The 112,639-nt window shown below is 36.1% G+C and overlaps 4 protein-coding genes and 1 pseudogene across 11 annotated transcripts; 3 read left to right on the forward strand and 2 right to left on the reverse strand.

Annotated features, from left to right (window-relative positions):
* Window positions 1–3,742: 3,742 nt before the first annotated feature.
* Window positions 3,743–13,502, reverse strand: LOC113051026 (scavenger receptor class A member 3-like). Of its 2 annotated transcripts, XM_026214620.1 has the most exons (8): window positions 13,412–13,502; window positions 13,118–13,198; window positions 9,148–9,186; window positions 8,811–8,855; window positions 8,175–8,294; window positions 6,944–7,024; window positions 5,489–6,532; window positions 3,743–5,246 (listed from the first exon to the last, which is right to left on the reverse strand). In XM_026214620.1, exons 2-8 carry the CDS (start codon window positions 13,122–13,124, stop codon window positions 4,810–4,812), a joined length of 1,773 nt encoding a protein of 590 aa, XP_026070405.1. In that variant the 5' UTR covers window positions 13,125–13,198; window positions 13,412–13,502; the 3' UTR covers window positions 3,743–4,809. The 2 variants fall into 2 exon arrangements, with proteins under 2 accessions (XP_026070405.1, XP_026070404.1); XM_026214619.1 differs by having other exon boundaries at window positions 13,118–13,493.
* A 5,104-nt stretch (window positions 13,503–18,606) lies between these two features.
* Window positions 18,607–24,191, forward strand: LOC113051028 (clusterin-like). The gene is made up of 9 exons (XM_026214627.1): window positions 18,607–18,754; window positions 20,717–20,845; window positions 20,936–21,084; window positions 22,004–22,174; window positions 22,259–22,664; window positions 23,071–23,211; window positions 23,347–23,573; window positions 23,656–23,831; window positions 23,927–24,191. Exons 2-9 carry the CDS (start codon window positions 20,758–20,760, stop codon window positions 23,937–23,939), a joined length of 1,371 nt encoding a protein of 456 aa, XP_026070412.1. The 5' UTR covers window positions 18,607–18,754; window positions 20,717–20,757; the 3' UTR covers window positions 23,940–24,191.
* A 1,273-nt stretch (window positions 24,192–25,464) lies between these two features.
* On the reverse strand, window positions 25,465–41,171 carry LOC113051027 (ralBP1-associated Eps domain-containing protein 1-like). Of its 5 annotated transcripts, none has more exons than XM_026214623.1 (21): window positions 40,532–41,171; window positions 38,691–38,814; window positions 37,762–37,946; window positions 37,177–37,333; window positions 36,728–36,849; window positions 36,073–36,117; window positions 35,288–35,453; window positions 35,136–35,199; window positions 34,770–34,924; window positions 32,576–32,697; window positions 30,803–30,883; window positions 30,356–30,443; window positions 29,541–29,639; window positions 29,376–29,448; window positions 29,034–29,164; window positions 28,865–28,929; window positions 28,587–28,760; window positions 27,934–28,023; window positions 27,698–27,846; window positions 27,220–27,325; window positions 25,465–27,120 (listed from the first exon to the last, which is right to left on the reverse strand). In XM_026214623.1, the coding sequence occupies exons 1-21, from the start codon at window positions 40,682–40,684 to the stop codon at window positions 27,052–27,054; spliced, it is 2,418 nt and encodes an 805-aa protein (XP_026070408.1). In that variant the 5' UTR covers window positions 40,685–41,171; the 3' UTR covers window positions 25,465–27,051. The 5 variants fall into 5 exon arrangements, with proteins under 5 accessions (XP_026070408.1, XP_026070406.1, XP_026070410.1 ...); XM_026214621.1 differs by having other exon boundaries at window positions 36,073–36,120; window positions 40,532–41,170; XM_026214625.1 differs by lacking the exon at window positions 30,803–30,883 and having other exon boundaries at window positions 36,073–36,120.
* A 2,365-nt stretch (window positions 41,172–43,536) lies between these two features.
* LOC113051149 (24-hydroxycholesterol 7-alpha-hydroxylase-like) lies at window positions 43,537–50,657 on the forward strand (annotated as a pseudogene).
* Window positions 50,658–52,034: 1,377 nt separating this feature from the next.
* On the forward strand, window positions 52,035–109,317 carry LOC113051029 (calcipressin-2-like). Of its 3 annotated transcripts, XM_026214628.1 has the most exons (5): window positions 52,035–52,202; window positions 56,572–56,789; window positions 96,952–97,125; window positions 97,847–98,018; window positions 108,399–109,317. In XM_026214628.1, the coding sequence occupies exons 2-5, from the start codon at window positions 56,574–56,576 to the stop codon at window positions 108,551–108,553; spliced, it is 717 nt and encodes a 238-aa protein (XP_026070413.1). In that variant the 5' UTR covers window positions 52,035–52,202; window positions 56,572–56,573; the 3' UTR covers window positions 108,554–109,317. The 3 variants fall into 3 exon arrangements, with proteins under 3 accessions (XP_026070413.1, XP_026070414.1, XP_026070415.1); XM_026214629.1 differs by lacking the exons at window positions 52,035–52,202; window positions 56,572–56,789 and adding an exon at window positions 86,811–87,384; XM_026214630.1 differs by lacking the exons at window positions 52,035–52,202; window positions 56,572–56,789 and adding an exon at window positions 86,815–87,354.
* Window positions 109,318–112,639: the final 3,322 nt, after the last annotated feature.

Genomic DNA, 112,639 nt, shown 5'->3' on the forward strand with positions numbered 1-112,639 from the left:
ATTTTGAGTTGGCACATGTTGCATGGTGATGGTGAACATGTTGGCACCATCACCATGCACCATTTACGTTACCTTTCTACATATTAAAGCAGAATCATGCCAAACACTCATCAAGTTTATGAAAATTAGTTCATTGGTTTTAATCAGACATTATCATATGTGGCGATGTCTGAGTGAGACAATCTATTTATTATTTGCTATCTCCCTCACATGCAAGGCTTTTTGGACCTTTATAAGAAGAATACAACGTAAAACTACCTTCCTCTCCAATGCTACTTTTGTGGTGTTGTCTGGGTGAGCGAGTTGTTTAGTGTCTAATTACTGAGGCCAATTTATGGACTGACTGACAACTTTTCACCTGTATTTTTGTCATTATCTCACCCAAACCCTACATTCATTCCACGGTTTTTGGAACTCGACAATAATGCAACATCTCAAATGTCTCCTTCTCAAATTTCATCCACTGTGATTATTATTTTATGGCCACTATAGACACTGAACAGGTCTGTCAAGAGGTCCTGGTTTTGTTCAGGTTGTCACTTTTCCAAAATGACCTTTCACTGAGACACAATATATACATATATATATATATATATATATATATATATATATATGTATATATATATGTATATATATGTATATATGTATATATATGTATATATATGTATATATATATATATATATATATATATGTATATATATATATATATACTAAATAAATTAATATTTTTCTCTTTATATATACATACATATATATATATATATATATATATATATATATATATATATATATATATATATATATATATATATATATATATATATATATATATGCATATATATTATCATTCAACTTTTGAAGAGTAGATTAAAACATTGTCAATTTAAAAGCAAATGTTCAGAAGCTTGCTTATTTTTTTATATTCCATATAAACTATTCAGATTTGCCATCACAACAACCGTGTTTAAATTGCACATTGGAGTAATGGTTTAAAAATAGCTGTGACTTCAACACAGTCTGACGGCTGTCTAGACTTTTTAACATAATCTATTTGTAGAGCCTTTACAATAGATTTTTTTATTTATTTATTTATTTATTTATTTTATCGTTATGTTTTGTTATGTTTAAATCGTAACCTAACCTTGGCCTAACAGCACACCATTAGAAATATCAAAGACAAATTCAGTCAACATCCATGCAATAAAGTCACAAGTCAAAAAATGTGTTTTAGAGCTTTGAGCACAAAATCTTTACTAGTCTAGTGTATTTCTCCCTTTAACATAACCTTTGCTCTGGCAGACATTTTATTAAATATCTAAGTGAGATAATGCTTGTGAGAAATGAATTCCGCTTGGAAGAAATAAAAAACTGGCCTCAGCCCGTGGCTTAACATCTGGCACAGTTTACTCTGGCAAGTCATATGTTATTCAGGAAAGGGAAAACATGACACCCTCTAGCTTTTCATTTTTAAAATTCCAAACTTAAAGCATAAGAAATAAGTATCTACTGTACATTGTTTTCATACATTGTAGGACAGCAGCGCTCTTTTTGACAGAAAAGGTGAGCGACAGATTTTTCTCATGGCCCATGAATTCTGTCGTTGTGTCAGCAGATCAGAGTCTGACACTGGGACAGCACACATTAATGTGAGTTATTAATGATACATTGGGCTAAAATTAATTTGGCTTAGTCTGTTTCTGAACATTATTACTTTGCCTGGCTTATTACATTCAGCAGCTTTGATTGATGGTGTAAGTATGCGCCGTTTGGAAAGTTAGCATAATGAGGTGTTAACCACTGAAGAATTACGTTTTGGTTTAATGAGAATCTCTGACCTGTTCTTGAGGTCATCATGTTTTCTTTGGCAACAGGAAATTTCCTTGAGGTGTCATAGACCATTATAGAGGATGGCCTAAACTTCCAGGCCAGCTGCAGACACTCGGGGCCTAAGGACACAAGAAAGCAACCAGGCATTAAATGCTCATGAATGGGCAACACAATCTGCACGCTATTTCCTAGTGTTTGGGTGGTCATACTACACTTGGTGTTTCATTAAGTTTCATTCTTCCACATGCAAATATGGGAGAGTATGCACAGTACTAGCACTGTGTATACATACAGTTTCAAGCTGAAACCAAAGAATGCAAACTTCTGCTAGGGTTGCCATTCAATTGACCTTTGCACTCTAAAAAATGGTGGGCTGTTTTAACCCAACTTTGGGTCAAATATGGACTAATCCAACTTTTGGGTTCAAAATTTAATGTAAAAATAATTGACCAAAAGTTGGGTTGAAACAAGCCAGCATTTTTTAGAGTGAACTTAGAAGCTGGTATCGGTGTCTAAAACCATACAGCATCATGTCAATGTGTAGCAATCATCACTCACATTTCTTCAATCAATCAAGCTATGTTATTATTATTTGTTATTTATAATTCTTAACTTAAATGCAAAAAGCCCAAGAGTTTGACATCATATACACTTACCTAAATTCATAGCAGGGTCCTAATGTTGTGGGTAGGCATCTCTCTCCTATTTAATACTTGCAAAAGCTAGTCACCTAACAACACACAGGCAACCAAAATCAAGTTCCACTGAAACTCATTAGAAAGCTTGAAAGGTTTGGCTGTTGGGGTTTATCGATTCAGCTGGCTCCCACATGACTATTAAGTTTTCATTCCAACAAGGAATCAATTTCCTTAGAAAAATTGTTTGGTATCTATCCACATTTTCTAGACCAAAAATGCAGATTATATCATAAACAGAATCCTGGAGATGAAGGCTGAGGATAAGTTTGTACAATAATGAATCTGAGAAAGAAATAAAGCGATTGAAGAGTAAACAGATTTCTTAAAGAAACAAAAGGGAAAAGGGAATTACATCACAGGGACATTCAAATGTCAGTTGTCCTCTCTAATGTTAATACTTTGTTTCCTGATTGGAACTTACTTTCATGATGCAATAAGACAATTTAACACTAGCTGTGTTAAAAAAACTCATTGCCTTTATGTACAGAACATCGAGAGATGAAACATACTGTAACAGACTAGAATTAGTTGTCACTAAATTGGTTCTTGATCAAGTAGATCTTATCTCACCTTGGCACTTGATTTTGATCGTTTGAATGATGAAAAAATCTCCCAGCCAGTTGTTTCAAAGGGGTGGTTTACTGTTTTTCTTTTTTCTCTAGGCTTGATTGTGTTTATGGGGTGCAGTCTAACATGTGTTCATTCTTCAATTTTTTTTTTTCCACATAATTTATATTTCTTCCACACCGATCTTCTCTAAAGCAGAACAACATGGCCTCACCCCCTTTGTTGTTGTGTGTTCCCGGAGGCAGGGTTTATCTGGGTTTGAGATGTAATGGACCCGGAAGAAGCTCATTGTAGTCCCTTACCAGCCGTTTTTGTAGGCATTAAACTGACAATCTCCGTTTGCATTGAACTTTCATTGCAGCAACTTTGCAGATATTGTTTATGCTCAAACAGCAACATTACAAACTAACTAACCTTAAAAAAAGTGAAATCACAATCAACCATCCACTTTAATAATAAAATAATACAAATGACGCAGTTCGCTATGATATTTTTTTTTGTAGTGAAAACATATTACATTGACATTGTGCATTTACTTGAAGAGAAACCTAACTATTATGTATTCTACATTTCCAAAATTGCAGTTTAGTACTTGCCACTTAATATATATATATATATATATATATATATATATATATATTCAGTAATTAAACAGCCAGACAGTAATTTGACAATTCAAATCTTAAAATGGCAAGTTTTGTACATTTTACAGTAACATGTAGCAACAACTGAAATGCAATGTGAAATGTTATAAAACATTTTGTCCTTGCTGGGTAGATAGCTAACCATATTGTATACATTTGTTTCATGATTTCACTATGAAATGACAAAAGTATTAATGAAAATGGAAAATATTTGGTTAGTGAACTTGGCCCCCTCTTTTTTACATTTGTATAACCCTTTATTGGTGTGCAAAGAGAATAAATTGTATGCCAACTCATGAAGTCCTCCTCAAAATCCCATTATTAACATAAAATTATAACTGTTAAAATTCTATATTTACAAATTGGGAAATCAAACAAATATGAACATTAAAACTTAATGTTGTACATTGCCAGTCAATTAATACATTTGTCTGTACAGTTCACACGGCTCATTGCCTTGGTTTTGCAATTTCATGCAAAGTCAGCAATTGTAAAATGTGTTCATTTGAACTTTTCGCACAGTGTTTCATAAACTTGTACCTATGGTACCTTTAATGAGTGGAAATATTTGGTTTACTTGAACTCGTAATGAAAATCATGTTTTAGAGTACCAGCTCTGAATGTTCTGTGATTATGAGGCAAATGCAGCACTACTAAATAAACTTCATAAAAGCAATAAAGCAGAGTCTCATTAGTCCTATGGCTATCTGTGTTTATATGCTAACGCTGGCTAAAGATTGAGTCTATTGGTTGGTACCTAGTATGATCTATGGTTGCATAGCAGCCTGGCTCTGTAACCACTCTTAACATAAAATCTTTGAGAAGTGGCTCAGTATACTGTATAGAATTGTGCTTGAGGTCTATCCAAAGAGTGTTGAAAGCCTTTACAAAGTGTATTGTTGTTGCAAGATCCAATGTTTGAGGAATGTATATGTGGGCCTCTAAGATTCCAAAGAGTCCCCACCATTGTCTTGTTTAGAGAGACATCTCTAAGTCAACGTTTACTACCACCATTACTCTGTCCAGAAAGGCAGTCAGTGCATTATCATTTTTAAGGTTTATGTCTATCTGCTCATGAACTCTGAGAAGGCTCCCCTGGTGGTCCAGGTATTCCACGTGGCCCCTGTGGTCCCACAGGTCCTTGTACTCCTACTGGTCCTGGAAGTCCATGCACCCCTGGGAGTCCAGCTTCCCCTCGGATACCTGCCACTCCTCTGGGGCCAGGAATTCCATCCTTCCCAGAAGCCCCCATATCACCCTTTTGTCCCTTTTCACCACGAAACCCTGGTGGCCCTAAAGACCCTTTTTCTCCTTTAAGTCCTGGACCACCTTTAATGCCAGAAGGTCCTTGCACCCCTTGATCACCCTTAATTCCCATAGCACCCTTAACTCCTTGAGATCCACGATTTCCTGCAAGTCCCCTGTCTCCTTTCGGTCCTGTTACACCTACAGGTCCTTTGCCTCCTGATTCTCCCCTGTTTCCCTTTGGACCTGGTGGACCAGACACACCTATAAAGAATCCAGAAAAAAACACTTAGAGACATAAAGAACATGTATGAACCTATTTTTATAGACTCTACAACAGAGGTCTTCAAATCCAGTCCTAGAGGACCACTGTCCAGCAGAGGTTAGCCCCCAACCCTAAGTTAATCATGCTCTTCAGAATTGGTTAGGGCTGGAGTAATACTCTGCAGTTCAGTGACCCTACAAGGCTGAATTTGAGGAACTCTGCACTAAAGGTAGACCACAACCTTTCAGAATAGTGACGTTCTGAATCAGCTTTGCATGACTGATGTCTACCAGCTTCATCTCCTCAATCACCATGGATAGGTTCCTCACATCAGCATCGAGGCGTACATTCATCATCATGTACTGCATTCTCAGAGTGTCAGCTAGGTGAAGAAGAAGCAAGACTGTGTTGTTAATGTTCTGCAAATCTTCTGTGTGACTGTTCAATCTGGATTGGCAAGAGGAACTCTCTTGGTTGATGTATTGGTACATGCTCTGGACATGGCTGACAGTTCCTTTGAAGCTGGAAGAGAGCGTGTCAATCTCCATTTCAATGGACTTTATTCTTGCATCCAAAGTCACAAAGCGTTCCCTGGTCCGGTTCTCGTAGTACTTGGCATGGTATTGGTGGTCATTCATGTTCTCCTCATGTTCATCAGTGTAAGATGAGACATTGTCCAGTTGCATCTGTAGGTTAATGACTTGCAAAGTGAGGTCATGAACCATCTCTGAACTCATACTAATACGCTGGTGGGTGGCAGAGACACTATTTTGAATAGCCCTCACAGTCTGTGTAGTTATACTGGCATTGGACTTCAGGGCACTTAAAACTCTGCTGTAGTTCTGCCAATCTGATGTTATTTTTTGAAGCACCAAGGTTTCCTCCTCTGCCTTTCTTTGAAGTGCACCTATCCACAATGCACTAAGGGCAACAGTAGTGTTGATTTGTTTCATTGTGGCCTTCAAATCATATTGATCCTCAACAAAGGTTTTCATCCCTTGATCTGTTTCATTGATGACAACCTGCCAGCCAGTTACTTGATCCAGGTACTGACCCAGAGACTGGTTTATACGCTTGATGAAAATTCCGAAGGACTGGAGGTCTCTAGTCATTCTGTTGCTGGATTGTGTGAGACTTTGCTGGGATTGGGTAGCCTGGTCCAACTTCTGCTCTTGACTGAGTAGCATCCTGTGGATATCCTCATATTCTTTCTTCAGTCTGGCAATCTCCTCTTGGTATTGTGCAACATCTAAGCAGTTGGAATTGTTATTTACAGCGCTGATATCTGCAATACAACCACCCAACAGTGAATCCCTTGTCCAACTAACACAAAATACACTGTAAATTGCATGAAAATGCAGTTTTGTTTTAACAGACTAAGCACTCTGTGTGCACAGCTGTTTTGTAGGCCACCATTTCTGTAATAAATAATTCTTCATGGGGTTTTACTCTCTGAGGGGTTCAGTGACCACATTTTAAAGTTCTTTTTGTATTTTCATTTTCCTGTTGAAGATCAGTGTTTTAACTATAATTAAAACTAATAAAATAAATAAAGCTTATACATATATTAGATACTTTTGTGAATTGTTGCCTTTAAGTATAATAGTATATAAATCGTATTGAAATAACACCGCTGTAGATTTTATGATACATACCAATTCCAAAAATGCATGTATTGTGAAATAAGAATTCTTACCTTTTATACTCTCTTGGACCTTGGAAATCTGTTTGTTGCTAAATGTTTCTTCTTTAGATAAGTTGTCGACTCTCCTGAAAACTGACATGACAAATTTATTGATATTAAAACCATTATTTTAGAAATTGAGGTGATGTGAAACAAACAAATAAACAAAATAAATAATAAATGTTTGATACAAATTTCTAATTCTAAGCAGAAATGTGAAATATGTGCATAATATTGTTGGAACGGTGAATGCATCTTAAGTGATCTCTGTTTTCTCAGAGAATAAATGTGTTTGGAAATCTTTTCAGAAACTTTCTTTACACACCAATACTTAATCTTGGACTATGGGGACTGGTAAATTGTAATGGAACCTCATTTGTGGTTGTAATGTTCTGTATATTTCAGCTGTATGCATGCATTTCACCTGCTGTATTTAAAAAAAATACTTGTGTTACTTGATCAGCTTGTCTTGTGCAAACTTCAGATTACTTCCTACATCAAATTCCTTAACATAACAGTATTCATATTACACACATTACTGCTTGTTATACAACAACATTTCTGAGGAGTTACAGCAATATGAAACAGATGTGTATGTGGCATCATTATGAAATATTTAGTAGTTAGACCTGTTTTTTCTTTAAATGAAACCATCATCTTGTCATCATATATATTTCATCGAACCAAACAACATTCTTCTTGATTTGTTTTGCTACAGTTTAACTAGGTTGTTGGCTAACATGGTAGCATCACTTCCTGCCACTAAAAAATGTTCAAGAAGTTCTTGTTGAAACTCCATTGCATCTGAAACTTGGGTTGTGTTGTTGTGGTGAACTATATGGATTTGCAGTTCTTTCACTAATGACTTTTGTTGTAAGTGGGGCGAATTATTCAGATTTGGCATCCAACATCACATATGATGTGAGATTTATTGTGTGGGCAAGGTTTTGGCTTACTTCTAACTACTAAATCTGGAAATTGTTGACTTTGAGCGTTATGCTGAATCAAAACCCACATGTTGCAACCCACATGTGTTTGCAGGATGAAAATTGGGGTGCCCTACATTCCTTTCTCTGGCCCATAACTGACTCCCCCCAGCAGTGTCTTGTCATGTGAAAAATGCCGTTTGCTGATTCAAGATCAAGCATTTATATCTACCTTATAGCTTTGTTCACTTTGGCATCACTTTAAAGAATGAAAGGTGAAAAAAACATGTTGCTAACATGGTTGTTAGAAAACTTACCAAGGGATGCCAAGACAGCCACTGCAATGATAAGCAAAGCTAAAAAGCCATAGAGCATTTTGACAGCTAGCTGAAGAGAATGTGTCTGCTGACATTTCATACATCCTCCTCTAGCTCTTCCTGTGGACACACATACACACTCTCATTTGTCATAAAGAAACCTGGTATTCACTCCAGATATGAGCTTGATCATAAATTAGCCATTATACCCTAACTCTTATGTAAAAAAAATTAAAACTTGATCCCAGAATATACATTAAAAAGGCTGTTAACATTCAAATATTTGTACAGCAGTGCCTGAAAAAATAGACTATGTGACTAATAATTAAACTCAGCTCACAAATTCTGTAAATAAAGCTTTTCTAAACACTGAACATTTGCCAAGAACTGAACATTTAAAACAGATGTACAATAATCACTCAAAAAACAGTGGTGGGTAAATGTTGACATATAAACACAGTAAAAAACACTTTAAAGTCAGTCCATTTTCAGGCACAGTTTTCAAATTTAGACAGATATTTATCTAGAAATCCAGTTTACCGTAAAACTCTATTTTTCAAACTCCATCTTTTGTACTCAGTGATGCCTCGTTAATAAGGATAGCAATAAACTTTAAGAAAGATGAATTTTTCTAACCTCTCAAGGGAGGAATTTCCTCTTCTTCTCCAGTTAAGTCCTCCTCTACAAAGAGAGATCGCACAAAATATGAAGAGTCAGGACTTTACAATTTATAACATCGTTCATTGTATTGGCTAATCAAACACAGTTCCCCTTGAGACTCATCATCTACCTCCTGCACAGAACAAAAACATTGTACCATCATATTTTCAACATGTCAGGTCTCAGACTTTAATTGCAGGAGATTATAAAAGGACATCTAGATCAACTGCAGGGATTAAACACATATTTGGTCTTATAAGTCTATATCAAAAGGGCTCAATTAAAACTGAACAAAGAAAAAGACTCCACATACCGTTAAAAAGCTGGTTCTCATAGCCATTATAGCTGTAATCTGTAAAAGAGGAAAAAAGCAGCAGGGTTGATGTATGTGTTCACAAATTAAGGTCAATAGATTGAAACATTAACTTTACCTGGGGAGTGAGACCCACACTCTCACTTTATCACAAGAAACATAAATCATAAGAGAATTTAAATATAAGACCTGCTTGCTAGCACCATAACACAAAATCCAATCAACTTGGACTGATTCGTATTAGATGAGGTCACTGCTGGAAAGAGCGATATAGTAGCACAATTACACAAAATTGGTGAGGGAAGAGTTTTTACTAAATTTGATTGGATCTTTAGGAGGATTTATTTCCTGGGAATATTTTGCTTGTCAGAGATGCTCTTAACATATACCAAAAAGGGCCCTTACTAAGGCTCTTTTCAGTTTAAGAGCCCAGTTTCATTTGTTTTAATGCCATACTAAATTGTCTTTATTTATTTAAATAAAGTAGGTTTTATTTATTTTATTCAATATAATTTCATATTTTTATTTCATGTCAATGCATACATATTTACAAAGTACATATTTTAAGTAATTAAATTAAATAATAGCATTTTTGGCCAATTATTTTTTCCCTGCAACATCAACGAGACGGTACACCGGGTACACAACATGCTTTGGGTGGGAAAATCTTCACAAATAGAACTGGATGATTGTTATAACATCTGGAAAAGCATTGTCAGCAAAGGGTTAGCTGGAATAAGCTTTTCTCCTCTTATTGCAGCCACCCATGATGACAGTCAGTAAACTAAACAGCTGATTAGTACCTGCTGAAGTTCAACCAAAATATTGTATAAAGTGCTTCAAGTGAGGAAAAGTGTGACTATATACAAAATCAGAACATTGAAGGAGCTTTATGAACAAGGAACAATAACAGAAAAAAGTCTCAAAACACTATCATGAGGAATGATCCGGTTAGGTAATTGTTCTGTGTGATCATGTTCTAAGAGTACCAATGTCATTATGTTTTATTGTATCTCCAAGATCATCCATATTCAACAGAGCATGCTATTTCCCATGGGATGATGAAAATGTGGGGGTGTTTCTATGGAAGCCTGCAATCTACCATGATTTGGAGACTTATGGTCTTACTGAAGACAAGCCAGGGTTTGGTTTGGAAATTGGGCTTTGATTCTCAGCAGAAGTATGAAAATGTGGCATTGTGTTCCAGGCTGGAGAAGAAAGGACAAGAGTTAAGGAGCATGCTTTAAACAAGGAATGGTGACTCAACATTTCTACACCCTGCAGCTGCAGTGCACTGGATTTGTCCTGAAGGTAAAGAGTTGTTTATGGAGATAGGCCAGTTATCACTGCCAATGCTGTTAAACGTCAACCTGTTTTCTCTTTATCAGACACTACTTTTCAAAAAGCACTTTTAAAAGAACTTCCCTCAAGACAAGTATCAGGGAGGGAGTTCACACCTGCTTCGTCTTCTGTTTGTTTTAAATTTGGGTCTGTATTTTTCAAACCCCGGGCACGTCTTGGAGCCATGCTTTGCTTGCCAGACCTGCCAAGTTCATGTTCTGAGGTAAAACTGTTTATAACTACTTCTCAAGCCGCTGAGGTCAGGTCTAGCTGAGCCAGAGTGTTAGAAGGGGCAAAAGCTTGATGGGGGAGAAAGTGGAGAGACTCTACATTTCCTCACCAGTCCTGGCTACACAGGTGGCTCTGAGCAGGCGCAAACCTTGGGTCTTGTGAGTGTTGCCAACAGTACATAGGAAAAGGAGGGGACCCTTCACTCTGGTCTGGACGCTTACAAGGAAGCCAAGAGCCTTCAAAAAGCTGGGTCAACAGAAGTAAACTTAAAAAGTATGAAAGTTAATAAAAGAGACAGGATATTTAATTAGCTTGCGGGGTCATTCAAGGACTTGGAGGATATGGAAAGTTTCTAGAAGTTTAAGAGCATAAGATAAATATGCCAATGTTTATAAAGGGTGGGCAGTCACATCTGTGTGCTTTTAAAATTGAGTTACATGATGTAAGGTTTGAACAAGCAGGGAGCCTTAACTTTACATGTTATGGAACAATATAATCAAATAAATGACACTTAAAGGCCAAAATCTGGCCATGTCTCCTGATTGCTCTCGAAACCAACAGCAATTGTTGACAGTATCACATTAGCATGCATACAATTTAGGTAGCATTAGAAGGAAAAATTCTTAAAACATTGGTTATCTCCGGTATACATATATAAGTAAATCAGTCCACTCTGGCAGATGTTGTACAGTATGTTAGCAACCAGCTATGAAAACAACACCTGTGCCCTGACCAGACATTAAAGGCTAAAATTTCATTCTGGGTCTTCGAAACACTGTGAAAATAACTAAAACCATATGACTAGCAATGGTGGCACGTAAATACCAATCGGAGACAATGATGTACCAAAGCTGTAAAACAAGAGGCACTTAATCCACCAAGATGTGGTTGTCAACATATTTAATTTTTCTCCACACAATATGTGATTTGTTATGATGCATCCTTCAGCTCATCCTCTTTTCCAGATATACAAAAAGGAAGGCAAATGTTTAATACAACACAAGAGCTGAGAACACTTTGGGTAACAAGGTTTAAGATGATATCTCCTTTCAGAATTTCACAATGTCATAAGTTTGTAGTTGATTTCTTCAGCACCTTTGTACAGTGGCCAAAGATATCTGATGATTCACTTAAACCTTCAGATCTTGCATCGAGTGAGGTTTTCTCAGGTGGAACTTCTGGGGCTTTGATGAACGAATTGGCCAGGTGGCCATAATCTCTAAACTGTGGGTATAAAAAACATCTAGTAATACTGGTATTATGTGACCAGATGTATGCAGTGGGTATAAAACATCAGTCAGAAATGCCTGAAAAGAGATGGGGAACATAGGCAGAGGGCAGGGTCTTTCCAAACCACAGAAAACCGAACACAACTAATAAAGACAAGTGTCACTGCAGTTCTGGTTGATGCACAGCTGCTTTACACACATTTTTAAAAGTATGCGCAGTTCTACACTAGAGTTCAATTGTAGAGTTCAATGAAGAGTAACTGAAAACATTCATACTGTAAATTGTAGTTTATGAAAATAAAGGAGTTAAAAACTGTAGGTAAATCTTACCCCTACTCCCTTCTTTAGATATAACATGTTTACAGTAACACATGGGTTGCCCTAATTACATGAAAGTACATGTTTTTGGATGTTTTACAGCCCGTTTTCTGAAGCCAAACTTTTTTAAGACAGCCCCCATTAGACTGTAACAAAACACATTTTTTTTCTTTGACCATTAAATAGGTCTGTGTTCAATTATAAACAAATATGAAGTGAAAGTGTATTTCATTATGATGCACTTCAATTAGATGTAATCAAGATTAAGAAAAGTCTATCTGCCAATTACAAATAGATGCATTAGTCAGATCCTGGGAAAACAGCTGAAGGGAATGTATGTGTGTTTGTTAGCAATGGCTCCACACCTGCTGCCCACACCAAGAACGAATAACTCGCCGCACATCTCTCACTGCATGAGGTATGCATTAAGAGCCAAGCTCTTTCATGAGTTTCTGGATTATGCATTAAAAGAGTGAAAAATTGACCTTAATCTTGGATATGGTTGCTATAAATTAAAAATCCTAAGTATGCAGATCCACATGTTCCAATTCCCTTAAAAAATAACTCAGCTTTTTGTCAACAACATCTAAGTGCTACCCCATCAGTGTGGTTATCTAAGAGTTCAACTAAAAATTTCAACAGCAAATGGTGTCAAGCTGGGACTGTATACTGTTTTCAGAGTAACAGAATGACAAACTCGCATCCAATATCAACAGGTACCTGCTTTCTTTAGACCTTCAGAGTTGGATCTTGCATACGTGCTGTCAGCATGCTCATGTTCACAGTAATTTAAAAGTGCTTCCATAACTTATTAGTCACAGTAGGAATCAATAAAAAGAAACATTGCTTACCTTTCATGTTGATTCTGTAAAGTCACCCCAGGTTAGTTAGGTAAAGATGATTGTGGAGACTTGAGACCAAATGTATTTCACCTGTTCGGGTATTCAAACTTGGCATTTATTTCAATGACTCATCAGAATCCAGAGCATCAATCAAGAAGCATACTGGGTTTGTTTACACAAAATAAGTCACCAAATCTGCGGACTAATCCACTGTTAAGGTCCCCTGTGGGCACAGCTGGTGTGTCAGGAAGACCCCTCTATAACATGCTGCTTCTTTGCTATAGAACCAGAAGAAAATAATACCTTGGACAGTAACCATGTGCAGCTTTAGGAAACATGCCGGAGAAAGGGAGAGGTTGTTTCTGTGTGGGAAAGGGAGGGAATGGATGAAGGGAGAAGGAGGAGAGAAGGAGGAGGTGGGACACGGTGTGTGTGTGCTTCAGTAAGTCAGTCTTGAGCACTGGCCTAATTGTTAACAAATGTCTGGTATTGAAGCAGCAGGCACCTTTATCTTCTGTGCTTTCTGTTGTTGGAGATTTACACATTAAGTTAATGGAACAAAAAGGGACATGCTGTTCCCCAACAGTCAGCCCGTTGTTGAGAGGAGAGATAAATATTATTGTGCTAGTGCTTTTGTAAATGCAAAGTGCAGCTTCATACTTTTTCAGTTCAAGTCAGTGCATCTTCCTAGAAACACTATTTTTGTTCTATTTAACAACATCAGCATTCAGTTTGAAATCAAGTCAAGTTACACAGGCTAAGATTTTTTCGGCTTTCTACTGTAATGACAAAGCTTGTTTTCAAATGTTTTTATTAACATAAACTGGGAATATTGATATATTAATTAAATTAACCATGATTTATTTGGGTATTTGAGAAGTTATAACTACATGTTCCTCATTTTAATTTAGTGTTAGATTATTTTGATATCATAATTTATTAATTTAAATACTTTTATAGTCGTGTCCCCCTTGTAAGTTTGATGAGGCCCCCTGGTTAAAAACATTTAACCTGTGTTAAATGAATAATTGTCATTATTTGCGCAGCATGTTGTCGCATTTGTGTGACTTTAATTCTTCTAAATATGTTTTACCATAAAATATAATATAGTTCTATAAAAGTACCATATAAGTCATCTAAATGCCAAATTTGGTGCATGAAACTAAGTTTAAATGTGATATGAGAGACTTTCAAAAACTAATAAATTAAATTTCAGGCTATTTCTTAACACAAAACTATTTTATGACCTCAGAAGAATTGAAATAAAGCACACAATTCATATGAGTCACTTTAATCATGTTTTATTGGACATTGACAGTCGTGGTCACTATATGATTTATTTATATATAAATTAGTAGCAGAAAAATTCTTCAAAACATCTTTTGTGTTCCACCAAAAAATATATAAAAAATTAATTAAGTCATGCAACAAATTAGGGTAAGTAAATGATGACAGAATTTAATAATTTTGGGGTGAACTATTGCTTTAAGACCATAATCTGAAATAATTTATTTGAAAACAACAACAACAAACCAATTCTTTGTACAGCATGTAATTATCTCTGCGTAAGTCAGATGACTTAAAAAAAAAAAGAAAAAAAAGTGACATGACATACAGCCAAGTATGGTGACCCATATTCAGAAATCGTGCTCTGCATTTAACCCATCCAAAGTGCACACACACACACACCATGAACATACACCCAGGGGCTTGCTCAAGGGCACCTCAGTCATGGTATTGCCGGTCAGAGACTCGAACCCATAACCCTAGGGTTAGGAGTCAAACTCTCTAACCACTAGGCCATGACTTCCAAAAAGTCCTCTTTACCTGCACTTTCATTCTCCTTCCACATGAGACAAACATACATATATCTCACAAGTCTTCTGATTCTGATTATGCATGTGGGATTTATTGATAATTGATTACATCTAAAATTATTAATTATGCATTAGTCAAGTGTCAACAATGTCAATCATGGCGAAAAAATTCAATGACATCAAAAAATCACACATTTACCATGTTACTAAGTTAGAAAGGTCCATTTAGGACAAGAAATTTGGGGAATTCTGTGTCCCATGTGGAGATTTTGCAACCATTCATGGAGCTCGGATTTGGGAAAAAGATGATGATATAATGTTTCCGTTCATTTTCAGTTCATAACAAAATCAATCTTACTTCTGCTCCACTTTAATATCAGTTCTCTTTCTGTTATTGTTCATCCATGATCACGGGAACAAAAGTCGATAAAGTGAAACATGAGAAAAACAAAGAAAGTAAAAGAGGGAAAGAACGTAAAAGTGCTGTCTCACAGGAATTATTACAAACATATTCAGCCACCATGGTATTTAAAGTTGACCACTGGTAAAACATCATGGTAATATCATGGCACTGTGCCTGAAAAATACTTACAATGCCATTTTACATAGTTTGATTGTGTTCCTTTTGGCCATTGCATTAACTTTTTGGCCTTGCAGCCTGTGTTAAACACTTCCAAACCCACTCTTCTCACAAAAGCAGCATTATAAATAAAGTAAGAACTGAACTGAACTGAACTGAACTGAATTGAATTAATGAAAAGGTTATACTGTTTCTTATTTGACTTGTGTGCAAGCTCTCACTTGGCTGGTGTTCACAGCTCACTATTTTAGCTTCATTGTTAATATGTATCCAGATGTGGATGCAAATGTGCTTCTAATAAATAGAATTAGATTGATTATGTGTTTACTGAGGAAAGAGAGATGTGATGACAGCTAGTTTAAAAAAAAGTATCATTTTAATGTTTATCAGATTTCACTAGTAGCCTATAAAATAATATTTTTGGGACTGTTGAGAAACAGGGAATACAAAAAAAAAACTCTTAATTTTTGTTAAATTAAAAACAGCATTTGTATTTGAATGGAAGGTTCAGGAGATGACCTGTTGTTATTTGCACCAGTGTTTCTCCAAATGCTTTGTTAGCATGCATAAAATTACTCCAAAACCACCAACTTTCATCTGCTTGCCAAAACTGCAAATAATGCCAGCAAATAGAGTAGTGTTTAATAGACTAGCATGCAAAACATCTGGAACTTCATATGTTTTCAAACGGATTCAGATGACTTTACTAGTAAATAGGTTACAGAACACCGGCACTTGGAGTGTTTGTAGCACACTATGATGCATGTTACAATTAAAGAGATTAGAATGACATTTCAGAATATGCAAACAAAACTTTGCACAGCTGTTCAAGGAGAAAAAAAACACTAAATATAGATTGTTTCCCCCCTGAATGTCTCTGTTATGCATATTTATGAAGATACTGTTGTTATTCATTTAATAGTGGAGCAACCTTTCTGCTTGTGTTTCCAGTCTTTGCCTTTCATAGGAGTTACTGCCACCCAGAGGACAAAACTAAAGTTATTTAAAGAGAGAGTTCACCCAAAAATCTTATAAACTAAAGTAAACAGTGAAAATTTGATTCCTTGAACTAATGGCAGGAGAACAAAACAATGTTCTGGCAATGGTAAAGTTCCTGTAGATTTGAAACCCCTTTGTGAGTGCATTTACTACACTAAAAATTGGATGGAATGTTTAATACTTTACAGCGTGCGGTGAGTGATATTGACAAAGGAGGACCAAAGGACGGAGGTGATCAGGTCATATTTGCTGGAGGTAAATGTACCTGTTATTTTGCCAGCAAGAAAATTGAGCAACATAAGCCACAAGATATTCAAGATTAAAAGTGGGGTATGTATTTTTCAAACTGAGTCAGGCCGAGTACCAAAACAAACGTGTAGCCAATCAGCAGTAAGGGGCGTGTCTACTCATGAGTGGGAGGAGATAGCGCTCAGTGCATAGGACAGACATTAGCCAAGCGATGACAGAAAGATAAAGATGGCATGGAAAAAACAAAAGAGGAAACCGTCAGCAGAACAAAAGAAGGCTTACGATAAGGCAAGAAGTAGGACCCATGTAAACATTGGATCAGCTTTCCAGCGCTGGAGAGAACTCAAGGAGCGAGAAAGCCTGCAATCGGATGCTGAGGTTGCTTTGTTTGTTCTTGATAGGTGAATAACATTGGTTTTGCTTTGTCTCATGGAATAAATATATGCTACTGGCTTTTGCTTGATTATGCTTCTGTGTCATAATCATTGCCTGGGTTGCGTATGTATGTTTGGGGCGGAGCTATCAAAATAGGGGCGAGACCCTTTTGGGTTAGTGGCATGTTTATAACTTTTTATTATTTATAATTATTATTATTATTATTACATATTCTGAAGAATATGTGAGTCTAAGAAGTCACCGCTTTGATGGTAGGGTGCTGAGGATGGTTGCCCGGCAGCTATTGTCCCAAATTAAAATAATAAGAGTCAAAAGAGTAAAACAGAGTTTGTGATATTTTTATATTTAATGAGTAGGATGACTTAACATTTTACAGATGCATGACATCAGAAAGAGGATGTGGCTCGGCTGTTTGTCTGGATTTGTTGTTTGTTTGCCCACATGTCCAGTGGGGGAAAATGTGGGTTTAGACTTGTTTCCACACTGTGCAATATCCCACAAATATTTATAAACATGCTTTGAATCACATTTGCTTAAATATCAGAATGTTAGGAGCTGTGCTTTCCTGACATTTATTAGCTTCCTCCATCTTAAGAACATCTCACAAAAAAACTAAAACAGCTCTAGGATGAAAGCTACCTGACAAGCTATGATGTGATTAAAATGCAGTTTCCATCCACTACAGGAGTGATCTGTTGTCTTAATGTGTAATAAGCAACTTTTCTTTTTTAAGGATTTTTTTCCCACCATGTAACGCTTGTGGTATTTGCATGTCAAAAATCAATGGCCTTATTACCAAAGCTTGGATTCAATCATTTCATCAGCTTGTTTCCCTTCAATTAGTCGACGAGTTGATCAATGAGTTGATGTGCCTCAGTTGTTGAGTGAACGCTGCCAAAATAATCCACAAATGGTGCTTGTTTCATTCAGAAACTGAAGCTCAGATCAGTGAGGCCTATGACCGATCAGTTCCAAAACAACAACAACAAAAAACAGTCCTAACTGAAAGAATACAAGTTGAAAAAAAATATTGAATCCATGATTTGGTGATAATACAGTACAGAATGTGGCAGAATATAGCAAGAAATGTTTAACCAAAAATGTCACACCAAATTAGTTTAAAAGAGATCAGATTTTAAAGACAAGGGTTAAACTTGGGCTTGTATAACCGCACACTGGTTTATTTAGTTTCAGCACTGTTATGAACTTATTCTATAAGATTCACTGAATTATTCACTGCACGGCTAAAGCAGATGTTATGCAGGTCACATTAAGGTGATTTACCACTGTTAAACGTTGGGACTGTCCAATAGTAATGAATCATCCACATCTTTGCCAGTAAATTTCAGAAGGCAGATTTTCCCGTAAGCCCCATGTTCAGGCTGTGCCTCTACAAGCACAATGACATGAGTGAGATGGTGCAATGTTGCCCACTTCTGGTCAGAGGGAGCCTCTGCCGTTGAGAATAACAGTTTCTGGAACAGTCCAAAGCCACGGTCATCTCATCCCCTGAATCACGTCGTCAACATCACCCAGCCTCCCAGTATAAAAACAAATCAGAGGAGGCACGGTCCATCTGCAAAGAAGATTGAGAATTCAAGCAGGGTGAGTACACTACAGAGAGCATATTACAAGGATGTTGACAATCTTGTTTATGCAAATATGGATTTAAATATATTATAATTATATAATTATATATAATATATAGGCTACATTTATGTGAGATGTTATTTATATTCTGATTCCAGTGATGTAATACCTATTTGTTGTATGACGTACTATAAAATGGCATCTTAATTAATGCTACGTTTGTGCATTTTGCCAATAACCCACTACTGCATAAATGTAAACAAGATTCTGTTCTGATAGAATGACATATCATTTATGCTGTTTTTGAATTACAATCCATCCTCATGTGGTTAATGTCATCCAAAAAGTCTAACTGGGCTGTTTGTTGCATCGAGTTTGTCTGTGCCTTCCCTAGGCAAATTTGTATTGATTTTTTCATTGCAGAGAGGAATTTGTCTCACAGCCCCAAGTCGATCAGGGGAACTAAGCCAGGTCAACTGCATTCAGGATGCATACTGTGCCCTAGCAAGATATCAGTATACAAATCAAACCCCCTTACTCAGAGCAAGCCATCTGTGTGATACGCTTGGTTTCTTATAAACACCACATGCCTTAGATGTGTAACCTCATTCCAAAACAAACAGAACAAGATTAGGCACAAGGACAATATTAATTCCAATGAAAGCAAGACGAAGATAAAATGGTATGCTTGCAACAAACAAAATTTTTGAGAGAATTCAAGGTTAGGTTATGGAGGAAACAAAAACCTGCAAGTTGAACACCATATTTTACATTACAAAAAACTTTCCTAGTGACTCAGTATTTCTGTCTGTTCATTGGCTCTTCCAACATTTTGTGCATTTTTCTTATGTAACTAGGCTTCTGGCTTTAATTTGGCAGAGCTGGGGTTTCTATGTACATGTACAAAGGCAGAAAAAGAGGAAACCTGTCCCCATGACTGACTCAAAGCTTTTATGATGTTTACTTAAGCTCTGGTGTGAATTATCAGCAGCTGTTGAGGACCACTGGTTTGTCTTTAGAAAAAAAAAAAAAAGCATGATTAAAAGTGCAGCATTATTAAAAAAAAGGGTAATCGACTTGGTCTCACGTACATTTCTGCAAATTCACAAAACTGGGATTACGTTTTGTCAGAACAAGCTTTAGTGAAGGGGATTTGCTCTCAAATCCATGTAATCAGTGAAGGGAACACAAATGTTCGCAAGTTTTCAACCCCATAAATGGTTTTGTTCTTCAAAGCCTTTTGGTTAGATACTGGTTAAAGGTATAGTTAACCTAAAAGTGAACCATCGTTTACTCGTCCTCATTGTGTTCCAAACCTGTATGACTTTCTTTTTTCTGCATGACACAAAAGAAGATATTTTTACCTTAGCTAACATTGAACCCCATTGACTTTAATGTATGGAGAAAGTTAAACAACTTAATATATATATATATATATATATATATATATATATATATATATATATATATATATATATATATATATATATATATATATATATATATATCTTCTGTTGTGTTCTACAAATAGAGAAAAGCATTCAGGTTTGAAATGAGATTAGGTTGAGTAAATAATGTTTTTTTTTTTTGTAAACTATTCTTTGAACATTGTAGCTGAACTATCTTAAGACACACCACATTTTTGGCTATGATGTTACATAGTCGATACAGAATACGAAATGGTTTCAGGATGGTACAAAATGGCACAATAAATCTGTTTGGCCCTCTGTTCAAGGTCGCAGAAAGACAAATGCCACTATTTATATCAGGCCTACTATATAAATAGACATGCTGATACAATGGATTCATTGCCCACATTGTCTGTCTAAGCACGTCCCACACAAACCGCAGTTTTAAATGTGTGGGTTTTGCAGTTGTTTATGTGCATCATAAACTTGCTAAGTCACTTCCATCACAGCTTAATTAAAAATAGTTTCACTATTAACTGACCCACATTTTCCTGACTTATGTTCATAGTGTTACTACTTCTGAAACCAGGACACCATCAGCCACCAAAGATGAAGGTCTCATGCTCTCTGATGGGACTTTCTCTTCTCTACCTCTCTGTGGAATGTCTTTTACCCCCAACTAAAGAGGATCTCAACCGTAAGTTTTTTTTTTTTTTTTTTTTTTTTATGTGCAGACAGGTTGTGCTCAATTAAGAACAGTAATGTAACCATTATTACTTTTTGGCAGAGATCTCACTGCTTGGTGAAAAGTACCTGGATAAACAGATTGAAAATGCCATCACTGGGGTGAAAGAGATGAAGACTGTGATGGAGCGAACAGAAGAGGATCACAAGAGGTTCCGGTCTGAACTGGAGAAAACAAAGCAACAAAAAGAGGTGAGATAGATAGATAGATAGATAGATAGATAGATAGATAGATAGATAGATAGATAGATAGATAGATAGATAGATAGATAGATAGATAGATAGATAGATAGATAGATAGATAGATAGATAGATAGATAGATAGATAGATAGATAGATAGATAGATAGATAACATTTAAGTAATTTATTATCAGTTAAGGAAAGTATATTCATAAATTAAACATTGACCTATACCAATTAAACCTGAGAATAATTATGTATATTACATAATCTACATATTTTAATACAATAAACATATCAAGTTAAGTAAATTAACATTAAGTAATTTATCATGAATTAACAGTAATTTATTTATAATTTACTGTAACTTTAACCAAGACCTATAAAAAGTAAATAATTATTTAGATCAATTATATAATCTACACAGATTCATACATTTTTATAAATATAAATGAATATGAATTTTTATAATAAATTCAGTTCAAGTTGCATAACTTGAGAACATTAAGCAGTTTATTATGTATTAACAATAAACAACAGTATATTCATAAATTAATATGAAACTAGATCAAAAGAATTATGACTAATTACATAACCCCCACATATTAATTAATTTTTAACATTTCAAGTTGTATAAATTAACATTAGGGTAATGTATTTGGAATTTCTGAATGTAAATGAATTTTAACTTAATATATTTCAACATTAATTCATAAATGCTGGGAAAAAGTTTTCGTTGTTACTTCATGACACCCGTTGCATTAACTAATGTTAACAAATTGAACTTTATTTTAAAGTGTACCTGCAATCAAATAAAATGACCTTCATACATTTTTTAAGTTTGACTTAAGTGTCTAATAATAAGTGTCTATAATCTGAGGGCCCTGCAGTTAATTGCTTTTTTTTTTCTTGTGCTGTTCCATCAATAAGAATGCTCTGATGGAGGCTCAGGAGATGGAGGAGAAGCTGAGTGAGCAGCAGAGCATGTGTAATGAAACCATGCAGGCTCTGTGGGAGGAGTGCAAGCCCTGCTTGAGGAAAACCTGTGTTAAGTATTACTCACGCACCTGCAGCAGTGGAGCCGGCTTGGTGGGACGACAGGTGATACATCTGCGCAAACATCCCTGCAGTTATCCTGACTTCATTCTGCCATTTGCAACCATCCCTCTCTTTGTCTGTTTTTAGCTGGAAGAGGTTTTGAACAGGACCTCTCCCATCTCCATTTGGATAAACGGGCAGAACATGGAGACCCTTTTGGACGAGGACCAGCAGCAGACCAGACGCTTCCAGGACCTGGAGGAGCGGTATACAGAGGTTGCAGATGGAGTGGACAACATCTTCATGGACAGCATGAAGGTGTTTGACCACATGCGTTCCTTCCACCAGCCCAGCTTCTTCCCCAGTTCCTTCCGTATGCCCAGCATGTTCGAGAGTCATTCCAGCCGTGCTGCTCGTGTCTACAGGTCCCCTTTGCACAGCCCAGAGTTCCACAGCTTTCACAGCATGTTCCAACCCATGATGGACATGGCCAGAAACATGTTCAACTCATTCGGGCCCTACATGGGAAGTGATGTGGATTTCCCGTCAGAAGGTAAATTTCAAGGTTTACAAGCCTGAATGTAACCACATGTACAAAGTTAAAAGTGTTGTTAGTAATATTCATCACACTTAAAGGCACAGTCCACCCAAAAATGCCATAATGTCGCTCCAAATCTGTATGATGTTCTTTCTTCTGTTGATCATGAAAGAAGATATTTTGAAGAATGTTAAAACAGTTTAGGTTCCCATTGGCTTCCACTGTTTTTTCCCCCAATAGAAGTCAATGGGGAAACGAAACATTTTAGTTACCAACATTCCTCAAAATATTTTCTTAGGAAACAAAATGCACGAAAGACAATTCTGTTATAATTCACTCGCTGCCATGTTGTTTCAAACCTGTATTTTTTTTTTCATGATAAAATTGTGTATGCCTTTAATCTGTAAACCTGTATTCATAGATGGCAGAGTAAATGAGGACGTTATTATAACTAAACCATTTGGAAATGATAAGATGACCTGCAGGGAGATTCGTCGCAATTCTGCCGGCTGCATTAAACTGAAGGATGAGTGTGAGAAATGTAAAGAGATCCAGCATATTGGTAAGAGCGATATTAAAATACATGTCTCAATTTTGTGTTATATTATCCAGCTTCAAATAATGTGGTCCCAGTTTGGGAATTTTTCAATGAGAATTTCATGTGATATAACGATTAGAGCTTTGTTTTCTTCATCAGACTGCTCTGGAAAGAGGCCCCTGGAGGGCCCGCTGAAGGAGGAGCTGGAAAGGGCTCTTGCAAGGGCTGAGAGATTCACCCAGGAGTACAACAGCCTGCTAAAACGATTCGAAGAAGAGATGTTCAACACCTCGAGTGTGCTGGACCTGTTCAACAAGCAGTTCGGTTGGGTGTCCTCTCTAGCCAACCACACCAAAAATGAAGAAGGCTTCTTTAAAATACAGGCAGTAGGTGCCAAATATGTGATTCAGCACAACTGTAACTCCTTTCACTATGTAGATCACTCATTTGGCAACATTTTATGTGCAGGCGATGTCAAAGGGCTCAGATAATGCAGAGACCCCAGGTGACACTAAAGTGTCCGTTAAACTGTTTGACGGGCCAGATATGAGCTTCACAGTCCCGGGAGACATTCCATGGAGCGACCCCAAATTCTCAGAGGTGGTGGCACAGGAGGCTTTGGATCGTTACAAACAGAACACTGTGTGAGTCTTCACAGCAATCTTTTCCATTTTAATTAGCTAAAATCGTATTAATGTGATTAAAAAAGTATCCAATATATTCACGTTTTCCTCTCCAGGGTCACAAACTAAACATTTTGGAGGGCCGACGCTTCTGGTGAAGAAAATATATTCTCTGAGAAAACTGAAAATCACTTGAGAAGATCCTTATGTATTAGAATCACAGTACTGAGAGATGTTGTACTTGTGTGTTGCCTAGAATTATTCCTGCTGTTTCATCCTGCTTAACATCCAGAGACCCTACAGAGATTATACAGAATTAGAGCTTATAATGCATTATAATCAACTTTACATTGTCAAATACCAATAAAACACACAATTCCACATTTCCCTCATCTCTTAATTAGCTAAAAGTTAGAGCAAGACAATTTCACTCTAATTTTAATAAATGTAAAAGGTCACCTTCTATACCCTTTACTCACTTTCCCTCCGCTGGTTGAACTTCCAATCTCCATCCAAACAGCAGAAACCTTTAAAATAAGACTGAAGACACATCTCTTCTGAGAGCATGAAGAGTAATTCATAGCCTTATCAGTAATTGGACTAAAATAAATTATTTCTACACTGTTCTGCATTCACTTCTGCTCTAATGGTATTAAGTTGTGCTGTCACAGAACATTTTATTTTCCCTTGAATCAATAGCTTCTGCCTGAATTAGATAAATGAATAATTCATCTCAATATTGAATTAAAAAAATATTTAATCAATAGCAAGACTGCTATTCTTTTTCTTAGTGTTCAGGCTCAAATTAGAGTTTTAATGTGGTTTTAGACCACAGCCCTAACTCAAGGTAACAATGTATTTAAATTTTGACAGAAATTAAAATGAGGCTGTGAGGGACAGAAGTACAGTGTGTTCAGTGGATTGAACAACATACAACAGCCAACAAAATTTTAATCTTTCTGGAAAACTTTCAGCAGACAAAAACTGCATAAAGCAGTTTTGAAAGACCTTAATACAGTGCATGCCATTGTAAAGTCTAAGTATATAACTCACAGCCTTGCTTTCATCCATGTGAAATTAAATATAGCATCCAACCTGACAATAGTCTTTGCTAAAGTATACTGGGACTGTTCTCTAATTTCAAGACACTGAAACTATTTATAATTTGAATCATTGAGACCAACAGAATGACAGAGTGTGATATTGCTTTTATACATCAGTTTATCATACTGGAAGTTAACAGTAACTTATATTTTTGACACAATATGCATCTAAATAATATTGACTGTTTTTTACTCCACCAACGAAACGGTTCCACACAAAGTCAAAACGGAATCAACCATTGGGTCTTCAAGCAACACACATATTAGCGGCGTTACAGTATCAGGGTTTTTGAACAAATCAAAGTGAAAATTGAGTCGCTCATAAAGACAGCAGTACCTCGTTTTGTTCTTGAATCATTTTTTTAACAAATCATCTAAACGAATGCAATAACTACTCCGTGATAAAGACAGATGCTAATGAGTTGTTAAGTAACCTCGTATAAAGCAAGAGATTGATGCTATTTCTGTAACAAGAAATAAGACAAATGGAGTAAGAGAAACTGTGAATCTATCAGAAAACAGTTGGAGCACTTGACAAAAAAAGGAAATTATTAAAATATTGTGCCATTTTTATTTTGTGTAAAAATCACACAGCTGCTAGTTCATTCTGCAGAGACACATCCATGCAGTTAAACATTTATGATCCCACAGCCAGTATATAAGCAATTAAATAGAATATTTGCTGTTAGTCAGCAATTAATGCAAATTTACATATGAGATCAAAAGGTGTGTATCATACAATATACAACATACCCCTGATACAGTAAATCAGCCTGAACAGCAGGGAGAAAAGGCTCATGGGGGGGGGGGGGACACATTACTGTGAAAACCTGCACACCAGAACCTAAGGCTTTAAGGAGGAGTAAAGAAAAACAGACATCAGTCAAAACAAATGAACGGATGAAAGATATGGTGCAAGTCTATGTAACAACACAACCGTCACATTAGTTCAGACGTTATGGATACAAATCAAGTGGTTCATCGTAAAGAGCCGTTTTATACAAAATGAGATTGTGAACGACATGCAAAAACAGTGACGAGAAAAGACAGATGGAAGCCGAAGTGGAGGAAGTGCAGTCATTGTTTCAGGTCTCAGGTTTACATACTGATGATGGCACTGAATTTGTGGTGCAGGACTGAATCAGATGATGTACTACATGAGGTACAGTCAACATTTGAGACTGAGAGAGGGACATTTGCTATCTCGGGGTGAAAAACTGTACACGGTTGAACAGGTTGCTCTGTAGTAACACAACAGTGTGTGTTAAGAGAAGAAAAGAAAGCCGTTTTTGATGACATACATTTGTAACCGTCATCCTCGAACTCTCTCACGCACATGAAACAAACACACAGCTGTGCTGTCCACCGATATGGCAAAGAAGAAATATTAAAAGGGCAATTCATCCAAAAAAAAAACAATTCTGTCATTTGCTCAAAACCCATAAGATTTTCTTTCTTTCTTTCATGTGACAGAAAAGGTACATTTTTGAAGAATATCCTGGCCACTCTTTTCGATTTTAATGAGAAGTCATATGGGTTTGTAAAGACTTGAGGATGAATTTAAATTTTTTTAGTGTACTGTCCCTTTAACAAGTGCATGTCAGAATCAGTTTTCTAAAGCGTACTTCTGAAATAGTATGATCTCCCAAAAATCAGTTCTCCCCTCTTTACGACCAGTGCCTAACATGATTGTCTGAGCACACACGGGTGCTTCTAACATGGAAGACATGACAAGCTGCCTCAGGACTCTGGAGAACAGGAGGGGAAGAGGCTCCTTCATGTTTACCAGAATTACAGCCTCCTGCCAGCCATGACGTCAGGCTCTTGCCTCACATGCTAAACAGAACCTGCAATGTCTGGGGTATTACACACACAACTACACAGACTTTGTTTCATCAAAGTGCCATAAACGGATATTGTTCCTGGACCCCATCCCTCTGAATGGCTGTGTGAGACAGAACAGTCTGGAGGAAGCAGCGATCGTGTCTCTTCTCACACAGTCAGCAGAGGAGTGGAGAAAGGGTGAAATGGACATCCTGCCAGAGGATCCAACAGACCACTCCAAAAAAAAACAAAAAAAAAACGGGGGTAATCACTCTTTCGTACACATAAACATTCCATCTGAACACTCTTTTTTTTTACAAATGCGAAAATGGTCTAAGCTGTTCCAGTTGCACTTCAAGCGATATTCTTTCTTCTAGCAGGTCCTAAGAAGACAAAATTTGGAAAAAATGCTTACTGTTAGACATTTGAACAGCTCGTGTTATGAAAAAAACGTGGTCCCATTCAATGACATCTCACAATACCTTCAACTGTTGCTGTAATTCACTGTTGAGTCTGGCTAAAACCGTATTTGTTTCTTTGTTTCTTCTAATGGAAGCCTGGATGGCCTTCTTATCTTTACCGATAGACCTGATTTTAAACAGAACAGGAAGAGGAAGTGTACTTTAGGGTACAAGTACACATTGTGATCAACGCTGGGGTAAACCTCTCAACAAAATATCCAGTATATACATGAGGACTAAAAGATATTTTAGTCCTCATGTATTATATTGTATATTATATCACATACAAATGTATTATATTGTATTATATGTATATCACATACAAATACTGCATTTTATTTATGTTCATATATAAATATGTATTCAGATTTATTTATAATTATGAATATAATAAAAAATATTATTGTATGAGGACATTATTATGATTTTTATTGCTTAATTGTGAAAATAATGCCACGATCAATAAAAAAATAAGTGATGGAGTGACTGTCGAGCGTACCGTGGAATTGAGGGCTGGGTTGCTAGAACAGTGGCTATGACGGTAGACTTTTGCGGAAGGTCCTCAACATCTGGTCTGAGCTCATCTTCTGATTTCAGTCTTCGACGAACAGGTTTAGGGGGTGGGGCCAATGGAGTGGATACTTTGGCCTATCAAAACATACATCGAGCAATTATAATGCTGAAGTAATATGCAATATGAAGACTGGTAGAGGAGGTTGGTAGAGAATGGCTTACAGAGTTGACAGAATTTGCATTTCGTTCCTCTGCCTGAACTTCATTCTTTGCTGTTCTCATCGTCCCGGTGGTTTCTGCACTTCTCTCTGCCTATATATAATATATAAAAAACAGTTTTAGGGTCAGAGACTTTTTTTTTTTTTTTTTTTTAGGAAAAATGAATAAATTAATACTTTTATCCAGCAAAAGTGAAAGTTAAGAGCTTTACATTGTTTTTTATAATTTCTACAAAAGTATTAAGCAGAACAACAGTTTTGTTTTTATTACTGATAATAATAATACATGTTTCTTGAGTAACGGTTGCTAAAAAAAAATCAGCATTTCCATCACAGGAATAAACGTAATTTTACAATATATTAAAATAGAAAATAATTATTTTAAATTGTAATAATATTTCATAATATTGCTGTATTTTCCATCAAATAAATGCAGTCTTGGTGAGCATTAGAGACATTAAAAAACAATCTCAAACTTCTGAAAGGTAGCGCATATATATTTAGTGCATATATAGACAGAACTTTTTACATTTACTTGTGTAATGTGAAATGTTTTCTTTTTAAACAATCCATCTGTGCATTTTCTTTTCTTTTTTTGCATCACAAAGATTTTTCTACATAATCTGTCATCATTATAATAAATGGCTCCATTTGTACCTGTCCACTGTCAGATGGTTTCTCTCCATCATCTGCCGGCTGGTCGACAGCAAAAACCTGAAACTGGCTGAAGTCAGCAAAGTTGGGTTGTTCTGGCATCTGCTGGGGTGACGTGCTGGGATGTGACGGAAGACCATCTCCCTCTACCGAACGGTGACCATGTGGCACTGATGTCTGGGGATTTGAACATTACATATTGAATTAATCTATAAAAAGTGTAATAGTTATCTAATTATCTGAAAGCAATTTATATAGAATTGCTAGCTACTGGGCTATACCTGTGTGGGCAGTGGTCTGGGAGGGACTGCTGGGGGAAAGGCAACTACACCTGGCTGTTGTGGACCTGTTGGAGAAGTAAATATAAAAGAGAACTTCAGCTTTTCCTAATCACACCCCAAAAAACAACAAGCTATGAGTTACCTGATAACTGCTTGTGTGTGTGCATACCTGCAGGGACAGCAGCAAAGTTTCTGTTCATGTCTAGAGAGGAGGATCGTGAGTGAGAGGTAATGATGCGTGGCGGAGGTGGAGGCGGAGCCACAACCTTCAGTCCTTCCGGGGAGGTGCCAGAGTGAGACCTGTTATAGCATGAGCTGTAAATCTTTTTTGGCTGGAAACATCACACTATGTTCTAATCAAACATGATGTGGCAAAAATCGCATTATACAGATCTTCTAAATCTTATCCATGTTAATCTGAGCTTTCCTTCTAGCTACAACACCACAAACACAAAGAAAAACAAAGATTAAAGTGAGCCTGAATTTGGTGCCACTGCAAGACATTAAGTACCTTTGTCTGTTCACAGCACTGGAAATGGGCTCCTGATCAGATGTAAATGAATCTGAGCTGCTATAGCCATCTCCTGTAAGAAGGAAGAGTAAAGGCTTTCAGTGAATTACGGGAAAAGATCTGCTGCTAGTCAGTTAAATGGTTGAATAGTCCAGATGTACTTACCAACAGTGGTACCAGGAAATTTAATAGCTGCTGCTAACTTGGTCTCCTCAGAAAGTTCTGGTGGTTTCGCCATTAACGGGCTTGTTGGATGTGTGTGATCTGTAAAACCAATAGTAATCCAATTGGTTTCTAATCAAATTATTACATAGGTCCATGCAGTAACTATGCTACTAGTTAAAGGCTGGAGTCGGTAAGATATATTTTTAAAGAAATTGTAATTTACAATTGTAATTACATTTTAAAACATATTAAAATAGAAAAGTATTATATTCTATTGCAGTAATATTTTTATATTACATTTTGATTAAATTCAGGCTAAGCTTCTTTCAAAACCACTGAATAAAATCTGCCATACCCTAAACTTTAGAACAGTAGTGTATGTCAATGATAAGATTATTGTGGAAGAAAGAGTCCTATAACAAATTTGAAAGTTACAAAACTGAAAGTTACATATTTTATGCAAAAGACATACAGTAATTCTAAGGTGCTGTAGATGGCTGCTAATGTGTTTTGGTTGGTTGCTTCCTTGTTCAGGTCCAAAAAAAAAACTAAACTTCTGTGATATGCAAATCATGGCTTTTGGTCCTTTCTTCAAATGCAAGTCAATGAGATTTCTAGGGGGGGAAATCATATTTAAAAAAATTCTAAACCCCCAACCCCAAGTATGAGCAAAAGCAATAGTGATTAAGAAAGACAATACACCAAAAATAACAAAAAAAAAAAAGACAGGTGGATGAATTTGCAGAACAAAAAGTTAAAATGTTACAGCTTAAAATGCAGTCAAAATTGTAACATTCACTGTAAAATGGACGCACCGCTTCCAGTTCTCTTGAGCTCCATCTCTTGCATGTGGATCTTGCTGGGTGTCATACGAATGGGCACAGGGTGGACTATTGCTGTATCCTACAATGAAACAAGCACATCAACTGTTGCGGTCACGTAAGATTCACTGAACTTAATGAAGATTCATCATCTCATTTATAAAGAAGAACAAGGAATAGTTAAGACCTGGCACCAAGTAACAATAAACAAACATTGCATCACAACACCGTCACTTGGATTACATGATACAGTATGAAAGAAAGAGCATGAAAGAATAATCGATAAGCTCAGCAAGCAAAAGTAGAACAAAAATGAATCATTTGATGATGGCACTGTGGCTATGAATTCATCCTGAGGACATGCACTCTCAGAGAGAATTCACAGAGTATTGGGTTAATGAATATAATTAATCATGAAAGAGCACTGAGTGATTGACTTACAGGGTCAGCTGGTGCAATGTTAGAATCAAATTGGGTCAGAGTTTGAGAGCTTGAGGAGCGTTCGCTAAAAGTCTCCCACTGCTGGAGAGACAGAGCAGAGACATGTCAGCAAGGTGGAGCAAATCCACTCCTCACACGAGCAAACAGAAGCCATAATACAACAACAGATTGCCCTCTCCGCCCACTGATTGTTAGGAGAAACCCGTGATTTGTCCTGCTGCATATTCTCTGGTGACCACAGAGGAACAATTGTCTTCCTTATGGCCTTACAGGCTGAGATGGAGAATGTCACATTTTATTTCCCAATAACAAGGATCAGCTTAGAAGAAACACGCTGTAGTCATCAAAAGAAAATAACTAGATCTTGTAGATCAAAATGTTACTGACCAGTTTAAGGGTGAAGTGTATAATTTCAGTCAATTGAAAGACTATTTGAATAGGTCTTCACATCTGACATTGGTCGACCCAACAGATAAAATCTGTTCTGACATTGAGCTAATACAGCGGTGTCATTGGGATGCTCAAAATAACATTTTTCAAAATGAACCAATAAATATTTTACTTAAAATGACTTACTACTTATTAAGCTGGGATATGTAAAATCATTTAATATTCCAATAAAATAATTGCTTTCTTAAATGTCCCCAGTCCTATTTTGGAATATTTAATAATTATTTTGTAGGGAAAAGTTTGAAACCAATTTCTGCAATACATGAGAAAAAAATAATGCTTTGGTAAATCATGATTTTAACGTAAAAATTGAAATTACTTAAAATCATAATTATGACTTCTTATCTCATAATTCTGATTTAGGGTCGTTTCATAGTCAACGCATCTGTACGCATACGCATCCCCGAGGCTACGCATCGTTACGCTTCGGCCGCAATTATGCGTCAAACCTTCTTCTTCTGTAAACACAATATACTTGAATTAATTTACAATACTTGCAATGTCGCCCCCACCGACAACGCCATAGTATTGCGTGCATCAGCTTGTCGCGTATCAAAAACTAGGACGACACATTTGGCTACGCGCCGATGCACGCAATACTATGGCGTGACCAGAGACACAAACTCCCCATCCTGATCTATTTTTTTATTTAAAGTGCGAACATACCAATGTCTATCTCTGCATTGCCTTTGTTGCCGCCGATGTAAAATAAGCAACAGAATACACTCCTCTTCAGTTGCCATTGTGATCTGAGCATGTCATAATTATGTATCTCATCATTTTGATATGAATTTTGTCAAATTATTTACCAATGCATGTTTTATGTGGCAGAATGGCATTTTTTTTTATTTTAAATGTGTTACAAATCTTTTTTTTTAATTTTTATTCTGCATCCAAAATGGCTTTATGCTGACATAACCTTGAAAAATAATGTCAACCAATAACATTGTAGCCCATTGTGCTGGTATAAAATTGCCACGATCCAATCAAATCCTGGTATTGTTTTCCACTAAATATTTCTTTTTTACTTGGAAATGTGTCACATTATTGAGTATTCCATTAAAAGTAGTCCAGGAGGTTAATCTAAGACTTAAAAGATTTATTTTAAAAATGAGAGGTCAGCAGTTTTGACTACAAGGCCACCACATTCCTCAACATGAGAGTGTTACATGTCTGGATGAAGTGTGCTTCACTGGCACCATTTTTCTCCAGACCAGATGTGTATTAGTTTCATTTTCCCATAAAGACAGAAGGCAGATAGAACTACAAATTACAAATAGGAGTGAAAGGGGTAGGGTACATTGAGAACACCAAAGTCCTAACCTCATTGCTCTGGTTGAGCTCAGGCCAGTTCTGGTTCAGGGAAGGCATGGAAGGAGATTTATTTGGAGTAACCTCCACAGGAGAAGCAGAAAAGCCCACTTCAGGATCTGGTTCTGGAACTCCTGAAAACATACAGGCAGACACCTGAACGTCATTCAGCATAAATATGGAATAAGCAGAATAATACTGCATATAAAAGGTAATATGTGTCATAAAAATTCATAAGGATTCTCGGATTCTCAAGATCCCAAGGGCAAAATGTTGCTAAGATACAGGCTCGCTTCCTATGAAGCTGTTATTAAAATATTGGAATTAGTAGCAAGTTTGTTCTCGGTCTACAATGAAACAAAAATTCTTGGAAAAGACAAAGTCCCATCCAATTGCAACATATTTTAGAATTCATATGCAATTATGAGGACTGAGATTTTGGACAAAATTTTTTATTGCAAGTCAGAACAGTGGCTAGAAAACCTTTAGCACTATATTGTAGTGAGCCTGGTTATAAGAAAATGTTAAAAACAGTTTAAACTTGTGTCTATGTTAAATAGCAGAGAGAATATAAAAATCCACACAATAACTGAGCATATAACTATTGTTCAAAGGGTTGGGTTGACATTTTTTCCAATGTTGTTTAAAGAAGCCTCTAATGCTCACCAAAGCTGTATTTATTCGATAAAAATATAGTAAAAATTTGTCGATTCCGATACCGATTTTTTACAAGCAAACTGGGCGATTCCGATACCGATTTCCGTTTTTTTTTTTCTTTAAGCAACAAACAAGAAAGAAGGAAAGTATGCATAAACAAGATCTTTATTTGGTATTTAATAGGTCAAACTGGCTTTCTGCTCAGTAAGCAGCCTACATCCAATACAAACATAGCTGGTACAGACATCAGCATTTAGCTTTTGTTTTTGAATTGGGTTGAAACTACATAGAACTTGTCTTATATTAAAAGATTAACTGTAACCAAAATTAAATTAGTGAAATTAAAGGCAACAACTGCCTAGTTCTACAATCCAAACAACACAATCAACACCCACTCAATAAAATGTTTCTTAATCAGCATTCATGATTTGTTTAAGTTTTTAAATTTGGTTTTAAATTAAAAAAAAGGTCTTTACCAGTGAGACTAAATAAAAGTATGCTATATAAATAAATTATTCCAAAATGTTAAAATCAAATAATGTTGGTGCAAAAACCACCAAGAACCGGTGCATCCCTAGTAAAAATTTAAATTCACAATATCAATATTATTACAATTTAAAATAACTTTTCTATTTTAATATATTTTAGAATGTATTTTATTCCTGTGATTGCAACGCTGAATTCTCAGCAGCAATTCTTCCATCTTCAGAGATACATGATCCATTATAAATAATTTGGTAACACTATACAATAAAGGTCCGTTAGTCAACATTAGTTAACTACTTTACTTAACATGAACAATACTTCTACAGCATTTATTAATATTAGTTCATGTTAATTACAACATTTACTAATGCATTATTAAAATCAAAAGTTGAGCTTGTTAACATTAGTTAATAAACTATGAATTAACAAACTAACATTGAATGACTGTATTTGTATAGATGAATAATTTATTAAATGTATTGTTCAAGTTATTTAATTGTGGTAAAATGTCACCAATAATTTTAATAAGCTGATTTAGTGACCAATTTACACTTCTAATAATTATTATGTTGAAAACTGTTGTGCTGTTTAATGTTTTTGTTGAAAGTGTGTGTGTGTTGTAAATTTTTTTTTTTTTTTTTTTTTTTTTTTTGGAGCAAGTTCAAATGATCACCATTTATTTAAAAAAGCTTTTTTTAGTAACAACAAAAAGTCTTACTGTCAGCTGCAATCAATTTAATGTATGAGTATTAATTTCTTTGAAAAATAAATAAATAAATAAATAAATAAATAAATAAAACAATTACAGACCTCAAACTTTTGAAAGGCAATGTTTGTGTCTGAAAAGAGCACCAGCAAGTGGTCACAAAAACTTATTGTTACAATGCCACAGAAGTATTTCTTAATATACCTATGTGCATTTGGAAATGGCTCTTTCCACATATCATATTCAGAAAAGGTTTTAAAAAGCACTCTGTATGCAGATCTGTGAAACATTATGAAATACCTGGGCTGCATATTTCCCAATCTGAAGCTGTGGTTGGCATGAGGCTTTACTGCTTACCTGCTGAGTCATCCAAGTCAATAAGCTTTGGCATTAGGCTCTCGGGGAGCTTTTCAGGAAGGTCATAACCATTTTTCCTGGCGACCACAAGATGAAACGCAGCACAAAACTCATCAAGGGTCAGTGCACCATCTTTATCAAAATCTGATAGCTCCCTGCAAGGTAAAGCAGGTCAATCAATACAGAGCTGTTGAATATTTTAAGGCACAAATAAACAGGTGATTCAAAGTCAGGACATTAACAAATCGAATGCAAATGGATAAGACATGTGCATGAGTTCTTGGTTACACGTGTTTCAGGCAATCTACACCAAGGTCATTTAAAATGAACAAAGAGAGACAATGTAACTCATGTACAACTACTTACCAAATGTGAGACAGTTCAAGAATAGGCAGTTTCGACTTCGTAAAGAATTCCTTCGCGGCTGAACCTGAACAACAGAGAATGCATAAATTTTTAGGCTTTAAACTTCAAAACAGAATAAAGGCAGTTACTGTTCAAAACAAGGTCTCACTAACCAGGGATGAAACCAGTGAGATCAGCCTGAATGGTCTTAAACTGGTTTATGTAATACTGTCTTTGCTCATCTGTGATTTTCCAGGGGTCATCATAACCACTGGTCTGTCTTTGGATTTCATTTGTGGTCATTGAAGACGGCACAGTCCGTACTGTTGTGCTCTCCGGCTGGAGCAAAAGAACAGGGAAAAATAAGAATTAGATTTTGTAATATATTTATATTGACAATGACAATGACAATTTATTTATATAGCACAATTAACTACAACTTCCGTCGACCAATGTGCTTTCCATTAGGTCATTAAAAACAGAGAAAAACACACAACGAACAAACAAACAAAAAACAAAAATGGTACAGATGTCTTTAGCCTGGACTTAAAAATATTAAGAGAAGAGGCTTGTCTAATGGACAGTGGCAAGGTGTTCCAAAGCCTGGGGGCAGCAATACAGAAAGCACGGTCTCCCCTGCACTTAAGCCTCGACTTTGAAATAAACAATAGATCCTGGTTGGAAGACCGAAGGGATCTAGTGGGATCTAGTCATTGTCATTGTCATTATATTATTCCAGCTGAATAAAAGTATTTTAATTAAAATAAATTCTTGCTTTTAATACACAATATATATTTATTTATCTTTAACATTTTAAAGGGGTCCTATATGCCTTTTCACTTATTGAATTTTAGTGAGTGTGTAGTGTGTATGTTTGGGTATAAAAAAGATTGGACTACAGCGTTGTTTTCCGGGGTTTGTGATGTCACAAAGCAGCCCTATTAGCATAGTCACAGACCTGAGTGAGGAGCAGCAGTCCGCCATTACTGTTTTCTTGCTGTAGCTGCTGGAGATACAATGTCAGCGTCAAAGAGGCATTACAAATGTCATGTGTTGGGATGCATCAACTAACATAGGAGTCTCCACAGACCACCGAGGACATGGTGGTTAAATTACATAGTGGTCAGATTGTGTGATATTGTCCTGTTTTGACGGAGCATGAGCTCTTGAAGCCCCGCCCTCTTCTGAAAAGGGAGGCGGGAGCACCAGCTCATTTGCATTTAAAGGGACAAACACTGGTACGTTTTGCCTCATTTCCTAAAAGTGGCAATTTCAACAAGCAATAAAGATTATCTGTGGGGTATTTTGAGCTTAAACTTCCCATACTCACTCTGGGGACATCAGAGACTTGTTTTACATCTTGTAAAGAGGGGCATAATATGACCCCTTTAAACAACATAAACAACTACCTTCTTTTCAAATTTCTAGTATGACCAGTAATTCTCTGAACATTTGGGCTTCAGCAAATATTTAATAAAGTCTGCTTTTGTGTTGTTGGAAACACAACAGTAGCCATCTTTTCCTCCACAGAAGCCTTGGTTACAGCAGGCTAGTGGTGACAGATCATGTTGTATACCTAACAAATGTATAAACAGAGGCCTGCATTGCATTACCTGAGCTGATGGGGGATGCATTGGAAGTGTGCAAGAGGGGGGCGTGTCTGTAAAGCTGACCCAACTTTCCTGGACAGGAGGGGGTGAATGGGCGGACCACAGCCCATCACCTGTAACTGGTCCTTAAACAAGACACAGAAAAAGAAAAGGAGGACAGAAAGAGAAATAGATAACAGTTTTAAAAAAGGATAAGAACGAATCCATATGACAAATTACACATCTTGAATATTTAGTAAGAACATCATGTGACCTTTAATTTCAAAAATCCAAAAGTATAATTGATATTCAGGATTGCCTATTTTATAATAACTTTCATTAATAAATAATTACCACATTCAATTTTACATTATAATGTTTGAATAAATACATAAAATAACATAGTTTGTTAATGTTAGTAAGGAAGGTTATTGTGTGATCTATGTATGATTGTATTATTAAACATTAAGGACCTGGCTGTGCTTCTCTAAAAGGTGGCCAAACAACTCCTGGCACTGAGGGCTGTCTGTCAACGTTTCCACCGCTGGCCTGGCGTTTGTGCTTCCTCCACGCATGGGGCGAGGTGGGAGGGGACTGGTGCGGTGACACTACAGGAGATGTGGTGTCTGGCTGCAGCCAGAGATAAACAAAATTAATTACTTAGCAACTTTATAGACTTCCAGCATAACAGATGGCCTTGGAGCAGCAGTTATACACGTTGAAGTAAATAAATAGTCATTTTACATATCCAAAACAGGACACTTAATACATAGACGCTATTGAACATATTGAACATTGAGTTAATGTAACTCTTCAGCCATCAGATCAACGCTTTAACCAATACCACACAACACCCAGATGATGACAAATAAAAGAGCAAAATCAAGAGCAAAGGCTGATTTTCCTTTTTTTTGTCAATACTGCTGTCTAATAAATATTTACTACATAAGAGACAGTGACAGATCTAGCTGGCTAAATTTATCCCATAAAGCCTAATGCACTGATTTCATATTTTGTCACATATTCAATAACAGCATGCAGGATGTATGCTGTAGTACCTGTGGATCTACGGTGGGCACACAGGGCTGAATCATCTCATGCGCTGACACTTTTTTGGCTTGCACTCGGCCTGGAGGTCTGGGTAGGTAGGGCCCCTGGTTCTCTGTGTCTGCAAACATGACCGCATGCCTCATCTCCTGCTCGTTCTTGCCCATCACAAAGCGAGGGAGGGGCAGATCCCTGACTGCAAACACAACAGAGACAGATTTAATATTCAACTAAGTGCTAATAAAACAGTGCTAAAATAAGCACTACTATACTGACTGCTACAGCTGACTATAGGAGGACGACATTTTTGATTAATAACTTTAAAATTAATGTAACTGAAATCAATTTTTTTTAAAAAGCAAAAAGCAAAAGTATCTTCAAGGCTACGGGCCAGATCTTATTTCCTGCTTATTAATACCGCTGTCAATTCCTCATTGTTTTACAAGGCCTTGTGTCTAAGTTCCCAAGATTAATGTAGTGCTTTTGCACAGGGCTTCCTGTCAGAGACTGGGTTTATATACAACAGTCATGATAGTCAATGAACAAACAGGAGCATTTGCATTTTGGCTTAAAAGGCACAAACCAACATTTCACAGAAATATACAAATGCAAAAAAATGATAAATAAAAAAATACAAGCCACTTAAATGCACAAAATACTATTCCAGGACTCAACCTAAATACTAGCATTAACAAAAGCTCTTGAGTTTGCAATATACACATTCAGTCCTTTTCATGGAAGAGGCAGTAGGATTATCCTCTGATTCTTGTTATGTAATGGGCTGCAACTGCCACAATGGATTCATTTGTGAAATGATGGTCTATAAAAATATAAGGATGTACAAGGATAACTTTACATTAAAAGTGCATTTTGATTTGGTGCATATGGTAAACACATGCAGAATCAATAAAAGGGTTTCAGAAGGTTTTTTGCTACCCACCATTGTTCAGACTCTCCACGCGCAGGGGCAGTCCAGACTGGGCCAATGCAATGAGCTTCAGTGCAATGTAGAACTGACTTCGACCGAAATGACCGAGACGTGTGGCCCCACAAAGTTCAGTAATCTAGAACAATGGAAATAGAACTATCAATCAGATGAACTGACCTTAATAGCATCTACAATACAAAGGTGAATCTTCAATAGCATGACCAAATGTGACTTCAAACAAACACACAATATAAAGCACTAAGCTGGATTTGAGATAACCGAAAAAACATTTAATGAACAGTGAAACACAACAGTCTGCCAATTATTTGATCTCATCTAGTTTTTACACACACACACACACACACATATATATATATATAAAATAAATGCAGCCTTGGTGAGCATAATATACTTTTTCAGAAACAACAACAACAAACACAATATTTATATTTTGTTTTATTGACTTTAAATATTAATTTATTCCTGCAATTACAAAGCTGTATTTTTAGCAGCAATTATTCCAGTCTTCGGAGTCACAATTATCCTTCAGAAATTATTCTTATATGCTAATTTGACGCTCAAGAAATATTCACTATTATTATCAATGTGAAAAACTAGTTGTGCTGTGAAATATTGTGTGGAAACCGTGATAGATTTCAGGATTCTTTGATGAAAAGAACAGAAGCTGTTAGAAATAGCTTTTTGACTGTAGTTTATATAAATACATTATTATGGTGTGTTACACAGATGATATTATAGGCCAGGCATAGTATAAAACACTTCACATTTTACAGTATGTAACAAAGGGTCTGTAACTCTATCCACTATGGGTCTCTTGTATTAGACAACAGTTCGGTCAATCACCAATGTAAAGGCAGTATACGTACCTAATAATACAACTCACTTAAACCAGAAAACTAATCATATTTAAAATACATAAATGATAATCAGGCAAGTTGGCACAGTTATCAATCTTAAAATTGCAAAATGTTGATGTAAAATTAATGAAACATTAGAAATCCATTAGTAGAGAAACGACATTTTACACATGTAAACCTTTAATGATATGCCCTTACAATTACTTAAGTATAACAGATAAATAAAACTGTTGCTCAGACAAGATCAACAAAATAAAAAGTTGCAGTCGTCACTAACAACTCATGGACACATCTCTTCAAGAAACTCTGGCCACAAATCTATAACAACTAGACTATGAAGACCACAAGTATTTGAAACTTGTTATGCTCTAACAATGCTAACTATAGCAACAGATGAGTAAATCAGCACCCAGCATCAGTGAAGAAACAAACATCTCTCAATGACACTTCAAGAACCAACAACCATGTCTGGAGTCTCCAAAAGGTGCAGACTTAGGTCAAATATTCTAAACGGAAATATAGTTAATAAATTAGACCGTTTTGACTCATTCCACAACAAAGGGTCACACATTGTGCATAGCACCAAACCTTCTTTCTGGCATTAATACTTTGATAAGTGAGAAAAATCACCTTTCTTGGGTCACCAGTTGTGTATAGATCTCATGACAAAACAGAAAATGACTATTTATGCTGATATTTAAGAGGAACCAGGGGCAACTAATAATTCTACAGACTTGCACAACAGGAAACAAAGTTAAACCCTACAGATGCATCACCCTTTATCTGTGCAACTCACCAACAATGATATTAATTCATTAGATCCGTCTAAACACTCTTGACATCACCAAATTATCCATTAGAGCATGTCTGAAACAATGTACCCAAGCCATCAGTTCAACTTACTAAAGTGTATAAACATAGCAACAAAGATTTGTTGACTAATACACACATTACTGAATCAGATGTATACTATACCTGATGGACCACTTCGTTTGAGAGCTGGGCCGCCCGGAAGAGGTCCAGAACTTTGCCATTGGAAGCCACTTTCTTGGTGTTATCCACATCACAGAAGAGGAAGAGTTCAGAGTAATATTTCTGCTCGACATCGCTCAGTGTTAAACTCTCCATCGTGGCATCAAACCCGCAGCTGGTGGCTTCACCTTATCAGGCCAGTGCCGTGCCTCTCGGGGTATGAGCAAATCAAGAAACTAGCCAAACACAAGTAAGATCTTTCTGTGAAATGGGCGGACTCAAAGAGGGTGTTTAGGGGCGCTTGTTGTTGTTTATATGCACCGTTAGTCGCTGTCTGTGCTCTTGTCTTTTGGCCCTCGCAAAGTCAACCAAACTAATATAGCCTGAGACGTCGAAATTCAGCTGTAACAACGTCGAGACTGGGTTCTGCTGTCGCGCTGGCTCTTTAAGAGGATGATATGGCCGTCGGTGGAGCGATGGAGCTCGTGTAGTCGCTGAGTGACGTTAGGAATAAAGTTTCGGGCTCTTCGGGCTGCTTCGCTCTGCAGACAGCGCCGCCATTCCTGGACCCCGTGACGTCATGGCTCAAGCGCTGAGGACCCGGATGGAGTGTGGCGTCACAGATGTGCCGTCAGCTAGCGTGCTTCGAAAATTTGCTGTTTCATACAAAGCAAATTTAGCTAAACAAAAATCTGTTTTAATACATATAGAGAATTCGTTTTCGTAAAGAACAGATATTAAATATATTGGTAATTAGAAATCTTCTATTTTACTGTATTGCAAGTCATTTTTACATTGTATAGCGAGTGATTTAATTTAATATATATATATATATATATAGATAGATAGATAGATAGATAGATAGATAGATAGATAGATAGATAGATAGATAGATAGATAGATAGATAGATAGATAGATAGATAGATAGATAGATAGTGGGCGCGGTTAGCGTTTTGGTAGGAGGTGCTAAAGCTAGAAAAGCAGGGGTTAGTGTTATGACGTCACACGGTGTTGCTCATAGTGGGAGGGGTCAGTTGTGTTGTGGGAGGATTTCGTTTCAAGGTACTGATCATTCCCAATAATGAAGGAATCCGATCAGATAGGAGAATCAGTGTTATAAGATATGTTAACAGGACCTTTTGACACAGACTCATCATATGCGCTCCAGACGAGCATCACTCGCATAGATAGGGTGCGATGGAATGGATTACTTTAATTTTGACTGTGTCTACTATGATTATTTCTTTTCATCTTCTCTTTGGCAAAATAAGTTATCCCAAATGCTCCTCCATGTATGGGAAGCTGGATACCTTGGTTTGGTGCTGCTTTCGAATTTGGCAAAGCACCTTTGCATTTGTGAAATTACTTGAATAAAGAATCTTTGTATAGTCTGTATAGATGGTTTGCATATGGATATAGATTTTTTTTTTCATATAAGATTTGCATATATATTTTTGTTTATGCAAGTGACACCGACACCTGATTTCATGGATTGTAACATTTTCCCCCAGATCATTAGTTATGTAAATTAAATATAAAATGTAATTGAAAAGGATGGTTACAGTTTTGGCATAAATCATACAGGGTTGGTCTGCCATGGGTCCAGAAGTCCATCTCCTCCCCTGCAAATTTTGATGAACTGGTTGCACTCATACTGTCCAAAAAAAAAAGATATATTTCATATCTTATGATATGAAATCTTATGATAAGATATACTATCTTATGATATATAGAGTATAAATAAGCTATAACAAAATTCAGCTTTGCAAAAAAATGCCTAATATTACCTAATTTGAAAATGCTGAGTTCAGAATATTAGAACTTTTCACAGTGTACAACAATTACAAATGTATCAGCTAGAATGAATTTATCAAAATAACCAAAGCAGTTAAATGTCAAAAGTTACAAGAAGTATTCAAAATGTATCATTTAACTTACAGTCTGCAATGGAGTGGGAAAATATATTCAAATGCTCCATTTCATGTAAAAAGAACTTAAAATGAACACATTTATAAATACTGTAATTTTCTGTCATTGTTTGGATGTAGTAAAACACCCAAGATAAGAATCATGTCTTCTTTGTGTCAGTTTTTCTGTTGTTAAGGGACTGAATCCCACCTATATGGTTGTCAAAAGCAAAAATGCTATGAAATCCACATCTTTTTTTTTAAGAAAGTGTGTCAAGCTTGAGGGACAGCAGGCACTATTTTTGAAATCTGCACCCCAAAATTAGTAAAAATAAATAAATAATTGGATTTCATTCAGCAAATATAAAGCAGTGCAGTGTAATACACAAATCAAGTAATGTAACTTTATTTGAAAACTGTATTAAACACTTCATTCCTTGTTTTCAGGAGTGGTATATCCAGCAGTAATGAGCAACTTACTGGGCCGATGCAGCTCTCCTAGTTCCTAGAGAAGTTCACAACGTATGATGAAGGATTTGTATATGACTGTATATAACTTGCAGACATGTTCATCTTGATGTATGTGAGTGCTACTGCTGCAATAATACTGATAGTTGCAATTATGAAACACAATTTTTATAAGTTACTTAATTAGTAATCAACTAAAGGCCTCGCATATCAGCATATGTTTCTTCTGAAATACATTCAAAACGAGTAAAAGGATGCACCTTATGTGTCTTCAGGGAATGGGCAAACTCAAATCAATGGCTCATTTCTCCGCTGAGAAATATGACTGTCAAGACCCTCTACAGTGAAAATAATAGAAATGTAATATAGGTAATCTTCTTTCTTTCTTTCTTTCTTTCTTTCTTTATTCATTTATGTCCCCTAATGGCAATTGATTTGATACAGAAAGACCAACATACAAAAAAATAGACAGCTGATAGAAACATCACAATAATCCACACAACTCCAGATTACTGTTGTTACTGATGTTGATCTTGAAACACATAAAATAGAATTTAATGCCAAACTAAATCTTTCTTATTAATCTGTTGAATGTGTAAATTTCTAAACATGTTTGGACCAATGATTTACTTTTTCTTTGGGCTTCCCTGGCAAATGCTATAGCAGAGGTTTATTTAAGTGCTTTTACACTGTATCTTTCTATGTGTTATTTCAGATCTGACACTGAACAGAATGTTGCTGAGAACTAACATTTATCTTTATTCTAGATTACATTTTGGGCCATTGCTTTTATTTTGGCCAATCCTAAAGCATATTTGATTGCAATGGATCAGATCAATGCTGCCAAGACCAAGACCAAGGTAAAACCAATATCTCAAAACCACTGGTTTTCAACTTGTAAATACATATATTCAACATTGTGAAACTTCTTATATTTGTAACTTCCCCCAAGATCCACTAGAGGGCAGCAAACTGTCATGCATTGTCTTTAACAAGCCTTACAGAATATTTTTGTAAGTATATGACAAATTTTCCCATATACACTAGAAAACCTGATTTGCATATTGCACAAAGAGGTGCATTTACGCACCTTTATATGCACAACACCCTAGCACATGACTGTTAAATACAGTCACTTAGTCACACAAGCAGTAAGGTAGTCACTTAGTGCTTGTGTGTTTGCTTTGCATTCAAGATGAAGAGAACACAAAGGTGACCCTATTTGACTTACAGCACATGCCATATGTGAAGTGGTGTATCATGGAAGCCATTCGGCTGAGGGCCACTGGAGCCATCACTTGTAAAGTAGCGAGGCCTCTCTTAAATTACAGGTCAGCCATAACTGATAATTCAGCGCACAATGCAGTTTATATCAGTGTTTTTATGCACAGGTCTATAAGTGCAGGCTGTATAGAGTTATACAGAGATATATAGAGATCTGCTCTTTGACTTACACAGGCTACAAAGCAAACATTGCCATGCTTAATTCTCAGCTAAAACAATTCTATGCATGTTTTCTGCTTTTCAGAATTATGTTATTCCACCTGGAGATATGCTGATGTTGTCTCCCTACTGGGCTCAACGAAACCAAGTATTTCCCAGTCCCGGAAGATTTCAATCCTGTGAGTAACTTCACCTTTCTGAATGACCTCAGCCACAGGATGAGGTTAACACAAATTCCTCTATAAACCAAAATAAAATAGACACAAGACACATGCTCATAAAATGCTTTTTTACAGCAAGTAAAGTGCTTTATTAAATGTGCCTGTACTTTTTTAGTTTTTTAGTTTTTTTTTTTATTAAACGCAGTTTGTTTTGCTCTATGATTGAATCTGCATCCCTTTTATTGCAATTTTCTTTCAATAAAACTTCCTCCTTCCATTTTGTCTGGAAAGCTGCAGAGTCTTGCAGAGGCTGCTGGTCACAATGTGCTTGAAAACTCCAGCTGTGCTCCATTAAAACAGGAATAATAGGTCTGTGTATGTGTTCAAGGAAGGCCTGACAGTTAACCTTCCGGCAAACACCTATAGGGTTCCATTACACTTCTGTCTACTAATGTCAAGGAAATAGCACAGCTCACAGAGACTGGGTTAGACCTACATCTAAAGGCTTTTAATGCTGTTTTTAGCAAAAGATATATTTAGTTTCAAATCAACTCTCTTCTTTACAGTGGAAATGCACTTAAATGTGTGTTCAATTCAAGGGTCTTTTTCTCCACTTTTTCCTTAATGGAATCTAAATATTTGTACACAGTGAATAGATATGGTTGCTTAACTAAATGGACATTCAGTTTGTCCTTTACATCAGAAATATATATACTAATTGTTTTGAATCTATCAAAACCTTGGAAGGTTGGACTTTTTGACCAGTTCAAAAGACTTCTAGGTTTGTTGATGCAACTCAAGAGCAATTATTTATTTATGCCCACAATAAAGCCACATTAATGAACAGATGGACATTGCATAGAGAGTTATTCAGAAATTACTGTAAATATGTCTTATCAAATTAATTCTTAGAGTGCTATAAAACAGGCTTAAATGGTATATTCTGGACTGGCCCACGCCTGAGTGGATTATTTTTAATGAAACTTCACTTCCCACAGGAACGATGGGAAAAGGCAGATTTAGAAAAGTATGTCTACTAAAAGGGGCTTGTGGCATTTGGAGGGGGGAAACTCAGTGCCCAGGAAGGTTATAAAAACTCTTTATGTTTATCCAAAGTAATCATCATGTACACTCAAAAAATATAATAACATTCAATGAAAGTATTCCAAGAAACTGAATATAAATTATAAATGCTATAATTGTGTGTGTGTATTATATTATATATATATAATTTCTACTTGATAAATGCTATTAATATTGTAGAATGCAACATGTTGCAACACAATAATTGAAAGTAAAATGTAAAATGATTTATTGAGTTATTATAATTCACAAAACTTCATTTTTAAATTTTATATTTTTTTCTTTGTGCATTTTGTTTCTTTTTCACTGGACAGCTGGTTTCAAACTTTACTGAACTTTGCTTAAATAACACAACTGAACTTGTTACATCATTCATGAAGACGGTTTTCAAACCATGCACAACTCACCCGGTTGCATTTTAGTTTCTTTTTCCAGTAGGGAAAAATATATAAAAATATATAAATATATAAAAATATATAAAAAAGGCAAGATTATGTTTAAGTAAGCAGTAAAATTGTATTTAGCAATAAAATCTGACAGGAATTATATTACAGTTATCAAAAGCTACTGTAGGTTAAATCTTGCAACATAAAAAAAAAGGCTTTGTGCAGGCCAGTTCAGATAATGCTCTTGTGGTTAAGAATAAACAAACTGGTGATATTAATAAAGGAATATTGTGATAAAGGAAATACTTTATAAAAAAGAAAATACTTTTTTTTAAAAAAAGTTTGAGATTTGGAAGCCCCTTTGGTGAGTCAGGGGGCATTTTTGCCCTCTAGCAATGTTTGCTGGTTCGTTCTTTGGCCTGTAGCAGGAACACTACGGATTGAACTTGGCGTATAGCAAATGCCACAAGCTGCACTAGCCCATCTTTTCTCTCTGGCTCTATTGCTGAGAATGTCAGTTCCCTTAGGTTATTTACAACGAGACTGGCACAAAAAAGTTCATAGCCGTTACCAGCTCTGGTGTGATTTGAATTTGAGGTGATACTTGTAAATCATTTAGCTACATTATTGATAGTGTGCATTATTGCTCCTGGTATACTGCCATGTTGATATAGATTCAAGGCTCTGCTTTTATGTTGTGCTGAGCATCCTTGGCCCTAATGTCTCAGCCCTTTGGGCCCCTACTGATGAAATCATGAAGGCCCTGGGGAGTATACGGCTGGGGTCAGAATGACATTAATAGAACTTTATAAAGACTGGGAGAACTTTCCCAGCTGCACAGGACGATCAAAAGCATATATAAGCACAGACCAATGACCTTTCAAAACCCTCCAGAACAGATGCATCTACATTTATCAGTCTGGGAATATATGAGAAGGAGAAACAGAAGTAACACAGAGGTAATATACAGTAATATAGAGAAAAGGGGGATGAAGGTTTGTTTTTAACCCTCTGCTTCTGTTTGGTCATTTAAAAAAAATTGTTTTGTTTTTCTCGCGAGGGTATAGAACTTTGTAAAGGTTTTGGCATTTTCTATGTGAACAACACAACGGAAATGAATAGGAAGTGAATTTCATCTAGTGGAAAAACTTGGCAAAAAAAATCTTACTAAAAGATCATTTTCAGCTTTGATACTTAAGATTTATGGTTAGGCTTTTAAGCACTTAAAACATGTTTTTGAAAACAAATAGTAGTAAAAATAAAAAATATATATATATTTGTATTTTTTTAATTATTATAAACTAATTTCTATAATTGTTTTGAGTTTCACACTTTTAACTTTTGCACAATTAACTTCCACGTCTTCTTTATAAAAATCAAGATGTATGACATTTTAAGTTGGAAATTTCATTTTTCAGGTCTTTGCTCAAAAAGTGGTTAACAGGTTATTCCATAAATATAATTTAGTACCGTAAAATCTCTTAAAAATAGAAATTCTTAAATAAAATAAAAGACATTACCAAACTAAAATACAAATAAATAAAATACAATCAGTTCATTAAAATTCTTTCATTTCTGACCCCCACGTGAGCAGCACCAAAGGGTTAATAATAATTTCTTAATAAAAAAATTAATAATGAATAACATTTTTTTAAAACAAATAATGAATTAGGGTTAATAATTCTATGTATAAATAATGAATTAGGGTGAGGTGTATTTGTAATGATTACTCCGGAAGGTATAGATCTCTTGGCTGGATGCAGTCATATTAGTACACTGAGTGTGGCAAACCTATGTATTTCATTTTCCCTCGCTCAATCCAATCTGATTTTGATCATTTTAGGAGATTGGCTACTTGCGTCACTAACACAGTGCCCCTGAATGAGTCACGGCCCTCAAGGTTATTTGGGCTGATTATTTAAAGAAACATGACTTGCATCTCTCGCCCTCCCTTTGTTGCCTCTCATTATTCCTTTCTGTGTCTCACCCAGGAACCATCTTGTTCTCTATGGCTTAATTCTTTCACTTCAATTTATCTGATATTCCCTTATCCATCTCCAAATAAGGCCACGGTGGCTATGAAAGCACCTGGAATATGAACGCAAAACATGACGTTCATTCACATTTTGCTTTTCTACCTGCGATTTAAATCACAGTTTTCCCAGTGTTCGGCATCACCCGAGGGAGGGTGCAATGGCAGCTAGACAGCATGCAATATTCCATCAGAATACTAATAGACATAGTGCTATTCAAGCTGGCTTGTGAAGTGATGAGCAATTCAGCACAATGAGTTTGAATCTAGAAAATGTTCTTACTGAGAAAAAGGACATGAAAATGAAAGAAACAACAAGAAGCACTTGTAACTTATTGTGTCAACAGGTGGTACGTCGTTATGGAATTGCATATGTTTGTGACCCTCATCCGCTACAAGTTTGAATTCATCCCGCTGGATCCAGTACCGAAACCGGTAAGTGGCCTGAGAAAGAGTAACGTCCAATGGAGAATGGTAAATAAGCCTTGAAAGAGACGACATCAAAGTAGGCATTAGGTTAATCATTTCCAGATGTGTTCCTATGGCAGTATTTACGCAACAACAGCCCAATCTAATGCTTAGGCAGCGGCCTCCTCTTTACCCTTGCATTTCTCAGGCCAGACCAAAAATAGCTTTGTAAATTTCGCCCACCAACGACTAAGTTCATACGAGGAACGTGGATCTATTCTAGATATGAATCATGCATTCATTTATTTCATTTGTCATAAATTTATACCTTTGGAGGCAGATTTTTTTTTTTACAGCAACTTGATAAATGTTTAATAAATTGATAAATACTTTTCATTCTTTAACATTTTTATTATTAAACCCAGGCAGAACAATACCAAAAAATATAATAAAATATAAAATTATTGATAAAAAATATTTAATAATTAATTTTAAGGATTTTTATACTTTTATTCATCAAGGATGCATTAAATTGATCTATATATATATATATATATATATATATTTTTTTTTTTTTTTTTTTTTTTTACTATATATGTGACCCTGGAACACAAAACCGGTCTTAAGTTGCTGGTGTATATTATACAAATTTTTAGTAAGTAATATGCATTGCTAAGAACTTCATTTGAACAACTTCAATGGCGATTTTCTCAGTATTTAGATTTTTTTTCCACCCTCAGATTCCAGATTTTCAAATAGTTGTATCTCGGCCAAATATTATACGATCCTAATTAACCATACACCAATGGAAAGCTTATTTATATGATGTATACATTTCAATTTTGAAAAATTGACACTTAAGACTGGTTTTGTGGTCCAGAGTCACATGTATGCTGTTCTTTTGAACTTTATATTCATCAAAAAGTCCTGAAAAATGTATCCGTGTATTTAAAATAATGAGAAATGTTTTTTAAATGGCAAATCAACATTTTCGAATGATTTCTAAAGGATCATCTGACACTGAAGACTAGAGTAATGTGCTGAAAATCTTTGTGATCACAGGAATAAATTACACTATAAATTACCTTAAAATAAACACCCGTTATTTAAATTTGCAATAATATTACTGTTTAAGTGTAGTTTTATCAAATAAAAGTTTGATAAAAACTTTCAAAAACATTTAAAATATCTTAACAACCTAAACATTTGAGCAGGATTATATTAGTTACAGTAAATTGATATTTGGAACGAAAAACTACATAGCTTAGAGACTATTGAATTATTTGTTTCCAGATGCTATCTGAGTTTATATTTTGCATTGCATGTAATGCAAAGAAATGTATACATATAAAGAATGTCTACATACTTACTAGTGTTGTTTATTCTATTTATGCGGACTTGATAAATATATGTATCTGGTTCTTGTAGAGCCCTCTGTATTTGGTGGGAACCCAACAGCCAGATAGGCCCTGTACAGTCAGATACAAGCATAGATAGGGTGCTCATGTTCAAAGGGCTGTGCTACTGCTTTAGAGCTTTGTTGACGGCCTTGACATAAGAGTTGCAGAGATCAACTGCATATCCTGAGCCGAGCTTCAGAGGTTTGAAGCATCATGGTGAATGTTAAACAGTGACCTGGACACAGGTAAATACTACAGTATATCCCTCTAAATTAAACCAGAAAATCAATGCTAAAGGTAATTTAGGATATTAGCTTTAATATATATTACAGTTTTGTTGGGTCAACGTCTTGAATAACTAATGGCATAAAAGAGATGATATATATTAGAAAGCATGAGGTTGTGGAAATTCCTTTCCTGGACTGAGAGACTTTATCATTTTCAGGATGTATGAAATAAACAAAATGTGTTGCCTAATACCACTGCAGTCATATATTACAGCTAAACATCTTGTGGATGAAATGGACAAAGTAAAGACAAAGTTTATAGACAATATAACTAAGAGGAGGTTCTATTTTGTGAAGCAGAAATATGTAAACACATTATTATGTGTATAAACACTGTGCTTCTTTTTCTGCAGTGGTGAAAAGGATTGTTTCTATAAACACATCTGTCTTGTAGCCTGTAAGTTCTTTACTGCATCTGTGTACACTAATTTTTGGATAATATTACATAATATTTCATGACATAAGTTACATGGAGTAATTTTATATGCTTGGATGCAAACATCTTTAATTTTTAAGTCAAATAGAACGTTTACATGAATTCAATATGAGTATGTCCTTGATTGAATTAATTACTGGTATTGTAAACATTTGGAAGAAGTAAACCCTTTGTGCTGCTTTGCAATGTGTATTTCAATAAATAACAAGTTTAATTGTGTTTCAATAAAGAACGTTTTGCTGCAGAAGTTTCCTTCTTTATATTTCAATTTACTTAACAACCATGTGACTGTGATTTTGCTAAGCAGTCATCATCTTTTGTTGGTCATGGAACGACATTCCTTCCTGTCAAACAAACATAGCCTAACCTTGAAATCTGATTGGATAGGATTGTTTTTCCAGGACCATTTAGGATGTTGGATCCAGGAGCATGGCCTACTTTGCAAAATCAAAGACTCCTCAAGCACAACATTCCAGAGATGTTTAGCAGAAGGCCAGTGATAAACATGGATAGTAGTCTCCAAAGTGGTGTGATGTAACAAAATGAAACATTAGTGCGAGTGCCTTTAATCTGACATTACTGTTTCTTCTTATAATATGTCATTTAATATCCATTGACACAAATACTAACACACACACAAAAACCAACACACTTTTTGCATCTTAGAGATGATCATTGTGAACCCTTTATATTTTTACACAGAAACATCCCTTGTCGCATAATGAGGGTCATTTGTATGATGATATGACATGCGATTTAACCCTTTATAGTTAACGTAACGGGGTTAACTGGTGATGTCAACTCACCTTGTTCAACTGACCAGACTTTAATATAATATAATATAGGCTACATAATATGCATTTAGTCACATAATTGAGCTTTCATAGATTTTAATAATTACATTATGTAAAGATTTGACTGCTAAATAATAATAAAAATATAAAAGAAGCCTCTGCAAAAAATAAAAATAAAAGGTTTGCAGCTGGTTTCGTGTCCTAATCAACAGTATTATTGTGAAATGTTATTACAATTAAAAATAACACTTAATGATGTAATGTTGGTGGCCTCATACCAGCGCAGACCAGCAAACCAGTTTAGACTCTTTCTTTTATCATGGTTTCCTTTTTTTATTTTATTATAGGCTCTTAATAGGTTTCCTTTTCCCCTTTTATTTTAGGCTATTAATATTTACACATAAACACTATCTCACCCGAGGTGTCTAATCGCATTTATATGTTTTAATTACATCAATTCACCAACTATTCACGTGCCTTCGAGTATGACAGACATTATTTCTAGAAATCTCTGCTTTGCCCTGCGCCACATTTACTAAAAACAACCTGCTGAATGTGTCACAGCGCCGCAACATCCAGCGGGCGAAATCTCTGACGTAACTTCACCAATTTGCATATTCGCTTTTAGGAGAACGCTATTGGTCCCTGAATCCCCCCCGCGCTCGGCGCGCTGTATGTCATCATTAGTGGGTTGAGCAAACATCTTTCGGATGCCGGGAAGCGGTCATTGGTGAATCAAGCTGTCTGCAGTAACGTCAGGAGATTAGTGAATCGCAGCTGGAATGCGTGCTTGATTCACAAAGGCAAGAGAGGGAGACAAAGCCACCGCGCAGAAGATACGCACAACGGACTGCCACATCCCGCACAGGTACAGAAAAACCACGTCGACTTTCTCCATTAGATCATCCTGCATCTGTACAGCAAGGCTTTGACAGGTGTTGCTGCTTTTATTATCGCATAGAAGAGGAGAGAGAGAGAGAGAGCGAGAGAGAGTGACAGAGATAGAGAGAGAGAGAGAGAGAGATTATTTAATAGTCTATACAAGACATTATTCTATATATAGTAGCCTACCTGTATGCATTATACAGTTCATAATTAGTATTGAATATTTTCTGCAGTTCTTTGACCCTGTATGCGTGTCACTTTTAAACAAATCACTTTTACAGAAGAGTTTATGGGGACTCAGAACTTGGAAAGTCTGAATTGGTAGACAGATGTGTTGTAATAACCATCCGCACAAGACTAAAAAGAGTAAACAAGTCAATTGATGACGCTGTTGAATTTGCAATAGTAGCCTAGTTTCTGAAGTGCACTCCATGACCTTGACAGACGCTGCCAGTATTGTGCTGTAATGACAGTTGCTCTTACAGGTTGATGTGGCAGGTTTACCATACGGGTTTATCATATTAGTCAGATTGAGAGAAATTACCTTTTAGCAAAGAGAAGGAAAGTGAATGTCAGGTGATGACGACAGAGAGACCGCTCCTCCAGTGATGACTCAAAGGGGGATGCAGCAAACAGGTTGCAGTAGACTGTGATTGACACTTAACCTTTTCATTTGGCCCTTTATGCACTGAAAGAGTAAAATGCAATATATATTATGTAATGCAGAATAATTTAGCTTTAAATAGCCCTCATTTGTACCCAACGGCATTTAAAATCTTTTGCTTATAACAAATAAGGTCATGCAGACTGTAATATAAACTGTAAGTGCATTTCCACTGTAAATAATTTTTAAAAGCAATACATTTAATTACTATTTTTTTATCCTTCATGATCTATTCGGGTCTCAGAGTCCCCATGTTCATTTCGAATAAAAATAAAAAGTTAAAAATAAAAGTTGAATAAAACAACATTTTGTGCACCCAGCAGCCAGTTTATAGCAGTCTGTTTATATTTGTTTAGTGCATTTTTTAAGAATGTCATTTTTGCTGGGGCTCAGGTTGACCCCATACGGAAGCAACAGTCATATTTCTGGAAACATGTCAGTTCTGCCAAAATAATATTTGTCAAATGTGTTTTAATTAGGCCATAAAAACATAAAAAAGAATTTGATGGGGAATATATATTATTTGACAGGAATAATATGTTAATAAGACATTAATAATACATAAAAAAATATATATAAAACAAAAATAATTTGGGTCAAAGTAAAGTCAGAGTCAACAGAATAAAAGGCCTCTATAGCTTTAGTTAATCAGTATGCTTTTTGGCCCAGACCATTTCCAAAATTAAAGGCACTGTAAATCTCTGTAAATAAAGCTGAGCACTTATAGTGTGTCTATGATCATGTATAATTTATGCACATCCTTATCTCATAACAGGGTCATTGTGTTATTGTAAATGAAATAGGTCTCTGTCTGGAAGTCTTCATTTTAATCAAGTGCCTCACAATCTCTGCATTTCATTAGTCCTCATTCTATATTTAGCCACGTTTACACAGGGCAAGAATGAACCAGACAGCTCCAGCCTCTATCTATAGCCTTGAGTGAAAGTGAGAGCATGCGTGTGTGTGTTGAAGAGCGTGTATGTGTGGCTGGTGATGTGCTATTGATCCCAAAATAGCTGAGGGAGATTTAACAATGCATATGACACCGGCGACAGTGCTAGCTTTGCCCGTGGACCAAGCCTGGCAGGGTGGATCATGGGGAAGAAAGGGCAGGTGGAAAAGCTCTGTGGAAATGGGTGCAAGCTGTTCCCCACTTGACTTTGTTGTTTGTGTGGGTTGACAAGAGACTGGCTCTGCTTTAAGCCCATAACCTAATCTTTTGGTGGAGCATTAGTTACCAGGGCCAGGGGTTAACATCTGCTCGGGAGGGTTCTGGGAGGTAACTGTTCCAGTTCTATTTCACCTGTCCTGAGGACAAGCTTTTGCCCCGTTTCTTGTCTGGGTGTATAGTAAACATACTCTAAACAGCTCTTGCTCTGACCTTTCATATAAGTTCATATTTGTTTGTGATACAACTTGTGTTTATATATATATATATATATATATATATATATATATATATATATATATATATATATATATATATATATATATATATATATATATATATATATATATACATACTGTACAAAAACACATGTACTAGATTATACATGTATACTATTATATTCTATTGGCTGTATTTGTGTGTGTTTATTGGTAGTGTATTGATCATTTGGTTTGTATAACTACAAAGAGGTGAATCATATTCATTATTCTTTTAGTGAACTAGAATCATTTCCTATGTTCCTATTTCCCATGCCAAAGAAATAAAAAATAAAAATAAATCTATTCATCATATAAAGCAAATGTATCTCTTCACTAGACCTTAACTAAAGTATTTTGTTCATATGGATTTGTTTTATGATGTCTTTATGGGTTTTTTGAATCTTGAAGTTTTGCTTACTTGGATATTCAGTGGGGCAACAGAAACCTCTTAGGTTTCATTAAAGGGGGGGAGAAATGCTCGTTTTCACTCAATATCCTGTTAATCTTGAGTACCTATAGAGTAGTACTGCATCCTTCATAACTCCAAAAAGTCTTTAGTTTTATTATGTGAATGTGAATGTGAAGTGACATTCAGCCAAGTATGGTGACCCATACTCAGAATTTGTGCTCTGCATTTAACCCATCCGAAATGCACACACACAGAGCAGTGAACACACACACACACTGTGAGCACACACCCAGAGCAGTGGACAGCCATTTATGCTGCGGCGCCCGGGGAGCAGTTGGGGGTTCGATGCCTTGCTCAAGGGCACCTAAGTCGTGGTATTGTAGGTGGAGAGAGAGCTGTTCGTGCACTCCCCCCACCCACAATTCCGTCCGGCCCGAGACTAGAACTCACAACCCTTCAATTGGGAGTCCAACCCTCTAACCATTAGGCCACGACTTCCCCTGCTATATTATATTCATAAGAGAAAGATAGTCTGTACCGATTTTTCCCGGAAAAACACGAGTGGCTGGAGGCGTGACGTGTGGGCGGAGCTAAAGAATCACGAGGGCCAGTAGGCTTTTGCGTTGAGAGCGTTTGGAAGCTGTGACATTACCGTGAGGAAAAAAACATCCAAAACAAACCATGGCTTACAGTCAGATTCAGCGTATATTTATGATCCAGAATCAGATCCCTAGGCTGAAACTGAACGAGAGCAGCAGCAACAACTTGCTCCGAGCGGGGCTCGAACCCGGGTCTCCGATGGGAGGCGGACGCAGTTACAAGGAGGCAGAGATATTTTAAGTAGTTTTACTCACCACCTGCGGTTCCAACACACGATCGTGACCCTTTTTCGTTGGGATTGCATCATCCTTAAGAAATAAACGATACGCAAATCCGTCGTCAAACTGGGCCTTGTTTGTAAAACAAGCATCTTCGAAATGCAGGGAATAAACACAAACACTTGCACAACTCCGTTGATGCTCTGTAAAAATAAACTCCATCTACTGGTCCCTTAATGCTGTTTTTTTTTTCTTGGTAATCTGTGCAGGGTTGTCTTGCCCTGGCAACCAAAAATACACTTCTTTTGTGACATTTCGCGACGCTCTCGCTCTGATCAGTGAATGTCTGTGCTCTGCTCTACAGGAGCGCGCGCTCTTCCGGCAGAAGTGCCTTAGGACCCATATAAGGAAATTCCGCTCCATCTAACGTCACACAGAGCCATACTCGAAAATAACTTTCCGAAACTTGTGACAAACCGGAAGGAGTATTTTTGGAACAGAAATACTCCTTCAAACGTACAACTTTATTTTTGAAACTTTGTCCATGCTTAGCATGGGAATCCAACTCTTTAACAGTGTAAAAAACTCACCCACCCTTTAAAATACCTTCATTTGTGTTTAAACGATTAACAAAAGTCTTATGGGTTTGGAACGACATGAGGGTGAGTAAATAATGACAGAATTAAAAATTATGGGTGAACTATTCTGTTAAATGCCGTTAAAGGAATGTTTCACCCAAAAATGAATATCTAGCCATTTTTCACCATTATGTTTAATTGATTATAAGTTAATAATGGCTTACAGTATACTGTAGTCTGAAGATGTCTTGTGGCTTCATAAAATTTAAAATATAGTGCACAAAAGCGTATAGAAAAACTTTTTTGATACTTAACATAGCTTTTTTTTTCTTTGGCATATTTGGAGCTTCACAAACAATTATGATTGTGAACTGCAAAAGTGTACAATGTATCATGGAAGCATTTGCTGATATTAGAAAAATATTTCCAATTTTGTTGTTGTGTACCATTTACAGCCATGAAGGGAGAGCATTTATTTGCCAACATGAGAAGCGCTCCATTCCTCCAGCGGGTTTACCTCCTAGGAGGGGAAGAACTGGTAGTCCTCCAGTCCACCATGGGAGAGTCCTCACTGGGAGACAGTTTCCAACAAATCACCGACTTCAATGATCTCCCCATGTCCCTCTTTGCCTGCAATGTGGACCAGTCAGTATTTGAAGACCATGAGGGCAAGGTAAGGTTAAATGAAATTACTCCCATTTTGTTCCATCTCACCAGCACTTAATTTGCAAGTCACTTTTTAAAAAAGTGTGTTGGCAGTTCAGCGCCACTAGTGGCACTAAATGAAATCGCAAAATTATGATTGTTTCCAAACAGGATGGTAAAAAAATTTCAACCACTCTTTCTTGTAGTATTCAGCTTATAAATTCACAGTTAAAGTTTAACAATGAGAAGAACATTTAAAGAAACAATAATTTTCCACTTAAGTGAGTTTGAAATGATTTTTAGCACAGTAAATACATCATGAATACATAGGAACAAAAGCAGTTTGATTGGATGTTATGCTGGAATGCTGTAATGGAAAAGCGGATACATAGACCTCCATTACATGATTGTGAATTAGGCCTCTCCAACCCAGTTATCCATGTAGGCCACTTCAGGTGTGAAATTCAGCTTGTGGGCTCTCATCGACATTGCTTTCCCCTCATTTGCAAACACTCTAAAGATTGACTTTACACCTAGAGGCAAGGGAGTATCTTTCACATCCTTCATGTGAAAGCATATTTGTGGTATGGGAACATATTGACAAAATGCAGATGAAACCCCTGAAATACTATATTTATTCCCATAGCTTCAGTTCAGCATTGACACACAGACACATGATTGATAATATGATCTAATAAGAAGCTTTTATAGTAGTTTTTAATGAGCTGCAACTTGGGGATAAAACATGGAGGGAAATTTAAAAAATAAATAAATATAAAATTCACTCTCCTGTCTTTCCAAACCCATATGATTTTCTTTTGTTAAACCAAATTAAATGTTAGAACACTTTTCCAAGCAATAAAAATAAAATGAGAATGGGTCCAAAAATATTACCAAAATATTACCATTACCAAAGTAATCTATACAGGTTGTGTGCTTTATTTTGTCATTTGAGAGCAGTGAAGTTCCCATTCCCATTTATTTTATGAAAAGGAGACGTGTAAGCATTCTGAATATTTCTCATTTATTTTGTGTTTCATGGCATAAGATAAATGTGTTAAAATAATATGATGACAGAATTTTTCTTTTTTGGGGAACTATTCCTTTGAAGATTTAGCCCACAAACATTTAGCTTGTCTTTAGTGTGGCGATATAACTTACTTAGTGTCAGATAATTTCTTCCATATTGTGATGTGCATCAGAGTGAAATGGACTGTTGGAAAAAAATAAAGTTGGGCGGGGACTTGGTTCTACCGATCAGTTGACTGCGAGCCTTGAGTCGATTATAAGAAAGGGGTGGGATTTATGCAGACTAAATGATTGGAGAAGTCTGGAATACACCACTAGATAGAAGTCTGATGTTTCACCAGAAGATCACATTATGAGTATGTAATACATAAATAAAACATATCCTTAAATGATTTGTTGACACTAATATAATTTCCACCCTAAGCCATTTTTGCTGCCTGACATACACAAAAATAATGACTCATAACTCGAGGACTGTAGCAAGGAGAGTCAAAAGGTTGGTTTGATAGAAAACTCTCTGTACTTTCAGTGGAAATATTATTTAATTTGGACATTTTCTTGCTGAGAAATAGCTGATAAAAATGAAAGAAAAATGTGTGTGCTCGAGAAATTTTCATATCTGTCTTATTTGACATTAAATATCTCAGGACAGATATGTGGTAGGCGGAAAATTCTTTAGTGATGATATTGTTAATATATATAGTAATTTTTTTATTATTATTATTATTTATCAGCAAATAATTTGCCACAACTTTGGGGTTAATCAAAGTGCCTACATGCATTGTAAAGCTTAGACTCTGAACCATTTTTTTTTTTTTTTATCAAGGCATTTAGAAAATAATTTTCTGCTGACATTCTCCTGAATGTTACATCACTTGGAACAGGAAACTCAGCATATTTGACCTCCAGCTGAAAATAGTTTTAAGAACTCCAATCATGTGATATGCTGAGCTCTGCCAGGTCTGTCTGCCTCTCTGACCTGCACTGGACTGCATCACACACACAGAAAAAAAGAAATCTGAACACACAGGCACATACACAGTTCTCACACTGATCCGTCCTGACAGCTACTCTCAGACAGATTAGATCATCTGATAGAAGGACTCTGTAAAAGGTGGCCCACGACTCGCTCCATTGAGTCACAAGCTCCAGAAGGGTTCCTCGTGAAACAGAACAAGTGTTCAGTCTTTTACTCATGAATGACTCCACTAATGCAAACACACACAGTAAACCTTGAAAAGTATACTCAGTATTCCCACAAGTCGAACCTGACTTGGCATGACACATGTGGTTAAAATCCTTACGTAACAAGTAACAGTGTTGAAAGTTATTGTTGTTAAGGTGAATTCAGTGATCCATAATGAGAGACTTTGTTGTACCACACTGTTTATTTGGTTTGGGGCAAGGTTGTGTTGCTTCAGTGCTTTTGCTTAATGTAGCCCGAATCAAGTTTCAGTAACACTATGACAGTGTGGGTGTCATGCAGCTTTTTTAGTATGATGTAATAATAAAAAATGGATGATTCTTTTATTTATGATGTACCAGTCCTGGTCCTAATTAAACATAAATTAAGTATCAAAACAGTTTAGAAAACAAAGCCACTACAGAATCATTGTGTCACCCAACAATACAAAATTATAATTTCTAAATATATTAGTGTTTTTGAATGAACTGGCTGAATGAACGATTCAATGACTCACTCTTAAAGGGTTAGTTCACTGAAAAACGAAAATGATGTCATTAATGACTCACCCTCGTTCCAACCCGTAAGACCTCCGTTCATCTTCAGAACACAGTTTAAGATACTTTAGATTTAGTCCGAGAGCTTTCTGTCCCTCCATTGAAAATGTATGTACGGTATACTGTCCATGTCCAGAAAGGTAAGAAAAACATCATCAAAGTACGGAGATGAACGGAGGTCTTACGGGTTTGGAACGACATGAGGGTGAGTCATTAATGACATAATTTACATTTTTGGGTGAACTATCCCTTTAAAGACTAGTCACTTTTATCATTCCTGAATGAATTAATGCTGTGAGTAAATGACTCCCTCATATAAACAGCCATCTACTGGCGTATTGATGTAATCTGCAGAAAGAGTCATAAAAAAAAAAAAAACATCAACTGTTGTATAAATTGTTTTATTGAATATTATGTATACTTTCTGCAACAGCATATATATGTTTTTTTTTTAACTATTCAGGTATTTATTAATAAAATTGGTCAAATAATATGGCAGTCCACAAATGTGGGACAACAGTTTTGCTGCAGGTCAAATAAATGTAGTATTTTATATCTGAGCAAAGCTGTGAGCCAAACAGTTATTTAGCTACATACTGTAGCAAGAATTCAAAGAAAAACTCATTACTTCATGATTATCAATTAAAAGCTGATTTGCAGTGTCTATTATAAAACAAGCTCCCTCTCATGAAGGAGGGAACATATGCTTAATTAGGCAGCTAATTGTGCTGAGAATACTGCTCTGGATATTTGACTATTTCCCATACAAATGCCATGAAATATTAACTGATTAACAGAGCATGATTGCATCTCCTGTACTGCCCAACTTGCATTAATTGCTGACCTGTTTACTCTTGATAAAAATCTTCTCTCCTTCCTCTTGAATTGAAGACAGAGCACATGGTCGTTGGATGTAGAAGCTGTCTGATAGTTACTCAACTGATTGTCATTTAATGAATCTGTCTCTGATTGGAACAGGACAATTTTACACTTATGGGTGTAACGGGACCCACTGACCCATTTATATAACCTACACTGCACTTTAGCTTGAATTATTATTTTTTTTTTTTATTATAAAGTGGGCATGTAATGGAAAATTAAGCTCCAAAAGGAAACCACAAGGGCTTGCTGAAAAGGCATGGATGCTATTATAGTCTGATGCCATAATGTCACCTGATTTATCTTAGCAGGAATTAAAATTCTAACCTTATATTTTACTTGTGTATTAGATGATTGCATTTTAAACATTCTCCCCAATAGCCGGCTGTTGCTTGGCTGTAGCCCCCTGTGACCCTGCAATCCCTTCAGCGCAGAGTATTCAGCATCCCTGATTGGATTTGGCAAACATCCGGAGAGCAATGGAATGCTCCAGATTCATGAAGCTTAATGACAGATGACAGCGAGACAGAATAGACTGTTGCTATTCTCGTTTCTCCCGCTCTCCCCTCTGGCCTGGATGTGGACCACTGTCGACTGCCCTCACTTTGCTGATTGATCAAGGGAGATCAAATTGTTCTAAAGGAGCATCAGCACTGTGCCGTTGCCTTCAGGCGTGATTCACAGCCCTGTCAAAATGTTTGATTGTGTTTGGCATCTCTGGATGAGACTGCTTGTGCATCTGAGCCGCTGAATCAATTTAGTAGGATGTGATTATATTAACCTCAAGAATGAAAGGCCCAGGTGATGCATAGGGTCTATTTAAAGACATATGGCGTTATTAGCTCCCTAAGAATAGGAAAGCAATCTTACAGATTTTGCAAAATTAGGCAGTCTGGAGCCCACACGGAGAGCTGATGCAGTGTGAATTATGCAGCATAACTCTTATGTCAACTCTAAAACCAACTGTCTTCCTTTCTAATTATTTTGTTTTGACAGCCAAATTTTCAAACTTCAAGCTATTTTCCTTGTCAGGTTAAAGGGACAGTCCACCCAAAAATGAACATTTTGTCATCATTTACTCAACCTCATTCCATTCCTAACCTGTATGTCTTTCTCTCTTCTGCAGAACACAAAAGAAGGTATTTTGAAGATTGTTGGTAACCAAAAAGTTTCAGTTCTTATTAACTTCGTTTTTACAACAGAGCCAAACAGGTATTGGAAGTCAATGGGAACTGAAAACTGTTTGGTTACCAATGTTTTTCAAGATATCTTCATTTGTCATGTTGTCCCAACATGAGGGTGAGTAAATGATTTCATTTTTGGGTGAACTACCAAACAGTCTCAGCAACTGTAAAATGGAAGTCAATGGGAATTCAAAATGTTTGGTTACCAACATGCTTAAAAAAAACATTTTTTGTCACTTTGTTACAACAAGGATGAGTAACTGATGACAGAATTTCATTTCTGGATGAATTGTAGCTTTTATTTTATTTGCCATTTTCCTCTCATTATATACTACATAAGAGATTTTTACATAAGAGACTGTTCTACTATTTTCATATTGCTATTGCGGTGGCATTTGCTGACGGAATTACCGACGTCAGCTGGCAGTACGTCATGACTATCCATCATAGACTTTTCTGTGTCCCTCCCTTGAGCTCACCCTGCATCAATACAATTGATCTCCACTTTGGAAATGTCACACACGCAAACCTAGACATGATTCACATAGTGTTTCACTCACAAGCTGCCACTTGAGTTGTTAGCATGGCAAACATGGAGAAAGGTTCTCTGCTACAGGGAAGTGAGATTTATCCTTCAGATGTGCTGTTTGCAGAGCATACAGTGTTTTGATGTCATTGATGGTGTCAAATAAGTATTAAATTCAACCATACTAACTGCAGTTAAAACAGTGCTCAGTGCCCAACAAATATTTAGTCAGAAAACAAATCTTTAGTTAGAAAACAAATATTGACTCTGAATTTACATTTTGAATTAAATACTAAAATGAAATGGAATTTTAGAGGACTGTCAGAATTGTATTCTATTTATCACCTAAATTCAAATTTTGGAATTTGAAAGGCATTTGCGCATTCAGTTCTGAATAGCAACGACGCAGCTACGTGAAGGCACCAGCACCATATCCTACTGGCTACCAGAGACGTTACTGAAATCAAACAATGATTTAAAATGTACAGTATCACCAGTGGAGCATGCACAAAGTCCTGACTGTACAGTTTCCTGTATGATGTCACTAAGGACCCTTGACAAAAGACAGAGGAATCTAGAAGAGTTTAGAGCAGCTCTGGTTTCGTTGGGGTTATGTAATCGAGCTCACTGGTCATGAGTTCTGCTTTATATGGTCATATCAGTTTTAAGTGGAGTTACAAGTATGGCCTTTTGTTCTGCATGAATTCCTTTCCTCAGGCCGAAGCACTATAGCTGTTCCAGTGTGTGTGTGTGTGTGTGTGTGTGTGTGTTTGACTAACAACCCTATCCTCCATCATGCAAGGCTAAAGTTCACCGAATGGCCGTAACCGTAGCCCAGTAATGTAACACTGCAGAAATATCAGACGTCTACCCTCTTGAATGACGTTTATAGAGTGCAGGGACACAGAAAAAAAACAGGCTAATGCAATCCTCAAGTGAGCCATTAACATTCCAGTGTCACTCTTTTATTGTCCTGGCTAGCGCTGATACGTGATGCTGTGGCTCTTGTTTTGCAGACTGTCAAGGTTAAATACTTGAATAAGGATCTGTTAGCATTAACTGTGCGTGACGTGTGCATGACCTCTCCGCTGTACCTGTACTCAGTGCTGCGCTCAATGTTTTTGCCAAGGGGGTTGAAAACCTCCCACTCACTACACATGCTTATGTCATCGTAGTGTCCTCTCTCCAAGCATTCTCCTGATCAGCTCCATTACATAATGCTCATACCTCTCGCCTGTCGTCTGTAAGCTTTTCTAAGTGTCAACGACAGTTCATAACAATCCTGTGACTATGGAATACGTAAAATCTTCCAAAACCTAGTGGCTTGTTTGCCTAGACAACATCGCACACAAAAGCTGTTCCAAAAGGTAGAGAGCATAAACATGATACCTAATTTTGGCCAGCATCACATACTGAATGCGGCATTGAAGGTAGTCCCAGAATGCATTGCATATCAGCAGAGTGAAACATTACATTGAAGATGGCATATGAGGCTAGCTGTAACTTTTACAAACATGATTAATTCTATTGTAATATTAATAATATTTCAAAAATATTAATTAAAATATTTCATTTAACACCAAAATGTCGGTACGTTTTTTAAAATAAGCATTTTATGCTCACCAAAGGCTGCATTTATTTGCACAAAAATACAGCAAAAACAATGGTACTGTGAAATATAATTGGAATTTAAAATAACTATGTTCAATATTATTATTATTATTTTTTTTTATGAAATGTATTTCTTCGATGGCGAGGCTGAATTTTTTTACATCATTACTCCACTCTTCAGTTGTACATGATCCTTCAGAGATTATTCTAATATGCTGATTTGGTGCTTAAGAAACATATCGTCAACATTGAAAAAAGTTGTTGTGCTTAATATTTTTGTAGAAACTGTGATGCATTTTTTTTAGGATTCTTTGATGAATAGAAACTTCAAAAGAAAAGCATTTATTCATTCATTAGATTTTTTTTATATTATACATGTCTTTACTGTTTGTTTGGATCAATTGAATGCATCTTTGCTGAAAGAAGTATTAATTTATTAATAAATTTTTTTACTGCCTACAATTTTACAATTTTACAAATGCAATATATGCTACGTAGTTGACCATAATGTAAGTCACTTTGAATTAAAGCGTTTGCCAAATTTATGTACCATATGCATTTATTGCGTTCACTGACATCCACCATAGTATTTTGGAATAAAAACTGTTTGTTCAAATGTTCATTGTTCTGCATAATCCAGAAATAGTATGAGTGGTAGTAAACCATTTTGAACATAGCAATATCATAGCTGTTCGTTTTCATGTACCATTAAATTGTGGCCTATTCCATATGTGGGTGAACATTTTCCATATTATATTCTTACAACATGCATTACATGCCACAGCTGCCTACCATTGAACCTTTGTAAATCAAATCAAAGCAAACCCTGTTAGAATTGGAAAGATGACCAAAAAGCTCTAGGCTCTGATTTATGTAATCAGAGGCTTGAGAGTGTCTATTAGGATGCAGCTGCTGCATGGATTAGCACCACAGTGATTATAAAAGTGTTCTAATAGACTAGAGAATATTGGTGCCATCATACTGGTGAGAGATGAGTAACACCTAATGTTAACATACATAGGAGCGCGTTATGTTTTAAACTTCGAAGATGACATATTGACTTTATCATGGTATTTCAGTACTGTATGTAGAAACATTTTAAGGTAAAACAAAGCTCTTTTTTGGAAACTATCCCTGCAGGATCCCAGCTGTGGTTTTCCTTCAAAATAAGATTTTGATAGTTAAACAAATAAATACTTAAGTATTATAATTCTACAGTGGTAAAATAAGATATTTATTTCTATAAATACTTGTGTAAATTACAATAAAGTATTACAATAATAATATTATATTTTTTTAATTTAGTATTTTCTTTATTTTATTCAGTAGCAGTAATAATAATAATAATATAGTTATAATATAATAATAATAATTACTGTTATTATTGTTGTTTTTTAATACTTGTTTTTGTTTTTACAGTGAAATATTATTTTTTTTTTAGTACTTTTAATATTTCATTTAGTAGTAACAGTAGTAGTAGTAGTAGTAGTAGGAATAATAATCATAATTTTTTATTATAATAATTAAATTGTGCTGTAGTAAGTATTATCAAGTGCATTAAAATATGAACATCCATATTTAACCTTGACAAACATTTTAAGGGAACCAAGAGGCCCATTGAAAATGTGAACTGTTGCTTGGATGTTTCCTAGTCGTATGGGAAGTTTTAAAGTGTATTACTGTGAGACCACTATAGAGGGAAGATCTGAGGACATTTTTTGTGAGCTATAATGCTGGTAAAATATTAATGTCCTCCTTCACAGTGAGTCAGGGTAAGGTTTTACTGCACCAAGCGCTGGAAATAGCTCACTCAATCCACATTACTCACAGCAAGGCTCTTTTTAAGAATCCTGCGCAGAGATTAGTGCCTTTGTGACTTCCAACCCTGATGATTTCCACACACATTATCAAAGTGTGTGCTGTGAGTAATGACTAGGACTGGGACAGGACCCATTCGTTCCAAGAATTCTCTTTTAAGATATAGGCTGAATGTATGCACAGCTAATGTTAACAGATATTTTTTATAGCAAACTGATGGCACATATACTTGCTCACAATGGACCAAAGGACTCTTACAGTTGGCTGTAGTGCCTTAATGGTGAAGAATGTTAATTTTCATGTTAAAAACAGTTGAAAAACAACAAATTCTGTGATTGTTTACTCGCCTTTGTGTTATTTTCAAATCATCTGCTTCCTCAAAATCTTTTGAAGAATTTAAATGTGTGATTTAAATTGAATTTAAATGAGGGTGAGTAAATAATAACGGTAATTTGGCTGAACAATTAAAATAGTGGCAAACAATCCATGTGTAAATGATCTTCTCATCACTGAGCTAGTGACTGGCTCTAAAAGCAGTCCATCCCCGCCACTGTCACATGACCACTTATAAAACAGGGGTTTTGCTTTATATTACCAAATCATATATATATATAACATGCAGAGATTTTTTTTTTCTTTTTTATATATTAAAAAAATTAAACTTTAAATTTATACACTTTCTATCTCACTTTAGTAAATTAAATTTTTCATTCCGAATCATTCAGTAACAGTTTAGTTCAGTAACAACATGTGATTACCTGATTCATGATTCATTCAGTCAAAAACACTTATTCATTCAGGAACGAAACAAGTGACTGTCTTTATGATTGCGTCATTGAATCATAAAGTCAACCCATTCGTTCAGAAAGAAAGATCAATCAAGAACAAGTCTCTCAGTGACTGAATAATTAACCACCTACTCTGTGTTGCTCAGAGATGCTTAACGATTTTTGATGCTTCAATATATAATATCAAAACCCAAGTTCCTTTGGCTGTTTTATTAATAATTGAATCAAAGGCAGTGATTATGTCATTCTATTGGAAACTGTTTATTTCTCAGAGCTTGCATTGACTGTTGTTTACACAACTGTTTTGGCGAGCCAGAGGTGAAAATTAATAAGTTTTTTGTTTTGTTTTGTCTGGGACCTGCGGCACATTGTTCATGGATTCAAAATAACATTTTGATTTCTCTAAAGACGTTTGTAATCTAAGCTCTTAGTCATAAATAAGAATAAACAAATGACATAAGTTTTATTCAGTTGTTTCTTATTCTTCTAGCCTCGCGTTACTTCAGCATTTCCAATATGACGCTTAATTACACATCTCCTAATGACTTGTTTGCTGTAATCTTGTTCCTCTGTTGCTTTTGTCATCGCATAATGAGAAAAAGGCCACTGCGAGGAATGTAATATTAGATGTAATCTTGCTTTGTTGAATTAGCCTTTTTTGTTCACCTGTCAGAGAGATGCGGAATTTATTTATCTGCTGCTCTCAGCAGACGGTTTTAAAACAAACGTCTTCCCCTATCAGATAAATAAAGTAGCGTGGAAATGTCATCAAACACAGCCTACTTATGCTAGCAGATTAGAAGCGTGTCCTTAGTTAAGACATGGCATTTAGTGCTTGCAACGAAAGAGATTAAATGAGATCCAGCCCGTTTCTTTGCTGATTGATAAATTAATCAAATTAAAAAATAATATTTCAATTCCCCTGATGTATCTGCACAATTAATTGTTTGTGAAGATATTCTGAAGATATCATCCTAAAACAACGGTTTAATGATGCCCTTTTTAGTGTCAGACCGGCAGGTTTATCTACGGCGGTTGTTTATGTTCAGCCGTTATCTATGTTGTAGTGTTGCTGCTGCTGGCCAATATTGTCTGGTTTGCTTGTCAGATCTCTGGATCTATGCTTTGTTGTTGTCAGTTGCTATAAGTGTTTAAATGCATAAGGAGGATCACTGTGTATCATTTCAAATCACATCTTCTGGCAAATCACCAGTTGATTTTTGTTAACGTGTCATTATTCCACCTTGTAAATTTGATGCAAATAGCCAGCTTAAGCCTCCTTGAGATATTTTTCTAGTGCCAAGGGCAATATGTGAATATCATTATCCTGCTTCCAATGCCAGGACACAGCACTGCAGCAGCCTTTTCTTTTTTCCATTTAAAACACCTTAGCTACCATATAGCAATGGCTAGCACCAATAGCAACCTATAATACACAATGCAATGCTTTAGTGACCACCCACACCTTGTTAATTAATATAAAGCAGAAATAAAATAACATTTTAGATATAAATTTAAATGGAAATTAGAATTTTTTTAAATCTGTGGAATCTAAAAAGAGGACTTTTGGCAACCTTTCACGGTTCCCATGGAAAAATAAAATTGTCAATAAGTCAATAGGAACCGAAACTGTTCGGTTACTTTGGTAAAACTAAAGTAACTAGAAATATATATAAAATAAAAAAAAAAAAAAAAAAAAAATATATATATATATATATATATATATATATATATATATATATATATATATATATATATATATATATATATATATATATATATATATATATAAAGCAAATTAAATTATTAAAAATATAATATAAAATAAATAATATAATATTTAGTTAAAAAAGGTAAAATTGCATAAATACTAAAATACCTGACAACCATTCAGAACACCTTAGTTTGACCTCTTTATTATACAGAATCAGTGGAGAGTAATGGAAAAATATTATGGAGTGGGTGAGGAAAATTGATCATTGAAGCTGCATAGTATGTTATTAACCACAGCTCTAGCACAACATTAAGCCTTTGGACTTTTTCAGCAGCAGCTTGGTCGTATGCAAAGGAATTTGCTTTTGCTCATAGCAGGATGTATTATCTGTTGATAATGTACTTCTGCGACCAGTTGGTGGTGCAGATTGCCATGTGGTAACAGTTGGGAGATTCTTAGATAAAATCTCTTCTTCCGGGGATCAGAGAAAGCTTAAGGCTTGAAATGTGAAACAAAACTCTCAAATGCCCTGTTGCATTCTGACATGTGGCTTATATGAAAACTAGTTGTTCTACTTCTCCAAATCTGTGTTGAAAATGAGGTGTTTACCTCACCTGCTCTGACGTTAAATTCTTATTTAAGTTGTTTAGTGACAGTAACCATGTAGATAAGGACAGGTCAGTCAGGGAGAGTAGTTATCTGGAAGTCAACGTGTGTGTGTGTGTGTGTGTGTGTGTGTGTGTGTGTGTGTGTGTGTGTGTGTGTTTATTGGCAGGGGAAAATGTGGTCCGTTTTTTTCCTGCCTTGTTACTTTGGAGTGGAAAGTTGATGGAAATATCCAGAGTGTGTCCCAGTTGCCCAGGGCTGCTGTGTGTGCCATAATCACCTCTGGAGGTATGTGTGTGTGTGTGTGTGTGTGTGTGTGTGTGTGTGTGTGTGTGTGTGTGTGCGTGTGTGTGTGTATTAGGGGGAGTCAGTCAGGGGAGTCACACCTGTCTAAGGGAGCTCTCCATGGTCCTGAATGTCTGCTTGTTTGAGACACACACACACTTCTACTGAGCTATTTAAATGAGGACATACACATAGACCAGGGATCGCCAACCTTTTAGGCATAAAGTGCCATTTTTTATTTTTCTGGTTAACCACTGTGCCAGTAAGTAGTTGCCAATAAAGTTGCTGTCAATGCTGACCTGTGACTTTCTATTTATAAAACAGCTTTGATACTGAATCGCTACATTATATTTCTCAGCAACAAGGGGGTCAAATCGTTGTTTCTGAAGTAACTAAACTCAGTTTCATTGTTTGCAGAGAGACACAGACACTTGTTATTCATACACACAACTTTTATCACTCTCTCCCTCTCAAAATGGGCAAAAAAAGTGATACTGTGATTTGATTGGCCAGCTGAATTATTTTGAATTGCGCTGTTACCTCTGAGGCAGAGTAGGGGCCAGCTGAATAAATTTAGCCTCGTTAATAAAGTGTCTTACGAATTTGACCAACTAGCTGTTAGCCAAGGGGTAATCAGTCTTACTTTTGGAGTTTTATGTAACTGAATTAAAAATATATATATCACCAGTTTTAAAGAAATAAGATGTCTAACTTGTACGATTAGTCTAAAGATAACTATACTAAAATACTACTGACCAGCTCAATCTTTGAACCTACTCTACGAGAAACATTTCTGCACTTGTAATTATAAAGTATTTCTTATTTTAAACTTTTTTTTTTAATCTGAAGCAGAAACAGTCCTAATATATTTTTAAAAAAATTTGTTACTTGAAATAAAATGAATGCTAACTGACATAAATAATATATAAAACCTTCTTTCATCTATTTCAGCTAGTCCTCAACATTTCTCAATTTATTTAGTTAAACATGATATACTATAAAAATAAAAATAAAATAAAAACCAATAAACAAAAAAAATAGTAATAATAATACAAATTACAATTCGAAAAATTATTTATAACAACTTTAACAGTAAAAACATATTTAAAACAAGGTCAATTTAGATATGAATAACTGTAAATTATGTAAAAGACTTAGATTTTTTTAAACAAGATCAGTTTTTTTTAACTTTTTGTGTTTAAAATAGCTGGGGGGGGGCAAAGACAAAATGCACTCATTAAAAATACAGCACTATGTATTATAGTAGAAACAACAGAATTTGTAGCATTTTAACCCACAACTACACAGTATTGTTGTTATCTTTGCTTTAAATTCAGAATAAAAGGTCATTATATTTCCACTTTGACTCTTACTGACAGTTGCTTTAGTACCCTGGTTTGTGTTTTCTTTATAAATGAGAAGCAGTTTTGAGGTTTGAATGAGGCACTATTCAAGATGTGACAGCTCTTTTTACAGTTTATGGATGTTCACTGAAAAAAATACTTTTATTCTTCTGTTGTCATCTCTTGTGTATATAATTACTAGACTTTTGTGGTTTAGATAAAAGCAATTTTTCTATGGCTGCTTTGCTTTTAAATTTTCACAATATATTCTTTAAATGTTCATATTTTGAAGCTTTTAGAGCTGCATGATTAATTATCAGTTTAGTCCACCTGACAGCACTTGCATGTGCATGTCTTATAATACACATTGTACTGTAATTTATAGGGCAGACTGGGTATTAGAGTTGCCACTCATTTTACTTAAGGAACATTTCTCAGGGTAATAAATGTTTTTTTGCACTCTTATTGAAACACAGCTGCTTCCTGAGTTGCTTAAAGCACTTACTGATTTCAGATCTGCTGCAGGTGTTGCTCTTTTAGCTAGCAGTCACTAATGCCCACCAGTGTGCTGATCCCTGACATTAAAACTCACATTCAGAAGCCATGCAGAGAAAGAGATGGGCTCAGGGAGCAGGAGAGCCTCAGGGGGGCTTCAGACGCTGTGCCGTATGCTGGCAGTGAGAGAGCTGCACTGGTGGCCATGCAGCGGTTGAGCAGGGGACAGGGTTGCCAGACAGCAGGAATCAGGCAAAGGGGTTTCTGAAGGGACATGATAGTATTGCACATGAGCCTCTGTGTCTGCACAGAAACCAGTTTTCACAATTTCAGTTTTTGACTAAAAAACATAATCGAATGCTGCATATAAAGTATTGTATTTTAGATGTTTGAAAGGGACATGCAATCAGAGTGACATTTAGAAGAGTGTAATTTTTCCTGCTTAAATAACTTAAAATGAATCCACTTTTATGATAATTCCCCTGAAAATGATTCATTATTGCTACACTACCATTAGGGCTGCACAATTAATCAGTTTCTAATTGTGATTACAATCACGGATTCCCCAATTACGTAATCATTCAAATCAGCAATTAATTGTTCAAAGTCCACTTAGGTTATTCTGAGTGCTTGTGTTTTTTTGTGTGTGTGTGTGTGTGTTTTGATACTTTCTAAAGGTTATCTTAATGGTTTTTCCATTATTTTTTAATTTAAATAATACCATGCATATATTTTCTTTTTATTATTAAAGAAGAAAAAATACAATATAAATTTTTCATTTATGGCTTATTACTAAAAACAATACTAAAAGCAATAAAAGTTTTGTGTGTGTGTGTGTGGGGGGGGGGGGGCTGGGGGGTTAGGGGCGTTCAATTTGAGTGTTTTCAGCATGGTATAAACATAATTTAGTGTAGAGACTGTCATAATCGAAATTAATAATCGCATTTACAACTTCAAGGAAATAATCAACGATTATGATTTTTGTCATGGGGGCAATTATTATTATTATTTTAATTATTATTTTAATTAACATTTCACGTTAATCAAATAATACTGAAAAAAATGCACTTGAGCACATATTCAGCTTATTATTATTTTTAAAGAATTGTGTGACATTGAAGACTGAGTTATGGCTTCTTTTTTTTATTATAGCAACAAATTACAATTTTAAATAGGTTAATGCACATTAACAATGAATAAACATGTAAAAAAAAAAGAAACCTTTTATAGTTTTTTATAATATTAATGATGATTTTTATATACATTTTTCACAATAATATTATTTTACTTTATCAAATAATTTCAGCATTAAAAATAAATCCCCAAAATTTGAACATTGTATCTTTTTTTCCAACCAGCCAGACACAGCAGCATTAAAACAGCCAATTACATTAGTTTGGGGCGGACCTATCTTTTTGGCCAACCAGATGGAGGCAGTGTTTGAGGAAACCTGCTTGAAAATAGTCATCTTTTCCTTTTTTTTTTTTTTTTTTTTTGTGGCTCAGAAATTACACATTTGCCGTTTGTGTTCATTTATTTGAAATGTCATCTAGTGGTGTGAAATTGGTTTACTTCCTGCTGAAAAAAAAAAAGTAAGCAACTGAAAGTCTCACTTTTTTTTGCACTGAAAAAACTTTCTTAGAAGCAGCACTAGATGGCAGACTTGTTTGAAATGAGATTTAAATTGTTTCCAGATTATTCTCTCTGTTGACACTTCCTTATGGAATATTACTTATTATATATTCTTCACTTGGATAGATTTCTAAACAATAAGAAACGAAGTTATGTCCTTCAGGTAGCGTGACTTATCAGAAATATTACAGGATGAAACAAGTAATATTTGGTGGATAAATAAAAGCTTGCCCTTCTAAACTTTTCTTACATGCAGAAAGAGCTCAGACAGGATGAAATATCATACTCCTGTAAGGTGAACATAAACCTCTTGTGTTCGGTGTTAGTACAGAATAGTCTCTTACTCCCTTGGGAAAATATGCTTGCAAGTGTTCTGTACTATTGAACATTTGGACGTGTGTAATGTTTTACTGAACTACACTGGCAAGGCTTTCCCTCTGTTAAACAAAATTAATCTGTCTTGACTGAATTCTTAAGGGAATCATTAACCCAAAAATAGGGTTGGAATTGAGAACTGGTTTTCATTCAGATCTGGTTTTGGTATTTTGGTTCTATGAACGTCTGAATTAAGCTTTTAGTTGTTTTTTTAAAGCCTTGCTGAACAAAAGTAATATATTGGGTATAGCCAATTTGCCAACCTTATATGGTGATTTTAATGATGAAAAGGACAGCTACATCTTTCTCATATTCATCACTGATTTCCAAAAGTTCATTTTCAGCTTGCTTTTCCTGTTCATGGGGGTTGTTTCTCTCTACTTCAATTGCATATTTACAATATACCTCTAAAATGTAACTCATGAAAGTGCTCTTTTAACAGGATGGAGAGATGGCAGCATTACGTAACCCCTCTTCTCGCTCACACTGTACAAGACTCCTTTTTCTCTCTGTAATTTGCTAATTCATGACAAACAGCCCCAGACAGCAGAGGTTAATTGTGTTTTAAGAACAGGGACGATGACAAATTATAAATCAGAGTATTTGCAACCCGTGTGAATGGGAGCCCATCTCTCTTTAGTAATCTCTTCTTGTATGCGCTCATTTGAAAGCTCTCAAGATGAGCAAACATTCGTTCACACAAATTCACAGATATTTATTCTGATCTTAGTTGTCATGTGTTTTCTCCATGGTATATTTAGTAAATAGGTAAAGTTCTGAGCAAGTGTGTTTGTCGTTCTCAGGTGATTTATGCATTCATTCCTTAGGTTAAGCAGCTTGCACAGCCCTGGAGTCATCAGGCTGGCATCAGGCTGGCAGCTTCAAAAGCAATTGAACAAGTCAAACGGAAAAAACTATTTTGCAAAATTGCCAATAGTGGAATATGTGCAGTGAAGTGAAGCATATGAAGTGGACAACACTTTAAGGACATGCACATACATTTTCCTATAGAAATAACTGTATATTCTATATTTTGTTTTATAATAATGCTTAATGTTTTATCATTTATATTTTTTGTGAACTACACACACACACACAAACTATATGTGATTTGACATCTTGTATATTGCGAAAACCATACAAAAACACACCCAGAAAGTGCACACATACACTATGAAATGTAGATTAGACTACTGTGTAACAGTTCTAGCACCATGGCAAACGTTCACCAAAGCATGCTAACTGTTCTATCGTTAGCTGCACATATGAGCACAGAACACTATTTAGAGTCCCAATCTCAGAGGAGACAAGAGAGCAGGATTTATTTATTTACTGTATATTATGCTGCTGCCATACAGATCTAATACAAACATGAGATTTCTTTCCCAGCTGTTTACCTTCACAGACATAACGGACTGTAACTCATGTGTTTTAACATAAACTTTTGTGTATTTAACAGTTTAAGCACAATAAGACATAAAAAGAACTTAGTTTAGTACATTTATGCTGTGTGACAGATGCTTTGTGTGCGCATGCTTCAGATGTGTGTGCTCAGAAAACCCTGTATCAGAAGTTTAAACTAGTATGGCTTTAAACACTTGATTTTAGCATGATAGACGTTAGGGCTGCACGATGTGTCGTTTAAGCATCGATATCGCGATGTACGAATCCACGATAGTCACATCGCAGGATGTGCGATGTAGGCTGTCGTAGTTGATCCGTTATTCATTAACCGTACAGGCCAGCTGCTCCCCGAGCCTTGACGAATGTGATTCGCAGATTAACCACCATAGAGTGAAAGTTTATCATTTGCATGTGTTTTTAAGTCCTGTCAGTTTAACAGGGCGCATATAAGTATGAACAGAGAGAGAGAGAGAGAGAGAGAGAGAGCACGCGCGAGAGAGCCCCGACCGCATATGCGCGCTCACTTTCACCGTCTTCAAACAACACGAGTGCTGTCTTGCTCTCTCTCCCTTGTGCATATTAATCAAAATCAATTGACATGATGGTGTCAAAAAAAACAAAAAACTTTCCAGTGATGAAATGTTTTCCATGTTGTCAAATCTTGTGCGATATCCTAAACTGCAGAGATAATTACACAACGCGTGCCGTACACATCTGAATCGCGAACTAATGATTCCTTTGAACCGATTCAATTTAATGAATGGTTTAAACAACTGACCTGTCCAACACTGAACTCACGAGACGTCTGAATTGGTGTATTAAAAAAAATATGTAACTCTTTACAATAATGTTTTATTTATTAAACTATTTAACTACATTATTTAACATTTACTATTACTAAACTGCACTTCTACAACATTGTTAACTTCAACATTTAGGCTGTAGCCTTCATTGTTGAAATCAAAATTTGTACAGTATTTGTTAACATAGTTAATACACTGAGAAGTAACATTACCAAACAATGAACAGCTGTGTTTTTATAAACTAAGATAAACAAAGATTAATAAATATAGTAATAAAAGTATTGCTTGTGGTAAGTTCGTGTTAGTTAATATGTTATCAATTCAAACCATATCCTAAAGTTACAAACAAATAATTTACTCAAATTTAAATAATATTCTGATGTTTAAATCATTTAAAATGAGAATGTAAGTGTGATCACCCAGAAAGTGCACACATACACTATGAAATGTAGATTAGACTACTGTGACAACTGTGTAACAGTTCTTGCACCATGGGAAAAATTCAAGCAAAGCATGCTAACTGTTCTATCGTTAGTGTGATCACCCCATTTCTGTTTGTAAGAATTTTTTTTATTAGATTTCATATCGCAATATATATCGCAGAAAAATAAAATATCACAATGTCATTTTTTCCCAATATCGTGCAGTCCTTATAGACATGATAATCAAAACCATACAGATGTTTTTTTTTTTTTTGTTGTCTTTTGTTTTTTTGCAGAGTATCTGACATAAGAGCTGTAAAGGAACAGCCAAATTCTGGCTATTCTGGAAAAGGGGGCAGGGAGCAGAAGTTCATTTGAATTTAAAGATACTTGCACGAAAACAGGGTGTTTCTGCTTCCTCTCAAAATAGGCATTTTCAAAATGATATAATAAATGATCCATGGGGTGTTTTGTGCTGAAACTTCACAGACACATTCTGGGGACACCTGATACTTATATTATATATTGTAGAAATGGGCATAATAGGTCACTTTTAAGAAAATTAAATAAAATACGTATTTTGATTTCTTCTACAGAATTTGACAAACACTTCCACCTTGTTCCACTTGATTAAGGCTACACCAGTTTAAATGGAGGAGGCTCTTCTGTTGTCGTGATTATATAAATGTATTTATATAGCAAACAAGAGTTTGATATCATGCCCCCTGCAGTTCAGAATCAATAATACATTCAAAATCGAATCAGTAATGTCCAGAAAAAATGTGACTGTATTATATTTCCTGGCATCCAGTGTTATTTTGTTAAATATAAAAACTATAAACTGTTGTCCGCAAGCTAGACTCAAAGTCACCATAAAACATTTGATATTGACAGCACTGTGGCGAACAGCTTTGTCCTTCCTGTGTTTTTCTGGAAATAAATTGTTGCTTAGCAACAATCAGCAAACTTGTGGCTCAAAAACACACAAACATTCATGCATCTTTTTAACTAACTACTTCCCATTCAGTTTAACAAAGTGCTATCCACAAAAATTAAGTTATATTGTCTTTCTTATCTGCACAAGCGTTCTTTCTTCAGTACAAAAATGTCTTTTTTTTTTTTTTTTTTTTAACAGATCAGTTATTAGGCTTTACATTCTTAGTCAATCCGTAATATATCCCAGAACAAATTACCTTTCACAGAAAATATAAAAATACTCTTCTAATCCACTGATAAGTCAATCAATCAGATTTGTTAATTCCAGTCCTGTCGTTCTAAGTACAGGTATCTAAATATAACTCAGTCGACTGGAATGAAATGGAAGAACTTATTCAAACAATAACAAGGCAGAGAGCCTGGGCTTGGGGTGGAGGATTATCTACTGATAATGACGTATGGGCTTTGCTAATCTTTATCTGTGTATGGATGGAGACATGGCATGTTCGGATTCTAGATCACAGCTTTGACTTCATTATGATGCAGCATGATGATCTTGAGCAACTGCCAGTAATGGGCCACACCAACCTCTGAACTCTTTTGAGATAAGGTGTTTTTGTCCTGGTCCTAAATCCTAATTATTGCGTGAAGTGTACATCTTATCTTTGAAAGTCTTTAATTAGACACATGAGATTATATAAGAGATACATAAAAAAAAAAAAGACTGACCTGTCCAGACCTGACCTGTACATCACAATTTTCCAAACGTTCCATATTTAACTTTTGAGACAGACATGGAGACCACTCTGTTTTCCCAGGGAGTCTGGGACTCAGAACTGGAACTGGTTTATTTGACAGTGCTCAATGCTCATTTTCTCTTCAAATAAGCCGAAGTGATGAGTTTTCTCCATGCAGTCAAAATAGCTCTGATGAGATTGAATTCTCGATCACGGGCCCAGACCAATAAACACTTGACAGTGAAAGACTGCCAGATCTCCCTTCTCATTTCAATGCAAATGCAACAAGTGCATTTGGTTTCCATTGGTGTCAGTGGGGTCCAAATATAGCTGACAGGAACTTGGCTGAATGGGAAGTTTAGTGATGTGATGACAGAACTCAAATCTATTTTCAGACTATTGTTGATAATAAATTCTGTTTTCATACTGTTCTTGCTGACCTGCAATTATTTATTTATTTATTCAGCATTTGGTAACAATGGATGAATTTTTTTAAACATGGGCACAGATCTTATATATATATATATATATATATATATATATATATATATATATATATATATATATATATATATATAGTTAATGTACATTCATATTTTTCATGCAAGCCATACTTGCGATACTGTATTTAATAACTACAACAAACAAGAAGTTAATATTGAGTAACTTATATTTTAGACCAATGCTACCAGTTATTTTCACTGTTGCAGAGTTCTTCAAGTATTGATTTAGACATTAAAAGCATACATTTTTCTTAACGTTAATGTTATAGTTTTTTTTTTTCTTCGTTAATTAGTTAAGTTCACATTTTCCACATTTCCAACATCACTTCACTGCACAATTGCATAAAGATAAACATTTCTCAACTTTGTGGCATTGCTGGACATGTCCACTTGTTGGCACGATCCGTCAACACTCATTTGCATTTACATTTATACATTTGGCATTTAAATCTGTTTCCAGAAATAGCTGTGAGCGCTCTTTTACTGTGCAAGACCCAGTATCTTTCCATGTGTTTGAGATGATTCAGGAACATGTTCGGCGTTCACGCCGCAAAGCTCGGATCAGAGCCACCGTGACTCATGTGCAGGCAAGCAGGCGTCACTGCACCACGTTAGTCCTTTAGTGTCACCACTCGGCCGCCAAGTGGTTAATGCAGTTCCACTGCCTGTCACAGTTTCAAAGACACAGAGAGAGTTCATTTTAGAATGAATGCATGCATGTGTGTGTGTTTATGGAAGTCAGCTGTTGTGTTTGTCGATTGTGCAGCTGTTGTGTTTTATTTGGAGATAGGTATCCTTTGTGTAAATAGGCCTTTTCCTGGTAAAAATCTGAAGTGCTTGTGCGTGTGTGATTGTGTTCCGATGTACGTGCCGAGCAATGTGTAACACTATTGCAAATGGCAAAGAACTTTAAAAAGCACTTTAGAGCACAGATTCACTCTGTCAAAATATAGGCACCTGCATGAATTTAAACATCCTGTGCATCAGCGAGCAGCATTGACCACATCAGACCCAGATTTGTTTATGGGCATTTCTTCAACTATGGGCACATTTGGACCTGTGGATTTTTAGAAAATAAACTCTTGTACGCTCTCAATTGTTTATTTACTTTGTCCACTAACAAAGTCCAACTGCGTTTATGCATAAATCGTAGGAGAATTTCTGTAATTTTCTGAAAGGTCATGAACATTTCACCATTTCAGAATGGTACTGAAATTTATTTTTTCCAACAAATCAGGATAACGCGACAAACTTCGTCCTGCCATGCCTAATTTAAATATAAAATAGTATTTTTCGTTTTAAATTCTTTAAAAAATGACAAAGCTGACACTGTTTCATACCAAAAGTAATCTGCTCGGTCTTGTCTGTTGGTTCTTTGTCAGTGTCCTCTTTGCTCTGCAGTGTATCTTTCACTGCATGAGAACATGGTGTGTTGCATGAGAGTGCCATGGACTGTTGGACATAGCAACTAAGGGGGCGGGTCTTTTCGGAGAGCCAATAACAGGTTAAATGTGCTTGCATATATACAAACACCCACTACCATTCAAAAGTTTGGGCACTGTAATATTTGTATTTTGTTTGATCATTATTATTATTAATATTTGATGTAGTTTTGTTTAATTTTTTAAAGATTTTTTGAAGAAGCTCTCATGATCACCAAGGAGGAATTTATTTATTTGAAAATAAGAAAACAGAGACATTGTGAAACATTATTGCAATTAATTATTATTATTATTATTATTATTATTATTATTATTATTATTATTATTATTATTATTATTATTATTATTATTATTATTTTAATCATGTAATTTTTTCCTATGATGAAAAAAATCAGCATTTTCTGCATTATTATTCAGTCTTCAGTCTCACATGAGTTTTTTCATGAATAGAAATTTCAAAAGAACAGAATTTACAGTATTTAAAATACTAATCATTGGTAACTTTATAAATGTCTAGTACTGTCATTTTTTATCAATAACAGAATTACAATAATCAGAATTTTTCATTAATTTCTTAAAAAAAAAAAAAAAAAAAAACTACTGACCCCAAACTTTTGAATTCTAGTGTGTATACATATACATTATATATATTAATACAATAATTTATTTATTGTATTAATATATATCTTTAACATATTTTTTAATTCTAAAATTTTGTCTGTCTTGATCAAGAACTCTTATCTCTTAGCTAAGCTTTCTCAATCTCTTCTGGTTTTCTTAAGTTGAACACATCTGTCTGTTTTTTTGGAGTCTGCTCACAACCTAATTTTATCTCTATATAATCCCAGTCATAAATTGTTCTTTGGGTCAGCTAAAATCCAATACGAAATGTACTAAATCCCATCGAAATTGTTCCTAATCTCTTTGAAATTGGCCCTGATCCCACAGAGAGAGGTCTATCAGACATGACATTCTTAAAGTAGGTGATATACGCAGCATCCCCCCCCCCCCCACACACACACACACACTCTGCTGGTACTCTGATGTCATCAGGTTAACCGTCTGGCTCTGCTGCCCACAACAGGCCAGACAAGGCAGCGCTTTGACCTTGAGAATGTGTTCAGAGAAAAGATTAATGTCAAGTCACGAGAATGAGAATATTACTAGCAGAAAAGATGGCCAAGGTTAAACACTGCATTGGTCATGGTGTATTAGGCAGCTCTAGATGACAAGACTGAGGTTATGACTCTTGAATGAGTCATTTTACATAAAATAATTGTATGTCTTCTTTTTGTGTGTATACATTTCACCTAATCACAGACAGGTTAATCCACAGGCAAAATAAAAATATGCAAAAAAAAAACATTGTGCATTTTATTCTTTTACATTTGCCATATGAGGCAAAAATAGAACTATTCATCAAAGAATCCTGAGAAAATGTATCAGTTTTTTTTACAGAAATATAAAAAAGCACAACTGCTCTGCACAAATTCTGATAATAACAAGCAGCAATTAAGCAAATTTGAATGATTTCTGAAGGTTCATGTGGCACTGAAGACTAGCGTAATGGCTGCTGAACACAGGAATAAATTACATGTAAAAAAAAAAAAAAAAAAAAAAAAAAAAATATATATATATATATACAGAGTGAAAGGCTTTCTCCCTCGCTCTCTCTCTCTCTCTCTCTTTCTTCTCCGTCTATTGTGTGTCTGACGTCAATACGAGCCTTTCATCAGCAGTGCCATTAATCAGCTCGCTGCTGTTCTCTCTTCTTCCTTTCCTCACCTACCTCTCATTCTCATTGTTTGTTTGTCCCCTTGCTTCACTGCTCTCTTTCATTTTGAACAGTCTTGTCTCTTTGTTTCCCATTTATTTTTCCTTTCTGTGGCTATATTTGGAAGGGAATACTAGCTTACTGTACAGCATATAATGTATTGTACACCAGCCATTTTTATTGCTTCAAATGATATGCCTGCAGTTAAAAAAATAAAATACAATTTTTTTTTTTTCTGTCATGAAAATATATTTCATTTTACATATACACTATCATTTAAAAGTTGGGGGTCGGTAAAAGTAATTTATGCTCGCCAAGGCTTTGGTGCTCAAGAAACATTTCTGATTATCATTAATGTTGAAAATGGTATTTATGAATATTTTTGTGGAAACTGAGATATTTTTTCAGGTTCTTTGATAAACAGAAAGTTTAAAAGCAATGATTTGAAATATAATTTATTAAATACACTTGATTTATTAATATTGTCGCTTTTGTAAAATGTAATGCATCCGTGCTGAATATTATTAATTTTACATGTAACCAAAATTATTTTGAATAAATATTTATAACTTCTTTACACAAGTTTTGGTTCTTAAATACCCCAGATTTGTCAGAAATCTTTATTAGAAATCTCTTTTTATAGAATTATTAATTCCTTTTATGGAGTGATTAAAGTGATACCCAGAAACACACACACACGTATTGTATGATAATACCATGTGCTCTTTGGTTGTACCCTGCATAAAATTTCCCCAAAATTGTAAAATATACAGAAAGTGCAAAAAGAGTGATAATATGCTAGTATGCCATTTCAAACCTATCCTTAGTCTATATCTATCCCTCAAATACATGCTCAGTTAGCTGCCATCATGTTCTAAACACCCTCTCTCCCTTATTCTGTCACCTCAACATTCCCTGGAGAGGTCAGTGTAACTCGGATCATCATTCTCACACGCACTCTTCATCTCTCTTCATCTTCATCAGTTTAACATTTGAACACACACAGGAGTCTGCTGTGCAGTATATTTAGGTGGTTTCAGTTTGGGCTAATAATCTCCTCTCTCTCCGGCAGACACACGAACACTATCTGCTTCATCAAATTAAACATGTCCAGAGAGGAAATAAAGGACATCTGGCCACCTGAATATCCTTTAGGTATATCTAATGATAACAGCGCTTACAAATGGAGTGTGAATGTGTGAGTGCATGTGTTTTTGTCTGGAAACACATAAAAATAATTAGCATTTTGTGTAAAACCAAAATATAATGTTACCTAACATTATTAAATGAATATGTTCCAAAGTGCATCTTGTGCTAGCAGTTTTACATAAATTCTCATAAATTGTAATTAGTGACAGGGACAGGGATATTTATTTGTCTACCTTTATTATTTATATTATAATTTGTAATGTATTCCTGTGATAGCAAAGCTGAAATCATAAGAGGCTCTTTTGTAGAGAGCATAATACATTTTTCAGGATTCTTTAATGAATACGAGGTTCAGAATATTATAATTTTCATCCTTGCTTAGTGAAATTATTTTACACATACACACATATATATGTATATACTGTACACCCTATCATTGACATTTTTTGCACTGCATCCATCATCATCTACTTTAAGTCGACTTCTACCATCGCATTTCTTATCTCTGCCAATCTGAATGATTTATTTTTGCATAGTTTGTATGTGTCCAAGTGCTGAGTCTGTGTATGTGAATTTATTGCAGACTGTGTTCAGCGCTGTGCTGGATGAAACTGAGGATTACAGCATTTCCATAACAAAGCCCAGATAGCTTGGTTTAGAGTCTCTGGAATACTGCCACTGCTATTGCTATTCTGCACCTGTAGAGTGTGACCTACCCCTGAGACACACACACACAGAGAGAGAGAGAGAATGAAGACACACACACACACACAGAGAGAGAGAGAGAAAGAGAGAGAGAATGAACACACACAGAGAAAGAGAGAGAGAGAGAGAGAGAGAGAGAGAGAGAGAGAGAGAGAGAGAATGAAAGTAATGGATGACTAAGGGATGTCTGCATCACTGTCAGTCAGAGTCCATATTTATTATGTCACATGGTCTCCTGCCCTGTCTGAGATTACTTGATGCTCCAGCATGAGCTAATGTTAATGTGAAAACAGAGCAGGAAGAAAACGATTTGTATCATGACTTACTTTAAAGCAGAAAAGTGGAAAAATGCCTGCTGGTCAATATGAGAACCTGTTTACTCAGCAAATGATCAGTTGATGTGTAAGTGAGCAGAGTAATCATGTTCTGAACGAAAAACTGTTGATTCAATTTGTGCTTAACCCTCTGTCCTTGCCAGGTACAATGCAACAAAGCCCTAAATGATAAATCCCATCTTGCAGTGCTGATTATCTGAAGCTGGCGCAGCAACACAGTTAGCCACCTTTAGGTTGTCACGTAGTCCTGTCCACAGTAAAATCTCATTGGTCAAAATCTCTGCTTTTAATCAGTGTTGCATATTATATTATTGTACTTAAGAAAAAAACAATAACTAATAAAAATGACAAAAGCACAACAAAATTACTAAAACTGAACATTGAAAATGTAAAAAACTAGCAGAAAATATTGATATATATGTATATATATATATGGTAAAATAACGATTTTAAACTGGGCAAAACTATCTGCTGCTTCCTTTTGAACTCCTACATCCTCCTTGGCATGAAATGAATTTCACAATGTGTTTACAAATCTCATAAACTGCAAGGACTTTTAACCTTTTAAATTGAATCCATAGCTTCCTCCAATTCAGAACATGCAGTTCAGCTAAATACTATTTTTAGTTTTTACATTGGTCTCCTTCCAACAATGTCATAAGGAAAACCCCCATTCTTTCCCCACACTTTCATTAATAATATTAAAAAACATTTTTTAATTTTAGTTAGTCATCATTAGTCATTATATATTTAAATGTCACAAATCTAGATGACGAGGAAGGGCACACCTTCTTAGGGCACTCAAAGCGTGTTATTTTTGGAGAACATGCTTTACCAATGCAGAATTCATCATATTTGTCTAGTAAGGGATCAAAGTGCAAAGATAGCATGCTGCAAATTATATGACCCTTTTGGCATGTAGAGACAGCAAACTATTGAGCAAAAAGGAAGGAAAAGACCACCTACAACCCCTTGAACTGTATAGAAACAATGGCCTGACCTAGTTCAAGAAAGCATTAAAAAACTGTAAACTGAAACTAGAAGAAACATGTCAAAACCGACTGGGCACACAGACTAGCCACAGCACCATTTCCATGACATGCACTGAGAAAAACAGTGTGGAAAGATCAGCTTTCAGAATAGTTCCACAAGTCACAATCTCCTCAAAGCAGCTTTAACTCGAAATCCAAGGTAGTTTAAAGGATGTCTGGCGTGACTGCTCTGGTCATATAATATAAATAATTTTATAAAGAAGCTGTAGTGAAACTTTATGTGTCCATATACAAAAAATTGCATTTCACATCGAGGCCTTCAATGGTGTCCTGACTCCTGAATCCACATTTTAATACCATCATTAGTATAATAAAAGGACAAAAATATAGTCCACCCCAATGTTCTTACAGACATTTATTAACTCAAAAGTATTTATACTTTGCAAATAACATTGGTATAAAACAAATAAGCTGATTACATGTGATTACAAGTTGACCTAAAAATTTAACATACCTGTACAGCTTTTCGTCTTCACAAGTCTCCCCAGCGTATTGCGGGAGGAAAATACTAGTCAACACAGCTTTTTTTGCTGCAGGAGGAGAAGGACAGTTAGCACAGCTTGACTCGTAAACTGAGCACTCCTTACATATTCTTATGGAAGCTTGCAAATATCTTGCAAATAACATCAGTAAAAAAAAGGTATAAAGCTATAAAAAAAACTCATAATTGAAAATTAACCTACCACACTCAAGTGGGCTTTCATATTCACAACGACTCTGTCACAGAGATGTGATGAAGAGGTCTGTGGTTGTTTTTCGCAGTCATTTAGTACTACTGTATGTAGATTTACAGTAAGCTAATATTTTCCAATACCATGAAAATCTACAATACCATTATGTACACAGTATACAGTAAGAAACCTGAGAATACAGTAATAATACTGTAAAAACAACAAAAATTATTTATAGTGTGTTGTGTGCTAGCTCTGGCTATTACCCTCTCTGATAATCCAGATGACGTGAAAATGAAGTGAAGGGAAGGCCTTGCTGGTCCTGACATCCCACCACTGCATTTCAACTGAGACAGCTCACTTTTTCAGTTATTTCCAGAAGTATTTTTCCCTTTCATTTTCCCCACAGACATTGGATTTTCTACATAGACATAAAAAAAACTATTTCAGCTTCTTTAGTGTAAATTATGCAATCGAATTATCAGTACAATGATAAAGTTTCCATAAAACTGACTATAAGCCATTGATTATTAGTAGAAAAAAATATTTGTTTGAGGTTTATTACTAAATATTCAAACACAAACTTAAAAAATCTCCTGTAGTGCATGGCGTAGCATCCAATCCATCTAACAGTGTGCCTGTGTGTGTGTGTGTGTGTGTTACAGATGGCGTCCTCTCCTCTTAATTAGAAAAGTCTCATGGCATCTCAGGAAGTATTACTCTGTTCTAGCCTTGTCATCTTCAAGGACCCTCATGCCATTTGCACAGTCACTATCAGCTAGCCCAATTGGCATATATACCAGGAGCCTCGCATCCATCCATTATTGTCAAGCCTGCTTAGATTAGCAGCTTCCATCTGGGCTTTTCTGCACCAGGTGTTATGTAGTGAGGCCTTTTCCCCTCTCAAGGTTGCCTTAGTGCTAGAGTCATTTAAGCTGTTTATTGACTCGCTCTGATAAAACCATTGCTTCCATCGAGAAAGGACAATGGAACATGCATTGTACTGGTCCGTTCTATCAGTGCTCTCAGAGTGCTGGAAAAGTAAACACGATCTTCTAGGCCCGCAGTGCAGACAATATGATGACTCAACTGTCTGGAGTCTTTAAGCATGCTTCATTTAGGACGGCCACTGACCTTTCCGATTGTAGCTCACATGCTCTATATCTGTTTTTGTCCCCGTTCTGTCTCTGTTTTTCCATTCTTACCCAGCTTTATATTCCTCTGTTATCTGGATTCTGATTATCATTGGACAAGTTCTGGCATTTAGCAGTCAAATTTGTTTGTTCAATGTATAAATGTCGCAGCCAACCAATTTCCTACATAGGCTGCATGCAAGTTTCATGTTTCCTCTAATATCTCCTTGCCATATTTCTAACTAATTTGATGTCATATCCATTGACTTGTTTATATTCTATTTAATAGTGGTAGGTAAAACAGGCAAAATCTATATGAAAAAAACAACAGGCATTTGTACCATAGCTTAAAGTTCCTTAAAATATACAGTATATTTTCATCACAAAAATTAATCAAACTTATTATTTACTTATTGCTACTGAAATTAAAATCAGATGAGGTTGAAACATCTTAGCACTCCTATAAACACATCCATTTTAATACTAATGTAACATATCATATAATTTAGAAAACCTTTAATTACTTTATTGTCTATAAAATTATAATGAAATTACAGTTAATTTTCAATATATCTAGCCTTAAGTATTTACATCGTACCAGTCATTATCGAAAATGAAATAATAATCTGACAAGTCCCCTTCAGCCTGCAGTAATTTGCAACTAAACACAAGTGTTTTGTACTACATTATGTTTTAATACATTGTTATACAAACATCAATACAGTGTGATGTCAGGCTGCAGAAACCAAAATAGCCACCTATATTTGGAAAACTCCCCTATGCCTTTTTGTTGCATGCTGAATGATGTTACATAAATGAGTAATATATTAATAATATATCCGTCTTGGATCCACAGACTTTCTCATATTTCTCTCTCTCTCTCTCTCTCTCTCTCTTGGTGTCCTTTTTGTTCTAGAGCTCTCTTTCCCATCTGCTCACTAGTGTGTCTGTGATGTGACTATATATTAATCTGCAGTGCTGAGTCACTCTCCTGTCTTCCTTTGCCCTATCAGAAGGAAAATGGAATCAACTGAGAAGGGGAAAAAATAATATGTTATTGCATTACACATTCTAGCCACATAAAACTGTTTTTGGATCCAAGAAAAGCTACAAAAGATAAAATAAGAAGGAAAAGGCATGACGTATGAATAAAAAACAGCTCTGGTGTGTGCAAGTGCAAGTGAGCATTCATAAAATGAGGCAGTGATGTCACTGCATGGATTGAGTGAGAGAGAGGAGGAGAGGAAGGGTGGGGGTTTTCGCACACACATACACACTCCCGCACCTCTGAGAGTTACAGCGGAGTCTTCAGAGCACATCCAAACACTCACACACAGCCTCGCGTGCATTCAGACGCGCTCCTCACACATACTCTGTCAGGGGCCGGTCATCCCTTCAATCTGAGTGAGCCCAGCATGCCCTCCAGGAGTGTGGACTGTAATATCTCCACCCTCATCGCTTGCGCGGTGGACGTGGAGGTGTTCACCAGTCGAGAGGTCAAGGTAGGGCAGGAACTTCTAACCTTGTTTGGGGTACGTACGACTAAGGGTTGGCGTAGCTAATTTTGAGAGATGTTAAGACTGTGTCACATTGACATCCTTCATTCTGAAGTACAAATAAAAAGGGTTATTATGTTTAGACGATCTTCGTATGTCAATATAGCAACAGACTAGAGTGCCTCATTGTGGATATCTACAGAAAAAAACAGATTACAGTAGATTCAGAAGCCACTGAAAAGCTAATTGATTCAAATCTGTTTTATTTTGTCTTTCAAGTGATTGGTTTTGTAAACGTGCCTGTTTAAATTATAGTCTGTCTAATAATTTTACCTAGTGTGGTTATTTATATTTCGTGCAAAGAGGTTTTGCTTGAGTCATATGCTTGTTGTCACAGCTCTTTTCATTCACACAGCACTTAATCTCTGTGCGTCACGGTCTTACCCGACTGACCATCACTCTCTGAAGTCTTTGACATGCTCATCTTTCACACCATGCACTCTTACAAGGTCATCAATGATTCCACATCCTTCATTTGGATGGGTGTTTGTAATGCTTCATTGCACCCTCTGGAATCAGTGGAATGTGTTCTGTTTGACCAACATGATAATGTACTTGGTAATTTAGTAAATATTCGAGTTTGGCAAACAGGGTCAGATTTAAAAGGGCCACAGGGATCTATGGCATATCTTTCTGTCCCTACTACATTTACTGACAGTTTCTTTATGCATTGTGTGCTTGTCATGCATGGAAGGAATGTCAGTAGCTAAGGAGTTTATTTATTTAAAGATGACTAGAAGTCCTCCTAAGCACTATGTATCCAAAAATAGATTGGATTTGTTTTTATGCATCATGGAAGAATCTAAAAAGTAAAATTTAATTGCAATGTTACTGTTTTTGTTTTGTTTTTGTTTTAGTTTTTTGTGAAACCTATAATTAATCAGGATAAAATTTACTGTAGGATAGGGCTTTTTTTTCAAAGTTAAATGCTTAAGACGTGTTCACACCAAGATGAATGTTTAGTTGCTAAATATATATTTTTCCTGATTTTAATTTGAACAAACGGCTGTTAATGCATTTTTCAGACCAATATGAACACTGCAATTTTTTTACGAAGAGGTATAAAACTGACCAAACAATGATATGTGCACTTTTGTGTAAGTGCAGAACCGCTGTTGTTACATAAAACTATGACTTGGTGGAAATTACAGAGCTTTGAAACTATATGCTTTTAAGCAATCTGTATTGTAGAAACCATATACATGTAGAAATAAAGGTGACTTAAAAGGTGACAGAGATTTTGCCTAATTACAGTACTCTGTACTGTATACAAAACACCATAGCAAATAAGAAAAGTTTGAATGGCTGTTTAAAAAAATGTACGGTAAATACTTTTGACTTTCTTGATCTTTACCCTGTGACAAGTTGGTGTCAGAAACCAGCACCTTGTGTATCAGGGTTAACTGAGTTTGCATTTTCAAAATGTTTTGGAGGGCTAAAAAAATTGCAAAATTTCAATGAATTTTTATTAAGAGCTGCACTTAATACAACAACAATTCATAGTCCGCAAAAAAAGGAGTCCACATGCACTATATATTACAAGTCTTCTGAAGCTATATGTTGCCTTTGTGTGATGAACAATCCAAAAATGTGACTGATTTATAATCTCTGTCTAACCCACCTCCACTTCCAGATTAAATAAATACTTCTGAGTACTGTGCATCACACAAAGCTATCATATGGCTTTGGAAAACTTACTGAACAAGTTTTCATGTTGTCAAGAATACTGACATGGCGATATTTTCCAGTCTCATGATACCTATTTATCTTTCCCATATGCGTCCCTCCTATTCACCATTATGAGATCATTCAGTGTTTCTGATCCCCCGTGACTGTCTCTTCCTGCCTCATGAGTTTCTTGTGACATGTTTCATATTGCCTGCGCTTTGACTGGGCTCAGTTTCAGCTGGGCCATAATGCTGAGTAATAGCAGGAAGAGCAGCGGGTCTTCTGGGCTTTCCACATTTATTTGCTCCTTGCTGAGAACGCTGCAAGTCAGAAGGTCACATTTATTTTCTCTGGGTACCATGGAGGTGACCTGCTTCCTCTAATAACAGTAAGAGCATCTCACTCACTGCAGCATGATTCCATTTCCTGTCATATCATTTCACCAAAATAGACATCTACTGTAAATATTAGATTTGTTCTTTCCATGTTCTCAGCCTTTGAACGCTGTCAGAAAAAAAAAAAAGCATTTGATAGTCCTTTTACTGGTTGTGCTAGAAGACTCTCGAGATTGTGGTTTCATCTTTACAAGATTATAAGATCTTTCCATCGTTTGTGCTATTGTCATTTTTAATATTATTTTTATATATACTTTAAATCTTTTTTTTTCTTACTTATTTTACTCAGTTTGCAAGGCAACACTTTTTTAAGTTTAAGTATCTATATTTAAGTGTCTATGTTTAAGTTTAATGTTATATTTACATTTTTATTTTCTATCAGCTTGATTTTATTTACCAAAAACGATATAGAGTAGACATATATATACATATATATATTAGGGCTGGTCAAATAAACACATTTTTTATGATTATGAAAGTATATTGCTCACTGGCTCTGAATACACATACAGAAAAATCATGGGCACAGGAAGGGATGCTCCCGATCAAATTATTTAGGCTTAGTATCAGCATCCACAAACCACTGTCCACTGTTGTTTTTAACAGAAAAGAATGCAAGGAGCTCCTAATGATGACTTAATAAGTTGGAAATAGGAAGTTTCCGATAGCACATGAAGACAGCAGAGAAGCGCTCTCGCTCAACAGAGTGGAGTAAATCGTTTTGTTAACTTTGTGGTTTATTATTTTGAGTTATATGGGACGTGGTAACAAACATCCCTCTCACAATATATTGCTTTACAGATTATCGCTTTTGCCGCTCAGACATATTCAGCAATCATGCAGCAGGTATCAGAAGATCTGCACTCCGGTGCGTATAGCGCTCACACTCACTGATCAATATATAACTGAACCGCGCTCTTGCCCACCTCATCCAACTGAAGCAGGGACTGCTGAACGGAGCATTCACACTACTCAAACGAACCAGACTTTGGGGGTCAAACGCACTCCAGCATGGTTAAGATTGCCTAGTGTGTGCACACCCTAATTATTCTCCAGCATCTGACACACACAAGTCTCTACCTGCACATCAAGTGTTGTCCCGCTCCACACTCTTCTTCTGCGTTAGGTCCCGTGATCGTGCAGGTCAAAACATTTTACAAAATATGCAGAAGGCCAGTGAAGAGGTCTGAAACCTCTGTTTGTTTACTTTACCGTATTATATCCAGTTCTCATGTAAAATTTAAGCTTGAAGTCCTAAGAAAAGCAAAGTGCAGCTTTGGGTCGTACAAAGAGTTATATTTAACCAAGGTCAAAGTTGGCCTGGATGTGTTCAAGATGAATAGTGTCTCTCTACGCAAAGAAAAACTCACCTTTTTCTCCTCACCATCTGATGGTAATTCATCTCCCAGTAAGGAGAGGATCTGGTCTTGATTAAAAGCAGGGGACTGTTAAATTTGACATTCATTTCTGGGTTAATGTTAAGGTTAGGCTCAGTTTGCGTTTTCCTCTCTTCCACCCCTGTTAAGAACGTCTCAAGCCACAATGTTAACACACAGCTTGGGTGAAGAACAGCTGTAATTGCATAATGCCTGCGTGCCTACAACACCATCCTCACAGAAAAGTGGAAAAGCATAGCACCTCTTTTTTTCCCCTTGATGGGAAGGCTAATCATTCCATTCTAATGGAGTCTCCTGCCATATCTGCAGTTTACATTTTAGTATTGTCACCTGACGCATTTTGTACTCACTTTGGTTTGTCTTGGCAGGAAAGCAAATATCTATGTGAAGTTAAGTGATGTATCACTGGGCTAATGTGTGTTATTTTTAGCATCTCTCTTCTCCTTGATGGACTTTTTATCTGTCAAGCAAAAAGCTTGTAACTGAGTGTGTCATAGCGCAGTAATTTCATGCTTTAGTGGGTTGAGATCATACAGCAGCGTATGTGTATAAACTAACATGGCTGCTTGGCTGCTTTCAAAACAAATGATTTTCCCTCTCTTTTTAATATAATTCACCCTGACTGGTGCTTTAATGCTCCACTCTCACCTAAAATGGACATGTTCTTGAGAATGTCAGGTAAAATTGGGTTTCACTTACACACTTTGTGATCTCTGTCCTATCCGAATCAAGCATGTCTGTTTTTCTCACGCAACTTCTGCTAAAACCTACAGTACGTAGCAATTTACCTAGTTTTGTCGCTACCTTGTGAAGTGTGACGTGTGATTGCGTTGTTGGTATAACCACTGATCTATAATAGAGTACTGGATTGCTCATGATGTCATAAAAGTGAAGCCACTGTGGTATTCCCCAGTATTTCAACAAATTATATTAAATTAATAGGAAATTGTATTTTGATATAACATCATCTAACAAGTCAGCATTTTTATATCTGAATTTGCTTCACGTGGAATTATGTTGTTATATTGTGTTTATTCGTACAGTGTGGACTATGTACACGTTTCAACAATGATGTTGTCAACAGTATGCATTTTGAAGATTTAATGATTTGTTGTTTAATTTAATTAATTCATACATTTTTACTCATATGGAAACTGCAATGCTAGTAAAATTCTATAGCTCCTGAATAGTCTAAAGTAGATGGAAATAAAGTGCAGACGTGACACATCATAACTTATTCAGAGGAATATTAAGAACGCTGGTGGCTTCACTGCCTAATGCCAGTTTAGAACCCAGTAAGCAATCCAGTCATTATATAGATCAGTGGTATAAACTAAAATCAATCATAAATGCTGTAATGTCATAATGATTCAGAACCTTCAAGTGCACATTAGATAACAGCAAATGTAATCTACAGTAAATGTAAAACTATGGAATATGGTATATGAGCATGCATCATTAAAAATATAATATAATACATCTATAATAAATAAATATAAAATATCTCAAAATAGTACTTTAGTGAGAGCGGACACCATCGAAAACTAGGCTGTGATGGATAGTATTACAGTCGTTCAATATATTGCACCACTGTATGCCTGGAATTGTGCTGAGCCTGTTTTTGTTGATGTTGTTTTTATTAAATATGGTGACTGTACTGACTTGGGTCAAGAGGATGCTTTAATTTTGGTCCGCCAGTCTACAAAACTTCAAGTTTTTAGAACATTCATTCAGTAAAACATACTGAATATTGGTTTCTTAGTGTCAAAAAATGTTAAAAGAAATTATATGTATACTGTATTCTGAGCTCCATAGCACTAATTGCTTTCTCTTACATTATTCTCATTAAATTTATACTAGCAAATACCATTTGGAATCTATGTTCATTTCCACCACTTTAAATGAGGGCACTTAACTGCTGTTGCTCTTTTTAAATGATGTGTTTCAAGGGGCTGGTAAATGAAGAACAGACCTGTCGATTTGATAATGTCCAGTTGTATAGGCTCCATATGTGTGTGTGTGTGTGTGTGTGTGTGTGTGTGTGTGATTAATGTACTGTGAATGGAAAAACTACTAACCTATCCTTCAAAGTTCTGGTGTTAATACAATTCTTTGGACATTTTTAAGTCTATCATTCCACAGATCCTATTGTGATTAGATAAAGTAATATTTTTAGAAAGCCAGCGGCAAAATATTCCACTGAAAATAACCCTTCATCCTCCTACCTTCATCTTGGTGTCCATATTTGTAAAGGAATGTGATTTTTTTCCACTACAGTTTTGAAATGTCTGCTGAAGGCTCTCAGAAAGGAACAACACCATGTAACCCATGGCAATAAAGTACAATAATACTTCAGCTATATTTACCTCCATCACCTTATGCCTATTTAAGATATTAATTTATTTGTTTATTAATTTGTAAAATACAGGGTAGGCCTCAAATATTCAAATCAGAAAGTGATGCTCATCACTTCAATGTTTCCATTAGGGTTTATTTTCAAATACATTCCTTGGCTGTGGTTCAGATGTTTATATTGTTTATTTATGGTGTCTGCTAATGAAAACATCACTTTTATTATTGCTTATACATAGGATGATTTGATCAAACCTCTAACTATAAATGTTAAACTTCATCTTATACCTCATCCTGCACTGTTTGTGCTAAGGACAAGAATAACATATTTTAAATAACATTTTAAATTGTGCAACATGTTTTAACTTTTCTTGTAACAACCTCATTTTTAGACAGTGAAATTTCATTTTTCTGACAGTTTTATAAAAATTATCCACTGGTCTTCCATAGTAGCATATATTTAGGTCATGATAAAAGCACACACATAGCGCCTCAATATCATACTAAAAATGTAACTATATGGTTTCTAGGTATTTGTATGAAAAACAGCAGTGTAAATACATTTAGTATGAATGCACAAGTGCTATAGCTTAATCACAAAAAATACTTTAATTATACTTCATTACTCCTTTAATTCATGACCACATTAATAATCTAATAAAATTCCATATGAATGCCACATTTCTGCCACAATACCATGGTGCAGTTAGTGTTACAGTAAATCCATGGTAAATGATGGTGATTTGTAGATTGAAAAGTCTTCTCACTATCCTTGTGCACAGTGTTTCTCCTGTTTATTAGTGCTGTTTTATCTGGCTTTAAACTACTTTAAATCATCGATTTGCTGAATTCAGGTGTTTCACACTGGATCTCACAGTGCTGTTTAGTGTCACGTGACTCATCAGTGAATAAACGCATCTGCTCTAGTAAGCTCACACTGTGGGCATTGGACAGCATGGGCAAACACTAAACGATACTTAAACCTGAAATAAAGAGAAATAAACCTGGTCTAAATTGTGAACGAACCTGAATGTCCTTCAGCTGAGATTCAGCTCATATGCAAAGCCATTTCTCACAACAAAAATTGAGAAATTGTCTGACTGTCTTTCTAGAAAGTCCAGCATGAAACTGGATGACCAAGGGAGGATAATTAAGACCGTTTAGATTTCTATAAGGACACCAGCATCCAATGACCATCAGTACGGTGATGGTAGGAAATGATCTCATTTCAAGGTGCAGTGGATCAGATGAATGTGCTTTGATCAGCATTTCACGCGCCATCAAGTTCTTGTTCTATAATTAGCTCTGGACACATTTGACATCTTGTAGAACTTCAGGGAAGGGCTGAGTCAGAAACCTGGAGTATAGAAAATGTGCACATATGAACTGCAACTCTCTCATGGACTGATCTGGTGTCACCTGTCATTGCGGAGTCATTCAGAATGAGCCCAGCTGTCACTGCTGATACACACCTCACATCCTGACACAAGGTGGACACGACATATCCACAGCTGTCATCTCTAGGGACGCTGTCTCTTGGCTCTCAGATGAAGGAATATGCTGGATGTTTCTCACAGATTGTGACAGAATACAAGGTGTTTGGCGCATTGATGCTGTGGAAGAAAACTGGCTCTTCTTTCTCTGCAGGAGAGTACCAGTGAGTGGCTCTAATCTTTCATCTTCCCCCGTCTCTGGACATATCGAGCACATTCACTATTCCCTGATGCTAAAAGTGACAACTTTAGATTCTGTGTACTGTGAAGCATTAAGCAAATCCTCTGAGTAATTTATAGATGTTTTTATCAAAAGCAACTGTACACTTATCAGAAGATGCCTCCTTTAAAGCAGCAGTCTTCAAAGTTAGCAAGTTTGCAAAAAGGTTGCAAAGCCTCAACAAATACAGGTGCTTTTACAACCATATATTTTAACTTCACAGTTATACAGCTGCTCCTTGTAAATCAGGCAGCTATATGTATGTATGTGTGTGTGTATATATATATATATATATATATATATATATATATATATATATATATATATATATATATGCATAATTAAAAATATGCATTACAAGTAGCATGGAACAAGAAAATGAATTGAAGGCTAGATATTTATTTTGTATAAACTATTTGCATTTGAAGTGTCAACTTAGTATTTGCTGGTAGTTTGAGACTCGTGACTTATAGGGCAACCTTCAAGTACATCAGACTAGGAACTTTCTGGTTACAAATCTTAATTTCTGTATCATCTTTAACTTCTCCATCATATCATCCACAGTTTACTGTATGTGACAGCGATTATAAAGCACATCTCTTAGACCTCACATAATGTCCCATGGATCCTGCGTTAGGTGTTTCCCATTTTAGATTAGTGTTGGTCGTCATATTGAAGTGTTTTACCAGCAGTTGGCTAGAATTTAAGGGCATATTTGAGGGTTTCATGTTGAATACCTATTTTTGGTGTACACATTGGCCTCATTTCCAAGAGCTTATGCCTTTAAAAGGCAAAGCAAACCCAACACTGAGACATTAGCCGTTTTAACAGGTCTCTGAAAATAATGTAATTAAATACCTCACTCACCTCAAATACCTCGAGCTGAACAATCAAATCAGGAATGTGATAGCCTACACACATTTGATGAGGGGCTTTTTTGGGGGGGGGGGGTGCAAATTAGTCTAAGCTGTTTCTATTCCAGCAATCCTGTCTCAGATGCTACTCTGAAGGAGTGTTTCATAAGTGTGCTTTTATGCATTTAATATGCTATTTAAAGTACTATTTCTATCCCATTCAAAATCATTCATTAAGACAGAAGGGGTTTGTGAAACCTGCTTTAAAATACAAACTAATTTATTTATTTGTTTGTTTGCAATTTTACTGCCAGTGACAGAAATTAAACACCTCACCTCTAAGGTTACAATTCCAATCTTCAGAGGGCTCTTTTAAAGCAATGAAAATTAATAAGAAGCTATTATATCACTACAAAAACAAGCTTTATGTTTTAACGGGTTAGTCCACCCAAAAATGTACATTTTGTCACCACTTACCCTCATTTTGTTCTAAATCTATAACTTTCTTTTGTGTTCTTCATTTTGAAGAACATTTTATATATAGATATATTTAAATTAAGATATATTATATAGATATATTTTGTTTTAAATAAAGCAAGAAACTTACTTTAGTAAACGTGAGGGCGAGTAAATAAAAATAAAAAATCATTTACATTTATGTATCTGGCCACATTAATCCAAAGTGAATTATATTGATTTCAAGGTATGTGTTTTTATCATTCCCTGCTTTTAGGAATCAAAACCATGACCTGTTCATGCTAGCACCCTGCCCTAGTGTTTGAACTACGGGAAAGCCAGAATAAAGTTTGCATTTTGGGGTGAGCTATCCCTAAGTCCACATGGATAAGGTTAGAATACAGGTAAATACATTTGATTTGGGAAAGTCCTCTCTTTAACACACGAGGCTGAGAGGGCCATGGGTAACCCAGACTCAGCAGGACTGTTTTACTGAATTGACAGACATGAGCTACAAAAAAAATTGCATTCATCAGTTCCTCTCCTGCACAGAAAATGAATATTAAGTAGACTTATTGGATGGATGGTAGACCATTTTTCTTTGTCCTCTGTGAAGACACGTGAATTATTCATGCTTTGACATTTGCCAGGACACAACTGAAATATTTGTCCCTTGTTAATTTACCTTGTTTATTTTGTGTCTTTCAGGAAATGTTCGAGGCGCTCTTTCTCGCGTATGATGAGGGTGTGACGTTCCAGCAGTTTAAGAGCTTCCGACGTGTACGAATCAATTTTAGTAACCCCAAAGCAGCAGCCAGCGCTAGAATAGAGCTGCACGAGACACCTTTCAGAGGAAAGAAACTTAAACTCTATTTTGCCCAGGTGAGAAGTGGCTTAAGTTAATTTTATTAAGGCCCGAGCACTGCAGTGCAAGGACCCTATTGGAAATACTCCAATAGGGTCTGCTGCTCTTTGTATTCCTAAGCAGGGTATAGTTCAGAAAAAAGTACATTTAGAAGTGACATGCACAACAACAGGGTTAACATACAAACTAAGCGTTTGTCAAGTAATAGCATGTTTCCGCCTGATTAGATCTGAATCGGAGTTGATTAAACAAGTATATTTCAATACTATGCTGCTCAAAGTGTGTAATTTCTCTGCACCACATGGAATCAAAAATTACTAGAGTTTTGATAGAATGAACTATAGGACAAAAGAAAGATACTGAGACATTAGGGAGTCCTTTATACACTGACAGTCACAGTGCAGTTAGCATTTGATCATACATCATTTTTAGCGTAATCTTTCCATAAATCATGTCAGGGTCTCTAAACATTCTCAGTAAGCAGGAAATGAACTCATAATCAGGATTAGACAACTCTAGTAAGGCAGAATCCACTGGCTGGAGCAGACAGCTCTGAAGTAAATGCATTCTGATAGTTGGTATTAGCCGCTGACCAGAGTAACTGCCCAAATCAAGTTGACATGCAAAATGAGGGTTCAAGATAGATAGGTAGATAGATAGATAGATAGATACTGTAGATAGTTTCAGTTAGGTCTTTGTTTGACTGCATCCTGGACTAATCCTCTCTCTGGCTCTCAGGTGCAGAACCCAGCATCCGAAGGAGACAATTTGCACCTGGCTCCTCCCCAGCCTTCCAAACAGTTCCTCATCTCGCCTCCTGGCTCACCTCCAGTTGGCTGGCAACAGATTGACGAGGCCACACCAGTTATTAACTATGACCTGCTTTATGCAGTTGCCAAGCTTGGCCCAGGTCAGTTACAACTCACCAGTCTTTTCTCTCAAACTTTGCCATTATCCCAGTTCATCATGCACTGGTATGAAAGGTCTCACACACACGAACTCTGAAGTTCAGGCTTTCGTGCTGGGACATCACATAGCATGCTACAAATCCTTTTCCTCTCAAATCAAGCACATTCATTACTCACTCGGTTCGCCATTGTCTTGAACTGTCCTCTTCACTGCAGTGCAGGTGATTATGTCCATCATTCTTCTCCTAATCAATGCCCACTCTTCTTCAGCTGACCTTCATGGGTGTGTGTGTGTGTGTGTGTGTGTGTATAAGCGACTCCCACTGTGCCCTGATGAGCGGTTACTGTAGTAAGTGCTTCTGGAGCTGCAATGTGTTTTGATTAAAGCTGCCGTGTAGATGCTTCTGTTTATCTGGGTGTTTGACAGTGCAGACGGGGGCTATGTTTGTTATGGACCACACACACTTTCATACAGTGGGCCTGCGAGTACCCTGGCTCACATGGTAATACCTCAGCCATCTTGGAGTAAATAAGCACATTACAAAGCACTGCTGGGTGACCTTTTCAGTGGTACTGGGCATCTCCAGTTCCCAGTTAATGGGCTACCATTAATTTTCTGTAAGGTTTTTTTTTATAGCATCTTCTATTAAATTACAGATGATGACAGTTCTTCCATAATGTTATGTAACCCTGTAGTTAGGTTAGCCATAAATCATCTTTGTCCTTGTATTTCCAATGTCCACCACTACTTTACACTTACAAAAAAAAAAACACTGTGGTGGTACTATGGTAGCAGATGATAATTTCATGATATAACCATCATGAATGAATGCTCTGAATCCATCAGCCTTTATCTGCGGGACTGGATTTTTACAAACTCAAGCCAAACACACTTTAATTGTCAGTTACTTTCACAGCTGGTTTAGACTAAACAATCTATCTGAGAGATTTTTTTACCTATAAGAGTGCCATGCGGTTTCTCGTAATGTGTCTAAATTTGTCAGTATTATATCACTCACTGATCCATCTGGTGTCCTGGTAGACCCATCATCGTCTTGTATTCCCATCTAAACAACTGCTCAGCACAATCAGTCCATCTTGCCTCATTTTGCAGTTGAGCGGCTTTAGAGCATGTCGAGCACGTGAGTATATGACAGTACTCAGCCACAGGGAAGCCAGGCCTAAATACTCTGGTTGGCAGTGCATCACTTATGGAACAAGGTCAATATTGAATGTCACCCTCTGTTTGTTTGGTCTATTTTTAGCTGACAGTGTAAAAGGCGTTTGGGGATTATGGAGCAGGAACATTTGAATTATGCAACGGCTTGGCATTATGGACTCTCAGCCATCAAACCCCCAAGGGATCAATTTCGAAATCCCGTGAAAACATCCTGCTAAATTCTAAATCTCTCTCTGTCTGGCTTTCTCTAACTAAGTATGAAGAATGTTTAAGCATAATTCAGATGGTTTGACCTATATTATTTATTATTTATGTAATAGTGACGCGTGAACAAATGAGCCATAGCTTATCAGAGCGGTACAATGCTTACTCTGTTGTTCAGACAAATACTTTACATAGTTAAAAGCTTTTACAGCTGTAAAAAGAGTCTCTGTGAAATGCACAGCTAACATGCAGATGGTACAACCAGATCTAGGACAATGAGTAGACAACACATTGTATTAAGTTCGGGTCACATATCATCTAGACCAATACAGCTAGTTATTCCTTAAGAAATTCCCAGGTTTTCTTGAAAAATATATATATTCTATAGTAAAATAGAAATCAAAACCGTTTATTGATCTACAATTTTAGTATATAAATAGCAAATTTGCATCAAAAATCCAATTATGTATTGTTGTCAAGCATATGAATAAATTTAAATAATTAAATAATTGAAAAAGTACTTTTAATTTAAATTAAGATTAATTTTGTGATTTAATTTGTTGGTTTTGTGTGTGTATGAATTGTTTTTTTTATATAATTTAATTATTAATAAACTCAGTAATAAATTAAATCACTTTTAATTTAATTAATTTGAATATAAATAAATTAAATTATTATTGAATTATTATTTATATTAATTCATATGTTTGACAACAATTATAGCACAAAAAACTAAAAAAACTTCCAGAGCCTCAAGCAGTAAACCAACAATCTTCCTGAATTGTAACATGAAGGCAACTGACAAGACATGCAACCAAATAATCGGATAATAATCGGATGGACAGCTCAGTCGGACCGAAAAGCCTTCATGTAAACACCTTAATTGATGTGATTGAGCTTGATCGAAATGAAATTTCGATCGGATTGAAGGGGGTGGTTTATTCCTCTTCTAATATAATTGAGATTGCATGAAATCACTTGATTGGATTGAACCACAAAACTGAAAGGACTGCGCATGTGCAATGACATAGAAATAACGTAAAGACGTATGATGCGTGGAACAAGCGGCTCTTTTTTATGAAAAAAGTGTTGTACTGTATAAATGCGTGTCCTGTCATTATAAAATTCTCCTTTCACTCTGCAAATGTGAAGTGGAGCAGGACAACCTTGTTTTGGATACTCATCCATAGGCAAACCATTTCTGGTGTGGGGAGGGGCTTTTTTTTGCGTGATAAATATGAGTAGCATGGCACAGCGGTTTAATTCTGCTGTTAAAAACAGTAAAGAAACCATGTAGGAGAGCGGTTATTATGTGCAAACAGGGAGAAACTCTATATTGTGCAGTCTTGTGCATGTCAAAAAAATTAAATCCGATTTGAAGCTTGTGACATATAAACGCTAACATCAACCCTATCACTTTATTTAGCGTTCATGTAAACACTACAATCAGATTCATCAACATAATATTTTACTTATTTATATCTGAATGGCTTTAGCAGGGACTGACTGTTCGTGCTAAACAGCAAAGCCATAATTTGTTGTATTTAGCTCGATTAATGCTTGATTTAGCCCACCATACCGCAACACGCTCAATGGAAAAAAGTAGCCTAGCTTGCATATCATGCTGTTTTACATCACAGTGATATGATATATATATATATATACGTACATAATAGTGCTTGATTTGTATCACTGGCTGCTGGGAGGTTGTATAAGAGTCATTCAGAGTTGAATAATCCCAGAGCGGGACACTGAAACCACTTCACTTCTCTGGTGGTTTCACAGCCTGTTCTGAGGTCAGCCAGTCAGGAGTGTTACATGTTTAGGGTGAGATGAAAAGCCACAGACTGGTCTAAGAAAGAATGGTTTTCTATTTGTTTATTTGATCATTTCTGCTTATTGCATAATGCTGATAAAATGCTTTGTTTGTGATTACTTTTGTGCTAATGACAACCCCTCTTTCGTTTGCTTAGTAGGAATGAATTTTAAGGACACTACATGACAGAATACCAATGCTAGAAAATATAAAGAAATTCAAATTTGTTGATTTTTTTGACTAATAACTACACTAAACAACATTTACTTGTCTCATTAGATTCCATCGTATTTGTAAAATGAAATCAATAGCGAACATAAATGGTCTGACGATAAAAAAATTGAGGCCCTGTCCACACAGAGATGCTTTTAGCTGTATATGCATAAATTTTGTATCATATAGGCATTTCGTCCAGACGGATCCAGCGTTTTGGGAGAGCGAAATCAAGATTTTTTTTAAACCGGGTCTCAGAGTGGATAAGTCTGAAAATGACGCCCTTGCGTTTTCATGTGGACAGCGAATCCGTATATTTTCTGAAACGATGACGTCATCAGTCCACATCTTACCCCTAGTCAGACACCGCTATGTCATACAGAGTAGCAAAAACATGAACGATTGTCTTTTTATGAACTAGCATTAACACAGATTAATAAATGTATTGTTCCATTTTAGTTTGTATACCGCGTGCAAGGTTTATGTCTTCTCCGTTTTTAGTGTGTCTCTGTAGCAGAATTACAGCGCTACATACTGGTCTGGCATGTATACTACATCGTTTGCATCGGTTTTGTGCTTTCGTGTGGAAGCAGATATTTCTTGAGACGAGGAAAAAAAGATAGGATAGGAAAAGCTCTGGCTTCGTGTGGATGTAGCCTGAGTGTATGTATGAACTCAATTACAGGACGGGAGATCACACTCCAGAGATCAAGCTGGCACCTTGAGACACATTTAACAATTAATCCTATGCTTTAAATCCTTAAGCTACTACAATTAAGCATGAATTTAGAGAACAGTACATTATTGCTATTGATTACCACTTAATTACCTGACAGAGGAATCTAAATGAAGAAAGAGCAACAGTGAACTGAGTTAAACAAGGCCTCATGTCTGCAGTAGATGCACTGGGAAAGGACAGATAAATGTTATAATATTTCTAAATGGAGAAGAAACTTAATTCCAATCTAATGCAAAAGTTCACAATGGTCACCAATATAAAAACACCTGGCAATTAACATATTTTAGTTTTACTAAAACATTTGAATAAAAGAAAAATGTCACACAGGGACTTCCTTGAACATTTAAACATTTCAGAATTATGAACAATTCAAACTGTTTTGCTGCTAAGGTTTAATCAGAGATGCAAGATAAAGCATGCTAAACTAAATAATCAAATACAAGGCATGAGCAACATTGTTGCCAACAAAATCATCACAAATGTATAACAAATATTCAATATATTGCTCAGCCCTAATTTCAATATTGATTTTACATACCAGGCCATTTGACTGAGACCAAGTGATTGTATAAGAGTTGTGATACAAGACCAGTTTTGCCGCTTCAGTCACAAAGCTGGTGCATGTTAATAGCAATTTAAGGCAATTAGGGAACAGAGGAGATGGTACAAACTAGTGAGCAATCAACAGCACTCAAGTGAAACCATGTGGCAAGCTAAACAAACAGCCCTTTCAGATCAGGCACCTCGACTGCGTTAGACTGCTGTCGGATGGCAATAATGATTGTGGTTGTTGTGGAAGGAAGCTTTTTTCCATTGTTAAGCGTGTGTTTCCATACACACATTTGTGTCAGAGAGGCCGCGTTTCCACATGGCTCGCACTGAAATTGTACAGTACAACAATATACATACACACTCCAGCTCATTAAAGCAAAGAGCTTTTGTTGTTCCCTGCTCTGTTTACAAGGGCACATACCCAGCCGCCTCACCCTGAGAAAGCAAAAGCACTTAATGAAATATTCCTGCTGCATCTGTGGACGCTTAGATAGCAGACCTGGAGCCAAGCATGTGTGGTATGCAGGGCCCAGAGAGGGTTCTTATAGCTTCACAATGACCTATGGGAAGGAACACCTATGAACCTGATCTGGGACATAAAGAGAGCTTACACATGATACTTACACTGATTACAAAGCTCAAACTGTCTGCTATATGTCTCTTTTTTTTGCAGAAATGTGTTGAGAACTGTCAAGCACAACAGTTTCTTCAAATTAAGGGCCAAGTTTCCCACTGTCACCTAAAAATACTTGAACCCAAAAGTACGTTTCAGTTCTGATGTACAATTTTGAGACAGTCACCTGTGGTGTAATTGCCTTGTGACTAGTCACCCTAGAAGCACATTAAAATGATGTCAGGACAACACTGATTGCACCATGACAGATGGCTCTATGGAAACACAAACAGCTCCAAACCTTCACTCCAGACTATCATGAGCTATAAGGCAACAGAAATAATTTCAAAAATATTAATTTTATGCTTTCAAGAACACTCCAGAAATGATTAGAGTTGTAATTTAAAAAATACAATACAATACAATACAATACAGCTAACAATGAATAAAACACTTTGACAACATTTACTGTGGTACATTTTTCTGAACTACTGTTCAAAGGTTTTGGTTCAGAATGAGTTTTATTTTTTTGAAAGAAATGACTTTTATTCAGTAAGGATGCATTTCTTTGATCCAAAGTGACAGTAACGACATTTATAATGTTATAAGACTTCAATGTCAAATAAACGCTGTTCTTTTGAAATTTCTATTCATCAGAAAATGCTGGAAAAATGTTAATGCATAAGAGGGGTCTTTTTTAAAAAACATTAAAAATCTTACAAACCTCAAACTTTTAAATGGGAGTGTATGTTCAATGTTAATTCATGTTTGTTTATAATCATTAAATGGTGCAAATTTATACAACTCAAAATTTAAACATTTTAAAAATGAATCACGTAGAAAGTAACATTAAACAGCATTAATGAATGCAGTAAAACTATTATTTCTGTTAGCAACTGCAACTAGTATTCATTCTTCATGGATAAATATGATACAAACGTGTGCCTTTGAGCATACTGCCTCTATGAAAAGCTAAAGGTACATTTAAAAAATAAAAAAACATTCACAGTGCTCATTAAAAATTTGTAGAAACCCAGCCTCTCTTAAAGGTTATAGTGCGACTGTTGAGGTTTGAAACATGCATAATATCAATGGATCAAAGTCCTGTACAGCATAGCTCCTCACTTTTTACTATTTATTTGAGGGTATTTTCAAACACATTGGCAGATGGCTGACACCAAATACACGGTAATTTGCGTGAGTCATTATCCATTCACTGGCTGTTATTCAGTCTGCAGCTGGGCTTATCAGATTGGATCTTTTTGCTTTTACGCTCCTGCTTCTATGACATTCTTGCCGTAAAGGGTTAATTTTTTCTTGCCATAAAGGATTTTTTGTTGTTTTTTTTTCAATCAGAAGAGTGGGTTTATTTTTGGGACGGTTGCTAAGGAATGCAGAAACTGTCATTTGTGTTTTTGGAGAGGAGGACTTTAAAAGGATGAAGGGAAGTGAAGTGTTTTGCCCCCCTTTCGAAAGAATGCTCTAAAAATACCCCACACTGTTTTCCTGCGCCGGCCCACTGAATCTACACTAACCGGACGAAATCCATCTGGCCTTTCACGGCCACACTCACTCCCCACCTCTCTCCTTCTCAGCTGTTGGGTCTTCAGTGGCGCACGGCTGTCATGCACACACACATGTCTCTGGATGAGCGGCGCCCTTGAATTGGAGGATAGAGCTGGGGAGATGTGCTCTGCATGCCGATGAAATCACTGCTGTTTTAATAAAGACTCATTTCTGCTGATTTATTTAAGATGGCTCTGCAACATTACCACACAACCTTATGTTTTTATCCTCTCGTAAGGTTTCTTATGGTCTAGGAAGATCTTAAAGTTTAATTTCTGTGTTAATGAGCTTGATTGCTGGCTCTTTCTCTCTTCGGCTGTCTGACCCTTCACGTCAGTATGCAGCATTGACGTCATGCCCAGGTCTCTGGGAGAGGCTGAGCCCTCAGGAGGCTATGCAGGAGAAGAGGAATGCGAGGGATTGTAAATTTGTAGGAACATAGCTGAGGAATTGTTTGAACGAATGCGTTTTGCATGAATAAAACATAAGATGCGTAACCGATAGAGGAATTAGGTCAAAACAGTGGGAAGATAAAAAGTTTGGATGCGCGTGTTTGCTTGTGTGCAAGAAAATATGAGCACGCCGGATAAAAAGGTAAGGAAAAAACTGGACTAGGCCAGGGAGTGTAAGCCAGAGATTTCCAGAAAAAAATTGAGATAAGAGGGTCTTTAGAGTGTGTTAGATCCTATGGGTGACCACAATGCACTGCATACTCATGCCGCCCAAAGGCACAGTGGTAAACTCTGATTTTGCTGCCGGCTTTGTTTCATCCTGCAAACAAACACTGTGTATTCGTCCAGCACTTTACAAATATTTACTCTCATCTGGCCCTCGTGCAGCAAGGATGGAGAGATGTAGAAAAGCAGATTATCTCTTGTGAATGTGTGCAGTTCTAGTTTTAATTACCTTAAGTCTGGAAACCCCTTTCTTACTGACAGGGTCTATGGATTTCTAGGTTTATATTCTCGTAGTGTTACAAGGATTTTCAGCACTTGATACACAGCACCATTCCCTAATGGATTGTGTGTATAAGTTTAATGCTTGTAATGCTATGGATCATTGCAGGTTTTCTCTGGCTAAACCGCAATTATAGACAGCCTAAAATATCTTCACTCTTCTCCCATTGAGCTCTGGAGAGAGAGTGCCCTCTAGGCCTGATTGTTAGTATTGCAGGAGAAATTAGTACAACACTATTTTCCCCTGCAATACTAACAATAATGCTGCATTCCATTCAAAGTATTATGTTGGAAAATGCATGCATAATATTGCAGACTGAAAGTTAGATATGGAAACAAAATGACAATGCTAGCATTTGGTTTTAAGATGAAAATACAAAATTATTTTTAATAATACCATGGGAATTGGATAATCATATTTTATTCCATGTAGGATGTTGTGCAGTATGGCAATGGTCAAAGCTTATTATATGTTTTTTTTTTAAGTTTATTGCAAAAATACTGTAAAAATGTATTCTGTGTAGCTATATTATAACATTTTCATTTATACACACCAATATAATAATGAACAGCATGTACCCACACTGTTCAAAAAGTTTTTGAAGACTTGTATTTCATATGCCGTTTCTATTCATCAAAAAATCATGAAAAAATGCATCATGGTTTTTACAATAGCAGCACAATAATTTTTAACATTGATAATTATAAGAAAAAATAAGAAGAAGAATGGCTGCTGAAAATTCAGCTTTGACATAGTAGAAATAAATAAAATTTAAAGGAAAACGCCACCGTTTTTCCTTTTTCCACTATGTTCTTACCTCAACTTAGATGAGTTATACGTAACGTTACTTCTCTCATCTCAGTGCGTGCACTCATCTCTGTCAGGCGGGAAGGAAGTCGACCGGAAGCTGAAGTCAGCCGCGTGCCACCATCCTGTAGCAGAACTTCACTTGCGTTAGCATCCCATTGACTCGAATTCATTTTGGCGTCACTTTGACGGCGAATACATCTGAGGCGTTTAAAGACTCCGTTTGTCCATTATTTATTTCTAAAGATACACAACAATGTATAAAGGGCTCCTATGCCTTCTATGTTACATTATGGCCCCGTAGAAACAGTTTTTGTAAAAATAGGCTAACAATTGCGTCATAACCACTCGGCTCTCTGTCGCATTACCGTACAGACAGGAGGAGAAGGTCGCAGGCAATTAACTTAATATGGCGTACTGGCGTTACATTTTAAAATACTATACAAAATAATTAATCAGAATACTTACTCCTGCTCACTCACTACAAAGAACTCCCCGCTCAAGCTCGCCGTCTCTGCAAGATTAACGATGGCAGTTTGCTCGCACAGCCACTTAAAAGATTTACATCTGGCAGACAGGTTGCTGACGTCATCAAGCTTAGTTTGAGTCTGCGTGTCAGAAACGGAAGTGCTAAGAAACGCTAAAAATGGGCTTCACTTGTCTCAAATGAGTTCCAATGGGGTCGCTGTGTCCATGTCTTTTACTATCTATGATCTCTGTAGCGCGTGACGCAACTATGCTAGTGTTTAGCTTAGCACCATACTTTCCTTAGGATCCAAACAGGGATGAATTTAGAAGCTACTAAACACTTCCATGTTTTCCCTATTTAAAGACGATTACATGAGTAGTTACACGAGTAAGTATGTTGACACAAAATAAACAGTGGCGATTTCCTAAGCTGATAAAAATGATGACTGTAATGTATGATGGAAGAACACTTCACGAATGTGAGGAGTTTTCAGGAGTGATGATATTACTGCCCCAAGGTCGAAGTGCTGTGAAGTGCTCTTCTGCCATACATTATAGTTATAATAAGTGTTTGGTAGCTTCTAAATTCATCCCTGTGTGGATCCTAAGGAATTAATGGTGCTAAGCTAAGCGCTAGCATAGTGGCGCCATGTGCTACAGCGATTGAGTGCACGCACTGAGACAGGATAGATACGTATCAACTCATCTTATTTGAGGGAACAACAGTGGAATAAGGAAAAACTTTGGATTTTTTTTTTTACACTCTATTATTATTTCACAATATTTATATTCTTGCTGTATTTCTGATCAAATAAATGCAGCTTTGGTGAACATAAGATACTTCTTTCAAAAATCATACTAACTTACTTGGAATAATTTTAATTTCTATAAAAAAGTATTCATGAACAAATTAGAGTTTTGAATTAATTCAGTGGAATTTTGACCGTTAGAAGTGATTAGTTGAAAATAATCAAACTTTCTTCATTTTACTTGAAAAGCCATACTGTAATTCAAAACCAAAACTTACCAACAAATTTTAAAAACAGAAGATATTAAATTTCTCTCTAAATTCTCGTTTTAATGTGAGATGAGAAATAATTTTGATGCAATGGCCAAATAATGATTGTAATGACTGCAAATCAATGTAATATTCCCAATGTTGCTTTATTTTATATCGCCACCATAATCTCTATGAAAATATTATCATTATTCGATACTTGAGCCAGAAACTCTCAAGCTAACAGATTCTTCTCTTCTACACATACAGGTGAGAAGTTTGAGCTACATGCAGGCACAGAGTCTACACCCAGCGTTGTGGTCCATGTCTGTGACAGCGATACAGATGAGGAGGAGGAACCAAAGAACAACCCTAAACCAAAAATCATCCAGACCCGACGCCCAGACCTGCCAGTCTCACACTGAACTCTACAGCTCCGCACAGAGTCAGGAGGATTTATCCCCTCCACCATCTCCTTCACAGGACCTCTGTCACCCTCCTTCAGAACCTTTTTAAACACACAAACAGGGTCTGAGGGACTCTAATATGTGTTTCTCATTCAGCACACACACGTATACAATACTAAATGTGCTGTAACACAATTTTTTTTATGTTGCAATACTCTATGTTAAATATGGCTGCTCTCTGTAACTCTTTCCCAATCTGACTCTGTTGTAATGTCATCTGATCACCAGTTAGAGGCAGCATGTAACCGTCCCTGCTCTCACCTACATTTCTGATTGGCTCCTGGGCTGTGGCACATGATAGTGTCAGATGTGCCTACTGGCTGATAGCTGGCCACTTGGCTTTGCTCTTGCACCACAACTATGTACCATTTGTACCCAGCAAACCATTAAGAATATTACATTCTTCATAAGGGCATGCTAGCCGCTAAATGTGGCTAAACACCAGCGCTGCATGTGGCACCCTTAGAAATATATCTTCCCTAACAAATTTCTGTCAAATAACCCTAGTATGGCAAAAGGATCCCTTTTGCAGATAAAAAATTGCAGACCACAAGAATCATTTTCTTCAGGCCAGTGCATGTTCTGGTAGCTGTGTTTCCCTATGTGTATAATTGTCTGTGTCTCACCAACAGTGTTCTTACAGGAAAATGATGCTTTTTAAAACATTAAGCTGACAGTTTGATCACACCTTTCAATGGAACCTATACAAGTTGCTTCCTCAATGTGAATTGTTTTTTTTGTTTTTTTTTGTTTTTTTGTTTTTTGTGCTTGTGCTCTTTTGAAGAGGGAAACCTTTTTTTCCCTGCAAGCTATCTTAGAGATTAGATAACATCAATGGGTAATCAGATGTCATTTAATGAAGTCTGTATTACGCACGGTTGTTTTTAGAATTTAATGTAGCTGGCCAAATCCACAGTTCTCCTCGTAGTCTGAGACTTTTCGCAAACAAGTTCATTTCTAATCATGTCAAAGAAAACATGTACAGTAGGATGCTAGTGAGACAAATCTTCCAAGTGCTATTACACAGTGGGTAACAAAAAGCAAAAGTTAGGATGGTGATGTCGACTTTCCTTATTCAATCAGTATCTTTTTGGTGTGCCTAACTCATTTATGGATTATTTAGCTAAAAGAAGCTATTTATATATCTAAAGTAAGTACATAACATCAAGGCATGCACACACAATATCCATAGATTGCAGTCAGCAGATGTTGCAGTTGAATAGACCACAAGTCATCGAACTTGTCGTCGAACTAAAGCACGCACATCCATAATAAAACATGCTGCAGACGGCTCCGGCGGTGAATTTAGCCTCCTGTAATAAATCCATGTATTTTTGTAAGAAAAATATCCATACTTCAAACATAATAAACACTTTTCTCTCACTTCTGGTATCTGTCATACGTGAAAGATGTTCACAGATAATGCAGCATGGATTCACTACAGGAGGCAATTTTTCATCCCCCAGAGCTGTATGCGGCATGTTTTATTATGGATTTGCATGCTTTGTTTGACTACTTGTGGACTGTTCAACTGCAACACCCGCTAACTGCAATGATAGAGCTTGGAATAGCCAGGACAATTTTTTATAGTACTCTGACTGGATTTGTCTGAAAGAAGAAAGTCATATAAACCTTGGATGCTTCAAGGGTGAATAAAACACAGGCTGATTTTAATTTTTGGGTGAACTAAACCTTTAATGTGATACTTGACTAACGCCCTACGTTGAAGTGTTATTGTACGAGTATGTTGATATTAAGATATTAAGTTTTCCTTTCTCTTTGGAGTGTTACAAGCTGTTCGTGCACAGATATGATCCTTAAAGTTGCAAAGACTAAAGTCTCAAACCCAAAGAGATATTCTTTATAAAAGTTAAGACTCGCCCACACTCCCCTGTAACCGCTCGTTCTAACACGCCCCACATGTCTCCGTCACGATATGGGAAGATTAGCATAAAACCGCCCAAATGATCACACAAAGAAAGGAGGAGTAACTTTTATTCTCTCTGTTGCCACCGCTATCGTGTTGTGGAGATGCTGTGTGTTTCATCATGAAAGTGTAACTACTTTGTTTGGCCTTCCAAAAGAGGAAACAACTAGAAATCAGTGGTTAAGTTGTATTTACGATACTGTTCCAGAAAGGTTCAACCCAAATATTTGTGTGTGTGCAACGCATTTAACGGAGGACTGTTTCCTGAACTTACAATGCTGGCTGTTCTTACTCACAACCTGTAAGTATGTTTTCATATTTAAATAATTTGTTCAAAATGAGTTTTGAGCAATGTAGAGTAGCGCTTGTTGTTTGTCATTTCTCCGATCACAAATGCAGACAAATGGCTTTATGTTTACACGCGATGCAATGCGTAAAAAAACAATGTAAGTCATAATCTATAATTATGTCCCCACTGGATGCAACAAATGCCTCATTTGTATTGGGTTTTATTGTTTTTGTCTCGTCGCACCAGGACACGGCATCACAGTAAGGGGCGTAACATTTCCGTCACATACTTGTGGTATTCGGCCAATCACAATGCACTGGATAGCTGGCCAATCAGTGTACACCTTGCTTTTCAGAACGATGAGCTTTGTAAAAATCTACGCGTTTCAGAAAGAAAGGGCAAAGAGGAGCAACAAGAATGTACAGTATGTGGAAAATAATGTGTTTTTTGAACCTTAAACCGCATAAATGCATTGCATTACACCAAATACACCAAATAATGTTATTTTTAGCAAAGTCATATGACTCCTTTAAGGAGGTTATCTGGCTTAAACACCTGTTGTTCCGTGTTCACGATTTGTTAAGGGTGGTAGCTGTTTTTTTCTCAAAGCTCCGTTGAATTGGATTGCTCTTTGGTCCAAATGCTGTTGGTTTGCAACTCATCTGTGTGTGTCCATAAGCCAGAAAGAATGTAGAAATAATACACACCATCCCCCTGAAGCAGTGACTCTTTCACTGTTTTGGACACAGGGTACTGACAGCTCTCTCTTGACATCTGCATCATGACACACAGATGTTCCATTATGCTACCACAACCTCAAGCCTTATTTGATCTATTGCTCACAAGACGAGCAGTGCACACTCTGGTCCTCTTCTCTGAAAATAAACATGAGGCATAGTACATGTCAATAGGATAAATGTGTAAACTAATGGGATGAGAGCAATATATCAAAATCGATACCAACCAACCATCCACTGCCTTGGACTTTCCCTTCCAATTCATTATTGCCCGCTTGGCCAATCAGCTCTTCACGTATTCTCTCCTCACAATGACAAAAATCTATTGCAGTCTCACATGCTGCCAGCCTTCCTTACCGTAATGTAATTTAAGATTTTTGTATTGTTCTGTATTGCACTTTCTTATTCACATGACTGTACACACTGTCACTCAGTAACTGTGTTTCCTTTTATTTTTCATGTACTCCTGAAGACATGATATTATCGCTGTTCTCAAAGTCTGTGATCTGGAGTTAGTGTCACTGATGTTGGGAAAGAATATCTGTATTGTGTGTACTCGAGCAAAACCATTGGTGATCTTGTCATCTACATGTGCGTCCTGCCTGCCGACACAAAAGAGACATATCTGTATATATTAATCAATAATATTTTTACTGCATTTTTGTACAAATATTCATGGTAGCCATGTACAAGTAGTTGAGATGATTCTTTGTTAGTATTAAAAAAAAAAGTTTGGTTTTAAAACTGTGGTGTGGTCTGATGACTTGTGAAGTTTATGATGTACAGTATAGATAAATCAACATAAATGTGACATAGTTTAATCATATTTAATTATGGTCCATGAGACAAAGGCATAGGCTAAAATAAAAATTAGGGCTGGTAAACGATTACAATTTTCAATAATTACATGATGTGGAGATTAATTCATCTAATTAATCGCACATCAGATTTGGAGAAATTACTCTGAAAAGATAATTTAAAGTCATTGTTATGCAAAGCATCAAACAGAGATTACAAAAAAGAGGTTCAGCAAGAAATATTTTGTTTGATAAAATGTATTACATATACTCTTTCGGACCATGTAAGTAAAT

Source organism: Carassius auratus, chromosome 31, assembly GCF_003368295.1.
Source record: "Carassius auratus strain Wakin chromosome 31, ASM336829v1, whole genome shotgun sequence".
NCBI lineage: Eukaryota > Metazoa > Chordata > Actinopteri > Cypriniformes > Cyprinidae > Carassius > Carassius auratus.

Bases quoted from the DNA above. Each gene is read 5' to 3' on its own strand.
- LOC113051028 (XM_026214627.1), top strand. From the start codon at position 20,758: ATGAAGGTCTCATGCTCTCTGATGGGACTTTCTCTTCTCTACCTCTCT. The intron at 22,175-22,258 runs GTGATACATCTG...GTCTGTTTTTAG, and splicing joins CCGGCTTGGTGGGACGACAG to CTGGAAGAGGTTTTGAACAG. The intron at 23,212-23,346 runs GTAAGAGCGATA...TTTCTTCATCAG, and splicing joins TAAAGAGATCCAGCATATTG to ACTGCTCTGGAAAGAGGCCC.
- LOC113051026 (XM_026214620.1), bottom strand. The intron at 7,025-8,174 runs GTAAGTTTTCTA...TTGTCATGTCAG, and splicing joins GGCTGTCTTGGCATCCCTTG to TTTTCAGGAGAGTCGACAAC. The intron at 6,533-6,943 runs GTAAGAATTCTT...GTTGTATTGCAG, and splicing joins GGTCCAAGAGAGTATAAAAG to ATATCAGCGCTGTAAATAAC.
- LOC113051027 (XM_026214621.1), bottom strand. From the start codon at position 40,684: ATGGAGAGTTTAACACTGAGCGATGTCGAGCAGAAATATTACTCTGAA. The intron at 29,165-29,375 runs GTACTTAATGTC...ATGCTATAACAG, and splicing joins AGTGCTGTGAACAGACAAAG to GTCTCACTCTGGCACCTCCC. The intron at 27,847-27,933 runs GTAAGCCATTCT...ATGTTTTGATAG, and splicing joins ATGCAAATTCTGTCAACTCT to GCCAAAGTATCCACTCCATT.
- LOC113051029 (XM_026214628.1), top strand. From the start codon at position 56,574: ATGAAGGGAGAGCATTTATTTGCCAACATGAGAAGCGCTCCATTCCTC. The intron at 97,126-97,846 runs GTGAGAAGTGGC...TCTGGCTCTCAG, and splicing joins TTAAACTCTATTTTGCCCAG to GTGCAGAACCCAGCATCCGA. The intron at 98,019-108,398 runs GTCAGTTACAAC...CTACACATACAG, and splicing joins AGTTGCCAAGCTTGGCCCAG to GTGAGAAGTTTGAGCTACAT.